The sequence below is a fragment of the Medicago sativa genome, chromosome 8 (assembly GCF_051527215.1).
Source record: "Medicago sativa cultivar Bolivia chromosome 8, Bolivia_mono, whole genome shotgun sequence".
NCBI lineage: Eukaryota > Viridiplantae > Streptophyta > Magnoliopsida > Fabales > Fabaceae > Medicago > Medicago sativa.
The window spans coordinates 33,341,012-33,463,891 of record NC_140756.1 but is presented as its reverse complement, the minus strand read 5'-3'; the positions used below and the strand labels follow the sequence as shown (position 1 = coordinate 33,463,891).

The following is a 122,880-nucleotide window of genomic DNA, read 5'->3' as shown; positions in this document are numbered from 1 at the left end:
AAAGAACCAATCATACCTCTATACAGCTTCTGATCTACTTTAGCTCCTTCATCTTCTTTGCTTAAGGTGCATGTAGGGTGCATTGGAGTGTTCATCACTTTACAATCTTCAAGTTTGAACTTCTTCAGAAGCTCCTTTGTGTACTTTGATTGATGAACATAGACTCCATCTTTGCATTGATTGATTTGAATGCCCAGGAAGAACTTCAGCTCTCCCATCATGCTCATTTCAAATTCATCCTGCATTAACTCAGAAAATTCCTTGCAAAGAGATGCATTAGTAGAACCAAATATTATATCATCAACATATATTTGCACAACAAGAATATCTTTCTCAAGGGTCCTTCTGAAGAGTGTAGTATCAACCTGTCCTCTTTTAAAATCATTTTTGATTAAGAAATTACTTAGTCTATCATACCAAGCTCTGGGAGCTTGTTTCAAGCCATATAGTGATTTCTTCAGTTTAAAAACATGGTCAGGATATTTAATATCCTCAAATCCAGGAGGTTGCTTGACATACACTTCTTCTTCTATGACACCATTTAGAAATGCACTCTTGACATCCATTTGATATAATATTATGCCATGATTAACTGCATAGGAAAGAAGTAACCTGATTGCTTCCAATCTTGCAACTGGAGCAAACGTTTCAGTGTAATCAATGCCTTCTTGTTGACTATACCCTTGTGCAACAAGTCTGGCTTTGTTTCTTGTTACTTCACCTTGCTCATTCAGCTTGTTTCTGAATACCCATTTTGTTCCAATAATGTTCTTGTGCTGAGGTTTGGGTACCAGATCCCACACATCATTTCTTTGAAATTGATTCAACTCTTCTTGCATAGCTAGGATCCATCCATCATCTGAAAGTGCTTCATCAACTGTTGTAGGTTCAATCATTGAGATTAGTCCAATCATTGACTCTTCTTGTCTGAAATGTGATCTTGTTCTTCTTGGACTATCTTTGTTTCCAATGATTAGCTCCTCAGGATGTGAAGACTTGTGTTTGAATGTGTTTCTGGGAGGATCTTCTTGATGTGAGCCATCTTGTGCTTCATCAGAAGCAGTTTCATCTTGCGCTTCTGATGTGGGTTCAGCTTCTGGACTATCTTCAGACTCAGCTATCTGATCAGGTTCTGGAGTAGCTTCAGGAACCTGTATCTCTGCAAAACTTTCACCCTGCTTTGAAGTTTTATCTTCAAGCTCCTTGTCATCAAATTTAACGTGCATAGATTCTTCAACACAGAGTGTTTCTGAATTATACACTCTGTATGCCTTTGACCTTTCAGAGTAACCTAAAAAGATTCCTCTTTGGGCCTTGGCATCAAATTTCTTTAGGTAGAGCTTGTTGTTCAGAATGTAACAAGTACATCCAAATTGATGAAAGTAAGAGATATTGGGTTTTCTTCCTTTAAAGAGTTCATATGCTGTTTTCTCCAAAATAGGTCTAATATAGATCCTGTTTTGAACATAGCATGCTGTATTCACTGCTTCTGCCCAAAAATGTTTTGGTAAATTGTTTTCATGAATCATGGTTCTGGCCATTTCTTGTAAAGTTCTATTCTTTCTCTCTACAACTCCATTTTGTTGTGGTGTTCTAGGAGAAGAGAATTCATGGAAAATTCCATGTTTTTCACAAAAAGCTTCAAATGGCTCATTTTCAAATTCTCCACCATGATCACTTCTGACTTTCAAAATTTTTGATTCTTTTTCAGATTGAATTTGAGTGCAGAAGCTACTGAATACATCACACGCAACATCTTTACTCTTTATGAATTTCACCCAAGTCCATCTGCTGTAATCATCAACAATGACTAATCCATATCTACTTCCATATAAGGATGCAGTACTTACTGGTCCAAATAAATCAATATGGAGTAATTCTAAAGGTCTTGAGGTTGAAACAAAATCTTTTGTTTTAAAAGATGATTTCACAATTTTCCCTCTCTGACATGCACCACAGAGTGCATCTGAATGATAGTCAATGTCTGGTAGCCCTTTCACCAGTTGTAACTTACTAAGCTTAGAGATTAACCTCCAGTTAGCATGTCCCAACCTTCTGTGCCACATCCATTTCTTATCATTCACTGATAGTAGGCAAATCACCTTCTGATCAGCCAGTTCAGAAAAATTGATTTTATAGACATTGTCAACTCTCTTTCCTTTGAACACAATGGATTTGTCTTCCTTGTTGATTACTGTACAGTTGGGTTTTTCAAAAAACACATCATAACCATTATCACAAAATTGACTAATGCTCAAAAGGTTACGTTCAAGACCATCTACCAACCATACATTATTAATCGAGGTAGAGGAGTTACCAATAGTTCCTGTACCTATGATCTTGCCTGACTGGTTGCCTCCAAATTTCACATTTCCTCCCTCTTTCATTGTTAGGCTGAGGAACATGGACTTGTCTCCTGTCATGTGTCTTGAGCAACCACTGTCTAGGTACCATGATCTTTGCTTTGGCACTGCTCTTAGACATACCTGCATCATTGACATTTTTAGATTTAGGTACCCATTGCTCTATGGGTCCTGGAAGGTTAGTACATAAGGCTTTACTCTTCACTTCTTGTACCTTGTGCTGTGAGTTGGATTGCTTCTGATTAACCATCACCTTAGGTTTTGGTACTTCAGAAGTAGTAACTGTCTTCTTCTGAAACTTAGACTTCAGAACCCCAGATTTTGGTTTCACCAGACTCTGAGGAATAGGTTCTGATCTTTTCAGGATCCTAACCTTTGAAGTTTTGGAATCAGATTTGATCATAGCCTTTGACTTAGAGTTCCTTGGCTTTGAAGTAATCTTAGCCTTAGAACTAGAAGCTTCAGGTTCTGATTGAACAACAGTTTCCAACTCAGCCCCTTCTGGTACAAAGAATGTTTTCAGACCTTCCTTGATGCATTCACAACAAGACTTTAGATTGGTTTTCTCCAGTTTCACTTCTGGAAAGCCAATTCCTCTGCCATTGTTCTTGTAAATGCTATAAATCATAGAAGCCACTCTGCTTCTGTCAATGCCAGATATAATAAAATCTTCAAGAGCAATTTCATGGTTACTTAAAGGTTTTTCATTACACTTTTCTTGTAGCTTCTGACATAAGAACCTGAGCTGATCTTCATATGTTTTACACATGAAGTCAAAGCCCCTAAGTCCTTGTTCAGAAGCTTTCAGATCCAATAAAGTTGATTTTTGCTGTTGTACCAAATCAGCATATTTTTCTTTTAAATCCTTCAACTCATTGGTTCTTACTTCAAAATGTGTAAGAAGTTCTTTAAGTGACTCAACAAGTTCATCTCTGGGAATTTTGGAATATACCTCGTTTTCATCTTCTGAGTCTGAATCTGACCCAGCTTCTGAAGTTGCTGTTGCTACCAACCCAACAGCTACCTTTGCATCTTCATCAGCTTCCTCTTTATCAGATCCAGATTCACTACCCAAATCATCCCAGGTTGCCATTAAACTCTGCTTAATCTGCTTCTTGAATTTGCTTGGTTTGAGTGTAGACCTCTTTGACTTGTCCTTTGACTTTTCTCTTTGAAGATCAGGGCATTCAGCAATGAAGTGACCTGGCTTCTTACAGTTGAAGCATCCCTTCTGATCTTCTTTCCTTGAGCTTCTGGAGTTACCCCTTCTGGAGAGAAACTTTCTGTTCTTCTTGGCCAGATATTGAAGTCTGTTTGAGAGCATGGCCATTTCTGCAGCATCTGGTTCAGAATCTGAACTTGACTGTTCTTCCTCTTCAGATTCAACCACTTTGAGAGCTTTTGATGACTTGCCTTTGGATGGAAGAGCTATTGATTTACTCTTCTTAGTAGACTCATGTTCATTAAGACTTAACTCATGAACTTTGAGAGAACTAACAAGATCTTCGACACTTAAAGTGTTTAAATCTTTAGCTTCCTCAATGGCAGTCACCTTCGGTCTCCATCTGGCAGGTAAGCTTCTGAGAATCTTGCTTACATGATCAGAAGCAACATAGCTCTTCTTTAGAATCTGTAGACCAGAAACTAAGGTTTGAAACCTTGAGTACATCTCCTCAATAGTTTCATCATCCTTCATTTTGAATAACTCATACTGATGTACAAGCAGGAGAGCCTTTGCTTCTTTGACCTTCTTGCTCCCTTCATAATTTGAACAGAGAGAAGCAAACATAGCTTTAGCAGTGGATTTGTCACTCATCTTCATGTATTCTGCTTTGGGTATGGCAGTGACAAGAGCTCCTCTGATAATATGATGCTTCTTGTAAAGTTTCCTCAGTTCTGGAGTATGTTTCTTTCTATCCACAGCAGCTCCTTCTTCATCAAGGACTAAATCACCAACGCCGTCTTCCAGAATATCCCACAATTCTTCATCTAGGCTCATGATGTAACTGTAAAAATTGGTCTTCCACCAAGAGAACTCTTCAGCATCTCCATTGAACTTTGGAACTTTTCCAACACTGGTTTTCTTACTATCGCTATAATCATGTGAGACATTTTTATAGCTAGTATCACCATCAGGAGGAGGAGTAGTCATGTTTTTCTCAGATCTTTGACTGTTGCACGGTTAAGTGATACACAACAGACCAAGGCTCTAGATACCAATTGAAGGTGAGAAAAAACACAAGAAGGGGGGTTGAATTGTGTTTTGAAAAATTCTTCGTTTCTCTAAACAACTGAATACACTGATCAGAAGCTAAGTGAGACAGCTTCTGAAGTGATGATCAGAATCTAAATGCAGCGGAATAAAACAGAGAGAGAGAGAAGAAGAACGACACAAAGCAATTATACTGGTTCCTTCCACAATCCGGAAGTAGTCCAGTCCCCCTTGCACTTCCAAGGAGATTTCACTATGAGTAATATCTGATTACAAATGCTCAAGCACACAAGCAAGAGACTTCCAATGCTCAAGCACACAAGCAAGAGACTTCCTTTGCTCAAGAACACAATCAAGAGACTTCCTGCTCAAGCACAACTGCAAGAGACTTCCTAACTAAACAAAATTACACAGAAAATTGTTTAAGGTTGAACACTTGATATACAATCAGAGGTGCTCGCAATACAAATCAGATACAGACTCAATGGACTTAAGAATTTCTAAGATATGACTTTGAGACACAGAAATTCTAAGTGAATGCAGAACAATTTCAGCAGAGGTTTGGTACTTGTGAAAATCTTGTGAGTCTTTCGTTCAGCGTTCTTGCATTACCAAATCTCTAGGTCTTCACTCCTTTATATAGAGGTGTGAAAGAGACGTTGTGAAATTGCCAGCACACCAAAGAGTCGTTGTTGAAGCTTGATCTTTCACCAATGATCTTTTGCCTGATTTGGTTGTTGTCCTATGAAGAACAAATTTGAAATCCATTCCTTATCCAAAGGAACATCTATGCAGGCGAGACCGTATTCTGGAGCTGTTTTCTTGTCTTGAAGTGCAGACACAAAACAGAGTAGTGGAGAACGTGGTTGTACAATTCGTACAAAGTACAATGTCAACGCTTTCGTCCAAATTGCAAACACACACCTTCAAACACCTTTGAAATGACCGTTGCAAGCTCCACTAATCCTTTGTTTGTGTTTTCGAATCCAATAGACAGCTTTTGCATTGATGATTCTTCAATTCTTGATTCTTTGCAAATCCAGTTGATATTCAGCTTCTGGTGAAATGACTTCTGATGAGGCAGCTTCTGATGATGCAGCTGCTGATGATGTGACTTCTGGACCTCTTGTCTTCAGGAGCACTATTCTTCAGGAGCAGCTTACTTCAGGAGCGCTTTTTCTTCAGGAGCAAGTTGCCTTCAGGAGCGTCCAAGCTTCAAATTTTTGTTGTTTCCATAGCTCTTTATTTGCTCATTCAGAACCAATGATGATGTAACTTTATACTTATGGTCCTGTACGCTTGAACAAATATTAGCTAATCCAATTTACAATTTTTAATACCTTGTTATCATCAAAACTCTTTAAGGTTTATTGTTAAACACATTTTGTTCCAACAGTGTCTAGTTTATCCTTGTTTATTAATTTTGTTGTGTCTGCAGCAACTTAACCTAATTTTTTCCTGCTCATTTGCTTTATTAAGTTTGCAATTATTTAACCTGACAAATTTCATCTAAAAAAATGCATTGCACACCAATTTCATTCCTATCATCTTGTTTTTTTTTTTGAAGAAAATATTTTCTGCCATATCAATGATCTTACGAGTTAAAGATTATTTATTGACCTCTATTATAGTCGAGAAAACCCGTGCGACGGTTCAAAAGTCTAGTTAACTTCAATTCTTAACAAATAATAATTGTGGAAATTTACGATCGAGAGCGTTTTTCCTATTCAATTGCAAATATGCAATGCCTCCAATATAATATCAATATTAAATTCCTTATTTCTTTTTTTTGAGAGGAATATTAAACTCCTTACTGTAGATATGTTAATTTTGAAGAATCATTTCCACTAACTGTAAATTCTTTTAGAATTTATTTGTTATCAAACAAAGCTTCAAGATTGATAATAGCAAGATATTTTTAGAGCCTTTCTTTTCTTTTCTTTTTTGAAGTAATTTTTAGAGCCTTTCTGAAGACTGATAATATGATCGAACAAATTAAACTCCCATCAAACTCTTAACGTGTTAAGAAGATATTTCATCCATATCTTTGGAAATAACATTCTTTGTGTAAGTATAACATTCCTTGTGACAGATGACACGTGTTGCGCAAAATTCTCTAAGTTTTACAAGCACTCAAATCAAGACCGACCTCAATAAGCCTGTCAAGAGCCCACAACCCAGCTCTATAATATCCTTTCGATTGAGTAATCATTATGTCTGAAATACACTCAACCAATCCCAAGCCTCCACCATTGAATTTTCAAGATGTGTATCATTTTGTTTTTTTTATTTTATATTTTATTTTTGTAATTCTATCTACCTACATATATGATTGCTCTCATTATATTGGGAGTTTTCAGTTACAGGTCATCCATTTGAATGATAGTTCAAAACTCAAGTGTTCCGCTATTAACTGTAGGATTAGTCGTATAACGGGTCTAAAAACCAGCGGCGGATCTTGAGTAAAATTTTTGGGGGTGCCAAACCACTATGAAATTTATATATTAAACTTTTCAGAAAGTACAAAAAATAATTACCTGGCCTAGTGGTTTAAATTGTTTGAAAGCAGCAAGGAGGTGTAGGTTTGAATCCCCACAAACTCACCCCCCTTGGGAGATTTTTTGACTACCTTTCCACCACGACAGCCGTAAACTAATACACATAATAACCCTAATATAGTATATATTGAAAACCTAGGGGATGTCATGGCTCCCATGAGTCTACGCTAAGATCCACCACGGCTAAAACCCATAGCTCATGTATATATCTTGAAGCAGCTATAGAGTCAAATAGCTTAGTTGCGGAAGGGTAGAAAAAAATTTATTCAAATATATTTTTATTTTATGATAATCAATCCGCCACGGCTAAAACCCATAGTTCATGTATATATCTTGAAGCAACTATAGAGTCAAATAGCTTAGTTGCGGAAGGGTAGAAAAAAAATTATTCAAATATATTTTTATTTTATGATAATCATAAAAATATATTTTTCAAAGATTAAAAAGTTGTATTGTATGTAACTAATACAAAAAAGACGATTAAATTTGTAGTGACTAGGAGTTACTGGTCCAAATCTTGTTAAGAACATTGTATGTGCAACAATAATATATTCAAGCATAAATATAAGAAGTAATAAATTGTTTCCGTGAATTGATATGGATATTGCATTATATATGCAGATGTTAGGATTCAAACTTCAAACACTTCACTTTAAATAAGTGAATTTCTAGCCAAGAAAAAAAAAAAAAAAAGGAAGTTTGTTTAGTTCACGTCAAAAAGAAGAACAAAAAAAAATGTTTGTTTATCCTAAAAAAGAATGTGATTGATTGACGTAAACACCATCTTCCCCCATTTTTCTCCATCTCAACTCCCTTTTCTTAGTAACCGCCAAAACTGACCCTTACTCATACATCATGCTCCATCTTTTTCTTTTCTTTATAATCATTTCCAAAGCACTCTTTTCTCTCATATTCATTACTCATTTCACTCTCTCATCAATCTTTCTCTCTTTCATTTCTTGATCATATTATGGCTACTTTCAACACAAGAAAGGGAGCAATTTTAAGTTCAAAAGGCATAGCTGAAGCAGCTTCATGGTATTGTGCTATTTTTCTTGTAGCCCTCATTCTTCTAAGCATATTTAGAGGGACTCCACTTGTGTAACATAGTGGATTTCTATGTTATATAACATTATCCAATCAGTGTGTGACACGTGGATTTTGTCCATATGACCTTTTAAATCGGTTATTTGGAAAAGCGATTTTAAAAAGCTTTTGTTTTAGGAAAAAAGATATTTTTATTTTCTTTTTTATTTTTGTTTTCACCATTTATCCCTTAAGATTGTATTACTGGCTCTGATACCAGGTTGGACGCAGAATCGCCAGCGGAATTTTCTCGAACTTGATTTAACATTTGTTCGATTTTAATTAAACCTTGAAATGGTTTTAAGAGTGTTTTAGCTCTTTCTTTTTGTGTGTTTGTAAGTTCTTCTAAATCTTCTACTTCTCTTAGAAAGTCTTCAATATATTCTATATGGTATTGTACGAATTCTTTGGAATGAAAAAGAATTTGTCTTAAAACAATTCTTCTATGATAAAATTCTATATCAGAGACTATGTTCTCTAATCTTTCTTTAAAGAGTTTTACTTCTGTTATAAGACCTAAACCAGGCATTATATAATTTTTTCTAAAGATTGTTCAAATTCAGTTAGTTTTTGAGATGGCCATAAAAGGGTTGTGGCTCTTTCTTTTTGTGTAACAGAAATATTTTCTGTTTCTTCTAATTCTTTTATCATTTCATCTATATATGAGATTTGTAAAATCATTAAATCATGGATTCCCCAAATTGCGTTCTTCATTTCTATTCTAAAGAAATTTTCTTCTATTTTGTTAATTAGGGCATCTAGTTTTTTTCTAAATAATTTTAGTTCATTTTTTATTGTTATTCCTGGCATTATAATTTTTTATTAATTTTTAAAAGTTCAGTTTTTATTTCTGATAAATTTTTATCAAACTTTATACTGTCTAATGAAGTTCTTGGTGGTAGGAACCTTGGTTCACTAGTATTTTCCTCTTGCTCTAAGAGAGGTGTTCTTTCTATTGTCATAATAGACTTTGATCTTTTTAGTGGTTTTAGAATTGGTGATTCTAGTTTTACTAATGGTGCAAATAGTTCATCTATTTGTATTTTTTCTCTTCCACTAAACTCTACACTATAATGAGAGTTACTTAGTGCATAATTCATCTTATAACTTATACTAAAAGGATGATTTCCTGGTCTCATAAGTTTTTGGTCTTTGAGTTTATAATGTATTACTAAAGATCTATTTAGATCTATATCATTTAGACTTAAGCCTATTTGTAAATTTATATCGAATTTTATTTTTCCACCTTTTAGATTTCCTTCACCTTTAGTTATTAGTGAATGTTTTTTGTTCAATCTAGCATCTTCTATAAGAAGTTCTAGTTCTGAATTTATTCCTTTCATAAAAGTACTTTTTATGATTATTTGGATAGTCGATATATGAATATATCCTATCTTCTGTCTTTTTTCTAACGATAAGTGTTTTAACCTTTCGTTTATTTGTTCTTTATCAATCATAGATATTACAACAGATCCATCTGTTGATTCCATTGGTATAGGAACTTCTCCTATCATCATTCCATATTTTAGAATATTTTCTCTAGATAGTTTTTCTTTTATTAAAGAAAAAATACTTTTTTGTTTGAAGTTTTCTTCTGGTTTTAATGTAAAATCTACCTTTTCTATATGATCTATCAATACATCTGCCATAAAACCAGATGAATTTTCTTTTATCATACTATATTCCATTATGAAATGTAAAAATTATAAAGCATTTAAAATATTTAAAATCATACCTGACTTTGTCTTGGATTTTTGATAATTCTGATTTTTTGATCCTTTGGATTTGAAATAATCTTTCGATTATTGATATTGAGAATTAAAATCTTTTGATTTGGTTATGACAATCTCAAATCCTGCGAAGCCCTTTCCCACAATGTTTCTCATAAACTAAGGTACTTACTTCATTGATTTAAGTTGTGTTTTACAAGTGAGCATCGAGGCTCTTATTTATAGGAGGATAGGACTTACAAGTAGTTCACATGTCCTTATCCATGACAGCAAAAAAGAAAGACAATTAAAACACGCAAAGAAAAAGAAAACGCATTATCACTTAAAGTGATAAGATTCTTATCTCTAAGTGGACCCCGTCTGACTCAGATGATAAGTTTTCACTATTACATCATGATATCTACATGACGCGTGTCTAGGCTTTTTCTTTTGCCTTATCTCCAATTGTTGGAATTGTCGGTATTTTGTTTTCTTCTGCCGACACTTTGTCTTTTGCACACCATTTACAGATATGCCCTTTATAGGTTGAGAAGTATTGGCAACACTCCTGTTGTACTTCATCTGGAATTCTATGGAGACCATTTTCGAATCCTGAGAATAATTCTTCGAATTGAAGTGTTTGTTTGAGGTGCTCTGTAGAGACCTTTTTCTTTGAATCACAGACCATGAAACAATAGTCTGAAACATATAAGACTTTATAATTGGTAATGGATGACCCATATTTGATTAAATAGTCATAAAAACGTTTCATTTGTTGAACAAATGAGATTAATGTCCATCCAACACTTGTTGCATTTGGTTCTAGATAGGTTTTGTTTGAGATACCTATCTTTATAGCTGTTCTTGGTCTTACAGCCATCTGATTATTTTCTTCTTCGAACCATGGATATGTTTGTTCGAATTGGAGAAATATTTCTCTTCCTTTGGCAAGGAAGTCATTAAATCTTTTTGCTGTATCACCGATTTCTTTTGGAAGATCAGCAAGTTCTTGAAATCTATAACCTTCTTTTTCCTCAAGATATACGGTCTTGAGCATTCCATAGTCATAGAATTCTTTAAGTAATTCCTTGGATATTCCTGGAACTGTATTAGCTTTTACCCCATGTTTGGTATTAACTGGATAAAAACATTCAATTGCTAGTTCTTCCTTGAAGTTGGCTAGCCATCTCCACTTTCCCATGAAATCATCAATGGTTTTTATCTTGTTTTTTTCTTTTTGGAGGTTTATAATTGATCCTACTGAAACCTTCTTTTTAGATTCCATTTTTGATGATTGGCCAATATCTTTTGCTATGGCCATTTCCTTGTAGGAGGCCTTGTAAGCTTCTTTTGCTTCTTCCATTGTTGGATAAGCTTTGTGTCTGACATTTTTGCCATTAATATGGAGACTTGCAATTGCCCAGTTGTTGTAGATGCCTTTCATTGGACCATCAAAGATGACATACACCTTCTTTGCTGGTTGTGGATCGACAACATCGCTTGGTTGGTCTGAACCATTTTTTGACTCTTCATCTTCTTGTTCGACTTTGTCAGCCCATGACTTTTTTGTATCTTCTTCTGGCATAGAGCCTGCTGAAGATGTTGATGAAAAACTTTGTTGTTCATTCAAAGTCTTTTTTGTTGGTTCTTCTGTTGTTGTTGAAGTTTCAACATTTATGATCTTGGTTAGGCTTTCGATCATTTTAATCATCTCCCCCCTCTCTGAAGAGAGTTGTTTTAGCTTTTGGCTATGAATTTCAATTTGTTCATCTTTTTGCTTCAAGCTATTGTAGAGAACTTTTAGAGCTTGCTCCATTCTCTTGTCAGAGTATCTGCAAAACAATTATTTTCTGATTTTATTAGTTGAATATAAGGATAGAATTGTTGGATGCGCATTTGCCATCTAACAAGTCTTCCTTGTTTATGATCAACTTTTAAATTGTAGCGCCAAAATCCGCTAGCATAAGTTGAATCAGTTCGTAATAAAAATCTTGATGGAATTAAATCCATTCTCCATTTTTCTAAAACATTTAAACAAGAAAGAGTTTCTTTCTCATTGATATGATATCTTGTTTCAGCATCTTTAAAAGAACCTGAAACATACTTGCATAAAACAAGATCTTTATCCTTAATTCGGATGTTATTACTTGAATAATCAATTTTTGAATCAGTTGAAACTGATGTTTTATCTGATCGCCCATTAGGGATATCTGATTTTAACTGTGGGGTTGCGCCCACAATGGTATAGGATTGTTGTGGGGTTTCATCCTCAACATATCCATTGAGATTTAATCCCAATTTTTGTTTACCATTAGGTAGAGCTCTCATAACTCCAGCCCATGTAAACTGATTTGCATCAACATTTACAACCAAAAAATCATTTTCTGTTGGGTTGTATAGTTGTGGTAAAACTTTTAATTTTTCTTTTAAAGATTTTACAGCCTCAGTATCTTTTTGTGTCCATGACCATGGCACTTTTTCAGATATCTTCTTCTGTAAAATTTTTCTATCATTTGCTAAATCCTGAAGGAATCCTTCATTAGCAATGTAGTTTAAGCATCCCAAAAATCTTTGGATTTGTTTTCTATCCGCTAATTGATCAGGAAAAAGTAAAATCTTTTCTTGAACATGCGGTGATAAATCGAGTTTTCCACCTTCTCTTATAATAAGACCAAGGAATTCGATTTCTTGTTTTAAAAGTATTGACTTTTTTCTAGATAGAACAATTCCTCTATCTTTTATTCTGTTTAAAACAGTCATAACATCTTTAACATGTTGTTCTTTACTTCCTTTAGTAAAAATTAATATGTCATCGATATATACAAAACAAATATGATCAAGACCTTTAAGAGTATTGTCCATAAATCTTTGATATATTGATGGTGCTTGTTTTAAACCAAATGGTAAAACATTCCATTCAAAATGTCCTTCTGGACAACTAAAAGCTGTTAAAGGTTTAGTTTCTTCTGACAACCTTAACTGCCAGTATCCAGATTTTGCATCTAAAGATGAAAACCAATTACATCCTCTTATTTTTTCAAAAACGTAATCTTTTCTTGGTAACTTATATGAGTCACTTATAGTTGCCTCATTAAGTTTTTTATAATTGATCACCATTCGAGCTTTTCCTCTTTTTATCTCATTATGTTTTCTGACATAAAAAGCTGGCGCTGAATGTGGACTAATAGAAGGACTTATTAATCCTTTCTCTAATAGTTCTGCTATTTCTTTTTTAAATTCTTCCTTATCTTCTCCTGAGTAAGGGATCTTGTATAAGGCTTTGACTTCCTTCTTAGGATCTTTAAGTTTTACAACAATTAAATCTTGTATTTTGTTTACTATAGTATCCAATGGATTTTCAGAACAAACTTGATCTAGACGATGTTCTAGATTTTGTTCAGTTATTAAGTAAAACTTTCTTTTATCCCACATACATCTAAGTATGTTAAGATTTTCTGAAATTGCCTTTAAAATTTCATTTTTTGTTATAATGTTTGTTGTAACAAATTCACTTTCTTTTGGATTATTGACATCAAACCATTTTAATGTTATAGTGTCAGTTTTTTGAATAAAAGGGTTATATAACTTTAAAAAGTTATTCCCTATTATCAAATCTATTCCAGAATCATGTTCATAGATTGATTTTACATAGAAGTATCTATGTTCAATTTTTATAAAAACATGTTTTAGAACAAACCATATTTGGTGTCTTTTCTTATCAGCAAAGATAATTTCTTTTGGTTTTTGTAGTCTAATCCAACCTTCTTTTATTATGGATCTCCTACCAAAACATAAAGTAGCACCAGTATCAATATAACCCATAATTTTCTTTTTATTCAATGTTATTTGAATAAATGTCGCATTAGGGTTTCCATTTTTTAAAATTTTTCTACTCATTCTTCAAATTCTTCTTCAGTAGTATATTCAAAAATACTACTTTCGTCAGAATCTATATCTGATTCTATTGGTTCGAAACCTACTTCCCAAATTAATTTCAAGGTTTCTTTTTTAGAATCTTTCTTTTTAGGACATTCATTTGCATAATGTCCTTCTTCATTACACAACCAACATGTGCATGTTTTCTTTCCTTTAGGACATGAATTCTTTTTAGGATATTTTTTATTTCTCCTAAAGTATTTTTGTTTATTAAATTTCTTAGGAAATTTTCTTTTCCTTTTATATTCAGAGCGGTCTATTTTCCTAAAAACTTTTTTCTTTTTCTTTCTTCTAGGTTTACTACAACCGTAGTTTCCTACTTTGTCTTGAATTCTATCACAGCAAACATTTATTTTTGCTTCTCTTTTAGCAGTTTTTTCCATGCATTTTTCGGATATCCACTTCCTCAATGCAGTTATCCTTGTTCCTAGAGTATCGTCTAATCCTACGATCACTTCTAGATGTTCTTGAATTATTTTTTCCATTATTGTTCCTATAGATGATGGAAGTTTATTGTAGAATAATCCTAAAAGATTATATTGTAATCTCTTTTGTGGAGATATTGCATAATAATATTTGCTAAACTCACATATAAATGGTTCAACATAACACATATCACAGATTCTTAGATTAAAGATTCTATGGATGTTTGTATTCATTAGGTCTGCTTCTGCTTCTGGCGCATCAAAACCTACGAATTCTTTTTTTAGAATTGAATAGACATGATTTATAACCTCTTCGGTTGTTGATGGAAGTTCTGAATCTGATTGTTCAGACATAAAACTCCAAGCATTTCCTATAGTTTTTGTTTTTAAGTAGTTAAAAATACTTTTTGGACTTAGTTTTCCTAATGTAGGATCTAATTGGATTGTTACCATGTGATCATGATACCAACTTCTTAGTTCCTTTTTAATATCTTCACTACAATCAATGTTTAAAACATTATCTTCTTTGTGACGATTTATTGTAGGTATATATTTAGGTGGTATTTGTTTAAATTTTCTTTCATCCATTTTATTTTGAATGATCTGTTGATCAATAAATTTTTCACTATCCTCTTGACGTCCTCTTTTACGTCCCATTTCTGATGATTCTGGTTGCTCATTGGTTTTTACAAGCCCTACTTGTGGTTCTTCTTCCATGCTAAAAGAACTCTCTGAACCAAAGTCGTAAACAAACTTGTTTTCGTCATCAGATTCTTCGGTTATTTGGTTTTTCCTATTAATGTCTAGGGAAGCCATTAATGTTTGTAATTCATTTAGCTGATTAGCTATTTCTTCTTCTGTTTCGTCCATTTTTAGGATAATGGCGCAAAGAAGTTAATTTCTTTTTCTGATTTTTCAATTTTTTCTGAAATTTCTACCATATCTCCCCCTTCTTTTTTGACAAAAGTTTGTAATTCTTCTAGGGTTAGACATTTATCTCTTATAGGTAAGAGTTTTAATAGATCGATCAAATCATCTATTTTAACACAAAGTTTCTCATCTAACAATTTTTGGTTTTCTTCTAAGTTAGATAATTTTTCATTGAGTTTTTCTTCAAACTCTTTTTCTAGTAGAACTTCTACTATTTTATCTAACTGTTTCTGAAGTACTGTTAGGTTTTCAAAAATATCTTGTATATTTTCACTTACACCTTTACTAGCCATGTATAAACTTTTGTATTTTAAGGCTTAAAAGATTTGCAAAGTTTTCATATTCCCAATATGTGGAATAATTATCTTCAAATATTAGAAACCAATATGCTGTTTCTCTTAGCCAATTAATTTGATTTCTCATTCTAATTATATTATTATAATTAGGCTCTAATATAAATGGTTGGGGTATTATTTTCCCAAATGGGTTTATAAGACCTTCCATAAAATATTTAATTTTAGATATTATCCAAATTATTTTATTTCGTTTTAGATTTTTAAAGCCGGTTTTTATAAGAACTGGTTTTAAAAGATTTCTGACATGTGTCAAAATTTGACTGGCCAATGGTACAATGGTACCCAACTACTATGGTACGCAAGTATTTTCCTATTTAGAGATAGCTCTTTGATTCCAAATAATAATGATCACAACATCATAGAGAACAATCATTTCTTGTCTTCCAAACCATGCGAGGAAATCTATGTAGTTGGTGAAGGTGAGACACTTAACACAATTAGTGATAAGTGTAATGACCCTTTCATTGTTGAGAATAATCCTCATATCCATGACCCTGATGATGTCTTCCCTGGCCTTGTCATCAAAATTACACCTTCATATCATCATACTTAAAATTGTTGTTCTTTGTTTTATGTAATTTATAGGAATTTGCTTCTTGTGTGTACCATACATATTGTTGTTAGAGTAGGAAGAATTAATCTTCAATTTCTAGTCATTGATCACGATTCACCACCCTTTTACTTTCTTCCTCTCTTGATTCTTGTAATAGCTAGAGAATTATGTAAATACATATGTGAGCCTTGGAACTATATGTTTTATATCAACACAATTGTTTTTCGTCTTTTGGTATAAATAATTTAGTTTGAAATTTGGTTTTTTTTCTTCATCTCAAGTTTTGGCTTAAAATGATATATAGCATGTAATTGACGATGGCATTAACCATAGTGAATAATGGATATGCGGTTGATGACACGATAAAACTTAAAAGAAAAAGCTTCCAAAGCTTTCATTGTCAAAGGACATTCTCATAGACTCATAGCTAACGTGCAAGTCTTGAATATGATCGTCAATACATATAAGCTTTTTCTTTTAATAGCTAAATGATTTTGTTTGTTATATATTTGGCTGAAGGGTGTGTAAATGGCGTACACTAATTAAGGCAAATCTTAGCCGTCAAGTCTATCTTTATTAAGCAAACAATAAATAAAGTAGAGCAAGTTTTATCAATGTTTTAAAAATCGGATCGGACCTTGAACCAGCAAGGTCACTGGTTCACTAAATCATTGGTCAAACTTCTGGATCATTAGCTGAATTGCATGATAAAACCGTATGACTTGATCATATAATAAATCAGATTTAACTAGATGATTTTGCCTCTAAAGAATGAAAAAAAAAACTCAAACACTTGCCAAATTTTAATAATCATCGGACAAATTAACATTTTTCACAAGTTCATTCTTAAAATTCATCGATCATAGACTATATCTGAAACAAATCTCATAAACTAGTTACAAATATTATAATGTCTATATAAAATTCATACATACTTAAGAATTTTTTATACTATAAATAATAGAATGAGGGGGCAGTTAAGTCCCTCATCGGTGGACCACCTTAAAAAGTAATTATGAACCATTAGATCAATCTATATCACACATTTTATTATAGACTGTATGCACCACGTCACAATTCTCTTCTTCCAACTCATCCTCTAACGCCATCCCTGCTCCCAAACCTTGTTTTGGTTGAGCCTTAAAAGCATCTTTCAATGATAATTTCAGAGTTCCAATGAAAACCAACTAAGTTATATTAATTTGATTTGATTCAAACCTCCTATTTTGATTTTTAACGAGTTGCCAATTACATGATATTTACTGTACAAATGTTAAATTGAAATCAATAGTTTGCTTTCCTAAAATCAAGCTTCTGAGACATAATTTCAACATTATTTTTCGAGAATTTCTACCATAAAATTAAAACTGATGCTCTAGTGCATGTTTTCACAAACCCAAATAGAAGAAATTGCAATCATTATTATTTTCCTTAATTATTAATACTTTTACCAAATTCATGACTCTCCCTACGGGTCAAAGACATCAGAGGGGATCAGATTTATTGGAAAAAAATGGAACAATTGGCTATCAGAAAATAATTATCCTTTTTAAAAATGAAGACCGATGAGTCTCTAAATCACACTATTGGAGTTTTGATTACACTATCTGTGTTTTATTATTTTGAAGTCTTACTTATGGTAATGGCTATGCTATGTTTGGGAGCATAGATGGGGAAAACGAAAGAGGAAAGATGGAAAATAAAAATAAAAAGGAATGTTGTGATGTGGTGCATGAAGTGTATGTATAGTAAAATGTGGTAGATAGATTGATCTATTGGCTGTTAATTACTCTTTAGAGTGGTCCATCAGTGAGGGATTTAATTGAACTCTTAACCTAGAATCCACCTATATTATACCTAGAGATTTTTTTGTTTTACTAAATAATAGATTTTTTGTTAGGTATCTCTCCATGCAAAGAGTTCAACACAACCCCAAGGTCATAAAGTCTTTTCTCATCATCCTCAATCACATGTCAACGTAAGATGCATGTATAAACATAGATTAAACCATGAGAATGCAGAAATAGAGTAGAGTAAACAAGACAATCCAGATCAGTAAATTATGGCAAGGTTTCGATTTTTTTGTCCAAAACAGCAAAGTTGTGTTCTTTCCATATAACTCAAACCGAAGATATCAAACAACATGAATGATATTCCTCAACCTTCTTGCAAAGTCACACAACAAACAAAGATGGAGAACAAAATCCGATAAGTGAAAGGGAATCACCATAGCAACGTCCATCCATTGCAAAACTAAAATCAAATGGTGGCAAAATAATTGCACTGCGAAAACAAATGATCAGCTTATTCTTGTTGGCCGCAACCAGCAATACTAATTAAATTATGTTGGAGGATTCCGCGCGTAACAAGATTATCCTTTGTAGCAATATGGTTCCTAAAATATCGCTACACAAAAATAAAAACATTTAACTGAACAATTTTATTCCAAATTATATCTTGAATGTCATCGCGATATTGAAGCTCGTTTATCATCTGGGTTTTTTAGCCCAACCTGGAAAAGCTTGAGCATGTTATAACTTGGCTTGATGCTGGTCCATAAACTCATTTTTATCAGCTCTATTCTTCATAATTTATGTCCAAAAAAAATCATTTTTTAAAAATATAGATGATGATTTTTGCAACACAAAATCTGAGTTGTGTCATTAACCATTTTTACTACTTCATAAACCACAAAAATATACGTTGTTAACCATTTTTTTAACTTAAATTTCATTAAACACAAAATAGCAAAACATTGACCACTTATTTTACATAAATATATGTATTTCGACCATATTTTTGAAACTACGTAAAATAATTGGTTAACAACTTGACATTTTTTTTTAACGAAGTACTCCCTCCGGTCCTATTTATAAGAGAAAGTTGAGTTAATAAAAGTTGGTGTATCTAGACTGAACTTTTAACCAGATACATCAAATTTTGTTGACCCAAGTTTCTCTTATAAATAGGACCGGAGGGAGTAGTAAAAATGGTTAGAAAAATTTAAGTTTTCAAAAGTGTTTAACATCATATATTTTTGTAATTAATTTAGCTTCGAATTCGATTAATAACACAACTCAGTTTATGTCTTACAAAAATTGTAAAATATAATTAAAAAAATGTGTAATGAAAGGCACTTTTCATTGTATTTTTTTTAGTGCTACAAACAATAAAATAAGTTTTGATTAGAATGAATGTTTAATAGAAGATATTTCTTTAGAAAATGGTTGTTCATAAATAATTATTGACCATGTTGATCATGATTTAGTGGAGAAGGACTTGTTAGAAGTTGATAAAATAGGAAGTTCCGAGAAAGAAAGCTCTCTATTTTAAGTCTGAATATTGTAACAATTGAAGAAGTTGATAAAGTTGGGTCTTGTAATGAGACAAATTGTGTTTCCTTTGTTGGTCAAATTTTTCTTAGCAAAGCAAAGAAGAAACATATGCCTTTTATAAGAGTTATGTTTATCTACAAGGGTTCTCAACTCTAAAGCACTGGTACTCTAAAATGCAAAGCACACCCATACTGGGTTCTTTGTGGGTACTGATGCACGTAGAGTACGCGTACAATATGCACCATATTTTTCTTAGGCTTAAGTGCAATTTTGCCCCCCCTATTTTGGCTGAATCGGAATTTTACCCCCCCCTATTTTAAAACTCGGAATTTCACCCTTTTCGGAATTTTACCACCCCTATTTTGAAACTCGGAATTTTACCCCCGCAATTTAATGTTTTTCGGAATTGCACCCCCCACCACATTTGATGTTATTATCCACCTAATTAATTAGTTAAATTAAATACTTTTTAATTACAAAAAATAAATAAATAACTTTTTAAAAAATAGAAAAAAACTTTAAAAAATACCTTAAAATGTAGAAAAATTCTAAAAAAAAATACTAGAAAATAAAGATAAAATGTAGGAATTATAATAAATAAATAATTTTTTTAAAAAATCGAAAAAACTTTAAAAAATACCTTAAAATGCAGAAAAATACTAGAAGATATAGATAAAATGTAGGAAATAAACCAGAATAAACGAAAAAAATTCCATTAAAAATACATGGAAAAAAAGTATAAACGGAAAACAAAAATACATGGAATTTTCCTACATTTTTTTTATAATTTTTTCTACATTTTTTTAATGGAATTTTCCATGTATTTTTTTTCCGTTTATACTGTTTTTCCATGTATTTTTAATGGAATTTTTTCGTCTATTATGGTTTATTTCCTACATTTTATCTTTATTTCTAGTATTTTTCTGCATTTTAAGGTATTTTTTGAAGTTTTTTTAATTTTTTTTAAAAAATTATTCATTTATTGTAATTGCTACATTTTATCTTTATTTTCTAGTATTTTTTTTAGAATTTTTCTGCATTTTAAGTTATTTTTTAAAGTTTTTTCTATTTTTTTAAAAAGTTATTTATTTTTTGTAACTAAAAATTATTTAATTTAAATAATTAATTAGGTGGATAATAACATCAAATGTGGTGGGGGGTAAAATTCCGAAAAACATTAAATTGGGGGGTTAAAATTCTGAGTTTCAAAATAGGGGGGGTAAAATTCCGAAAAAGATTAAATTGAGGGGGTAAAATTCCGAGTTTTAAAATTGGGGGGTAAAATTCCGATTCAGCCAAAATAAGGGGGGTAAAATTGCACTTAAGCCTTTTTCTTAAGGTTTGTACGGTTACAGTGCGGCTTTGGTACGTTAAGGTACACATGTCCATTTTTTGCGTGTAGAAAATGAGGCGGTTTTCATCAGAATTAATAAATTATACTCCCTCCGGTCTCAAATGTAAGAAACTTTTTACTTTTTAGATTCATTCAATAAATGATGTATTTGGTCTAGACCAAATACATCATTTATTGAATGAATCTAAAAAGTAAAAAGTTTCTTACATTTGAGACCGGAGGTAGTATTTTTTTTTCTTCTAAACCTCAAACGTTTCTAGAGTCATACAACAACCATTATATTACTGTTGGACTGCTGCTGCTACCTGCTCAGTGCTCACCTTTCCAAAGTTCTCGGTCTTGTCTGCCAAAAGTTGGAGGAAGTAGAAAAGTCAAGCTTTTATTCTACTGTGTAAGGTCTCTTCTTATCTTCTTACTTCTTACTCACTCCGGTCTCAAATGTAAGAAATTTTTTACTTTTTAGGTTCATTTAATAATTGATGTATGTGGTCTATAATATGGACCACATACATCAATTATTGAATGAACCTAAAAAGTAAAAAGTTTCTTACATTTGAGATGACTTGTTTGACAATGTACAATATTGATTTAACATACTTTGACTGTTTTTTCTCCTAGTATATAAAGATAAGCAATATCATGTAAGATGTTGGATTCGTCTCGATGAGTATTTTTAAAATATTAAATTTTCATAATTTTTTATAATAGAGAAATTAAGATATTATAAATAAAAAAATATACATTAATATGTGTGTCAGAGTCAACTGTATCAAGTAATATAGGACGGAGGGAGTAAAAAGTAAGCCTTGTCAAGATTTTTTTGTTTGACTCAATTATAATATAGTATATAATTTTCTATTATATTTTTTCAGATGTTTTCACAAAGTAATAATACTAGGGAGTAGGATGTAGCACACACAATAGTGCTACACCTTTAACCGATAAATATACAAGTGGAACTGGAAGTGCTGACAAAGATTTTCCTCTTAAGGCTTATGTGACAATTTTTCAAGAAAGGCATGAACGAAAAGGAAATAATGCAACTTAGAACTGCAACTATAGAAATAATCCCTCCGTCCTATATTACTTGACTTATTTAGAATATTTGCACTATTCATGTACCATGCTTTGACTCTATTTTTCTACTAATATATAAAAACAAAATATAGCATATAAGATGTTAGATTCGTCTCGATTAATATTTTCAAAATATCAAATTTTCGTAATTTTTCTACTAGATTATTAAAGAAATTTAAGTTTAAAATTGTGCATTGGCATACGTGACAGAGTCAACTAGGTCAAGTAATATGGGACGGAGGGAGTATAACATATAACGGTTCTTATTTTAGAATAAGATGTCATTTGCTGCGAGAAAAGAAAAATGGGATAGCTATTTGTCCAAAAGTGACAAATGAATATCTTGCTTAGATGAAATGAAATTCTAGTGTGCTTGTTTTAAGATGTTCTATGTGATGTTCCAACGTTATGCACACAGATAGATAATGTTTCGTTTAATGTTCCAACATCAACTAGTAAACAGAATAAATAACAAGAAAGTAAATGACAAGAAAGTAAATGGCACAGAAAGTTTGTTGACTCATTTCGCTGACAAACACACATACTATGTGGGCTACCAAGCTATGAAGGAAATCCACTAGTGTAATTCTAATGTTCTCAGCAAACACCTTGTTTACAACACAAACGGTATAAATAGGATTATGCACCTAATTGCTAGCATGTAACAACAACTTCTTAGAATTAAGATTAGGAAATGTTCAACAATAAGGACATTCAATCCACTTTCCAAATTTGAAAAGTAGTAGGGATTTTAGCCGTAAAAACATATGGAGGGAACACATGAAATCCAATTAATTAAGCATAGTTATATTTGAGAGTCCATTTGAATAACTAATATATGTGATTCAGGTGTTGAAAAGAAAGGTGCACACATAACATTTAATTTTCTTTTATTTTAAAGCATAAAGGATATTCAAATAGAAAAGCATTCTCTTATGAAATCAAGACCTTATCCAACAGCAAGGAAATATCAAATTTATTAGATTTCTTTCAATTAAAAGAATTCAACGAGGCCATCATAGATTTATACAAGTGTCATATAACAACGCCACCGCCGAAGCAGTAGAATCAACGGCAAAATATGTAAAGACTAATGGTGAATAATCTTTGAAATTTGGAAACAAGTTAAACCAATGAATCCCAAAGTGTTATTGTAACACCCATACTAGACGTATCTAGAATGTCTAGCATGTGTGTTAGTTTAGTACTGGATACATTAAAGAATTTACAACAATAAAACTTCGAATGAATATTTTATACAACAACATGCGTTCGTACAATAACAATACAACTCATCGTTTCAAAAGTATAACAAATACATCTTGAAATCCATAATATCCTGCTGCGGGTACGAACGATCACTTGTTGAAACATCCATTCGGCATCTAGCTTGCCATCCAACCTGTTTATCTGAAACAAATAAGAATTGGGATGAGACATAATGTCTCACTGAGTTCCCCTAAATCCTAGGCTATAGGTAACCTCAGGGGGAACCTACGGTCACCACGTGTCTACAATACAACCTGACGGTTGATTATACATGTGTGGTCATGTATTCCTAGACGGTAGTGCATACTAGACCCGTCATAGGTTCATCTTACTTGTTATAGGCTTCACTTCCTATACGTGTCATGGCGGTCAAGGGGAAAAATAAAACCGCATTGCCAAGAATACGCTCTATGCATCGAGGCCTAAACATAACATAATCATGACATGATTCTAAACCGGACGATTAGGGAAAACCTAAGATCGTCATCGGTATTACATTCTTTACTTGTTCTATACATATCTTGTACTTGTCTAATAGCTTCCCGTGCTCTTGCTCTTAACATAATCGTACATGGATTCATTCATGATCATAATCATAGTCGTGCGTGAAATCATAATCATAATATACATGGTCGTACATAAGTTCATTCATTATGTAGCGTTGAACAAATGATTATTATCTTGATTCATTTTACGGAGAGCCCCGGGTGGAGTAACCCCGAGAACAATCCCATACATGACCGATGAAACCTAGCAAGGGTACATCGGACTCCCTCGGTGTCGTGCGGGTCCCTTACGGCTTGAATCGTTGCCCTTGAGTCGAGAACCTCTCGTATCCCCCTGACATGGATAACAAGAGACATGAGCACCTACATCTTGATTACTCATTGACATGTGGGTCCCTTGCGGCTTGAACCATTCCCATCATGAGAACCCCTTGCATCCCCCTGGCGTGGATAGCAAGAGACATACCACCTACTTTACATTAGTCATGGTCTTGTAGTTCATGAATATTAAACCTAATCATGCTTGCTTGTTTACCTCGGAACCTTGATCGATCCGATTAACGGTAAACTCATACTTGTTCATGTACATTCTTAAACATGATGGAGAGATTAACTAATCAATCCGCGGATTAACGGTAAACTCATACTTGTTCATGTACATTCTTAAACATGATGGAGAGATTAACTAATCAATTCGCGGCTTAACATGCTTGCTATATCTTACTTGATCATATGCGAAGTGAATATACTTCGCGTCCTACTTACATATGCATTCACATTCCTACACTTGACATACTTAAGGATTCATGCTATCTTGCTAGTTCTCAACAACTATGTCGAGGCTCTACATTCATTCCCTTTCTTAATTCATAGCTACCCGAGTAAAATCGGCGTAAACTCTCTTGAATCACTCTTGCCATTCTTGTTAAGTTTGCCATGATTTTCATTTCAAGAATCGTTTGATGTTATGTGCATTGCCTAGATGTTGTTTTGGGGTTATAAAATTGTAAAACATTGAAAGAAAAGCTTCGGAATGCACCACCGACCCCACAATGAACCAACAAGCCAAAAACATGTTGACTGGCCCGAAAGCCCGAATAAAATGTAGGACCTGGGCCGAATAATTGCAGCCCGAATTTTTTCAGGGCTTTTTAGTCCGGCCCGATAAAGCCCGTAGCCCGTTCGGGCTCCGGGCGGCCCGCCAGCCCGCTAAAAAATACAAGTTTTTTTTGTCTTTGTATGGCGTGTAAATGGCGTGTGGACAGTCTTAAACAATTATTCTCAGTAAATTGGACTCAGCATATTCTTTTCACTATGTGTTGGACTTGGAAAGAAGCTAGCAAAATGCTATATATCAGTAAATACTACTACTTGAAATGAAGACCATTACATATGAAGCTGAATATGTATAAAAAAAAAATGACATAACGTACCTGCAGTTGCTGATTCATGTTAAGCACTGGAAATGACATTGTATTCTGTTATGATGAAATTCCATTTATTCTGAACTTCATTCTTAAGATTAAATAAATAAATATTTACTTATGCATATTGTTTATAAAAAAATAGTTACATACGATACATTAGTTACTTATGCATACTATTGGAATTCCTTTCTAAACTGCATTCTTTTTTTTTTTTTTTGAAGTTCAAGATTTTCATTCATTGAAAACAACAGAAGCATTACATGGGATGTCAACTCCATTCCTGGGAATAAGACCCATCCAAGATTTGGAGCCAACTAAGTTACCTAAACTGCATTCTTACTTATGCATACTATTTTGTTTATTGTTTCTTGCTTTGTGATGCTATTTATTTTAATAAAATTATTTTTTGATTTTTGAAAGGGAAAAAAAAAAAGATACGGGCCAGGGCCGGTCCGTTAGCTCGGGAGCCCGTGTAGGGCCAGGCTCGGGCCCCAATTTTCCAGCCCATATTCGAACCGGGCTTTTTAGCCCGGCCCTAAAAAGCCCATTGCCCCGGGCCGAAACGGGTCGGGCCGCCCGTTTTGACAGCTCTAGGTCCAGAGGAAGTCGCTATTAGCGACCCTTGAGCGTGTCCTGTTTGAAGAAATTCGCTAATAGCAAAAATATTTCGCTATTAGCGAGTTTCTTCGAGTCTGTGGTGCTGATTTTGCAATTTTGACCCAAAACTCGTCAAATTTGATCCTGCAATGCACCATAATCATCCAGCAACATATATATACATTTATAAACATATTTCATGGCAATTTAACATCAAATTAACAAGATTTGGCAAAAGAGACATTAGGGTTCTAAACCCTTCATAAACATAAATCCATACTTTTAACATGAAATTTACACAACCAAAGGGTGGTAAACTATCTATGGAACTCACCTAAAAATGTTTCTTGCAACTTCTCAAGCATCAAGCATCAAACCCTAGCTTCCTCTTCATTCTTGATCTTTAGCTCTTTCCACCAAACCATGCTTTAATCTCTTCCTCCACTTGTTTCTTGCTTGATAAGCTACCTAAATCCATGCTTGATCATGTTTTGGAGGAAGTTTGGATGCCTTTAAGGAGAGAGGGAGGGCGCAAGTCTAGAGAGAAGGGGGAGAGAAATATTTCCTCAAAACCTAGAGAGAGAAATGAAATGGGAAAAATGAGTATTTGGTGCCCAAACATACTTATATACTCCCTTGTGTGAAATTACTTAATTGTCCTTTGTCTCGGTCGCATTTAGCCTGACACTGATACATAAACCCTTGCTTGACTGATATTACATAATATTATCTTTCGTCGTACTTAACATTTTCATCATACTCGCTTTCCATGAACCTTAGTCCTCTGATACATATAACAGATAAAATTTCCATTAGCTGACGAGCGGGATATTACAGTTATGAATATACAAACCAAAGTTAAATAACTGTAATGAACATTGCAGCAACCAATTATGGAATGATTTTAATATGAAACGATTGTAATGGATTTTGTTGACACACACTGGCCGAATAATAGCAATGACTTTAATGACTTTAGTTAACAATTATGTAGGCTGGTATAATACTCAATTAAATTAGTGGTTCTATCTATTAATTAATTTCAAATTAGAGACGGTTCGACAAGAAAATTGAACAAAGAGTGAAAAAGCCGACAATTCAATTACTAACACAGTTGGTGCACAACTCACTAAATTTGTTTTATGCTTTGATTCTATTACATGGGAGAAATATATGCGTAATTAATTAATAAAGGAACGCGAAGTCTGATTGAAAAATTCATTCGGATGTGATGGGATTCATGACGCAGAGCGAGGAACTTCGGTGTTGGTGGTTTCGACGGAATCCTTCTCGCTGGATACAACATCAGATGCGTGGTTGAGAGATGAAACTTGAGGCTTGGGAATCGGTGGCGGATTTTGACTTATTTTGTTGGGGTGCCAAATATTCGTAGAATATATAGTTAAGTTGTTTCATTTTATTGACACATACTGTTATATGGTTTAGCAGTTTTATTGTGCTTGAGTGCTATCTGATGAGTTATGAGCATGAGTTCAAGTCGTAGGAAGACCCTTTTTGGGAATAAAACTAAAAATGCAGAAGAATGGGAATAAAACTAAAAATGCAGAAGAAAAATAAAATAATAGAAGAAAGAGCCGGTAGGATTAGAACTCGCGACCTCATGTTGCAAAACATATCTCTTTTCCACTGCAGCACAATCAAATATTTTAATTAATAAATTACACCTAATATAATATTTATAAAATATCTGGGGAGCCATGGCTACCATGGGCTCCCATGAAGATCCGGCACTGTTGGCAATCATTTTTTGAGGCCATTGTTTGGAGACAGCCAGAGAGGTTTTTGTTTGATGAGTACAACCTATGTTTGTTTTACTAAGGCCCCACGGTGGCACCAACTATATTGGCAGTGAGGAAGATATCCAAAACTAGGGTTTAGTATATGTTTAGGTCATGCCTTGAGAATGCTCTCAAGAGAGATATTTATAACCTCTTTGGGCTTATATTTTCATGTCTTGGGCCCTAAGTAACTTAGGCCCCAAGATAGCTGGCTAGCATTCTAGAAGTTTCTAGAAGCTGGGAAAGGTGGTTTACGCCTTCTAAGACCAAAGGCACTCCCCGAAAGGTTCAACAAGCCTTTATTTAGGGACGTCAAGCCCTTAATATAATATTGGCGGTCCATGCCTATAAAAGGGTTGATTGGGGTTGAATGAAAACTCACCCCAACTTTGTGAATGCATTGAAGTAGTACTTAACCCCAGGTACTATGTTCGATTCCCACGGGAGGCAAAAACACTACTATTTCAATGCATTACCTTCAGGTACATGTTCGATTCCCAGGGGGGTAGTGATTAAGCTTGTGAATAACAGTGTCGGGGGTACAGTGCCTAGCCGGGACCCACCTGGGTTGTTACACTTCTACTGCGCATTACCTTCAATAACCTAATAATGGTCTTTTTCTTGGTTATTTTTTGTCCTTTTGTCGATCGAATCTCATGCGATATCAATAATAATTTTTCCATTTTAAAAAATATAACAAAAATAATAATAATCACGATTCATATGTTACAGTTGGCCGATGATTTGATATTAAAAATTAAATGATTTGAATTCATTTTTTAGAAAATTCATAATAACTATATACTATTTTCCATCTCGCGAAACATTTTTATTTTATAAACTTAAATAATAATTTTAAATGTTTGATAATTCGTATTTATCGCATCACTTAGTATATTTCCTTTTTTTATTTTTACGTCAAGTAAAAAAAGACAGACTACAATGGATACTTCAACTTTGTAGAACATTACCATTCTTAACATTGTACTAGACTTTCTTTTTAATTTTAAAATATATAAAATAGTATGAACATAATTATTTCAGATTCTTGGAATTATCCAGGTACAATTTATCTAACAATTGCTAAATAAGAAAAAATATATATAACGGGAAAAAGAACAATTTTTTTTAACAATGAATTATCTTCCATATAAGCCTGTAAAAAGAGATATGATGATAATCTCTCAATCTAGTAAATATTTTATTGTAATGAAAAGTCACAACTTTCGAAAAAGAACCGCGTCTTGAAAATATATTCACAAAATTTGAGCGGAAATATACTCACAAAATTTATCTATAAAATAATTCCTTCACGTCCAATTCCAATGTACCATTTCTTAGTCTAAATTTACAAACACACTCACCCAGCCTTTTCTTTTCTCTCTTTTTGTGATTCAACCATGTCGAGTGGAAGGAAAAGCCGAGGTCGCCAAAAGATTGAGATGAAAAAAATGAGCAACGAGAGCAACTTGCAAGTGACTTTCTCGAAGCGCCGTAGTGGGCTCTTCAAGAAAGCCAGTGAGCTTTGCACTCTCAGTGGTGCAGATGTTGCTCTCATTGTTTTCTCACCTGGGGAGAAGGTATTTTCATTTGGCCAACCCAATGTTGATACAGTCATAGAGCGTTATCTCTCTCGAGTCCCATCCCAAAACAATGGTACCATGCAATTCATTGAGGCTCACCGTAGCGCCAACGTGCGCGAGCTCAATACTCAGCTGACTCAGATCAACCAGCTACTGGACATGGAGAAGAAACGTGCTGAAGAGCTGAACCACTTACGCAAGGCGACCGAGGCTCAATTTTGGTGGGTTGGTCCCGTTGATGGGATGAATAGGGCCCAACTTGAATTTTTCAAAAAGGCTTTGGAGGAGACTAAGAAACTGGTTGCACATCATGCTGATAGGCTTGTTATCCAGGGTGCTCCTACTCAAACCATTCCATTTTTTGTTGGAAATGGTTCATCCTCTAACATGCCTCTCCATCATCAACCAAATCCTCCGCAAACTCAAATGTTTCCAGCACAATTTTTTCAGAACCCTATGTTGCAATCTCATTTGTTTAGTTTCAACAATATGGGGGGAGGAGGTGGATATGGACCCTCCGGATTCTTTTGATCCGAGCCCTTAGATCCACCTTAAGATGTCCGTGTTAATTATGTTTGTGTTTTTATGTTTCATGTTGTTTTAAATTAATTTCAAGCACACATGCTTAACCTAGTTTCATGTATGTGACTTGGTTAGGACCAAGCCTTAGTGTTGTTGGGTCTTTCATTGTATTTGTTATCTAGTTGGAAGTTGAAATTGTACTTGTGTTGTATTCTTTATTATTTGAATAAAGGGCATCTTATTTATCTATATTTCCGTATTGCTTCAAAATTTTATTTAATGTTTTTAAGTCCAATATGAATTTGTTTCATTCCCTCGTCATTTTTTAATCATCAATTGGTAGTTTCAAAATCATGATCAAGTGTAAAAAAAGGTGGGTCAGAGGATAACAATTAGTATCTGTGCTAAAATCAATTAAAAGTTATGGGATAATTTACATATTTTTTGGTTTTTCACAATTTATTTCAATTGAAGATAATCCTATTCAAGGTTTGTTAGACACAAATGTGGATACATCTTTTTGCTGCCACGATGTGCTAATTTAATTTCTTCCATTAGACCAAACTTCTCGTTGGTAGTTTTAGCATTATGATGATGCATGTGATTAAAAAATATAAATCACTTTTAAAGGCTTCACTATATGCAAGCTTTATTGTAAATTCTCATTGAGGCTGGTGGTTATTTTTGTGATTTTCTATGAGGTGCGTCTCCGTTAATCTAGAAAAACTTTAACATACACATGTACCATTTAGTTAATTAGATTAAATGTTTGAGATTTATGCTTAAACTAGTCAAAATTTTATTAAATGATTTGCATTGAAGAGGATAATATCGTAATTTTAAATTTATTTTCTTTTCCATCCGATACGTCTCTTCAAAAGAACGACTAAAATTTGTCGAAAATGGTATGAATTTTTCGGTGTATGATTGAATGGACAAGAGTTGTGTGTGTATATATGTATTTAATTTTTTGTATAAAAAGAGTTGTGTTTATTGGAAGATGAATTACTCATAGAAGAGTTGTGTTTTTTATATATCAAATTTTTAAGTTTGATATATAATCTATGTTTTAGTCACTCCATTATTTTTCAGGTTTGAGTTCTAATAATTGTGTGAGTTTTTATGTTTTTTTTTTTTTTTTTAGTTTTGCATCTTTGTTTGTGTTCTATTGTTATCTTTAATTTGTTTCAAGTTTGTACTTTAAGTGTTTGATGGAATATTTGATAGTGACTCATTTTGTTGATACTTTAATTCGAGTAAGGAGTGTATTGTGGTTTTCACCAAATTCAATATTCTTTTGATCTTATTAAAGACTTATCAACATGTGGTTGAATTGGTCATTCAAAGACCAGGTATAATCGAAATGAGCGAACACCATCAACAATTTTTTTTTCTTCGAGGATTGATGCAATTAAATTTGTGGATCTTTCATTATTCTTTACCACTGGTCATATATGTGGAAGAATTTAGTTATGGATAGCAAACAATTCAACTACATGACAGGCATCATAAGTTCATCAACCCTTTTAAGAAGCTTGCTCTGAGAAAGTGACTTGTTTGTTGGATTCTTTGTCCTTATCTTCTCTGAGAAAGTGACTTGTTTGTTGGATTCTTTGTCAAGCTTCTTGATCTCAATCTTCTTCCCCTCTATGGTTTTCTTTATTGAGTTGTTTAATTTGAACATCCATATATGTGATAACTTTTGTGACAACCAAAATTTTATAAAGGAAATGAGATATTAACACGAAAACCAAAACAATAGAGAGAGAAAGTAAAAAGATAATGTGAATATGAGCAGCGGCGGAGGCTTATATGGGCTGAGGTGGGCCACGACCCACCCCCAAGAAAAAAACAAAAATTTTCCTATAGGGAAATTACAAAAATACCCTCAGATTATATTATTATTTCCAAGTGGCCCACCCAACATTCCCTGCCTTTTCCCCTTCCTCTGTTACGTTAGACACAACTTTTCCCTCTTTGAAAATGCGACCTAACTATACAAACCCATAACCTTCAACCCAAATCAAAGTGTCACCGTCGATTGTCGTCGATTTTCGACCGCGCGAGAGATCTTTTTCAGCAATGAAGATTATCAAGACTAGGTTGAGAAACAAGATGGGAAGTGGGTTTCTAAATGATAGCATGACAGTTTATATCGAAAGGGAAATTAGTGCAAGTATTAGCTCTGAGTTAATTATTGATGATTTCAAGTTAGTTGGATCGCATAACGACTTATTTTAATTTTCTAACGTATGTAGTTTACTTTTTTGATGAAACTTTGTGCATAGCGTTTATTGCAACCGAAAAATTTATGTTTATATATTATAGTATATTTTGTTGGCCCACCCTCGATATTTTTTCTAGCTCCGCCACTGAATATAAGAGAGAAAATTGTCACAGAATTGTCAAAAATGGTTGTTCAAATATCATTTCTCTTCTTTATTTGGTTATCCATATTCATGGTGAAATTGCACTCTAATTTTTTTAATAAGAAATAACTTGAAAAGAATTTATTTATAGGCGAAGGACCGTGTTGGTCTAATCGTACCATCAAATTAGATCCTATAATTTCTGCCTAATCTAAGTATTAAATCTTAAATATTGCCTGAATGTTTAGATTCCATTTTTATTAAAATAGTTTTTATTTTTAATGGGTCATGTTAACCAGTGCCTCCAGGGCACTGGTTAAGAAAGCCAAAAGAAGAAATTGCAAGTCAAAAAAGACACTTTTTAAATTTTTAATGCATTGATTACACAACTTTCAATACAAAAATTACTATATTTGTTCCCTTAACCAGTGTCCCGGAGGCATTGGTTAACATTTCCCATTTTTAATAAATCATGATTTCTAAGATCCTACAATTTCGCCTCGAAAAGAAAAAAAGATCATTATAACTTTTCACTATCAAGATTCTAAATCAAAATAGTATATCGAAGGAATATATATTTTATTGTGTTCTAAATATTTTTTTTTTGAGGGAATATTGTTTTTTATATATTCCATATAGCTCGAAATGCAAGAGGTAGATCAATAAAAAATTTATTTTTAGTTTTATCTTTTACTATTTCTCTCTAATTTTTACTATTTCTCTCTACTATTTCTCTCTACTTGAACCCTATTAAATTGAATCGAGTTGAGATTTCTAAAAAACAATTCAAATCATATTAAAATTTTATTTTTGAATATGATAATTTTTTCCCTCAAAACGGTTTCAAGCTACATTACGAACTACCCTACCTAAAACAATTTTACAAGCAATTTTGATAACCACCTTAATATTTGCATAAAAAATCGCTTTAGAATTAATTCATAGCCAGGAAAGCAACACATTTTTTGTATGTGAAAAACAATTTCCAAACCAGTCTTACTAAGATATTAAATTAAATATATAATAATATTAGAATATCCTCCACCCAATTCTAAATTTAAGAGACAATTGATTCATTAAGATTGATCTATTTGATCCAAATTTTGGACCAAATAAATCAATTTTTATTGATCTACCTCTTGCATTTCGAACTATATGGAATATATAAAAAACAATATTCCCTCAAAAAAAAAAATATAGAACACAATAAAATATATATTCCTTCGATATATATATATATATATATATATATATATATATATATATATATATATATATAATGGAAATTATTCAAAGAATAAATTATAATTTTTACAACACCAAAGTTAACTACATTTTTTAATCGGTACATGTTTCTTTTCTTAAAATGACTTTTTCTTTGTTGGTTGTCTTATAGTTTTTACACACCAAAGTTAACCACATTTTTTAATCGATATATGTTTCATTCTTAAAATGACTTTTTATTGGTTGGTTGACAATTTTTTTTTTGAAGGAGTTGGCAGAGACATTCTTAAAGGAATTTCGAGTAGAATATAAATTAGGTTCAATTACACATCCTTAATCCTCGGAGATAATTTATAAGAAAAAGATCACATTGACATGATTAAAAAAAGATTTACTACAAAAAATGATTAAAAAAAGATCCAAAAAACCATTAAACAAAATGTTGATTGCTGTATACAAAGTGCAGACTGAAAAAACACTGAAAAATAATAAACAAGAACCAACTAGGGTTGGATCTAATCTCGAAAACCATCTATAAACAAACAAAAAAAACTATTTAAAGAAAAATATAATTGATGAAAATTATCCTTCTCACTTTTCAAATTGCTCATGAACTTACCCTAACGAAAGTTAAGTGTGGTTTGACTCTTTTTCGAGTAATTCATATCACTTTTTAAATCAATTTATCCGATCTTAAAAATGTCCAATAACATCTAAACCTTATCATTTTATGGCTTTTATGAAAACGGTTACTACTGCTTCGTGCTTAGACCGTGTGTACGTGTACTTGAGAAAATGACGTGGTGTGGGAATAATAGTAATTGGTACTTATATTGAAAATTTTTTCTGTTTGCCTTACCGAACATTTAATTGGTACTTATAGATATCCATGATGCTGAGCTAATATAAAAAATAAGAGCAATGCTAAGCACAAACTCTCTGTCACACTCTTTTTGACACACTCTCAACTATTGGGCTACATCATGTAATTTTTTCTGCACATCACCTGTTTACCGGTTGTACTTGTACATGTTCACATCAATTTTTATTTTATTTATTTATTTTTACTTGTATGTTTCTAATCATCATCACTTCCATTACAGACTCTTTCAACAGCCCCTTTCCTTCGTCTCCATTCTAAAAAGCTCCTGCGCTGCAAATTTCATTTAATCATGATAACCCCAAATTTCCTTTCTCTTCAAAAATTAAACTTTTAAAGCAGTTGATTTCATTGACCTTAACTTGGTAGTGGTTTTGAATGCATACTGGGTTTATAAATTGAAATCCAGAATTGTTTTCAGTGGTAAATTATTGATAACAAATTTAATTTTTTTTACACTTTCTTAACCCATTTGATTTCGTCCCCACTTCCTCATGAGACGGTGCTAGTTTTAACAAACATTTTTTTTAAAGAAAGGGCAATTCCATTCTAAACTTTGGATTCACCAGGGGATGGGTGTGAACTGTGAGTAACTGTGAGTAAATTCATCTCTTCAAAAACAAACAGTAAATCCACTCCATGGAAGAAGAAGAAAAAAAATAAAAAAATTGTGTCTTTTTTCCATCTATTGCATAAACAGGTAGTAAGAATTGAAGAGAGAGAGAGAGGGGAATCCTTTTGGGCTTCTGCAGATCGTGCATTGTTATGATTTTGTGTAACCGGCAGAACCAGTAACAAGTAAATCATTTTAAAATATTAATGACGTGGACCAATGAGTGGGAGTGTGTCAAAAAGAGTGTGACAGAGAGTTTGTCCTTAGCATTGCTCTAAAAATAATACAGTTAAAACTCTATAAATTAATAATGTCATGATTGGAGAAATTTATTAATTTAGATAGTTATTAATTTATCGATAAATTAATAATTATTAATTTAAAGAGTTTTTAAGTAATTATACTCTACATACCAAACAAAAAGGCAAATTAGTCTATGCCTCTTAGAATTACGTTGCAGCGAACCTTGGGACTAAACGCAGATTAGTAACCATTGTGTTCATATGCATTGGAAATCAATAATGACTTTTAAAGTACAGTAAATGTAAACAAGAGGAACAAATGTGTTCAATGTATTCTTAATATATTTTTTTTTCCAGTTTCTATGAATTATTAATTTATGATTTTCTTGGGACCGAAAATTATAAAGGGATCTTCCGAAAAATTATTATCTTATTATTTTATTGAGTTTTTCAATTTTTTACATTGGCCCAAGTCGGGACCGGACAAATTTATTATTTTAAAGAGTTTATTAATTTACGGAGTATTAATTCAAAGAGTTTCTACTGTAGTTTTTAAGCGGAAATAATAGTTTTTTTTAACAAGAGCGGAAATAATAGTTAGTTAATAGATTAAATTTAATTTGTCATCGTGAGTTTAACTCAGTTGATTGGGACAATGCATAAAATATGCAACGTCTGAGGTTCAAACCCAGGCCACTACCAAAAAAAAAGATTAAATTTAATTTGTACAAAAAGCAAATTAATTAAGGGTTAAATGTGTTTTTGGTCTATAAAATTGGAAACTTTTAAGTTTAGTCCTTACTTAATTTTAATAGTTTTTTTAGTCCCTAAACAAAATACTTATAATTTTAGTCCTTGCTAAAACAAAGTTTATTTAATTATTCTTAAATTCTTGAATTTTAGAACGATTTTTTTTGAGACAAGTTTAGAACAATATGAAAGATTCATTTACTAAAATTTAGAATTTTTCTACGTGAAACAAATTTAATATGAATTTTTTTAAAACGACAAAAGTTAAAGATAAACGTAACAAAATCTGGATGTAGAAATTAAATTTTGCGATAATGTTTTACTGCGGAACTTTTAGTAACGTTCTTAGCACGTATGCAAAAAATTGTTCAAAACCTTAAGAGTTTAAGCATAAATTAAACAAATCGATCGAGTCATGAGGGTTCTAACCGGTTCAACTGCATAATCAATTCAATAAACAGACCAAATCGGTCATCCCACCGGTTCACAGTCTGATCAGTTCGACCAAGCAGTCCGGTCCAGTTATTAAAACACATGTTCATACAACATCCGTTACTTGAGAATGAGATATCAAACACCTCTCATCAAAACAGTGCACAAGCTAGAACAGTGTACACATCAACGGTTGGAAATAGATCCTTCAACTCATCAATGCAACCCCTTGTTCTTCGAGTTCCATGTTTTTCTTCTTGAAACCAATCTTCAATTCACACAAATTGTATCGAAAGTTTGTATCTTGATCAACTGGGTCACTTCCAATACCTTCAGATTTTGGGTCTATGGAGGCTTATAAAAGATGGGTCAGACAGAACAAAGACTATGTGCACTCCTTGGAGTCTTTGGCCAATGTAAGTTTATGTTTTCATTGATAATTTGATAATATTATTTTGTTTAATTCAATTTAATCATTTTGTTGTTTAAGATTTACAAAGTCATGCTTTTGTGTTACAATTGTATATAGAACACCGACACGGACACCAGACATGACCACTGACACTCAGACACAATCACTGATACCACTGATACGTAGACATTGATAATAATTAATAATTTAAGATAGCAGGAATGAATAAATGTATTTAATGTTTTGTTGGTGTACCTTAATCCTGAAGTGTTGATGCTACATAGGTAGTTATTACTTGTTGCAATATATCTATAACTGCGGAAGGGTAACACAAGAGTTTGAGGAAAATGTGATTCTGTTATGAATTTTGTTGTTTGATAGTTTGGCTATTGTTGCATTAAGTGCTATCTTATGGTGGTTTTTGTGTTGATAATCATGATTTCGTTATTTTTTTCATAAATCTAACAACTTGGCGCTTTTTGTAAATTGAATATCAACTGAAAATGGAATCTTAACAAATTTAATAACTACATTTCTGTGATTGTGATTGGGATTGCTTGTTTAAAAAGGTCTCTATGTATGGAGGACATTGTTGAAAGATTGTTGTATATGAGCATTTGTACACAACTTTTCGTTTTATATGGACACACGACTCTTGATACGACACTGACACTAGATACAAATTATAATTTTAAGAAATAGAAGTGACTTGAATTGAATATATAAGTTGGTGTAATATGCAACTTCAATATGAAGTATCGGTGCCTCGTAGCTAGTAATTGTTGCAATAATCAGAGGAAAGTGAGGATTCTGCTGTGAATTTTGTGGTTTGATAGTTTTTGATTATTGTTACATTAAGTGGTATCTTATTATGGTCTTTTGCTGATAACCACGATTCCGCCATTTCCTTCATGAAGTCTAACAATTTCGCTTTTTGTAATTTTAGTATCAACTGAAAATGGAAGCTTAAAACAAATAAACAACTAGTTTTCAGTAATTGTTATTGTTTGTTTAACAAGTCTGTGGTATGTCATGGAGGACATTGTTAAATAACTGTTGTATATGAGCATTTGTACACCACTTTTCATCTTATATAGACACACCACACCTGATACGGATACTGATTTTAAGAAAATAGAAGGAACTTGAATATATCATGTTGGTATCAGATGCAACTTCAATATGAAGTGTTGGTGCGTCATAGCTAGTCATTACTTGTTGCAATTTCAATAACTGCACAAGAGTAACCCAAAAATGAAAAATCAGAGGAAAATTGTGATTCTACATGAATTTTGTTGTTTGATAGTTGTAGCTATTGTTGCATTAAGTGCTATCTTATGCTGTACTTTTTTGTTGGTAATCAAGATTTCTCCATTTCCTTTATAGAGTCTAACAATTTGGCGTTTTGTAACTTGAATATCAACTGAAAATGGAATTTTAAAACAAATTAAACAACTAGTTTTCCGTGATTGTGATTGTGATTGACATTGTCTGTTTAAACAATCTATGAAGGACATTGTTGTATGTTAGCATTTGCAGACCACTTGTTATCTTATTTGTTGATTGAAAATGTGGACAGGGATTGACGTGGCTTCTTCCGGAACGGTTTTCTGAATCAGAGATTGGACCAGAAGCAGGTTTTGTGAATTTTTGGTAAATTTTGGCTACTTCTTTTGAGTTACAAAATTAGTGTAACTTATAAGACTCTATCTCACTTTAAGTAATTCAAGTGGCAAATGACTCAAGTTTTACAATTAGTTGTAATAGATATATTTCAGTTTCAGTTCGTCACAAAATGGGAAGAAAAATAATAGAAGACTGTGCTTTCGCAAAATAAAAGCTTCTATCAGCAATTATATGCTGATCATCAAAATGTTAATTAGGAAAAACAAAAGGTTTTACAATATCAGTACATAGAAATGAATCTCTAATTACAGTGCATGTGAAATTCCATTAATACTCGTTTTCCACTACGTTGTTACAGCTCCAAGGGCAGTGAAACCTACACTTTCCACCATATTGTCGAAAAAGGGTCTTCGTGGAGCTTTGTTTTTGGTTGGAGAAATTCTATTTATCACTAGACCACTTATTTATGTTTTATTTATTCGAAAATACGGTATTTGATCATGGACCCCTTGGTTCCTTTCACTGGCTATTGATAGTGTATCAAGTGGTATTCTCTCACTTGTTACAATGACAGTAGCGGGTGAAAATCAGAAAATGAAACATCTTTCTGCCCCAGAAAAGGATGAGGTTTGTGTTTCTTTAGGCTTAGAGCCATGCTACATACAATTCTCTCGTCTTAAAGAGCTAATGCTGAAATAGTTTTGCTTCAGGTAAAACTAAGGAAGCTGTTATTTGTACTTTACCTAATGAGAGATCCATTTTTCAGCAAATATACTAGGTACCAATTGTTTTATCTTGGTTTTCGGGGGTCAAACATTGATTAAGTTTGAACCTTTTAAACCGGTGATATCTTATTTTTTCTTGGGAAGGGAAAAAGTAAGCAAAACCCTTGAGAATCGAGGTCCGGGAGTTGTTTTCGCTACGGGAAGGTGTTAGGCACCCATAACGACTATAATATCCTATAGGAACCGTCTTTAATTTCTACGCGCGCGCTTTATTTTTAAATGCTATTTGAAAATATTATTTACACCTAAAAGTTACTAAATGAAGAATTGGAGGGAGAAGAATGTGTTTGAATTTTTATTTTAGTTGAATTGAAGGAATTTTGTTCCTTGCCTACGTACCCGTTTAAGGGATCAAATCCACCGTAGTTCTCTTCCAAAAATATGTTTGTTTTTGTTGGTTGATTTTAAGTTTGAAAATTGGAATTTGAAGAACAGGCCTCAAGGGCATGAGATTATGAAATTGTGAGGTTGAATTAGTAATTTGCAAAATATGGTCTAAGTATGATTATTTCCATTGAATTTTTGATTAAGAAAACAAAAGGGAAAATACAATGGGATTTTGATCCCAAGGTTTATTTTGAAAATGGTTTGGGTGATGTTATTCACATTTTTTTTGAAATTGATTTTTCTAAGTGTAAAGCCTAAACATACATCTAAACATACAATCCTAAACATACATCTAAACATGCATATTCTAACTATATAGTGATGTGTGTGCATGTGTCGGTGCTAGTGTCGGTGCACATCATTAGAGTCCATTGTCCTTTACATCATTGACCTAGCTACATTCTATGGCCTCTTTGCCAAGAAATTAAAATGACATGAAGTAAAATATTACAAAATTCCTAAGTATTACATTCTAATTTTTGCATGAACCTTAAAGTATAAGAAGTAAGATGAATATGGGATGAAGTAGGAATGCTTATGAGATATGTGAAACATGAAATGAAATGGTTAGTAACACACGGTGTAATATGGTGAAAAAATGTAAGCAAGTAAACATCACAAAAACTTCAAAATACATCAAAACAAAGGTAAAATATACCTAAAATTTGACCACAAAAGCAAAGCCAACACATAACTCCTAACCCTCATATTTCAATCAATTTTAGAGGTTCCATTTCAACTTTAACCATGAGGATTAGAGAGAAGCATTAAACTAAGCAATTATGAAGCATTTTTAGGCCTATTTTGCACTTTAATTCCACATAGAGTCATTTACATAACTTGTAACACAAGTAAGTCACAAATCAGCACATCCAACAGTAGAATAACCACAATTTCAAGAGTATATGTATCATGGAATCACACATCAAGTAGCATTATCATATGTCAAAGTATTGGAATCAAGAACATAGTAAAAACTCACAAAAAATCTAACCAAACAAGTGAAAATACTAATGAGAAACACCATATATATATTTAACAGCCTCTAACATGCAAAAATAACACAAGGAACAAGCCTCAAGCATCAACAACAATCACAAGAACTTTCACACCATTTTTGGAAGTTTTATCAAGATTTTAACAAAATTAAAAGTGTTAAACTAATCAAGAAATCAACATTTTCACCAATATTTTCCAGCCAATATTAACAGGTAAAAATCACCAAGAATCAATAAAAATATCAAGAGAAGCATCAAGAATTTTTGGGGAACTTTTTGAAGGTTTTTGGTAAAAAAACGTGGTGTAAACAGCACTGAGCAGTGTTAAAATAGCAAGAAAGTTACAAAACAATGACTCAAGCAGACAGATCAAACCCAGGCCCATATCCAGTTGAAATGCGGGTTAACAGGAGGCCTAGGGATCGTTGGATTGATCCGCCTGGATCAGATCCAAGATCCAAAGACCAAAACATGCGCAGGTACACCTTAAGAGGACGCACGCGCGCGCGTGGAAGCACAAGCATGATATATAACCAAAAACCTTTCACAAACCCTCATTCTTCTCTCCCCTTTCTCTCTCTAACATGTAAAGAAGAGAGAGAAGCTCTGCAAGAAGACCTTGTCTTCTCCGACGAGTTCAAGAACGCCGGCGTGGTGGCTGCCGGCCCAACAGGGCGGTGCCGCCGCGCCGGAACCCTTAAACTTCTCTTTTTTTAAAAAAATTTCACTGAGCTTCTCCTCTCTTCCTTCTCTACCCGAATTTAGGATCAATTTTCGCAAAAACGTTCGATATGATGCTAGATCTAGGAAAATAGGGTTCGAAAATTTTGAATCCAAAGACAAATTGAATAACAACAACAACGACAGAGGCAAGGACCTTACCTCTTCTCTGATTGTGATCCTGATTCGGTTCTGAACAATTTCAACTTCGATCTTTTCGTCCTCTTGCCGTTAATCCACGAACGGAGATGACGTTGAATCCTTTTGCTAGCTTGCTTCGTTATTCCTAGTTTCGCAACTGCTTCGATTTGATTTCCTTTGACCTCTTCCTCTTCTCTGATTGTGATTCTTATTCGGTGATGATTGAGACCGTTGTGGATTCTGATGTGAATTCAGGTCGAATTGGTTAACAACGATGATGATTATGTGTTGATGATTTTGGTGATGATGATTATGTGTTGATGATTTTGATTCTGGAAAAGTTTGTTAGGGTTTGTTCTTGGTGTTCTTGATGAACATTCATCAAGTTCATCAAGAATTTGGTACTTTGATCTGAAAATGTGGAGAGAGAGAGAGAGAAAGGAATCTGTTTGTGATGACTGTGCAGAAAGTGATTGGTGACCTTGACCTTTGACCATTGAGTCAGCTTTTATAGCTGATGACTGTAATGCCTGGACCAATGACAAACTGCCATGTGGCGTAACTAACTCTTGGACAAATAAAAACCTGACACGTGTACATGGACAAAGACTTGGACAAAAATGGACTAAAGTGCAAATTTTAGGAATTTAGGACTAAAAAAATAAAATAAAATGAATTAAAATTGGTAATTGGAAAACAACGTAAAGCGAAACGATTAAAAATGACAAAACGGACTAAAACGAACCAATGGCCTAAATGAGGTACTTTAAAGTAACCTCTCTCTGCCGAAATTTCGTGTGAAATGACCAAAATGCCCCTGGGGCTAAAATGACTAAAAAAGACTCAGATGCAATTTAAAAATGGATTTTTAACAGGGAATTGAAACAAAAGTTTATTTAAACCAACTTGAAGGATTCAGAGGCAATTTTTAAGATTTGAACAGAGCTTTGACAATTGAAAAGACTAAAATGCCCCTAGGGGCAAAACTGACTCAAAATGACTTCAAATGCAATTTTGAAATGGATTTTGACATAGAATGAAACAGAGACTTGTTCAAACTACTTGAAAGGACTCAAACAAAATTTTGAAAGACTGAGAGAAATTTGACATAGGAAATGACTAAAATACCCTTCCATGTGAATTTTGCAAATAAAATTGAAATGAAATGCAAAGAGAGATGCAATTGATCAGAGATATATCAAATGGCTTGAAATGCAAGAAACGAAGAGTTGAATAAGTATTTTTAGGTCCAAAATTAGGGTATAACACCAATGATCTCACATTCTGCTCTCACATCTTTTATACTTTCAGTTCTTTCAAATTATACATTTTGCAATGTGCCACTTATAATCTGGAAAATATATGATAGTAAAAATTCTAGGCTAAATTCAGAAGTGGACATATTTATATGAACTAAACATATTTGAATAAGGAAAAAAAAATTAAGCTTGTCATCCATTGCATCCTTGTGTGCAAAAATCCATGTTCAATGTGCTTCTTGCACCAAAAGAATGAATAAATAGTTATGTAAAGCCTAGTTGTGTCTTTATGTTTCAAGTGATGCTGCACATATTATTCATTTATGTCTATATCTGTGTACCAACATGTTCAATATCTTTATGTTTGTTCAATGGTCAATATCTGTGTCAATATCCATTGCAACCTTTTCTTTTTATAAAATGTTCACCATCTCTGCATATTAGAGTTGTCTGGTGAACAAACATTTTGACTCAGTTGGTAAGGAGCGGGCCACTTCCTTGCAGAAGGTTGTGTGTTCGACTCCCTCTGCCGATGTGAGGACAGTATTGGTGGGTGATCTGTAAGTACCTCTATAAGCGCTCTTTGTGAAGAAATTCCTCTGAGCCCTGAGGCCTGCCCTGACCCTGGTGGTTACCGGAGCCGAACCCACCTAAACTTTTTGTAACAAAAAAAAAAACAAACATTTTGACTTAGCCATTAATTAACGAATACTTCTTGGATGCTTCAAAAATGTCTATGTTTAGACCATAACATGAAATTATTCTTAAACATGTAGTTGTATCTCTTATCTCTGAGTATGTTTTATGAAATCATATAAAAATGTGAATCTCACATTATCCCCAGCTAAGAGATATGGTAACTTTTTGGCTATGCCTGAAAAAAAGAGTAGAAATGGAAATTTTTTGGAGGTTAATTTTATGCTTGTAAGACACATAAGTGTACTGGCGAACAACCATTTAAATGACTCATGGTTACAATTACGAAAATAATATCATTGTATTATTGTCTGCATGATATACTCAGAACCAAATAAAAGAGGGCAATGGTTTTACAGAAAGTTAATAGATGCAGCATGACATGACGTATAAAGAAGCAATAAATAATGAAGAAAGGAATATTGATGGTATGCTTCAGTTGCCACTTCAATGAATGTAATATCCCTCCATAAGATTTTTTTTAGCAAGGGGCAAAACTGTAATTTTACCAGTCAAGATTTTTTTTTTTAAGTGGAAAAAATCCACAATTTTCTACATTCTTCCATTCCATTTCTCCCACAAAAAACGTTTTCCCTTTTCTCTCCTCCCTCTTGCTTCGGCCTTTCCCCCTAACCCTTCAATCTTCATCAAATTTTAACTTCAACTAACATACAAATGCATAAAATGAACCCTTGATGTATTAATGAGCTTAAGCAAGTTTTGTTTTATCCATTCTTACTCTTGTCGACCGAGCCTTCCTCCATCCTGGGTCGCTGAAAGTTCTGCAAAATCAGACTTGAAATGGAACTTGCATGCTTGAATGGGATGATGATTATGCTTGGTTTGGTGATTAAAATCAAGTAGAAAAAGGGAAAAAAAAAATTCCAAAACAGAAGCTTGGGTGCTAGAGAATTGGTTGGGAGCTTGTGAAAGAATTCAAATTAATTAGCAAGGTGAGTTTCTTCCTTTAGGTTTGAAATTGATTGTACGGAGTTGAAATTGTTGATTAACGTGATTAATTTAGTGTTATGCTTTAAATGGGAATTGTTAACTATGAATTTGGGAAATTAGTGATCACTATGTTGAGGTGTTCATAATATTGTTGTTGTTGGGCTGAATTGGAAATCAAAGTTAATGGTAGTTGGATTATGTTAAAAATTGAGAAAAAAGGGAAATTTAACCATTTAATTTCGTATAGACCTGCTGTCAGAAAAATTGACGTAAATGCATGTACAAGCATTGTTTTTGAGTGGGAATAAAACCATTGGAAAATAGACACAATTTAATATGAAATAGGCTCTGGAAAAACATAATTTCGTTATGCTATGACTGAGAAAATTAAGGTAGAAGTCTGAGTTGCCGAAGTGAAAATCTGCACTGTTGTGTTGGAATGTTTCTGTCATATCTTTTTGTACACACATCATTCTGGATTGGGACTTGGACCATTTGAAAGTAGACAAAATTTAACATTAAGTAGAATTTGGAATGGTTTAATTAAGTTATGTTATGATGGAGAAACTGAATTACAAGTTTCAGTTGTTGAATCGAAAATCTGCACTAATGTGGATTGGAATGTTCATGTTACAATATTCGTTTCGCCGGCTAGAATGAAAGGATAAGGACTGAAGCGGAGGTTATAAACTAAGGTTTACGAGCAAGAGAAAAGGGTTGACGGGAAAGCAATGGTAGGAGCTTTGAATTTCGGCAAAAGTTATTGAGAGAATTCAGAATTTGTCATGGTGAGTTCCTTTAGTTAGTAAACCCACCTTTGGGTAGTAAATTATATCATTAGAATTGTTATTTGTGATTATAAATTATTAGAATAAGTTGACATAATTATAGCATGATTATTATGCCATATGAGTGGTACAATTGAAGTAGAATAAATATGAGTTAGTAGAATGACTATTCCGGAATTAGTTATCCTTATTAATGTATGTTTTAAATATCTTTGAAGTTAATAAGTATGTTGATGTTAGTATAAATGTTGGAGGAAAATTCTATTAAGACAAGTGATGTATAAAAATTATAGAAATGATTTGAAAGAAAATTTGAAATGCAATCTATGAGTAATATGTTCACATTGGATTATGGAAAGTCACAGAAAATGGAAATGATAAGAAAAATTGAAATGAGTAACATGCTCATAGAAAAAGAAAGAAAGAAAATATGAAAAATCCGTTTGCTACAACGAGAGATAATGTAGCCTATGACGTACGGGTCATAGTAATCCGTTTGCTACAACGAGAGATAATGTAGCCTATGACGTACGGGTCATAGTAATCCGTTTGCTACAACGAGAGATAATGTAGCCTATGACGTACGGGTCATAGTAATCCGTTTGCTACATCGAGAGATAATGTAGCCTATGACGTACGGGTCATAGTAATCCGTTTGCTACAACGAGAGATAATGTAGCCTATGACGTACGGGTCATAGTAACGAATGAAATATATAATCAATGATATGAAATTAAGTCAAGAATTATTCGAATAATATTTGAAAGAGAAGAGAAAATAAAATTTTCAATTATAGAACCAAGGAAAAATTCTAAGGACCCTCCAACATGAATACTAACATAGCATACACATGTTAACATGAAAGTTATGTTAGAATGATTAGAGAAATATTTCATAGACATTATACCAAAAGTTGGAGAAATTTTAGTTATGGAACTTCGACTTAGTTAGCCGAAACTAGTTGTTATCGGTAAAGGATCAGAGACATACTCAGATAAGTATGTCAAAGTATAAGTTATATCAGAATACGATATATTGGATATATGATTGTGTTTATTGATATGAATATGGTGACTATGTTTATGTTTAAAGTTACGAGTATGATTATGTTTATTATATAATCAAAGTAGTATTTTAGACGGCGATTCTAGTTATCCCCTAATCGCTAAGTTATGCTTAATGAAATCCTATAAACCCGAAATGGGTTAAGATTAGAAACAGATGGCGATCCTAGGTTCCCCGAGATTGCCTACAACCTAGGATAGGTGGAACTCACTGAGACATCTCGTCTCACCCCAATTCCTTTTTATTTATTTCAGATATACGAGTTATTATACGACATGATGGTTCTTGTTGAAGAAGTAGCTGGATAATATAAAGTATACGTCAGTGGTACCATTTCTGAGTTAACAAGTGATGAATTCTATGATTTGCTCAGAAATTTTTTATTTATTTATTGTAATTTTAATGTACCCGATACCAAGTATAACACTCATGCTAGATATCCTAGGTAATTTTCTAGTAGGGGTGTTTCAATTTGGTATCAGAGCAGGTCGATTCAGATCGTGCCTTGGGACATTAAAAATTCAATAAAAAAGGCAGTGGGACCATTGGGTTCCGGATGTTTATTCTAAATGTTATATCTACCTGACCTGATCAACTCAGACTAGTATATGACAGTTAGAACAAATGTCTGAGAGCTGAATAGGACCTGGGAGGAATGAAGTACGCGCAAAAGAAAAGTCAGGATGTCAAGTTTACAATGAATTTTGTTAAAGAAGTATTCAACACCACAAGGTGGTTGGTGAATTATCAAGATGGATATTTAATTCAGGAAGGGATAGAAATTGTAATGGGTAAGACGGAGTACTTTAATATTATTGAACGTTACTTCGTATGAGGATACTCGAATGAAATTTTAGTTGAAAAGATAGAGAAATTATTTGTGCTTATTAGCAAGTAAATCCCTAAAATTTCGAGGACGAAATTTTCTTAAGGGGGGTAGAATGTAATATCCCTCCATAAGATTTTTTTTAGCAAGGGGCAAAACTGTAATTTTACCAGTCAAGATTTTTTTTAAGTGGAAAAAATCCACAATTTTCTACATTCTTCCATTCCATTTCTCCCACAAAAACGTTTTCCCTTTTCTCTCCTCCCTCTTGCTTCGGCCTTTCCCCCTAACCCTTCAATCTTCATCAAATTTTAACTTCAACTAACATACAAATGCATAAAATGAACCCTTGATGTATTAATGAGCTTAAGCAAGTTTTGTTTTATCCATTCTTACTCTTGTTGACCGAGCCTTCCTCCATCCTGGGTCGCTGAAAGTTCTGCAAAATCAGACTTGAAATGGAACTTGCATGCTTGAATGGGATGATGATTATGCTTGGTTTGGTGATTAAAATCAAGTAGAAAAAGGGAAAAAAAAAATTCCAAAACAGAAGCTTGGGTGCTAGAGAATTGGTTGGGAGCTTGTGAAAGAATTCAAATTAATTAGCAAGGTGAGTTTCTTCCTTTAGGTTTGAAATTGATTGTACGGAGTTGAAATTGTTGATTAACGTGATTAATTTAGTGTTATGCTTTAAATGGGAATTGTTAACTATGAATTTGGGAAATTAGTGATCACTATGTTGAGGTGTTCATAATATTGTTGTTGTTGGGCTGAATTGGAAATCAAAGTTAATGGTAGTTGGATTATGTTAAAAATTGAGAAAAAAGGGAAATTTAACCATTTAATTTCGTATAGACCTGCTGTCAGAAAAATTGACGTAAATGCATGTACAAGCATTGTTTTTGAGTGGGAATAAAACCATTGGAAAATAGACACAATTTAATATGAAATAGGCTCTGGAAAAACATAATTTCGTTATGCTATGACTGAGAAAATTAAGGTAGAAGTCTGAGTTGCCGAAGTGAAAATCTGCACTGTTGTGTTGGAATGTTTCTGTCATATCTTTTTGTACACACATCATTCTGGATTGGGACTTGGACCATTTGAAAGTAGACAAAATTTAACATTAAGTAGAATTTGGAATGGTTTAATTAAGTTATGTTATGATGGAGAAACTGAATTACAAGTTTCAGTTGTTGAATCGAAAATCTGCACTAATGTGGATTGGAATGTTCATGTTACAATATTCGTTTCGCCGGCTAGAATGAAAGGATAAGGACTGAAGCGGAGGTTATAAACTAAGGTTTACGAGCAAGAGAAAAGGGTTGACGGGAAAGCAATGGTAGGAGCTTTGAATTTCGGCAAAAGTTATTGAGAGAATTCAGAATTTGTCATGGTGAGTTCCTTTAGTTAGTAAACCCACCTTTGGGTAGTAAATTATATCATTAGAATTGTTATTTGTGATTATAAATTATTAGAATAAGTTGACATAATTATAGCATGATTATTATGCCATATGAGTGGTACAATTGAAGTAGAATAAATATGAGTTAGTAGAATGACTATTCCGGAATTAGTTATCCTTATTAATGTATGTTTTAAATATCTTTGAAGTTAATAAGTATGTTGATGTTAGTATAAATGTTGGAGGAAAATTCTATTAAGACAAGTGATGTATAAAAATTATAGAAATGATTTGAAAGAAAATTTGAAATGCAATCTATGAGTAATATGTTCACATTGGATTATGGAAAGTCACAGAAAATGGAAATGATAAGAAAAATTGAAATGAGTAACATGCTCATAGAAAAAGAAAGAAAGAAAATATGAAAAATCCGTTTGCTACAACGAGAGATAATGTAGCCTATGACGTACGGGTCATAGTAATCCGTTTGCTACATCGAGAGATAATGTAGCCTATGACGTACGGGTCATAGTAATCCGTTTGCTACAACGAGAGATAATGTAGCCTATGACGTACGGGTCATAGTAACGAATGAAATATATAATCAATGATATGAAATTAAGTCAAGAATTATTCGAATAATATTTGAAAGAGAAGAGAAAATAAAATTTTCAATTATAGAACCAAGGAAAAATTCTAAGGACCCTCCAACATGAATACTAACATAGCATACACATGTTAACATGAAAGTTATGTTAGAATGATTAGAGAAATATTTCATAGACATTATACCAAAAGTTGGAGAAATTTTAGTTATGGAACTTCGACTTAGTTAGCCGAAACTAGTTGTTATCGGTAAAGGATCAGAGACATACTCAGATAAGTATGTCAAAGTATAAGTTATATCAGAATACGATATATTGGATATATGATTGTGTTTATTGATATGAATATGGTGACTATGTTTATGTTTAAAGTTACGAGTATGATTATGTTTATTATATAATCAAAGTAGTATTTTAGACAGCGATTCTAGTTATCCCCTAATCGCTGAGTTATGCTTAATGAAATCCTATAAACCCGAAATGGGTTAAGATTAGAAACAGATGGCGATCCTAGGTTCCCCGAGATTGCCTACAACCTAGGATAGGTGGAACTCACTGAGACATCTCGTCTCACCCCAATTCCTTTTTATTTATTTCAGATATACGAGTTATTATACGACATGATGGTTCTTGTTGAAGAAGTAGCTGGATAATATAAAGTATACGTCAGTGGTACCATTTCTGAGTTAACAGGTGATGAATTCTATGATTTGCTCAGAAATTTTTTATTTATTTATTGTAATTTTAATGTACCCGATACCAAGTATAACACTCATGCTAGATATCCTAGGTAATTTTCTAGTAGGGGTGTTTCAATTTGGTATCAGAGCAGGTCGATTCAGATCGTGCCTTGGGACATTAAAAATTCAATAAAAAAGGCAGTGGGACCATTGGGTTCCGGATGTTTATTCTAAATGTTATATCTACCTGACCTGATCAACTCAGACTAGTATATGACAGTTAGAACAAATGTCTGAGAGCTGAATAGGACCTGAGAGGAATGAAGTACGCGCAAAAGAAAAGTCAGGATGTCAAGTTTACAATGAATTTTGTTAAAGAAGTATTCAACACCACAAGGTGGTTGGTGAATTATCAAGATGGATATTTAATTCAGGAAGGGATAGAAATTGTAATGGGTAAGACGGAGTACTTTAATATTATTGAACGTTACTTCGTATGAGGATACTCGAATGAAATTTTAGTTGAAAAGATAGAGAAATTATTTGTGCTTATTAGCAAGTAAATCCCTAAAATTTCGAGGACGAAATTTTCTTAAGGGGGGTAGAATGTAATATCCCTCCATAAGATTTTTTTTAGCAAGGGGCAAAACTGTAATTTTACCAGTCAAGATTTTTTTTAAGTGGAAAAAATCCACAATTTTCTACATTCTTCCATTCCATTTCTCCCACAAAAAACGTTTTCCCTTTTCTCTCCTCCCTCTTGCTTCGGCCTTTCCCCCTAACCCTTCAATCTTCATCAAATTTTAACTTCAACTAACATACAAATGCATAAAATGAACCCTTGATGTATTAATGAGCTTAAGCAAGTTTTGTTTTATCCATTCTTACTCTTGTTGACCGAGCCTTCCTCCATCCTGGGTCGCTGAAAGTTCTGCAAAATCAGACTTGAAATGGAACTTGCATGCTTGAATGGGATGATGATTATGCTTGGTTTGGTGATTAAAATCAAGTAGAAAAAGGGAAAAAAAAAATTCCAAAACAGAAGCTTGGGTGCTAGAGAATTGGTTGGGAGCTTGTGAAAGAATTCAAATTAATTAGCAAGGTGAGTTTCTTCCTTTAGGTTTGAAATTGATTGTACGGAGTTGAAATTGTTGATTAACGTGATTAATTTAGTGTTATGCTTTAAATGGGAATTGTTAACTATGAATTTGGGAAATTAGTGATCACTATGTTGAGGTGTTCATAATATTGTTGTTGTTGGGCTGAATTGGAAATCAAAGTTAATGGTAGTTGGATTATGTTAAAAATTGAGAAAAAAGGGAAATTTAACCATTTAATTTCGTATAGACCTGCTGTCAGAAAAACTGACGTAAATGCATGTACAAGCATTGTTTTTGAGTGGGAATAAAACCATTGGAAAATAGACACAATTTAATATGAAATAGGCTCTGGAAAAACTTAATTTCGTTATGCTATGACTGAGAAAATTAAGGTAAAAGTCTGAGTTGCCGAAGTGAAAATCTGCACTGTTGTGTTGGAATGTTTCTGTCATATCTTTTTGTACACACATCATTCTGGATTGGGACTTGGACCATTTGAAAGTAGACAAAATTTAACATTAAGTAGAATTTGGAATGGTTTAATTAAGTTATGTTATGATGGAGAAAACTGAATTACAAGTTTCAGTTGTTGAATCGAAAATCTGCACTAATGTGGATTGGAATGTTCATGTTACAATATTCGTTTCGCCGGCTAGAATGAAAGGATAAGGACTGAAGTGGAGGTTATAAACTAAGGTTTACGAGCAAGAGAAAAGGGTTGACGGGAAAGCAATGGTAGGAGCTTCGAATTTCGGCAAAAGTTATTGAGAGAATTCAGAATTTGTCATGGTGAGTTCCTTTAGTTAGTAAACCCACCTTTGGGTAGTAAATTATATCATTAGAATTGTTAATGTGTGATTATAAATTATTAGAATAAGTTGACATAATTATAGCATGATTATTATGCCATATGAGTGGTACAATTGAAGTAGAATAAATATGAGTTAGTAGAATGACTATTCCGGAATTAGTTATCCTTATTAATGTATGTTTTAAATATCTTTGAAGTTAATAAGTATGTTGATGTTAGTATAAATGTTGGAGGAAAATTCTATTAAGACAAGTGATGTATAAAAATTATAGAAATGATTTGAAAGAAAATTTGAAATGCAATCTATGAGTAATATGTTCACATTGGATTATGGAAAGTCACAGAAAATGGAAATGATAAGAAAAATTGAAATGAGTAACATGCTCATAGAAAAAGAAAGAAAGAAAATATGAAAAATCCGTTTGCTACAACGAGAGATAATGTAGCCTATGACGTACGGGTCATAGTAATCCGTTTGCTACAACGAGAGATAATGTAGCCTATGACGTACGGGTCATAGTAATCCGTTTGCTACAACGAGAGATAATGTAGCCTATGACGTACGGGTCATAGTAATCCGTTTGCTACATCGAGAGATAATGTAGCCTATGACGTACGGGTCATAGTAATCCGTTTGCTACAACGAGAGATAATGTAGCCTATGACGTACGGGTCATAGTAACGAATGAAATATATAATCAATGATATGAAATTAAGTCAAGAATTATTCGAATAATATTTGAAAGAGAAGAGAAAATAAAATTTTCAATTATAGAACCAAGGAAAAATTCTAAGGACCCTCCAACATGAATACTAACATAGCATACACATGTTAACATGAAAGTTATGTTAGAATGATTAGAGAAATATTTCATAGACATTATACCAAAAGTTGGAGAAATTTTAGTTATGGAACTTCGACTTAGTTAGCCGAAACTAGTTGTTATCGGTAAAGGATCAGAGACATACTCAGATAAGTATGTCAAAGTATAAGTTATATCAGAATACGATATATTGGATATATGATTGTGTTTATTGATATGAATATGGTGACTATGTTTATGTTTAAAGTTACGAGTATGATTATGTTTATTATATAATCAAAGTAGTATTTTAGACGGCGATTCTAGTTATCCCCTAATCGCTAAGTTATGCTTAATGAAATCCTATAAACCCGAAATGGGTTAAGATTAGAAACAGATGGCGATCCTAGGTTCCCCGAGATTGCCTACAACCTAGGATAGGTGGAACTCACTGAGACATCTCGTCTCACCCCAATTCCTTTTTATTTATTTCAGATATACGAGTTATTATACGACATGATGGTTCTTGTTGAAGAAGTAGCTGGATAATATAAAGTATACGTCAGTGGTACCATTTCTGAGTTAACAAGTGATGAATTCTATGATTTGCTCAGAAATTTTTTATTTATTTATTGTAATTTTAATGTACCCGATACCAAGTATAACACTCATGCTAGATATCCTAGGTAATTTTCTAGTAGGGGTGTTTCAATTTGGTATCAGAGCAGGTCGATTCAGATCGTGCCTTGGGACATTAAAAATTCAATAAAAAAGGCAGTGGGACCATTGGGTTCCGGATGTTTATTCTAAATGTTATATCTACCTGACCTGATCAACTCAGACTAGTATATGACAGTTAGAACAAATGTCTGAGAGCTGAATAGGACCTGGGAGGAATGAAGTACGCGCAAAAGAAAAGTCAGGATGTCAAGTTTACAATGAATTTTGTTAAAGAAGTATTCAACACCACAAGGTGGTTGGTGAATTATCAAGATGGATATTTAATTCAGGAAGGGATAGAAATTGTAATGGGTAAGACGGAGTACTTTAATATTATTGAACGTTACTTCGTATGAGGATACTCGAATGAAATTTTAGTTGAAAAGATAGAGAAATTATTTGTGCTTATTAGCAAGTAAATCCCTAAAATTTCGAGGACGAAATTTTCTTAAGGGGGGTAGAATGTAATATCCCTCCATAAGATTTTTTTTAGCAAGGGGCAAAACTGTAATTTTACCAGTCAAGATTTTTTTTAAGTGGAAAAAATCCACAATTTTCTACATTCTTCCATTCCATTTCTCCCACAAAAACGTTTTCCCTTTTCTCTCCTCCCTCTTGCTTCGGCCTTTCCCCCTAACCCTTCAATCTTCATCAAATTTTAACTTCAACTAACATACAAATGCATAAAATGAACCCTTGATGTATTAATGAGCTTAAGCAAGTTTTGTTTTATCCATTCTTACTCTTGTTGACCGAGCCTTCCTCCATCCTGGGTCGCTGAAAGTTCTGCAAAATCAGACTTGAAATGGAACTTGCATGCTTGAATGGGATGATGATTATGCTTGGTTTGGTGATTAAAATCAAGTAGAAAAAGGGAAAAAAAAAATTCCAAAACAGAAGCTTGGGTGCTAGAGAATTGGTTGGGAGCTTGTGAAAGAATTCAAATTAATTAGCAAGGTGAGTTTCTTCCTTTAGGTTTGAAATTGATTGTACGGAGTTGAAATTGTTGATTAACGTGATTAATTTAGTGTTATGCTTTAAATGGGAATTGTTAACTATGAATTTGGGAAATTAGTGATCACTATGTTGAGGTGTTCATAATATTGTTGTTGTTGGGCTGAATTGGAAATCAAAGTTAATGGTAGTTGGATTATGTTAAAAATTGAGAAAAAAGGGAAATTTAACCATTTAATTTCGTATAGACCTGCTGTCAGAAAAATTGACGTAAATGCATGTACAAGCATTGTTTTTGAGTGGGAATAAAACCATTGGAAAATAGACACAATTTAATATGAAATAGGCTCTGGAAAAACATAATTTCGTTATGCTATGACTGAGAAAATTAAGGTAGAAGTCTGAGTTGCCGAAGTGAAAATCTGCACTGTTGTGTTGGAATGTTTCTGTCATATCTTTTTGTACACACATCATTCTGGATTGGGACTTGGACCATTTGAAAGTAGACAAAATTTAACATTAAGTAGAATTTGGAATGGTTTAATTAAGTTATGTTATGATGGAGAAACTGAATTACAAGTTTCAGTTGTTGAATCGAAAATCTGCACTAATGTGGATTGGAATGTTCATGTTACAATATTCGTTTCGCCGGCTAGAATGAAAGGATAAGGACTGAAGCGGAGGTTATAAACTAAGGTTTACGAGCAAGAGAAAAGGGTTGACGGGAAAGCAATGGTAGGAGCTTTGAATTTCGGCAAAAGTTATTGAGAGAATTCAGAATTTGTCATGGTGAGTTCCTTTAGTTAGTAAACCCACCTTTGGGTAGTAAATTATATCATTAGAATTGTTATTTGTGATTATAAATTATTAGAATAAGTTGACATAATTATAGCATGATTATTATGCCATATGAGTGGTACAATTGAAGTAGAATAAATATGAGTTAGTAGAATGACTATTCCGGAATTAGTTATCCTTATTAATGTATGTTTTAAATATCTTTGAAGTTAATAAGTATGTTGATGTTAGTATAAATGTTGGAGGAAAATTCTATTAAGACAAGTGATGTATAAAAATTATAGAAATGATTTGAAAGAAAATTTGAAATGCAATCTATGAGTAATATGTTCACATTGGATTATGGAAAGTCACAGAAAATGGAAATGATAAGAAAAATTGAAATGAGTAACATGCTCATAGAAAAAGAAAGAAAGAAAATATGAAAAATCCGTTTGCTACAACGAGAGATAATGTAGCCTATGACGTACGGGTCATAGTAATCCGTTTGCTACATCGAGAGATAATGTAGCCTATGACGTACGGGTCATAGTAATCCGTTTGCTACAACGAGAGATAATGTAGCCTATGACGTACGGGTCATAGTAACGAATGAAATATATAATCAATGATATGAAATTAAGTCAAGAATTATTCGAATAATATTTGAAAGAGAAGAGAAAATAAAATTTTCAATTATAGAACCAAGGAAAAATTCTAAGGACCCTCCAACATGAATACTAACATAGCATACACATGTTAACATGAAAGTTATGTTAGAATGATTAGAGAAATATTTCATAGACATTATACCAAAAGTTGGAGAAATTTTAGTTATGGAACTTCGACTTAGTTAGCCGAAACTAGTTGTTATCGGTAAAGGATCAGAGACATACTCAGATAAGTATGTCAAAGTATAAGTTATATCAGAATACGATATATTGGATATATGATTGTGTTTATTGATATGAATATGGTGACTATGTTTATGTTTAAAGTTACGAGTATGATTATGTTTATTATATAATCAAAGTAGTATTTTAGACAGCGATTCTAGTTATCCCCTAATCGCTGAGTTATGCTTAATGAAATCCTATAAACCCGAAATGGGTTAAGATTAGAAACAGATGGCGATCCTAGGTTCCCCGAGATTGCCTACAACCTAGGATAGGTGGAACTCACTGAGACATCTCGTCTCACCCCAATTCCTTTTTATTTATTTCAGATATACGAGTTATTATACGACATGATGGTTCTTGTTGAAGAAGTAGCTGGATAATATAAAGTATACGTCAGTGGTACCATTTCTGAGTTAACAGGTGATGAATTCTATGATTTGCTCAGAAATTTTTTATTTATTTATTGTAATTTTAATGTACCCGATACCAAGTATAACACTCATGCTAGATATCCTAGGTAATTTTCTAGTAGGGGTGTTTCAATTTGGTATCAGAGCAGGTCGATTCAGATCGTGCCTTGGGACATTAAAAATTCAATAAAAAAGGCAGTGGGACCATTGGGTTCCGGATGTTTATTCTAAATGTTATATCTACCTGACCTGATCAACTCAGACTAGTATATGACAGTTAGAACAAATGTCTGAGAGCTGAATAGGACCTGAGAGGAATGAAGTACGCGCAAAAGAAAAGTCAGGATGTCAAGTTTACAATGAATTTTGTTAAAGAAGTATTCAACACCACAAGGTGGTTGGTGAATTATCAAGATGGATATTTAATTCAGGAAGGGATAGAAATTGTAATGGGTAAGACGGAGTACTTTAATATTATTGAACGTTACTTCGTATGAGGATACTCGAATGAAATTTTAGTTGAAAAGATAGAGAAATTATTTGTGCTTATTAGCAAGTAAATCCCTAAAATTTCGAGGACGAAATTTTCTTAAGGGGGGTAGAATGTAATATCCCTCCATAAGATTTTTTTTAGCAAGGGGCAAAACTGTAATTTTACCAGTCAAGATTTTTTTTAAGTGGAAAAAATCCACAATTTTCTACATTCTTCCATTCCATTTCTCCCACAAAAAACGTTTTCCCTTTTCTCTCCTCCCTCTTGCTTCGGCCTTTCCCCCTAACCCTTCAATCTTCATCAAATTTTAACTTCAACTAACATACAAATGCATAAAATGAACCCTTGATGTATTAATGAGCTTAAGCAAGTTTTGTTTTATCCATTCTTACTCTTGTTGACCGAGCCTTCCTCCATCCTGGGTCGCTGAAAGTTCTGCAAAATCAGACTTGAAATGGAACTTGCATGCTTGAATGGGATGATGATTATGCTTGGTTTGGTGATTAAAATCAAGTAGAAAAAGGGAAAAAAAAAAAATTCCAAAACAGAAGCTTGGGTGCTAGAGAATTGGTTGGGAGCTTGTGAAAGAATTCAAATTAATTAGCAAGGTGAGTTTCTTCCTTTAGGTTTGAAATTGATTGTACGGAGTTGAAATTGTTGATTAACGTGATTAATTTAGTGTTATGCTTTAAATGGGAATTGTTAACTATGAATTTGGGAAATTAGTGATCACTATGTTGAGGTGTTCATAATATTGTTGTTGTTGGGCTGAATTGGAAATCAAAGTTAATGGTAGTTGGATTATGTTAAAAATTGAGAAAAAAGGGAAATTTAACCATTTAATTTCGTATAGACCTGCTGTCAGAAAAATTGACGTAAATGCATGTACAAGCATTGTTTTTGAGTGGGAATAAAACCATTGGAAAATAGACACAATTTAATATGAAATAGGCTCTGGAAAAACTTAATTTCGTTATGCTATGACTGAGAAAATTAAGGTAGAAGTCTGAGTTGCCGAAGTGAAAATCTGCACTGTTGTGTTGGAATGTTTCTGTCATATCTTTTTGTACACACATCATTCTGGATTGGGACTTGGACCATTTGAAAGTAGACAAAATTTAACATTAAGTAGAATTTGGAATGGTTTAATTAAGTTATGTTATGATGGAGAAAACTGAATTACAAGTTTCAGTAATCGAAAATCTGCACTAATGTGGATTGGAATGTTCATGTTACAATATTCGTTTCGCCGGCTAGAATGAAAGGATAAGGACTGAAGCGGAGGTTATAAACTAAGGTTTACGAGCAAGAGAAAAGGGTTGACGGGAAAGCAATGGTAGGAGCTTTGAATTTCGGCAAAAGTTATTGAGAGAATTCAGAATTTGTCATGGTGAGTTCCTTTAGTTAGTAAACCCACCTTTGGGCAGTAAATTATATCATTAGAATTGTTAATGTGTGATTATAAATTATTAGAATAAGTTGACATAATTATAGCATGATTATTATGCCATATGAGTGGTACAATTGAAGTAGAATAAATATGAGTTAGTAGAATGACTATTCCGGAATTAGTTATCCTTATTAATGTATGTTTTAAATATCTTTGAAGTTAATAAGTATGTTGATGTTAGTATAAATGTTGGAGGAAAATTCTATTAAGACAAGTGATGTATAAAAATTATAGAAATGATTTGAAAGAAAATTTGAAATGCAATCTATGAGTAATATGTTCACATTGGATTATGGAAAGTCACAGAAAATGGAAATGATAAGAAAAATTGAAATGAGTAACATGCTCATAGAAAAAGAAAGAAAGAAAATATGAAAAATCCGTTTGCTACAACGAGAGATAATGTAGCCTATGACGTACGGGTCATAGTAATCCGTTTGCTACAACGAGAGATAATGTAGCCTATGACGTACGGGTCATAGTAATCCGTTTGCTACAACTAGAGATAATGTAGCCTATGACGTACGGGTCATAGTAACGAATGAAATATATAATCAATGATATGAAATTAAGTCAAGAATTATTCGAATAATATTTGAAAGAGAAGAGAAAATAAAATTTTCAATTATAGAACCAAGGAAAAATTCTAAGGACCCTCCAACATGAATACTAACATAGCATACACATGTTAACATGAAAGTTATGTTAGAATGATTAGAGAAATATTTCATAGACATTATACCAAAAGTTGGAGAAATTTTAGTTATGGAACTTCGACTTAGTTAGCCGAAACTAGTTGTTATCGGTAAAGGATCAGAGACATACTCAGATAAGTATGTCAAAGTATAAGTTATATCAGAATACGATATATTGGATATATGATTGTGTTTATTGATATGAATATGGTGACTATGTTTATGTTTAAAGTTACGAGTATGATTATGTTTATTATATAATCAAAGTAGTATTTTAGACAGCGATTCTAGTTATCCCCTAATCGCTGAGTTATGCTTAATGAAATCCTATAAACCCGAAATGGGTTAAGATTAGAAACAGATGGCGATCCTAGGTTCCCCGAGATTGCCTACAACCTAGGATAGGTGGAACTCACTGAGACATCTCGTCTCACCCCAATTCCTTTTTATTTATTTCAGATATACGAGTTATTATACGACATGATGGTTCTTGTTGAAGAAGTAGCTGGATAATATAAAGTATACGTCAGTGGTACCATTTCTGAGTTAACAGGTGATGAATTCTATGATTTGCTCAGAAATTTTTTATTTATTTATTGTAATTTTAATGTACCCGATACCAAGTATAACACTCATGCTAGATATCCTAGGTAATTTTCTAGTAGGGGTGTTTCAATTTGGTATCAGAGCAGGTCGATTCAGATCGTGCCTTGGGACATTAAAAATTCAATAAAAAAGGCAGTGGGACCATTGGGTTCCGGATGTTTATTCTAAATGTTATATCTACCTGACCTGATCAACTCAGACTAGTATATGACAGTTAGAACAAATGTCTGAGAGCTGAATAGGACCTGGGAGGAATGAAGTACGCGCAAAAGAAAAGTCAGGATGTCAAGTTTACAATGAATTTTGTTAAAGAAGTATTCAACACCACAAGGTGGTTGGTGAATTATCAAGATGGATATTTAATTCAGGAAGGGATAGAAATTGTAATGGGTAAGACGGAGTACTTTAATATTATTGAACGTTACTTCGTATGAGGATACTCGAATGAAATTTTAGTTGAAAAGATAGAGAAATTATTTGTGCTTATTAGCAAGTAAATCCCTAAAATTTCGAGGACGAAATTTTCTTAAGGGGGGTAGAATGTAATATCCCTCCATAAGATTTTTTTTAGCAAGGGGCAAAACTGTAATTTTACCAGTCAAGATTTTTTTTAAGTGGAAAAAATCCACAATTTTCTACATTCTTCCATTCCATTTCTCCCACAAAAAACGTTTTCCCTTTTCTCTCCTCCCTCTTGCTTCGGCCTTTCCCCCTAACCCTTCAATCTTCATCAAATTTTAACTTCAACTAACATACAAATGCATAAAATGAACCCTTGATGTATTAATGAGCTTAAGCAAGTTTTGTTTTATCCATTCTTACTCTTGTCGACCGAGCCTTCCTCCATCCTGGGTCGCTGAAAGTTCTGCAAAATCAGACTTGAAATGGAACTTGCATGCTTGAATGGGATGATGATTATGCTTGGTTTGGTGATTAAAATCAAGTAGAAAAAGGGAAAAAAAAAATTCCAAAACAGAAGCTTGGGTGCTAGAGAATTGGTTGGGAGCTTGTGAAAGAATTCAAATTAATTAGCAAGGTGAGTTTCTTCCTTTAGGTTTGAAATTGATTGTACGGAGTTGAAATTGTTGATTAACGTGATTAATTTAGTGTTATGCTTTAAATGGGAATTGTTAACTATGAATTTGGGAAATTAGTGATCACTATGTTGAGGTGTTCATAATATTGTTGTTGTTGGGCTGAATTGGAAATCAAAGTTAATGGTAGTTGGATTATGTTAAAAATTGAGAAAAAAGGGAAATTTAACCATTTAATTTCGTATAGACCTGCTGTCAGAAAAATTGACGTAAATGCATGTACAAGCATTGTTTTTGAGTGGGAATAAAACCATTGGAAAATAGACACAATTTAATATGAAATAGGCTCTGGAAAAACTTAATTTCGTTATGCTATGACTGAGAAAATTAAGGTAGAAGTCTGAGTTGCCGAAGTGAAAATCTGCACTGTTGTGTTGGAATGTTTCTGTCATATCTTTTTGTACACACATCATTCTGGATTGGGACTTGGACCATTTGAAAGTAGACAAAATTTAACATTAAGTAGAATTTGGAATGGTTTAATTAAGTTATGTTATGATGGAGAAAACTGAATTACAAGTTTCAGTTGTTGAATCGAAAATCTGCACTAATGTGGATTGGAATGTTCATGTTACAATATTCGTTTCGCCGGCTAGAATGAAAGGATAAGGACTGAAGCGGAGGTTATAAACTAAGGTTTACGAGCAAGAGAAAAGGGTTGACGGGAAAGCAATGGTAGGAGCTTTGAATTTCGGCAAAAGTTATTGAGAGAATTCAGAATTTGTCATGGTGAGTTCCTTTAGTTAGTAAACCCACCTTTGGGTAGTAAATTATATCATTAGAATTGTTAATGTGTGATTATAAATTATTAGAATAAGTTGACATAATTATAGCATGATTATTATGCCATATGAGTGGTACAATTGAAGTAGAATAAATATGAGTTAGTAGAATGACTATTCCGGAATTAGTTATCCTTATTAATGTATGTTTTAAATATCTTTGAAGTTAATAAGTATGTTGATGTTAGTATAAATGTTGGAGGAAAATTCTATTAAGACAAGTGATGTATAAAAATTATAGAAATGATTTGAAAGAAAATTTGAAATGCAATCTATGAGTAATATGTTCACATTGGATTATGGAAAGTCACAGAAAATGGAAATGATAAGAAAAATTGAAATGAGTAACATGCTCATAGAAAAAGAAAGAAAGAAAATATGAAAAATCCGTTTGCTACAACGAGAGATAATGTAGCCTATGACGTACGGGTCATAGTAATCCGTTTGCTACCACGAGAGATAATGTAGCCTATGACGTACGGGTCATAGTAATCCGTTTGCTACAACGAGAGATAATGTAGCCTATGACGTACGGGTCATAGTAACGAATGAAATATATAATCAATGATATGAAATTAAGTCAAGAATTATTCGAATAATATTTGAAAGAGAAGAGAAAATAAAATTTTCAATTATAGAACCAAGGAAAAATTCTAAGGACCCTCCAACATGAATACTAACATAGCATACACATGTTAACATGAAAGTTATGTTAGAATGATTAGAGAAATATTTCATAGACATTATACCAAAAGTTGGAGAAATTTTAGTTATGGAACTTCGACTTAGTTAGCCGAAACTAGTTGTTATCGGTAAAGGATCAGAGACATACTCAGATAAGTATGTCAAAGTATAAGTTATATCAGAATACGATATATTGGATATATGATTGTGTTTATTGATATGAATATGGTGACTATGTTTATGTTTAAAGTTACGAGTATGATTATGTTTATTATATAATCAAAGTAGTATTTTAGACAGCGATTCTAGTTATCCCCTAATCGCTGAGTTATGCTTAATGAAATCCTATAAACCCGAAATGGGTTAAGATTAGAAACAGATGGCGATCCTAGGTTCCCCGAGATTGCCTACAACCTAGGATAGGTGGAACTCACTGAGACATCTCGTCTCACCCCAATTCCTTTTTATTTATTTCAGATATACGAGTTATTATACGACATGATGGTTCTTGTTGAAGAAGTAGCTGGATAATATAAAGTATACGTCAGTGGTACCATTTCTGAGTTAACAGGTGATGAATTCTATGATTTGCTCAGAAATTTTTTATTTATTTATTGTAATTTTAATGTACCCGATACCAAGTATAACACTCATGCTAGATATCCTAGGTAATTTTCTAGTAGGGGTGTTTCAATTTGGTATCAGAGCAGGTCGATTCAGATCGTGCCTTGGGACATTAAAAATTCAATAAAAAAGGCAGTGGGACCATTGGGTTCCGGATGTTTATTCTAAATGTTATATCTACCTGACCTGATCAACTCAGACTAGTATATGACAGTTAGAACAAATGTCTGAGAGCTGAATAGGACCTGGGAGGAATGAAGTACGCGCAAAAGAAAAGTCAGGATGTCAAGTTTACAATGAATTTTGTTAAAGAAGTATTCAACACCACAAGGTGGTTGGTGAATTATCAAGATGGATATTTAATTCAGGAAGGGATAGAAATTGTAATGGGTAAGACGGAGTACTTTAATATTATTGAACGTTACTTCGTATGAGGATACTCGAATGAAATTTTAGTTGAAAAGATAGAGAAATTATTTGTGCTTATTAGCAAGTAAATCCCTAAAATTTCGAGGACGAAATTTTCTTAAGGGGGGTAGAATGTAATATCCCTCCATAAGATTTTTTTTAGCAAGGGGCAAAACTGTAATTTTACCAGTCAAGATTTTTTTTAAGTGGAAAAAATCCACAATTTTCTACATTCTTCCATTCCATTTCTCCCACAAAAAACGTTTTCCCTTTTCTCTCCTCCCTCTTGCTTCGGCCTTTCCCCCTAACCCTTCAATCTTCATCAAATTTTAACTTCAACTAACATACAAATGCATAAAATGAACCCTTGATGTATTAATGAGCTTAAGCAAGTTTTGTTTTATCCATTCTTACTCTTGTCGACCGAGCCTTCCTCCATCCTGGGTCGCTGAAAGTTCTGCAAAATCAGACTTGAAATGGAACTTGCATGCTTGAATGGGATGATGATTATGCTTGGTTTGGTGATTAAAATCAAGTAGAAAAAGGGAAAAAAAAAATTCCAAAACAGAAGCTTGGGTGCTAGAGAATTGGTTGGGAGCTTGTGAAAGAATTCAAATTAATTAGCAAGGTGAGTTTCTTCCTTTAGGTTTGAAATTGATTGTACGGAGTTGAAATTGTTGATTAACGTGATTAATTTAGTGTTATGCTTTAAATGGGAATTGTTAACTATGAATTTGGGAAATTAGTGATCACTATGTTGAGGTGTTCATAATATTGTTGTTGTTGGGCTGAATTGGAAATCAAAGTTAATGGTAGTTGGATTATGTTAAAAATTGAGAAAAAAGGGAAATTTAACCATTTAATTTCGTATAGACCTGCTGTCAGAAAAATTGACGTAAATGCATGTACAAGCATCGTTTTTGAGTGGGAATAAAACCATTGGAAAATAGACACAATTTAATATGAAATAGGCTCTGGAAAAACTTAATTTCGTTATGCTATGACTGAGAAAATTAAGGTAGAAGTCTGAGTTGCCGAAGTGAAAATCTGCACTGTTGTGTTGGAATGTTTCTGTCATATCTTTTTGTACACACATCATTCTGGATTGGGACTTGGACCATTTGAAAGTAGACAAAATTTAACATTAAGTAGAATTTGGAATGGTTTAATTAAGTTATGTTATGATGGAGAAAACTGAATTACAAGTTTCAGTTGTTGAATCGAAAATCTGCACTAATGTGGATTGGAATGTTCATGTTACAATATTCGTTTCGCCGGCTAGAATGAAAGGATAAGGACTGAAGCGGAGGTTATAAACTAAGGTTTACGAGCAAGAGAAAAGGGTTGACGGGAAAGCAATGGTAGGAGCTTTGAATTTCGGCAAAAGTTATTGAGAGAATTCAGAATTTGTCATGGTGAGTTCCTTTAGTTAGTAAACCCACCTTTGGGTAGTAAATTATATCATTAGAATTGTTAATGTGTGATTATAAATTATTAGAATAAGTTGACATAATTATAGCATGATTATTATGCCATATGAGTGGTACAATTGAAGTAGAATAAATATGAGTTAGTAGAATGACTATTCCGGAATTAGTTATCCTTATTAATGTATGTTTTAAATATCTTTGAAGTTAATAAGTATGTTGATGTTAGTATAAATGTTGGAGGAAAATTCTATTAAGACAAGTGATGTATAAAAATTATAGAAATGATTTGAAAGAAAATTTGAAATGCAATCTATGAGTAATATGTTCACATTGGATTATGGAAAGTCACAGAAAATGGAAATGATAAGAAAAATTGAAATGAGTAACATGCTCATAGAAAAAGAAAGAAAGAAAATATGAAAAATCCGTTTGCTACAACGAGAGATAATGTAGCCTATGACGTACGGGTCATAGTAATCCGTTTGCTACCACGAGAGATAATGTAGCCTATGACGTACGGGTCATAGTAATCCGTTTGCTACAACGAGAGATAATGTAGCCTATGACGTACGGGTCATAGTAATCCGTTTGCTACAACGAGAGATAATGTAGCCTATGACGTACGGGTCATAGTAACGAATGAAATATATAATCAATGATATGAAATTAAGTCAAGAATTATTCGAATAATATTTGAAAGAGAAGAGAAAATAAAATTTTCAATTATAGAACCAAGGAAAAATTCTAAGGACCCTCCAACATGAATACTAACATAGCATACACATGTTAACATGAAAGTTATGTTAGAATGATTAGAGAAATATTTCATAGACATTATACCAAAAGTTGGAGAAATTTTAGTTATGGAACTTCGACTTAGTTAGCCGAAACTAGTTGTTATCGGTAAAGGATCAGAGACATACTCAGATAAGTATGTCAAAGTATAAGTTATATCAGAATACGATATATTGGATATATGATTGTGTTTATTGATATGAATATGGTGACTATGTTTATGTTTAAAGTTACGAGTATGATTATGTTTATTATATAATCAAAGTAGTATTTTAGACAGCGATTCTAGTTATCCCCTAATCGCTGAGTTATGCTTAATGAAATCCTATAAACCCGAAATGGGTTAAGATTAGAAACAGATGGCGATCCTAGGTTCCCCGAGATTGCCTACAACCTAGGATAGGTGGAACTCACTGAGACATCTCGTCTCACCCCAATTCCTTTTTATTTATTTCAGATATACGAGTTATTATACGACATGATGGTTCTTGTTGAAGAAGTAGCTGGATAATATAAAGTATACGTCAGTGGTACCATTTCTGAGTTAACAGGTGATGAATTCTATGATTTGCTCAGAAATTTTTTATTTATTTATTGTAATTTTAATGTACCCGATACCAAGTATAACACTCATGCTAGATATCCTAGGTAATTTTCTAGTAGGGGTGTTTCAATTTGGTATCAGAGCAGGTCGATTCAGATCGTGCCTTGGGACATTAAAAATTCAATAAAAAAGGCAGTGGGACCATTGGGTTCCGGATGTTTATTCTAAATGTTATATCTACCTGACCTGATCAACTCAGACTAGTATATGACAGTTAGAACAAATGTCTGAGAGCTGAATAGGACCTGGGAGGAATGAAGTACGCGCAAAAGAAAAGTCAGGATGTCAAGTTTACAATGAATTTTGTTAAAGAAGTATTCAACACCACAAGGTGGTTGGTGAATTATCAAGATGGATATTTAATTCAGGAAGGGATAGAAATTGTAATGGGTAAGACGGAGTACTTTAATATTATTGAACGTTACTTCGTATGAGGATACTCGAATGAAATTTTAGTTGAAAAGATAGAGAAATTATTTGTGCTTATTAGCAAGTAAATCCCTAAAATTTCGAGGACGAAATTTTCTTAAGGGGGGTAGAATGTAATATCCCTCCATAAGATTTTTTTTAGCAAGGGGCAAAACTGTAATTTTACCAGTCAAGATTTTTTTTAAGTGGAAAAAATCCACAATTTTCTACATTCTTCCATTCCATTTCTCCCACAAAAAACGTTTTCCCTTTTCTCTCCTCCCTCTTGCTTCGGCCTTTCCCCCTAACCCTTCAATCTTCATCAAATTTTAACTTCAACTAACATACAAATGCATAAAATGAACCCTTGATGTATTAATGAGCTTAAGCAAGTTTTGTTTTATCCATTCTTACTCTTGTCGACCGAGCCTTCCTCCATCCTGGGTCGCTGAAAGTTCTGCAAAATCAGACTTGAAATGGAACTTGCATGCTTGAATGGGATGATGATTATGCTTGGTTTGGTGATTAAAATCAAGTAGAAAAAGGGAAAAAAAAAATTCCAAAACAGAAGCTTGGGTGCTAGAGAATTGGTTGGGAGCTTGTGAAAGAATTCAAATTAATTAGCAAGGTGAGTTTCTTCCTTTAGGTTTGAAATTGATTGTACGGAGTTGAAATTGTTGATTAACGTGATTAATTTAGTGTTATGCTTTAAATGGGAATTGTTAACTATGAATTTGGGAAATTAGTGATCACTATGTTGAGGTGTTCATAATATTGTTGTTGTTGGGCTGAATTGGAAATCAAAGTTAATGGTAGTTGGATTATGTTAAAAATTGAGAAAAAAGGGAAATTTAACCATTTAATTTCGTATAGACCTGCTGTCAGAAAAATTGACGTAAATGCATGTACAAGCATCGTTTTTGAGTGGGAATAAAACCATTGGAAAATAGACACAATTTAATATGAAATAGGCTCTGGAAAAACTTAATTTCGTTATGCTATGACTGAGAAAATTAAGGTAGAAGTCTGAGTTGCCGAAGTGAAAATCTGCACTGTTGTGTTGGAATGTTTCTGTCATATCTTTTTGTACACACATCATTCTGGATTGGGACTTGGACCATTTGAAAGTAGACAAAATTTAACATTAAGTAGAATTTGGAATGGTTTAATTAAGTTATGTTATGATGGAGAAAACTGAATTACAAGTTTCAGTTGTTGAATCGAAAATCTGCACTAATGTGGATTGGAATGTTCATGTTACAATATTCGTTTCGCCGGCTAGAATGAAAGGATAAGGACTGAAGCGGAGGTTATAAACTAAGGTTTACGAGCAAGAGAAAAGGGTTGACGGGAAAGCAATGGTAGGAGCTTTGAATTTCGGCAAAAGTTATTGAGAGAATTCAGAATTTGTCATGGTGAGTTCCTTTAGTTAGTAAACCCACCTTTGGGTAGTAAATTATATCATTAGAATTGTTAATGTGTGATTATAAATTATTAGAATAAGTTGACATAATTATAGCATGATTATTATGCCATATGAGTGGTACAATTGAAGTAGAATAAATATGAGTTAGTAGAATGACTATTCCGGAATTAGTTATCCTTATTAATGTATGTTTTAAATATCTTTGAAGTTAATAAGTATGTTGATGTTAGTATAAATGTTGGAGGAAAATTCTATTAAGACAAGTGATGTATAAAAATTATAGAAATGATTTGAAAGAAAATTTGAAATGCAATCTATGAGTAATATGTTCACATTGGATTATGGAAAGTCACAGAAAATGGAAATGATAAGAAAAATTGAAATGAGTAACATGCTCATAGAAAAAGAAAGAAAGAAAATATGAAAAATCCGTTTGCTACAACGAGAGATAATGTAGCCTATGACGTACGGGTCATAGTAATCCGTTTGCTACCACGAGAGATAATGTAGCCTATGACGTACGGGTCATAGTATTCCGTTTGCTACAACGAGAGATAATGTAGCCTATGACGTACGGGTCATAGTAATCCGTTTGCTACAACGAGAGATAATGTAGCCTATGACGTACGGGTCATAGTAACGAATGAAATATATAATCAATGATATGAAATTAAGTCAAGAATTATTCGAATAATATTTGAAAGAGAAGAGAAAATAAAATTTTCAATTATAGAACCAAGGAAAAATTCTAAGGACCCTCCAACATGAATACTAACATAGCATACACATGTTAACATGAAAGTTATGTTAGAATGATTAGAGAAATATTTCATAGACATTATACCAAAAGTTGGAGAAATTTTAGTTATGGAACTTCGACTTAGTTAGCCGAAACTAGTTGTTATCGGTAAAGGATCAGAGACATACTCAGATAAGTATGTCAAAGTATAAGTTATATCAGAATACGATATATTGGATATATGATTGTGTTTATTGATATGAATATGGTGACTATGTTTATGTTTAAAGTTACGAGTATGATTATGTTTATTATATAATCAAAGTAGTATTTTAGACAGCGATTCTAGTTATCCCCTAATCGCTGAGTTATGCTTAATGAAATCCTATAAACCCGAAATGGGTTAAGATTAGAAACAGATGGCGATCCTAGGTTCCCCGAGATTGCCTACAACCTAGGATAGGTGGAACTCACTGAGACATCTCGTCTCACCCCAATTCCTTTTTATTTATTTCAGATATACGAGTTATTATACGACATGATGGTTCTTGTTGAAGAAGTAGCTGGATAATATAAAGTATACGTCAGTGGTACCATTTCTGAGTTAACAGGTGATGAATTCTATGATTTGCTCAGAAATTTTTTATTTATTTATTGTAATTTTAATGTACCCGATACCAAGTATAACACTCATGCTAGATATCCTAGGTAATTTTCTAGTAGGGGTGTTTCAATTTGGTATCAGAGCAGGTCGATTCAGATCGTGCCTTGGGACATTAAAAATTCAATAAAAAAGGCAGTGGGACCATTGGGTTCCGGATGTTTATTCTAAATGTTATATCTACCTGACCTGATCAACTCAGACTAGTATATGACAGTTAGAACAAATGTCTGAGAGCTGAATAGGACCTGGGAGGAATGAAGTACGCGCAAAAGAAAAGTCAGGATGTCAAGTTTACAATGAATTTTGTTAAAGAAGTATTCAACACCACAAGGTGGTTGGTGAATTATCAAGATGGATATTTAATTCAGGAAGGGATAGAAATTGTAATGGGTAAGACGGAGTACTTTAATATTATTGAACGTTACTTCGTATGAGGATACTCGAATGAAATTTTAGTTGAAAAGATAGAGAAATTATTTGTGCTTATTAGCAAGTAAATCCCTAAAATTTCGAGGACGAAATTTTCTTAAGGGGGGTAGAATGTAATATCCCTCCATAAGATTTTTTTTAGCAAGGGGCAAAACTGTAATTTTACCAGTCAAGATTTTTTTTAAGTGGAAAAAATCCACAATTTTCTACATTCTTCCATTCCATTTCTCCCACAAAAAACGTTTTCCCTTTTCTCTCCTCCCTCTTGCTTCGGCCTTTCCCCCTAACCCTTCAATCTTCATCAAATTTTAACTTCAACTAACATACAAATGCATAAAATGAACCCTTGATGTATTAATGAGCTTAAGCAAGTTTTGTTTTATCCATTCTTACTCTTGTCGACCGAGCCTTCCTCCATCCTGGGTCGCTGAAAGTTCTGCAAAATCAGACTTGAAATGGAACTTGCATGCTTGAATGGGATGATGATTATGCTTGGTTTGGTGATTAAAATCAAGTAGAAAAAGGGAAAAAAAAAATTCCAAAACAGAAGCTTGGGTGCTAGAGAATTGGTTGGGAGCTTGTGAAAGAATTCAAATTAATTAGCAAGGTGAGTTTCTTCCTTTAGGTTTGAAATTGATTGTACGGAGTTGAAATTGTTGATTAACGTGATTAATTTAGTGTTATGCTTTAAATGGGAATTGTTAACTATGAATTTGGGAAATTAGTGATCACTATGTTGAGGTGTTCATAATATTGTTGTTGTTGGGCTGAATTGGAAATCAAAGTTAATGGTAGTTGGATTATGTTAAAAATTGAGAAAAAAGGGAAATTTAACCATTTAATTTCGTATAGACCTGCTGTCAGAAAAATTGACGTAAATGCATGTACAAGCATCGTTTTTGAGTGGGAATAAAACCATTGGAAAATAGACACAATTTAATATGAAATAGGCTCTGGAAAAACTTAATTTCGTTATGCTATGACTGAGAAAATTAAGGTAGAAGTCTGAGTTGCCGAAGTGAAAATCTGCACTGTTGTGTTGGAATGTTTCTGTCATATCTTTTTGTACACACATCATTCTGGATTGGGACTTGGACCATTTGAAAGTAGACAAAATTTAACATTAAGTAGAATTTGGAATGGTTTAATTAAGTTATGTTATGATGGAGAAAACTGAATTACAAGTTTCAGTTGTTGAATCGAAAATCTGCACTAATGTGGATTGGAATGTTCATGTTACAATATTCGTTTCGCCGGCTAGAATGAAAGGATAAGGACTGAAGCGGAGGTTATAAACTAAGGTTTACGAGCAAGAGAAAAGGGTTGACGGGAAAGCAATGGTAGGAGCTTTGAATTTCGGCAAAAGTTATTGAGAGAATTCAGAATTTGTCATGGTGAGTTCCTTTAGTTAGTAAACCCACCTTTGGGTAGTAAATTATATCATTAGAATTGTTAATGTGTGATTATAAATTATTAGAATAAGTTGACATAATTATAGCATGATTATTATGCCATATGAGTGGTACAATTGAAGTAGAATAAATATGAGTTAGTAGAATGACTATTCCGGAATTAGTTATCCTTATTAATGTATGTTTTAAATATCTTTGAAGTTAATAAGTATGTTGATGTTAGTATAAATGTTGGAGGAAAATTCTATTAAGACAAGTGATGTATAAAAATTATAGAAATGATTTGAAAGAAAATTTGAAATGCAATCTATGAGTAATATGTTCACATTGGATTATGGAAAGTCACAGAAAATGGAAATGATAAGAAAAATTGAAATGAGTAACATGCTCATAGAAAAAGAAAGAAAGAAAATATGAAAAATCCGTTTGCTACAACGAGAGATAATGTAGCCTATGACGTACGGGTCATAGTAATCCGTTTGCTACCACGAGAGATAATGTAGCCTATGACGTACGGGTCATAGTAATCCGTTTGCTACAACGAGAGATAATGTAGCCTATGACGTACGGGTCATAGTAATCCGTTTGCTACAACGAGAGATAATGTAGCCTATGACGTACGGGTCATAGTAACGAATGAAATATATAATCAATGATATGAAATTAAGTCAAGAATTATTCGAATAATATTTGAAAGAGAAGAGAAAATAAAATTTTCAATTATAGAACCAAGGAAAAATTCTAAGGACCCTCCAACATGAATACTAACATAGCATACACATGTTAACATGAAAGTTATGTTAGAATGATTAGAGAAATATTTCATAGACATTATACCAAAAGTTGGAGAAATTTTAGTTATGGAACTTCGACTTAGTTAGCCGAAACTAGTTGTTATCGGTAAAGGATCAGAGACATACTCAGATAAGTATGTCAAAGTATAAGTTATATCAGAATACGATATATTGGATATATGATTGTGTTTATTGATATGAATATGGTGACTATGTTTATGTTTAAAGTTACGAGTATGATTATGTTTATTATATAATCAAAGTAGTATTTTAGACAGCGATTCTAGTTATCCCCTAATCGCTGAGTTATGCTTAATGAAATCCTATAAACCCGAAATGGGTTAAGATTAGAAACAGATGGCGATCCTAGGTTCCCCGAGATTGCCTACAACCTAGGATAGGTGGAACTCACTGAGACATCTCGTCTCACCCCAATTCCTTTTTATTTATTTCAGATATACGAGTTATTATACGACATGATGGTTCTTGTTGAAGAAGTAGCTGGATAATATAAAGTATACGTCAGTGGTACCATTTCTGAGTTAACAGGTGATGAATTCTATGATTTGCTCAGAAATTTTTTATTTATTTATTGTAATTTTAATGTACCCGATACCAAGTATAACACTCATGCTAGATATCCTAGGTAATTTTCTAGTAGGGGTGTTTCAATGAATATATGAAATTTAAAAGTGAGAGCAGGGGCGGATCTAGACATTTGATACATGTGGGGCTAAAATAGTCCCTCAATGTATCAAAATTTTAAATTGTATCTGATTGTACGCATACTTACTTATTGTCACTTGAGGGACTATCATGACTATTTATTACACATTCAATGACCAAAATAGCTATGACCCTTTTTTATAATATATATATATATATATATATATATATATATATATATATATATAAACAGGGAAGTGGCATGTGGGGCTTTAGCCCCACATAGCCTATAGATCCGCCCCTGAGTAAGAGTCAGAGGAAGGTCAAGGAAAGATGAATACAATGAACTTTTTCCAATGATCATTCTTCATAGAATCTAACAACTTTGGCTCAACCTTTGGTGGGAGAGAGCTTGATAGGATCACTACCAATAATTCTACAAGGATTTGTTAAAGATTGGACTTTAAATCCTCTAAAAAAAGATTTGAACACAAAATATTTTAGAAAAAGATTTGTTAGCAGTATATTAAATATTAATAAGTAGGGTTCTCACTGTTCATAGTTCGTTCCTGCATTGTTTAGTTTTTCTCAACCTCTCTCAGCCCTCTGCATCAGACTTTAGAATTAACCTGTAATTTTTTTTTGAAGGCTGTAATTTTTTTTCTTTTTCTTTCATGTTACAACTAATTAAAGTCGATTAATTTTATGGATTTTATTTGACTTTGCTGGTTTATAAGTGATTATAATTCAAAAATAATTATGTTATATGCATTGACGATATTTTGTTTATAAATCAATATATCAATAATTTCCATTAATATTTAAAAATTTAAAATTTTTAATCAAAATTATACAAACAAACATAATAAAATAATCACATGCGTTGGCGCAGTAGAAAGAGCGGACATACGAGCACGATAGTGCCTGTCTTTCCGCTAGTATGGTATAGATATATTTATATATAGTATCAATACCAATTATATTCTTAAATAACTTTTTTCTATAATAAAGATCGTTGTTGGTGTCATTAAAAAAATAAGATTACTCCTTCAAAAAAAAATTAGATTATATTATTTTGTTATATTGTTTTTTTTTAGGGAATTATTTTGTTATATTGTTGGCGTCATTGAAATAAATAATAATGATTAGTTTGGTATGTTATAACTTGAAAGCAACAAACATTTATATTTTTAGTTTTAATCCAAATCAAAATTTCATAAAAAAAAACACCGCTAATCAGTTTCAAACGTCAGCGCAATAAAAAGAGTGGAAAGACAAAAACATGAGTGTTTGTCTTTTTGCTAGTTAAAAATAACAAAAATGGGGACCGTTGTAGTGTTAATGTCTAGTGTTTCTTTGTTTGGTGCATATTTGACTCATATAGACCAACAAATATGGATGCATTTGTTTGTTTATCATAAGAAAATAAGTTTTTAAAAAATAATCTAGTTTGTTTAATAAAACTATATATTATAAAAATTTTGTTACAAAATAACTTCAATATTTTTTGTTACCAAAGACTAAAAAATTTAAAAAATATGTAGCGATGTCAAATGATTAGGATAAAACAAAATTCTATTTTTTTTTGCCACTAACTTTCATAAATAAAGAATAAATAAAAGATATGATTAGAATATTTTAAAATATTTGTTGAGATATTTGTGCTACATAAATATTAAAAAAAAAAACTCCCACTAACTTTCATAAATGAAGAATAAATAAAAGATATGATTAGAATATTTTAAAATATTTGTTGAGATATTTGTGCTACATAAATATTAAAAAAAAAACTCCAATTAAATATCGATTTGATAAAATCAAAATAATATATTTTTCCAAAAAAAAAAATCAAAATTATCTCCCACGTGCTTTGCTGCTAACTTGCTCTCAAAACCCTCGTCAAAATTATCGCTTTCGTCAGTCTCACTCCCTATCGCAACCCGAACGCCTCTCACTTCTTGCTATTTGAGGAAAATTACCCTGTCTCAGTTTTTCTCCCAATTCTCGTGTTGCTAACTTGCTTGAAAGAGAGGAGCCTCGTGTTGCATTTCGAAATTCTCAGGTATTTCTTCTTCTTTGCTAGGTTTAGGGTTTAATGACTTTTATTTTCATATGAGATTTGCTAAGTTTAGGTTTAGGGTTTATATTAAAACTTAGTGCATCACATTAAAATTTATGTCTCTCATATTGACATTGAACTTGTGATAGAACACAATAATACCCCAAGTTTTAAAATCTGAAGAAAACAATGTGGATTTGTGCATGTGTTTACGTTCAAAGCTTAAAGAGAAAAAAAAAACCATAATATCATTTCTATAAGCATTGTGTTCTTAGAGGTGAATTACTTGAGAGGCTGACCTTCTTAACAATAGTTGGTGGAAAGGGTGAGGTGGTCGGAAGATGGTAGAGATTTTACGGTGAAATCAACCCATATTTTGTTAGAGGGGTTGATGGTGTTGGAAGAGAGTTTGGATGTATTGGCGGAGCTAGTGTTTAGTTTCTTGGGGAGGAGTTCAGCTCCGTGCAAAGTGATTGCTTTCTCTTGGAAACTCCTACTTGATCAAATTCCAACTTGGAGAAATTTAGCACGGGGAAAGGTTATATCTCCAGAAAGTTCTAAAGATTGTGTCCTTCGTGAAGGTAGGGAGGAAACTTCATATCACCTTTCCTTCCATTATGAAGTGACTTCTACAGTTTGTTAAAGTGTGTTTCGATAGCTTGGGATCAATTTAGTGAATCCGCCGAACTTTTATATTCATTTGTTGTGCTTATATGGGGAAGCGAGAAGCAAGAATATTCGAAAGGGCTATTTACTAATTTGTCATGCGACTATTTGGATGCTTTGGATGATGAGAAAATGTGAGAATTTTAAAAAACCGGGTTGTGAGTACGGAAGAGATCTCAGAGGAGATTAAGGCTGTGTCGTGGAGGTGGAGCCTAAGTAGATTGATGTCATCCACTTGCTTATTTTAGGAATGGTATTGGGATCGGGGTGATTGTTTCAATTGGTAGCTTTTGGGATGCGGTTATTTCGGCGGTGTGGTTTCTTCGGGTGCAGTAGGGTGGCTGGTGGTGTTGGGAGGTCGTACTGTTGTGTTATTGTGGGGTTTTGTTTTGCTGCTGTTTTGTGTCTAGGTGTTTTTACGTCACCCAGCTGCTATTTCTGTTGTTGACCCTGTAGCTTCTGGACAATGTTTAGTTCATAGGGGTTTTAGAGTTGGTGTTCTTTTAATTTATTTGGATGTAAAGATCGGTTTTTTAGACTTTAGCTATAACTAAAGTGCTGTGTCTTGAGTGTTTTTTGGGGTTTATTATTTCTGTCCCAGTTTCTGCATATACAAAGCTTTTGTTTGCGCTCTTTAGCAGTCCTGTTCGTCTTGTACGGGATTTTGCTTGTTAAAAAATGTATAAGCTTGAAGTTTTTCGAATCTTACATGGTCACAAATATTTGGGCACATCATTTGGGGGCGTGCATACACACACAAAAATACATACCATCTAATTATTTTAAAATGTGTGTTCCACAAATGAGCGCCCAAATATTTGTGAGCAACCAAGTATTTTCCATATTTCATATTTCCTTAAAGTGTGCATACTAATTTGCTTGTGTGAAAAATGGCTGCAGGTATGTTGTCTTACACGATTGATCAACTGATCAAGAAGCTAGAGTCCATGGATGTTGAAGCCTATATAAGAGGAGATGGTGTTAAAAATTTGGTGCAAAGCATGCATTCTATCCGTACTTTGGCGTTATATGCAGAGACGCAACATAAGCAGCTGGGTACCAACGGCTTTGAAGTTAAAATCTGGCTGAAGAAACTCAAAGATGCTCTTGATGATATTATGCACTTGCTTAATGACTTTTCTACACAAGACTTGAGGCACCAAAACAAGAAGGATAAAAAGGTTAAGATCTTCTCATCTTTAAATCAGCTTGCCTTTTCTTTCAAGATGACAAACAAAATTAAGGCCCTTACCAAGAGAATTAAGGGCCTTCGGAAATTTTCAAACTTTGATTGTCACCCTTGTGAGCAACTGGATCCTGAACGAGGAGAAACCCATTCCTTCATTCATGAGGAAAATTTTATTGGAAGAGAGGAGGAGAAGAAAGATTTAATGAAGCTATTGTTGAACACCAACAACATCATTAATGAAGAAAACATTTCATTGATTTTCATCAATGGAGATGAAGGAATTGGGAAGACTGCACTTGCTCAACTCGTATACAATGATAAGGAAGTCCAGCGGCATTTTGAGCTGAAAAATTGGGTGTGGGTTTCAAAACTCTTCAATATTAATGGTATTTGTGCAAAAAATTTAGAAGATATGGATACTAATATTGTGTTGGAACATGAGTCAAAAGGAAATAATATTAGGCTGGAAGACGTATCCTCAAAACTCAGTGAAAACATTGATGGAAAGAGATATTTACTTGTGTTGGATGATGTGTCGAATGAGAGTTATTTATCTTGGTCTAATTTGATGAAACGTTTGAAGGGTGCGGCAAAAGGAAGTAAAATCATAATAACAACAAGAAGCAAGAAAGTGGCAAAGATATCGAAAAACCGGTCTCAGCTCATAACTTTGGAGAAACTAAATGAAGAACATTCCTGGAGAATGTTTTGTTTATTTGCTTTTAATGATGAAACAGAACTCGAGAATCAAAACTTGGTGTCCATCGGCAAGGAGATCGTGCAAAAATGTAACGGGATTCCCCTCTCCATTTACCGTATTGGTCGCTTGATGTATACTAAGAAGACGGAGAAGGATTGGTTAAAGTTAAAGGATCAAGATCTTGTAAACATCGATGAACTGGGTCTACTTGCACTCTATGAAGAAGATTTGTTCTGAGCCAACAAGAAAGTTAACAGTTTAAGAAGATATGTAGTAAACCAGTACATGTATGCAGAGCTTGCTCTTAGAGCTGTTAGAAATATATATAAGCTATAAACTATCATGTGATAAAAATGTAAATTGTCCATTCATCTTAATTACTCTCTTAAATTACTTGCTAGCTTATTATTTTTTTGACTAGACTTTCTAGCTTCTTATTCTTTCTTAGAAGTACTGGGTGTTTAATGTGCTATAGATTTTTAATTAGTTGTTGATTTATTTTAAAGTTATGCTTTTTTATAATTGCACCAATACCGAAAGCCATTTGGTTTACAAACTTATGTTTTCATCCCCCAATTCGACTCTTCATCCCTCTCTCTCTCTCTCACACAAACATCCATTAGGTGACCAAACTTGATTGAAGATAAAAAAAATTGAAGTACAAAATCTACCATTAATATTTGATTTCATATATAAGTGAACTTTTGAGCGATTTTGTGTTTTCATTTTTTTCTTACTCTACAATTACAAACCAGAAATCATGTGCATTCGGCTTACACAGGTATACGCAAACAAAATTCACATAGACTATTCTCTCTGCTATTTTTGCTTTATTTGGTTTGTGCATCTCTTCTGATCTGTATCTTATAAACATCATATTTATAATTATAATTGGTGAACTATTTGATTGAGGAAATTTCTGTATACTGATGTAAATTGCTTAGTTGTTTGAAATAGATAATTTCATTCAAATGATATTTAGTTCAATACAATATCAGGGCAATGCACATCTTTTGAGTAAATAGATAGAATTTCATTGTGCAGCTTCAGTTGTAAACAGAAAATGGCCATTTGATGAAGCGTTACAATGAGATATGTCCTCAAATGCTTAAATTGACCAACAGAGCGTCGGAATCTCATAAAACTTACACATATTTGTCCAAAGTTTATGAAGAGTCTAGCAAAATAGTTGATGATATGTTAACCAAAAAATACGTGGATGGAGAATCTAGTGGAATGGTTCACGAAATTGAGAACCACGTAGACACTGCTCGCGTGGCAAAAGGCATAAGAAGCGAGATTGTTCATGAAAGACTTAAAAACGGGATAAATCTTGGGTTGAAAAATTAGCTAGAAAGACAAAGGTACTCACAAAAAAATATAAAATCTTAAGAAGATTTAGTACAATCGTTACATGTAAGTTTGTTTTTATCAATGTGTTAGATTTTGTTTAACCGTATCATTTATTTAACTTTTCTTGTATTATGCAGCAATCAAGCGACACAATCCAAGCGACATAGTCAACCCAAGTAAGCAATGGAACTCAACGTCAAGCTACTATCCAAGCAACACAATCAAGCCAAGTTAACTCATTGTAATTTCACAGCTTTGATGTGTTTGTTAGGAGAATTGTAATGTATTCGTATTTTGATGTATAATATCACAACTTTACTGGTTTTATGGATTATGACAGTGAGATACTCAATTCAACTTTATCTCGTATGCATCCTGTTTGTTGCGCAAATTTGAGAAGTGGACACTGGTGACATGACTGTGATCCAATTCTTTGCTTGAGAGAATGGTTACTGTGATAACCAAATGTACAAATGGCTGTGATCCACTTCCTTATGGCTCTCGTATACGGCCAACCCTGTGAAACGAGCATCTCTGCTACACCACGCTTCAACTTAAAGATGCAAAGAGACATATTCTGCATTTTATCTTAACAAAAGAGAAGAATTGAAAAAGCTGAAATTCATCTTCTCTTGTCATTCATCATTTCTGGTCATGAATAAATTGGCAAGGGTAAATGTCGATAAAAATGAATCGACGAGTGTGGAAGAGAAACAGTATTATCAGAGTAATGGTACTTCATATAATTTTTCATATTAATATATTTGGTTTGTCAATAGATAGATATTGCAACAGTTTATTTACATAGCATTAATCAAATCGATACTGTTAGCAAACTAGCACAACAAACATGTTGTGCTTGGCTGTAGAGGACATTAAAGGTCTTGCCACTGAGAACATAGTAGATCGAAAATTTAAGTATATCAAGAAGGGATTTCAAGAGGGATATAAGTTATCAAACTGTGAAACCAGATTACACATGCATTCCCTTTATTCAGCACACACTGCTATAAAAGTTCCAACCTGTTGAATTACAGAACAAACAAGGGTCGGGCCTTCATTCTTGCAAACAGTATCTCAAACTTCACAAATACTACAAAGGGAAAGTTAAATTATAGCTTACATATTGCTAAGAGTGTTAAGAGCTTGCTCTGCTTACAAGTTTCTTATTGTTGGCATAAATAAAAATAGCAAGGACTGGAACAAAATCCTAAACTTTCTTACTTGTCACCTCAGCAGTCATGTTGATAAATGGTAAGTACACCTTGCTCATCAATTTCTACAAGATTTTTGTTCTTGAAATACGACCATTTCTCCTTCTTTTGAAAAAGCATTAATAATCCAATACTATAAATGGCTTGGGGAATCCCGAAACATTTTTGGACAATTTCCTTGCCAATGGACACTAAGTATTGATCCTCTGGTTCTTTTTTATCTTCGAAAGCAAAAAAACAAAACATTCTCCAAGAATTCTGTTCATCTAATTTGTCCAAAGTGATGGACAAAGAGGGGTTTGTTGTCTTGAATATCATTGCCACCTTCTTGATTCTTGTTGTTATGATGATTTTACTTCCTTGTGCTGCACCCTCCAAAAAACTCATCAAGGCAAGCCAAATGTGAGAATGCTCAATGAAAATGTCATCTAATACAAGCAGATATCTTTTTCCTTGAACTTTATTGAGAATTTTCTTGCGCACGCTTTCGAGGGTAGTATTACTAGTACAGGAACCAGCAATACTTTTGCCAATACGTTTAATATCAAACATGTTATACATGCTTAACCATTCTATCAAGTCAAAATATTGTTGGACTTCCTTGTCATTGAATGCAATTTGAGCAAGTGCACTCTTACCGATTCCTTCTTCTCCTATGATGAAAATAACTGAAACATTGTCTTTCGCATTGTCGTTGGTGTTGAACAGAAAATCCATCAAGTCCTTCTTCTCCTTCTCTCTTGCGAAAAATTGTGGCGGAGGATTGGTGAAAAAGAATCTAGTTTTCACAATCGTTGAATGCGGAGTTTGCACACAAGGGTGAGGATAACTTTCGCAAAATATCTTAAGGCTTGCAGTTCTCTTGGCAAGGTCTTTAATTTTGGTAGACATGTTGAAAGAAAAGACAAGGTGATTTGAAGATGAGAAGAAGATCTGAAGATTTCTACTGTTCTTCTTCTTCAAGTCTTGAGTGGAAAATTGATCAAGCAAGTGAACAACATCATCAAGAGCATCTTTGAGTTTCTTCAGCCAAACTTGAACTGCATAGGTATAGATACCATGCTTCCTTTCGAACTTCTCTGCACATAAAACCACACGCTTGATAACATAGAGGTTTTCCCCCAAGTTTTGAAAATGATCTCCTCTAATGTTCCATGATTTAACATCGATGGAACCCATTTTGTCGATCAGTTGCTGAATCTTGTTAGACAACTTGCAAGAGTAAGTAAAGCGTTGCTGTTGTTCATCATCATCATCATGAAATTTATTGCAAATTTTCTTACTGCCCTCTATCAAACTGTTATCCATTACTGCTTTGCTGAAAATATTATTGGGAGAAAACAGTGAAAATCTATGTTGATAAATACTATACTAACAATAAGAAACTAAGTAGAAATCGTTCATTAAGCAAGGTAGGTAACTGATCTCACATCCTATTTAGTTATTATATCATGTATGCAGTATAGTATAACCTTTGCAAGTACCAAAACGCTAGCTGTATATATCAAGTTAATTATGTGGACATATAGTAACCTAACTAAATGCGGTTTTAGTCTATCATAGTGATAATTTCGTCAACTACTTCAATTCAAGAGGAAAAATAAAATAAAATACATGATTAACGATTATAACAGTTACATATATTGGGGAGGGAATCCTAAAAGCATAATTATATAATCGCCTCAATACTAATATAATCAAACTAAACGCAAAGACCGATTAACAGAAATACTAAGGTTTTAAACTGAAAAGCAAGCACCAAAACGACAAGAATAATTAGTTGAGTTAATAATCAAGAAAGGATACTCACCTTCTAACTAAATAGAGGAGATGGAGGATGAAATAAAAAGAGAAGGTCCACCAAGAGTTGTTGCGTGGTCTTTATCGATTGAGCAGTTTTCTAAAAATTGCAATGCTAGGGTTAGGCACAAAATCAATCAATAGTATATATATAAACTAGAAAGTAAGGGTTTTTTATGTCATTTGTCACTTTCACGTTTATTCTCAATATTTTTATTATACATTCTATTTTTTTAAACAAATATTTTATTTGACATAAATATCTCAACACACTTTTGATCATATTCATTAAATATTTTATTTAATTTTTTTTTTTTTGAATTCATAATATTTTATGTAGTAAAAATATCTCAACAAACTACATATAACACTTTCAATACTATTAATTAAATTTTCACTTCTTTTTTTAGGAAAAAAAAAAGCTTCAATTATTTACTATCTAATCTTTTAGCACTGTATTACTCAATTAGATTTTCATTGCGGAAAAAAGGATTAGGTTAGGTTTTTTTTTTTTTTATATTATCTTTTAGCAACATATTTTTTTTTTTTGAAGAAAGCAACATATTCTAATGCACATGTTAACTATAAATAAAGGAGATTTTGTTAATCACATAAACATACTTTAAGTACAAACCGAAACTCAAACCTTCTTTTGATCTAAGCTTTTTCTTTCTTCAGGTTTGACAAACACCTATTCTATTATTTCTTTTGCTTATACTTTGATTTTTATGTAATAAGAGGGAATAGAAAAGAGACAAATTTGCCAAAAACTAACACCTACAAGCAGCTACGACTACGATTTTTCGCAGAGGAGTTGAATATTGTTTTTTTCGACTCTACAGGAAAAAAGTAGCGCTCTTCTCTCCATTTTTTTATATATAATTGAGTTTGTGAAATCCATTCCTATTTTGTTTTATATTTACTACTATTATTATTTCACCAGTTCAGTAGATTAGCAATGAGTACTTATTTATGTTGATCTTTTCTATTGTTTTGTTTTATTTGTTTATTTATTTATGTCACTAATATATTGACCGATAGGTTTTGTATACATTTCGTTGGGATTTGTGAATTCATTCGTAGTTGATGTTGGTGCGTGCCATTATAGGGGACACCGTGAACCCAGTAGTCTATAGGAGCACACACCTTTTCTATATAACCAACCAAACAAGGTCATTTGTATTTCTAAATACCTTTATTCAATTTTGATTCATAACTAACCAAATTATAAATTTCATCATTTTTTTTTTGGCCTTCCAGAAATTTATGCCTACAAAATCTGACCTCATTGGTAACATACCCATCAATAATAAATACAAAGCATGGAGATTCAAGATTATGATCATTAAAATGTGGAGAATACCTAACTTCAAAAATTGAGACCAGATTGATTTAATCGATATGATTTTCATGGATGAAAGAGTATGCATCAGTTCTTTATCTTTATTAACCTTTACAAACTAACATGATTTTACATTATTTAAAATTATTTTATTTTATATGATAATTAATTTTTACAATTTTTATTTTTCGTGTTTTATTATTGTTTTTAGAATTTGTATGTATACTTATTCACAATTTTTGTCGACCTTTATTCTTTCTAGACTCAGGGATCAAAATTCAATGTTTTGTGGAGTGAAGTTGCAAAATATCAATCTATGTTGGTTGAGGGAATGTGTTGCAAGATAACAAATATCTCGCTTTCTAAAAACAACTATAAATTAAAAGCAGCTTGTTTCTAAAAACAACTATAAATTAAAAGCAGCTTGCCATGGCTATAGATTATATTTTAAGTATAATTTCACCGTGAAGCCGGTTGGTGATTCAATTGTTCCTTTTTATGCATTCAAATTCACATCTTAGTATGAATTTTTTAAAGCTGTGAATGAAGATTCATACCTAATTGATATTTATTTAAGTAGTTTTTTTTTTTTTGAAAGGGGTATTTATTTAAGGAGTTGATTTATATATCTATTGCCTATTTATTTTTTATAGTTTTTCTAATATTTTTTTTAAGATATTATTGAAGTATTAGCTGCAAAGGGAGAACTCATATATTACAAAAGCTGCGTCCAATCAACCAATTATATGTCTATGGAGTTGGAGGATCTTGAGTAAATATTTTTTAATGTTTTTGTTTCTCATTGATAAACTTATGTGATTTATAAATTAATTTATTCAAAGAGGTGGGGAGAAACTCAGGTGCACACTGTGGGGAGAATATACAAACCAACTAATTGGCTTTGTGTCTGAAAATCCAGATGTACCAATTAGTATTTATCTTAACGTTGATATTCCTGAACTTCAACAAGGTATTCTTAATATAAATAAATCATATTCTATTCAAGCTTTTAAGATAAAAACTAATTTAAGTTTGTATTTTGATATTAGGTATAAAGAACTCAGTTCAAAATCAAGTTCTCAATCATCGGCCAAGTTAATTGTAGAAACAAGATACTCATTAGTAGACGACTTCTTGAAAATGTCTACTTACAAAACAATCGTAGAGTTAAACAGTTGCCAAGAGGTTTGTTGTTATGTACATTACCCAAGGGAATAATTTTTAAAAAATGATTAAAAAAAATATGAAATATAAAAGAGTATTTTCAGGATGGTTCCTTTGTCACATATGGTATTGTGAAAGGCATATACTCTGAATCACAATGGTCCTATCATGGATGTCCATCAAAGAATTGTTTCGCTAGGGTTATATAGAAAGATGATTGATATCACTATTAGAGATGTTAGGATGACTATGCGTCATTTGTCTTCAGGTACTTAAGACTTTCTTTTTCTTTTCTCTGGAAAATCAACTTCTTTCATTTTATTAAAATTTTAATCATAGAGTTACGAAGGCTTACACTCATGTTCATGTGGTGTGATTTAAATAGGTATAACCTTCAAATTAAGGTGGTTAATCACACTGATTCACCTATTTTTTTTTATATTTGACGGTGAAAGTGAATCATTCAAACAATAACAACTTAGGGCTCACAACCAAATGTTTTGGAATTTTTCAAGCATGAAACATTCAAACAATAACAACTTTCTTTGAGCAAATTAAAGAGTTTCTCTACTTCTCTACCTTTCCTTCCAAAGCCAACGATAGAGAAAGAGAAACATAGTTCCTTGTCAAACAAGATGGCTAACATGCGTTTTTCTGATTCCAATTTTTTTTGGGTATAACATGGTGCCTTTGGTTGTTCAAGAGGTCTCAATCTCTGATCAACAATAGCTTTTGATCTTTTAAACACCTTAATATCTTGAAATGAAACTCTTCCTCAGCTATGACATGTTTTGTCTTACTCAAAGGTTTCAATATTCAAAATCACCCTCTCTCGGAGCTACAAATATCAAAGGTTTCTTGGATTTTTCAGAGACAGTTATGCCATTTTCCTTGGTTGCTTTATTGCAAAAATTGGTTTATTTGACACTCATTGCTACTTCATCATTTTATATTTATATTCTAAAAGTATTTATATATGTATTTCACCTATATTTATTTGATAAGTAAAAAAATATTTAAACCACATTGAGTAAGATAAATTAGAACTAATCCTATAAATCAGTTTTTATGCATAAAGTTATTTAGATTCGATTTATTCATATTTATCTTGCCTTTTTTAATTCCTTCTTTATACTATTTGTTGATATGGGCCTAGAGGAAGATGTAAACTCTCTTCAAAAATAAATTCCAACTAAAATATATTTTTAACTTCTATAAAATACTTAAGTGTTCTACAATGATGCCATTGCGACTGACAATTGTTTAATTTCTACAAGAAAGTTATATCAAAGTGACAGATACGTTCTTAGAAATAAACTTTCTACAATGATGTCATATTTTATGCAAGTATAAATCTAATATAATATATTAATTCAAATCCTAACAAGTACCAAAAGGGAGCGTAAGCATTACAAAGAAGCAAGAAACAACCAGAGGGCAAAAAAAACTAATGGCAGAAATAAAATAAAATAAAATCCCCTAAAAACAATAAAACACCAAAAGCAACATATTATTCTACGTGATTTCCAGATCATAGACACAAGATTGTTGCAGATGTTTCATGTGCCAACCGGTGGTGTTTTGTGGTTACAATGATTTTACTTCCTTGTTTTCCCTCAATCAAAAGTCGAGTCAAATCATCCCAAAACCCACCAATTTCATGAGATCTCTCAATCCATACATCATCCAACACAATCAAATATCTCTTGTTACGAACTTGTTTTCTGAGTTTATCGCCTACGACTGCCATCCTCAATTTACTAATATCCCCTAGAATTTGTTCTTTGCCATCATCTTCGTTTTGTATAATTTTTTTGCCATCCTTCTCAGCTTGTAGAATTTGTTTGGAAATATCATTAATAACACGAATTTCAGAAACCTCCACCCATTTTCTCAACTCAAAATATTGTTGAACTTCGGTATCTTTGTATACAAGATTAGCAAGTGCAGTCCTTTCAGCTCTTTCATCTCCAATTATGAAAATAACTTCAATATTGTCGCTCACATAGACGCTGTTGTTTTTGGTGTTGGCATCAAACAACATATCCTTCAAAGCCTTCTTCTTTTCCTCAACGGAGCACTCAGTTTCTGTTTGTTTCTCACAAGAGCAACGATACTCTGGCCAATAGTCTTCGGAAACTTTCTCCATGCTCTCGTCCTTCTCGTTCTTGTTCACTTGTTTCATCTCTTTAGAGGAACCGCACCCCATTCTTCTCACAACAAAAAAAAGGTTACGAACAACTTTTTAGAAATTGAGGATTTGACTATTCTCGTCTTGTATTTAACATGGTAGATTTGGGCCCAAAATTTAATTAGGATTATTTTATTTAGGATTTAGTTGTTTAGATTTTGCTTGTTTTTAGTTAGTTTTGTTTTATTTTCTTATCTTAATTCAATAACAAACAAAAGATTTAGTTGTCGATTTAGTTTTAGTAACATCTTTTCTTTTATTTAATTTGTTTCTCGTTTACTATTATTTATTTATTTTTATTATTATTTTAGTTGTTAGATTTGTTTTGTTTTTATCTTTTAAGTTAGATTTTATTTTATTTTCAAAAACTTACAAATATAAATATTGAACAAATGATCATTTTAGTCCCCGACTCTTCACCTCGATGTCACAAAGGTTCATGACTCAAGATTAAATATAAAAAATTCTCTGACTCTGCACTTCCGTTATCACTTTAGTCTTTGGCACTAAATAATTCCGTTAAGTGATGATATGCCACAGGTTATACGATGACATGAGATGTGATGTGTTAGAGACTTAAGTGAAAGAAACCAAATAATCACTTTATTTAAATTTGCTTTTAGGACCAAGTGTAATAATACTATTTAGTTTTTTTAGACTAAATAAGTGAAAGAACCATGGTTTTTTTAATTATTAAATAAATCATTATTTGGTTTAATAAATGCAATATAGCTTCAACAACTTATGTAACGTCGGTGATGACGTTGAAAACTCTATTACTCGACTCCTTTATGCTTTCTATGTGATCTTTGTTTCCCCACTCAAGAGGAGGATAATTGACCATGGCTGAAAACTCTATCACTAAACTTCTATTTTCCCGTCAATTATACATAGCTTTATCAAGAAGAGTTTCTCAAAATGCAAAAAAAGTTCTCATTAAAGAAGGGAAAATAGAAGGAGAAGATGGAGACTTTACGAAAAATGTAGTTTTTAAAGATATTCTTTTATCACAATCATAACAATGTTTCTTTTATATAACATGTCACTTATACATTTATGTTATGATGTTACTAATTACTATTAGAATAAACAATAAAAGATCATTATTTTATCTTTATTTTATATGCAGGTAAACTAAAATACGTTAAGTTCATAAATAATTTTGTTATATGCCTTGACAATATTTTGTTTATAAATCAATATATCAATAATTTCCATTAATATTTTAAAATTTTAATCAAAACTATACAAACAAACATAATAAAATAATCACATGCGATAGCGCAGTAGAAAGAGCGGACAGACGGGTACGAAAGTGCCCATCTTTCCGCTAGTAATTAATAATGAAAGAGATTTTTCGTTTTTTGTTTTAAAGGGGTAATAATGGAAGATTTAGTAAAAGTATCATGCATATATTTAATTTTTTTTCTTTAACAAAAGAAGCATGAAATTTTAATATTTTATATCAATGTATGACTGTGATATTTGTCCAAATAGCGACATCCATCATTGCTCCATTTAGGTGTGCTCTATTTATCCAATTTCAAGCCATAGATGTGTGACATGTTGCCAAAACAAATTTAAGTGTTAAGATTAAATAGAAAGTGGCAGCTAATGTAAATGTGGGATTGTTCCGGGGCTATGCTACAACAGCAGTAGCAGTGAGGGAAGACCATCTAAAAATATTGGAGGTCCTTATCAATGGTGGGGCGTTGATAGACTTTTAGCAAGTGTACTAAAACTATCAAAGTAATAAAATTTATAAGTTCGTATCCACAGGGACTCTGTTAATCTCAATTTAGCAATAAGGTTAATATCTAGGATGTGTAAATTATTTTAGTGCCTGAGGCAGTAGTTTTGATTGCATAAAATTAGATAAACAGAAAATAAAGATAGTTTTGGAAAAGATAAAGAGAGAGAGAGATGAGATCAGGTCTTTCGAATCATCTATGTTCCCCTAATTGGTATACTACACCTATTCTTATGAATGATTCTCTAATTCCACGATAGTTAACAAAATAGTCCTAATCAATCCCTTGAATTAGGACCCTCTTCTCAAACTAAAGCCTCTAATTCCTTAGGTGGTCTAATAATCTTTGAAGGTTTTTAAGTACGTTAACCTAATATCACTAATAAACGATTATCCATTCCTAGACTAACCGTGTTTATTAGAACAATTCAATTAGGTCTAAGTCGAAAGCTATGGTCAGTAGTCATTCATTGTAATATCCCGCCAGTCAGTATCGGAATATTACCAGTCGATCGTGTCGGAGGATTTGAATTTAAGGAAAGTGAGTATGGAGAATATTTATTACGTAATGTCAGATATTACAGATTAAGTATCAGTGTCAGATTTAACACGCTTAAGGCAAGGGCATTTTGGTAATTGCACGATTAAGAGATATTTATTTGGATTTGGCCCAAAATATCTCACTTTCTCTTTTGTTTTCTCTCTCTAGGTTTTGGCAAGAGCTTTCGCCTCCTTCTCTCTACTTCCATCGATCTCTCTCTTCTCTCCTCACCTCATCAATTCATCAAATCTTCTTCCTCAAAGATTCAAGATCAAGTTTTGGTCTCTCTATCATCCCACAAGAGATTGGTAACTTGGTTTGAGCTTGTTTCCAATTCTTCTCCTCTTTAGAAGAGATTCAAGGCTAGGGTTTGTTATTTGGTTAAGTGGGAGTTAGAGCTTGAATATGTCATGGTTTCACCTTGATCAAGAACTGGTATGAAGCTTGGAATGATATCACTATTCTTCCTCAATTAGGGATTCTCTTGAGATTAGGGGTTTGGTGAAAAAGCTTGAGATGGAGTATTAACTTAAAGATTGATGATCAACAAGGGATCATGGTGCCTTAGATTGCAAGGAAAACATCAAGATTGTATGCTATGAGCAAAGGAAGTAAGTTGACCAAAAGTTAGGGTTTGGACTTGTTTGAGCCAGGAGCTTGGAGCTGTCACAAGAATATTGTTTAGGTGAGTTCCTTAGATAGTTTTCTCACCCTTTGGGCTTATGTGATTAACTTTGTAAGAATAACATGAAAACTTAGGGTTTTTATATATAAGTTAGTTGCCCCTTTAATGCCATGCTTACAAACCTTGTAAATACTTGCCATACAAATGTTTTACATGTTTTCTATGACCCCTAGAGTCATAATATGCATAGAGACACTTGGTTTTGAGGTTTTTGGGTCAAAAATACCATTTTTACAAGTGCTGGACTGTCATAACTCGCCACAGCGAGCAAGTAGCTCGCTAGCCGAGCTAGACCACCAGAACTGGGGGTTTACTCGCCTCCAACTCGCCACAACGAGTAAGGTTACTCGCCTCGCGAGCAAAGTTACTCGCCTCGCGAGTAGACAGTGTGGCAGCACACTGGTTGCTCGCTTCAGGCAGCTTTGGCATCTTTTCGAACGGTTTTCTTTGTGCAATCTTTTTATAGAAGTAAACCCCTCAAACCAAGGTCCTATTTGATAAATCTTGAGCAAGGTTTTCTTGAGAAAAGCAAGTATTTGACAATGTTAACATAGCATGGCAAATGAGAGAATATTATAGCAAGAATCGGGTAGCAAGTTAATCATTCAGGAAGGGAATGAAAAGTAGAGCCTTGACATAGCTTGTCAAGAACTATAACAGTTAGTAAAGAAATAGAATGCTATGCATTAGTGATATGCTTGTTAAGACGCGAAGTGATATAGAGTATTATCTTCGCATAAGAGCTAAGTGCCATACGAGTATGGCAAGACGTGAATCGATTAGATATCTATTGACAAAGTAAGTTAAGCAGGCATATAAGTTTACCTCTAGTGGGATCGTTTAAGGATCTGAGGTAAAAGAGATAGTATGAATAGGTTTAACCTTCATCCATGCATAAGACCAAGATTTTAATAAGAGTGTCATGTCTCTTGTAATCCTTCCAAGGTTGGATTCAAGGGGTTCCCCAAGGGGAATGGTTAAGCCGTAAGGGAGCCGCATGTCACTAAGTTAAGGTGCCGTGTCTTTTGTATTCCTTCCAAGGTTGGATATAAAAGGTTCTCCAAGGGGAACGGGGTAAGCCGTAAGGGACCCACACGTCACTAAGGGAGTTCGGTGCGCCCTAGCTAGGCATTTCACCGGTAGTAGGGATTAACTTCTGGGGTTACTTCACCCGGGACTAATCCGTAAAATTGAATTCAGATAATGTTTGTTTGTTCAACGCTAACATAATCAATGAATCTGACTATGCATATTGATCATACATTTATATGTTATGTCATAGAGCCTTGACGTAGATCGTCAAGAACTGGAAAGATAGCAAGAATCACTATATGTGATAACATATGATATGTTGTTAGATACAACATATTCAAGCGAGTAGAAACAAGTAAAGAAAGATATGCCGGTGACAATTTTAGAGAGGGTAGAAATCCCTCACTAAACTACCAGAATTCCCTCACAAACTAATTTAGTGACGGATTTAGTGACGACCGGTAATCCCTTAAGAATATTGGCCTTGCTAAATATTAGTGAGGGATTTTGGTTTCCGTCCCTAATTGATACGGATACAATCCCTCACTAATTATATAAATCCGTCACTAAATATGAACCAGAAATGAGCTAAGATTTGGACAAATCCGTCAGTAATTAGTGAGGGATTCTTGTTCCCTCTCTAATAGTGAGGGACTATTCCATCATTTTTTAGCATTATTTCCGTCACTAATTAATGACGGATTGGTTTTCCCTCTCAAATTGTGAAGGCATATTTCATCACTAATTGTGATGAAACTGAATTCCCTCACTAATTGAAACAGAAATTTATGTTCAATTGCCTACCAGATTTCATTAATTAATTATATTAATATTTTAACTTCATTTACTATATTAAACCATATAGAACATGTTGGAAATTATAAATATGCAATAAAAAACACTTGATAAATTGTCTTCATACCCATCACAGACATTCATCACCATAAAAGTCACAAGGAAAATGTCAATAAGTTTACAACCATTGTTCAACTCTCAAAATACATAAAGAGTCATAAGGAAACTCTCAAAATAAGTTTCATAATAAATGCTTAGAACATTTTTAATGGTACTAGAAGTAGCACATTAGCTAAGTTTGCAACCAAGCTATCAAAATAACCATATATTATACATATTATATATCTATATATCAAGTAGATGGAGGTGGAGGTGGATGTAGATGACCTTGAGAAACCATTTCCATCAATTTAGTCATTTGATCCCTAAGAAAACGTGAATCTTCCTGCGATGCACGAATCAACTCCTCATGAGCCTTCAATTTCTCTTTAAGTGATGCGTTTTCAGCCCTCATTTGTTCAAATTCAGATTGTAAGATGCCGTCAGATCTGGAAGATCTAGACGGCTTATATTTCCCTGCTATCGGGCCCAAACCATATATACGACCCTTCTTATTTACTCCTCCAACAACATCTAAGAAGATAATGTTGTCACTTTCAGGTCTAGAAACATCATCCCCTAGCGCCTCCTCATGTGAATCCCTCTCAATAATCCTTTTTTCAAACTCATCCTGCAAATTAATAATATTTTACTAACAAGTAATAATTTCATACTTCATTCAGTCAACATAAACAACTTTTTAAAAAAAAAAAATATTGAATACATGAATAATTCCAAGTAAGTATATGAAATATTTTGATAACTATTCTCCCCTGGTCTTAAACAGAGTACTTTGTCAACTTTGTCACCTGATAACTATATGAAATGTTGGCCTAAAACCTTATCTTTTTTTGAAATGGCAAATATTATTCTCGACAAGTCCGTGCAAGAAGCACTAAAAGACTCGCGGTAAAAGAGAAAAATACAATAAGATGCCGCGATTAAACGGGACATCAAAACAAAGAATAAAACCCCAAGAAAAACCACAGAAACATGTCGTGAGGCCGACGTATACAAGCCATAAACTGCCAGCATACTCCTGCCTCACACCCGAACCGGTCACCAAGAACCACACCAGCTAACCAACAAAGTGCTGTAACAACAGAAGCTGCCAGTTCAGCACAGAAACTAGCTCAGCAAAAACTCCCTAAGAGGCAGAACCGAAGACAGCAGGGAAAAAAGGGGAGGGACTCAGCTGAAGGCCTCACAAATAGCCAGCACAGACCGCTATACCAGCAAGAAAACAGCAGCTAACAGCGGCCCAGACTACTGATTTTTACCCGGTATGCTATCCTAAAAACTTATACTGTGTTCACTGCTTGCCTATATCAGTTTCACAGAAGCATCAAACAAACTAACATTATGATATGTCTTTTTGTCAAGACAATTAATTATTTTTCTCAATCTGCTTCTAAAACATACACTTACAGACTGCTACATATGTGCTTAACAATTAGCATCAGTGCAGAACCTCTATAAAAATAGCATCAGTGTATAACTAGTTCCCAACAACTAGCATCAGTGAACAATTATTTCAGCAATATCCCAACAAAATAGACTAAATATTCATCAAGTTCAATAAGGTCATGAAGTAATAACTTACAGCAATATCCTTTGATTTTGAGGAAACCCACTTGCTTGGATGACCTTTCAATTTGTGTGTGTATTCAAATATTTCCCAAGATGTTGGAGTCACTTCTGGAGATGTTTTCTAAAAACAAAACGGATCAATCAATTTTAATTGAAATTAAAATGCTTAACCTAACAAATACAATTAAACTCAAATTCAATTACTTACTATTCTCTTACAAATCTCAAATGTTGGAATCGACCCTCCAGTGTGGAGTGGAGCATCAGAAGATTTTCTGTTTTTGCTGTTAGTTTGTGCCTTGCTTTTCCATTCATCCTCACTCCATTTTTCATCCAATTTCTTACGCATTTCAACTGGAATCCAATCACCATCATCTTCCCCTGTTCTGACCCTATACATTGCACTTGAGTATAACTGAGAGGCTTTATGGTCAAATGACTTCTTAATCTCTCCATTAAGTTCAGGTAGCCACTTAAACTTCCTCTACAATATAAAAAATATAGGTTAATAATATAATAAAGCAATATATTGAGAATAATCTACATGAAAAAAAATAAATATAATTAGTAAGATACGTAAATATTCATGAATACTTTCATACATTAAACTCTCTAAACCACATTGCAATCACACTATGTTTCCCGTTTTTTTTTCTTCAGCCTTTAGTTCTCCATACGTTGCCCGACATCCATCAAACTTTTGCTTCATAATTTTTGTTATCGCACGTGTAGGCGCAATAGGAGGGTCAAACCTATTAAAACAATATTGAAGAAATTGTAAGATACGAGTATGATATATTTAAAGTTAAAGGACAAAAAGTAATAAAAACATACGTGCTCTCTGGTCCTGGACGAATCCAAATACGATCATCAAGAGGGTCCTCACTCCCACTGTTTGGAGATGAATCCACATCATTTGATGATACATGTGGATCAGCAGCAGATGCATTAGATGATGGGATTTGTGGCAAGCTTGTTGGTTGAGAAATGGGAGGGCTAGGAGTAGAGTGGGGAACTTGTGTATTTGTTGTTGTATGAGATGTGGAAGGATTTGTTGCTTGCCCAACAATAGAGTGTGATGGAGTAGTGGCAGCCATACCTCTCCCAGATGAAAGTGTGGTACCCCTAACTCCCCTACCTCTACTGATACCTCTACCAGTACCTCTTCCTCCACCCGCCAGAGTATCATTTCCTGCCATCTATATATACATATAAAAAAACATATTTGATTAACACATAAAAATCTGGACACATCTAAAAAACATATAACGCAGATGTCAGATCAAAATAATAGACGCACAAATCAACATTTACCGGCATAAAATTAAATAAACGCACAAATAATAATATTTTCATTGAATATGGATAAGAATAACACATCAAAATCAAAATAATACAAAAAAAAAAAAACATGTGTGCCACTTTCAACTTAATTTAGCTCAATGACTTAGTTTGAATCTATATCTTCATAAATATCTTCATCTTCATCTTCCTCCCTTTCATCTTCCCCCCCCCCCCCCCCCCCCCCCCCTCATATTCATCTTCCTCCTCCACCCCTTCATATTCATCTTCCTCCTCATCCTCAACAATGGGTTTGGCACTTCTCCTCAACAAAGAGTCTGGCACTTCTTCAGCTACACCATTAATGTCAACAAGACATTGCTGAAAATCATCATTTGAAACAACTATAGGTAGTGTATTAACATCATCATCTTGATATGCATCTGTTGTTTGCTGTTTTTTTTCCACAGTTTGAATGTTACTGCTTGGTTTTTATGACACCTAGCCAACCTTGTTGCCCTTCAGGAAAGGATGTAAAGTAAACTTGATCCGCCTGTTGGGCTAATATAAAAGGATCATAATTTTGATATTTTCTAGATTTTTTTATTTCAACATTGCCATAGTTATCCGTCTTGGTCCCTTGAGAGCTCGGATCAAACCAATCACATTGAAATAAAACTACCTTCTTTGTAGGATGACCGGTGTACTCTAATTCGACAATGTCAGTCAAAACACCATAGTAATCATTTTCTAATGAATCTAATTGCCCTCCCCGAACACATACATTGCAATTGGATTATGATAATGAGATACTCAATTCAATTTTATCTCGTATTATGCATCCCGTTTGCTGCACAAATTTGAGAATTGGACATTGATGACAAAATTGTGATCCAATTATTTGCTTGAGTGAATGGTTACTGTGATAACCAAATGTACACATGGCTGTGATCCACTTCCTTATGGCTCTCATATACGGCCAACCCTGTGAAATGAGCATCTCTGCTACACCATGCTTCAACTTGAAGATGCAAAGAGCCATATTCCGCGTTTTATCTTAACAAAAGAAAAGAAACATAGAACAATTGTTTCAAGAGCTAAAATTTATCATGATCATTTCAAAACATGGAACAACTTGTCAAGTTCATCATTCCTACTAAGGTGTAGGAAAAGAATAAATCGAAAAAGCTGAAATTCACCATCTCTTGTCATTCATCATCTCTGGTTATGAATAAATTACCAAGGGTACGAGAGAGGAAGACATGAAGGGAACATATTATGACTTTTAATTGTTTTTAATCAACAAATGCATGTTTTATTTATTTTTAAATCTCAACCCTTGGATCTTTTTTTCGCGACATATCTTTCATCCATAATCCTAAATGGACTAAATGAAGCATACCTAAACTCGTGAAAATGGGAGTCATTATTTATTCGATTCTTAGCTTGAGGGAAAACTGTTGAGTCTAGAGCTGCAATCCACCCCTCTTTCTGCTGGTAAATTATACATGAAACAATATACTCAATTCTAGCAATTTAAGAAACAATCTGCTCCTAACTTTGGACGATGGTAGGAACTTAAGTGGCTTCTCATTCTGAAATCTTAGTATGAACAAATCAATAGCTATAATTCCTAAACATTGAATCTACTCCCTGTACTGTCTGAGCTGCTGGCTAGAGTAAAAAAAAATGTCACTGCCTACAAACATTTATCAAAATATATCTTGCTTTTACCCAAAAAATATTATCTTTTGTGACTACAATATTATAGAACTAGTCACCTCAGTACTGAAATCAAAATAGAACTGATTTTGATCCTGCCTTAAAGAAATCAAACCAAAGTCTAAGTTGCACCTAAGTATTATAGACCATCCTTTTCTATATTTCATTTCCTTATGTAAGGAACTAGTCTCCAATTCCATTACTAATTCAACAGTATTATCAGGGTAACGGTCCTTCATATATTCTTCTTATTGATATATTCGGTTGCTCAATAGATAGATATTGCTTGCAACATGTTATTTACATAGAATTAGTCGAATCGATACTTTAGCAAACTAGCACAACAAACATGTCATGCTTAGCATAAAAAATATCCAATACTTATAGGTGTATTTGTGTGTTGGATTTTGAAGGGCTGAGTCTATATTCTAAAATATCAAAATATAGATTTAACCCTCTAAACCCACCCCCCCCCCCCCCCCCCCCCCCCCCCCCCTCAAAAACCAACTCGCAAAAACACTATTAAGAAATTATAATAAGTGTTAGAAAGTACTTTAATATTGGAAATGATCTGAATGAACAATTTACTAATACAAAGGGAGAGTTAAATTATAGCTTACATATATTGCTAAAAGCGTTAAAAGCTAGCTCTGCTTACATGTTTCTTATTGTTTGCATAAGCAAAAATAGTAAGGACTGGAACAAAATCCTAAACTTTCTTACTTGTCACCTCAGCACTCATGTTGATAAATGGTAAGTACACCTTGTTCATCAATTTCTACAAGCTTTTTGTTCTTGAAATATGACCAGTTCTTATGCTTTTCGAAAAGCATTAATAATCCAATACTGTAAATGGCTTGGGGAATCCCGAAACATTTTTGGACAATTTCCTTGCCAATGGACACTAAGTATTGATCCTGTGGTTCTTTTTTATCCTCGAAAGCAAAAAAACAAAACATTCTCCAAGAATTCTGTTCATCTAGTTTGTCCAAAGTGATGGACGAAGAGGGGTTTGTTGTCTTGAATATCATTGCCACCTTCTTGATTCTTGTTGTTATGATGATTTTACTTCCTTTTGCTGCACCCTCCAAAAAACTCATCAAGGCAAGCCAAATGTGAGAATGCTCAATGAAAATGTCATCTAATACAAGCAGATATCTTTTTCCTTGAACTTTATTTCGGATTTTCTTGCGCACGCTTTCGAGGCGAGTATTATTAGTACAGGAACCAGCAATACTTTTGCCAATACATTTAATATCAAACATGTTATACATGGACAACCATTCTATCAAGTCAAAATATTGTTGGACTTCCTTGTCATTGAATGCAATTTGAGCAAGTGCACTCTTACCGATTCCTTCTTCTCCTATGATGAAAATAACTGAAACATTGTCTTTCGCATTGTCGTTGGTGTTGAACAGAAAATCCATCAAGTCCTTCTTCTCCTTCTCTCTTGCGAAAAATTGTGGCGGAGGATTGGTGAAAAAGAATCTAGTTTTCACAATCGTTGAATGCGGAGTTTGCACACAAGGGTGAGGATAACTTTCGCAAAATATCTTAAGGCTTGCAGTTCTCTTGGCAAGGTCTTTAATTTTGGTAGACATGTTGAAAGAAAAGACAAGGTGATTTGAAGATGAGAAGAAGATCTGAAGATTTCTACTGTTCTTCTTCTTCAAGTCTTGAGTGGAAAATTGATCAAGCAAGTGAACAACATCATCAAGAGCATCTTTGAGTTTCTTCAGCCAAACTTGAACTGCATAGGTATAGATACCATGCTTCCTTTCGAACTTCTCTGCACATAAAACCACACGCTTGATAACATAGAGGTTTTCCCCCAAGTTTTGAAAATGATCTCCTCTAATGTTCCATGATTTAACATCGATGGAACCCATTTTGTCGATCAGTTGCTGAATCTTGTTAGACAACTTGCAAGAGTAAGTAAAGCGTTGCTGTTGTTCATCATCATCATCATGAAATTTATTGCAAATTTTCTTACTGCCCTCTATCAAACTGTTATCCATTACTGCTTTGCTGAAAATATTATTGGGAGAAAACAGTGAAAATCTATGTTGATAAATACTATACTAACAATAAGAAACTAAGTAGAAATCGTTCATTAAGCAAGGTAGGTAACTGATCTCACATCCTATTTAGTTATTATATCATGTATGCAGTATAGTATAACCTTTGCAAGTACCAAAACGCTAGCTGTATATATCAAGTTAATTATGTGGACATATAGTAACCTAACTAAATGCGGTTTTAGTCTATCATAGTGATAATTTCGTCAACTACTTCAATTCAAGAGGAAAAATAAAATAAAATACATGATTAACGATTATAACAGTTACATATATTGGGGAGGGAATCCTAAAAGCATAATTATATAATCGCCTCAATACTAATATAATCAAACTAAACGCAAAGACCGATTAACAGAAATACCTAAGGTTTTAAACTGAAAAGCAAGCACCAAAACGACAAGAATAATTAGTTGAGTTAATAATCAAGAAAGGATACTCACCTTCTAACTAAATAGAGGAGATGGAGGAATGAAATAAAAAGAGAAGGTCCACGAAGAGTTGTTGCGTGGTCTTTATCGATTGAGCAGTTTTCTAAAAATTGCAATGCTAGGGTTAGGCACAAAATCAATCAATAGTATATATATAAACTAAAAAGTAAGGGTTTTTTATGTCATTTGTCACTTTCACGTTTATTCTCAATATTTTTATTATCCATTCTATTTTTTTAAACAAATATTTTATTTGACATAAATATCTCGACACACTTTTGATCATATTCATTAAATATTTTATTTAATTTTTTTTTTTGAATTCATAATATTTTATGTAGTAGAAATATCTCAACAAACTACATATAACACTTTCAATACTATCAATTAAATTTTCACTTCTTTTTTTAGGAAAAAAAAAAGCTTCAATTATTTACTATCTAATCTTTTAGCACTGTATTACTCAATTAGATTTTCATTGCGGAAAAAAGGATTAGGTTAGGTTTTTTTTTTTTTATATTATCTTTTAGCAACATATTTTTTTTTTTTGAAGAAAGCAACATATTCTAATGCACATGTTAACTATAAATAAAGGAGATTTTGTTAATCACATAAACATACTTTGAGTACAAACCGAAACTCAAACCTTCTTTTGATCTAAGCTTTTTCTTTCTTCAGGTTTGACAAACACCTATTCTATTATTTCTTTTGCTTATACTTTGATTTTTATGTAATAAGAGGGAATAGAAAAGAGACAAATTTGCCAAAAACTAACACCTACAAGCAGCTACGACTACGATTTTTCGCAGAGGAGTTGCATATTGTTTTTTTCGACTCTACAGGAAAAAAGTAGCGCTCTTCTCTCCATTTTTTATATATAATTGAGTTTGTGAAATCCATTCCTATTTTGTTTTATATTTACTACTATTATTATTTCACCAGTTCAGTAGATTAGCAATGAGTACTTATTTATGTTGATCTTTTCTATTGTTTTGTTTTATTTTATTTGTTTATTTATTTATGTCACTAATACATTGTGAAGGTGAGAAAAAACACAAGAAGGGGGGTTGAATTGTGTTTTGAAAAATTCTTCGTTTCTCTAAACAACTGAATACACTGATCAGAAGCTAAGTGAGACAGCTTCTGAAGTGATGATCAGAATCTAAATGCAGCGGAATAAAACAGAGAGAGAGAAGAAGAACGACACAAAGCAATTATACTGGTTCCTTCCACAATCCGGAAGTAGTCCAGTCCCCCTTGCACTTCCAAGGAGATTTCACTATGAGTAATATCTGATTACAAATGCTCAAGCACACAAGCAAGAGACTTCCAATGCTCAAGCACACAAGCAAGAGACTTCCAATGCTCAAGCACACAAGCAAGAGACTTCCTTTGCTCAAGAACACAATCAAGAGACTTCCTGCTCAAGCACAACTGCAAGAGACTTCCTAACTAAACAAAATTACACAGAAAATTGTTTAAGGTTGAACACTTGATATACAATCAGAGGTGCTCGCAATACAAATCAGATACAGACTCAATGGACTTAAGAATTTCTAAGATATGACTTTGAGACACAGAAATTCTAAGTGAATGCAGAACAATTTCAGCAGAGGTTTGGTACTTGTGAAAATCTTGTGAGTCTTTCGTTCAGCGTTCTTGCATTACCAAATCTCTAGGTCTTCACTCCTTTATATAGAGGTGTGAAAGAGACGTTGTGAAATTGCCAGCACACCAAAGAGTCGTTGTTGAAGCTTGATCTTTCACCAATGATCTTTTGCCTGATTTGGTTGTTGTCCTATGAAGAACAAATTTGAAATCCATTCCTTATCCAAAGGAACATCTATGCAGGCGAGACCGTATTCTGGAGCTGTTTTCTTGTCTTGAAGTGCAGACACAAAACAGAGTAGTGGAGAACGTGGTTGTACAATTCGTACAAAGTACAATGTCAACGCTTTCGTCCAAATTGCAAACACATACCTTCAAACACCTTTGAAATGACCGTTGCAAGCTCCACTAATCCTTTGTTTGTGTTTTCGAATCCAATAGACAGCTTTTGCATTGATGATTCTTCAATTCTTGATTCTTTGCAAATCCAGTTGATATTCAGCTTCTGGTGAAATGACTTCTGATGAGGCAGCTTCTGATGATGCAGCTTCTGATGATGCAGCTTCTGATGAGATGACTTCTGCAGCTTCTGATGATGCAGCTTCTGATGATGTGACTTCTGGACCTCTTGTCTTCAGGAGCACTATTCTTCAGGAGCAGCTTACTTCAGGAGCGCTATTTCTTCAGGAGCAGCTTGACTTCAGGAGCGCTTTTTCTTCAGGAGCAACTTGACTTCAGGAGCGCTTTTTCTTCAGGAGCAAGTTGCCTTCAGGAGCGTCCAAGCTTCAAATTTTTTGTTGTTTCCATAGCTCTTTATTTGCTCATTCAGAACCAATGATGATGTAACTTTATACTTATGGTCCTGTACACTTGAACAAATATTAGCTAATCCAATTTACAATTTTTAATACCTTGTTATCATCAAAACTCTTTAAGGTTTATTGTTAAACACATTTTGTTCCAACAATCTCCCCCTTTTTGATGATGACAAACAAAAGTATTTAAAATTGATCAATTGTTGTTAATCTAATTAACAAGTTGACTTTGGGGTTCTGAGGTTTGTAAGCTCAACTCCCCCTGAGTCTGATAGTCTTTAAGGTGAGGTTTGTAAGCTCCCCCTAAGTTCTATCCAGGTTAATTAAATTCATTTTGCGTAATAATTATTATCAGAGCTTAAAAGCAAAATTGAATCATTGAAAGAATTTACTTATAGATAAGAAGAATGGTTCAATTAACTTTACTTGAATTTTGATACTCCTTCGTTCATTCATAGCTTATACCAATAAGGTAAAAAGATAGAAGTTTTTCAAAAATTTCAAATGCCATTAATGGGGCTCAGAGCCTTTAAATACTTGTCACATATACTCCCCCTTTTGTCATTATCAAAAAAAAATTAGAATAAATTTAAGCATAAAAGACAAAAAGATATGAGAAAAAAAAAACTCAAACAGGAGAGAGTATAAAAGAAAATGAACTAAATAAGTCAGAGCAAAAATCATGTATATTCAATTGTCAGAAGCAGCTAAACAGTCAGAATCAGTAAGCATTCAGAAGCAAAAGAAATAAGACAAGATGATTTCAGAAGCAAGGACTAAGAAAATAAAACAAACAACAAACAAAGAAAAAACACAAGGGTGTGCAACTAAGGGTTGGTTTGTTGTTGTTTCTTCATCTCTTCCATTTCTTCAATCTTCTTCTTCAACAATTCTTCAAGTTGTTGTTGCCTCTGAAGAAGAGCTTGTTCCCTTTCTCTAGCTTCTTGCTGCTGCTGTGCCATCTGTTTCTTCAGAAGCTTACACAGCCTTGCTTCTCTGGTCAAGTAATCCGTTTCAAAGAAGAAAGGCTGGTTTGCCAAGAGCAGTGTAGAACTTCTTACTCTAAGACTCTGATTCAGGTTTTCCATTAGCCTTCTGACTGAAGCTTGCTTGACTCTGATGCATTTAGCCTTGATTTCTTCAATAACCTCAGCTGCCCGGTTCTGAAGAGATACCCAGGAGTCTTCATATGCACCTGTGAGATCAATCGTCCTTCTTTGATCCACCAGATTGTGCATCTGACTCAAGATTGTCAGAAGCTCAGAATTGATATATCCAGATTCCAGGATGTTTGTGGGTGGATGTTCAAGGATTTCAAGATCAGAATCACTGATTTCTAAGTCTTGAATAGGGTTAGGAACTGGAATGGTAAGGTGTGTTTGTGTGTTAGAAGATGAGGGCTGGTCAGAATCAATGTGTGTGGTGGAGGTTGAGGCTTGAACATTGACTAGAGAGATGTCAACATCCATGGGAGTTGGTTCAGGAGAGTGTTCAGGTAAAGGTTGAAATTCAGTTTCGGATGGTGGTTGTTGTGGTGAAGTTGTTGTTTGAGTGTTGAGTTGGGGGTCAGTGATGGCTATTGGTGATTGTGGGGGTGTTGTGGGTTTTTGTGGTTCAGGTGTTTGTTGATGAGGGTTTTCTGAAACAACTTTTTCAGAAGCAGCTGCTTCTGGAGTTGTTTCAGAGGCTTTTTCTGAGGTTTTGTCTATGGGTAACTCACCTGAGTAGTGGAGAGCAAGATTGTCTAAGACAGAAGTGTCTTCTATTGGTTCAGGTGCTGATGGTGAAGAGGGTGAAGTGGGGATAGAGGTGACTGGAATCTGGATTACCTGATCTGCAGGGCCAGCTTCAGAAGTGATAGTACTAGGTGCTTTCAGAACCGCTTCTGAAGCTTTAACAGCCACTTCCTTGACTTCTTCAGACTTCTTCTTGAAAAATTCATCACAATTCTCCAGACCTGAAGCCTTGAGCCTTTGATCCCTCTCCAAATTGTATTGAGCTTCTTTCCTTTTTAATTCAGCTAGCATCTGAACAGCTTGCCCATCAGCTTCTTTCTCCATATCAGAAGTTACTTCAACCATTGGAGTGAAGATTAGTTCAGATGCCTTCTTCTTGTGCTCATTTGCCTTTATCCCATCAAGAGCTTTATTCAGATGCTCTTCTGTGATGACTGACTCTGATCTGTCCTTGCTTCTTTTTATGGGAATAGAAGCAGCCCTAATTTTCTTCTTCTCCATTCTATCTGCTAACTTATCAGCAGCGTATTCCTTAGCCATCCTTTCCATGACTGGAGTTACTTCAAACATAGAGTTTTTCAACTCAAGAGGAGCTTTCTTCTTCTTCAACTTGGGATCAGCTTCTTCTTTCTCTAACTCGTCCAGAGCTTCATCCAACTTCTCTTTATGGTAGACAGTTTCAGTCTTTCCTCTCTTTCTCTTAACAACTTTCAGTTGCTTGACCTTATCAGCAGCAGCTCCAGGAGCATTTTTAACTTTCTTCACTTTAACAGGAGCAGCTTCATCCTGAGTGCTTGCATCTTCCTCCAAGATGTACTCAGCTACTAAATTGGCTAAGATTTCAGGGTTGCTTTCTTTAAAGATGGGAGGAAAGTCCCTGATTATCTCAGTCTCAGCAGTTGTCATCTCTAACCACTTCTCATCTTTAGGGGCTTCTTTGAAGAACTTCATAGAGTGTAAGCTCCTGCTACTGATAGTCCTTTCAGCAGTAGAGACTTTGAAACATTTATCAGAAGCACTCCTTGTCCTTTTTAAGAACTCCAGCACCCTTCCTTGATGAAAGATTTCAGACAGCAATCTTCCATAGGGTACTTGTTTTCTTTCTCTTGTAATGCTTTCGTTTATGGCCCAGCAGAGATGATCCATTACATATCTTGGGAAGTTTATCTTTTCCAAAATAGCCATGAAGTAGATTGCTAGCTTCTGTTGATTGTTGGGTTGGTCAGATCCTCCTGCTCTTTGAAAGAAGCAATCATTACTGAACTTCACCAACATCCTGTTGTGAATCTCCATTTCAGAAGGCTTTGCATCCTTCTTCCCACCCAAAAGAGTGTTGTAGTAACCTTGTAGCAGGACATCTTCCTTCCTGACTATTTCTTGGAATCTTCCCTCTGCATGCCTTCTACAAGCTTTAGCTATAACTTCCTCAGTGATGGTTATAGGAATGCCCATCACTTCAGACCTTATTTCTAAGCTGTCAAATGATGTAGGATTCATATCCATGACCATTTTCCCTTTCTTTGACCCAGCTTGTTTGCTTACAACTTTTGCAGGCTTTTCATTGTACACTTCAGCTTTTAACCAAAAGTCCTTGACCAAATTCACATATGTTGGCCCATTTAGCATTCTGAAATACTCAGACAGCTCCTGTGTTTCTATTAAACCTTCCATGTTTACTTCGTACTTCTTGAGTGAAGTAAAATCCACTGGTGACTCTATTTGGACTATCAAGGATTCCCATGGAATATCCATAGTCTTTTCTTTGTAGATGGACCCAGATTCTGATACGCTTTGCTTGTTTGATGTAGATTCTGAAACTTTTGAGCTTGATGATGCCATTTGATGATTGACGAAGATTTGAAGAAGATGAAGATTTTTAGGGTTCTAAGGTTGAGAGAATGCGCTTACTTCGCAAGAGATTTGAGAGCAAATGTGTTTGTTGTGAGTGAGTAGTGTGTGAATTGACAAAGTGTTAAAAGTAAAACGATTGCAATTCAAAAGAGACAAACAAACATAACATTAATGACAAAATTGGGGGCGCGTGAAAAGTACTTTCAAAGCTTTTTAAATCATCATTGCCCTTTTAGTTATACACCAACACATACAGGCCACGTAAGAAGTTCACAGAGTAACTACCAAGTTAGTGGGCCAGAAGTTATTTTTTTTTTTTTTTTTTTTTAAAAGGTAACTTCCAACGTTTCCACTAATTCAACTATTCAGAAGCAATAAATCCAGCTTCTGGACTTCAGATGCTGACGTCATCATCAGAAGCGAGTTTTCTTCAGAACCTCAATAAAGAGCTTCTGATGGACTACTGCTTCTGAACTAACTTCAGAACCTAAAATCCTATTCAGGAGCAAGCAAGCATTTAATCAGATACAAAGTGCATGTTCAAATTTTTCTTTATAAAATCAAATCTTTCAACAGTTAAAGGCTTAGTAAATATATCAGCCCATTGATTTTCAGTATCAATGAATTGTATATCTAAAATTCCTTTTTGAACATAATCTCTGATAAAATGGTGTTTGATTTCAATGTGCTTCGCTCTTGAATACAAAATTGGATTTTTAGACAAACAAATAGCAGCAGTATTATCACAATAAATGGGAATACTGTTAGCAGTTATCTGATAATCTTCCAACTGATGTTTCATCCAAAGTAGTTGTGTACAACAACTTGCAGCTGAAATGTATTCTGCTTCTGCTGTAGACATAGCAATAGTTGTTTGTCTTTTGCTAGCCCAGGATATAAGATTATCGCCCAGAAATTGACAATTGCCACTGGTTGACTTTCTTTCAATCCTATCACCAGCATAATCAGCATCACAGAATCCAATTAGCTTATAATCTAAGGATTTCCTATAAAGGAGTCCAAGATTGGTTGTTCCTTTCAAATACCTGAAGATTCTCTTGACAGCAGTCATATGAGATTCTCTAGGATCTGATTGGAATCTTGCACACAAGCATACACTGAATAAAATATCTGGCCTAGATGCAGTGAGGTATAACAAAGAACCAATCATACCTCTATACAGCTTCTGATCTACTTTAGTTCCTTCATCTTCTTTGCTCAGGTTGCACGTAGGATGCATTGGAGTGTTCATCACTTTACAATCTTCAAGTTTGAACTTCTTCAGAAGCTCCTTTGTGTACTTTGATTGATGAACATAGACTCCATCTTTGCATTGATTGATTTGAATGCCAAGGAAGAACTTCAGCTCTCCCATCATGCTCATTTCAAATTCATCCTGCATTAACTCAGAAAATTCCTTGCAAAGAGATGCATTAGTAGAACCAAATATTATATCATCAACATATATTTGCACAACAAGAATATCTTTCCCAAGGGTCCTTCTGAAGAGTGTAGTGTCAACCTGTCCTCTCTTAAAATCATTTTTGATTAAGAAATTACTTAGTCTATCATACCAAGCTCTGGGAGCTTGTTTCAAGCCATATAGTGATTTCTTCAATTTAAAAACATGGTCAGGATATTTAATATCCTCAAATCCAGGAGGTTGCTTAACATACACTTCTTCTTCTATGACACCATTGAGAAATGCACTCTTGACATCCATCTGAAATAATATTATGCCATGATTAACTGCATAGGAAAGAAGTAACCTGATTGCTTCCAATCTTGCAACTGGAGCAAACGTTTCAGTGTAATCAATGCCTTCTTGTTGACTATACCCTTGTGCAACAAGTCTGGCTTTGTTTCTTGTTACTTCACCTTGCTCATTCAGCTTGTTTCTGAATACCCATTTTGTTCCAATAATGTTCTTGTGCTGAGGTTTGGGTACCAGATCCCACACATCATTTCTTTGAAATTGATTCAACTCTTCTTGCATAGCTAGGATCCATCCATCATCTGAAAGTGCTTCATCAACTGTTGTAGGTTCAATCATTGAGATTAGTCCAATCATTGACTCTTCTTGTCTGAAATGTGATCTTGTTCTTCTTGGACTATCTTTGTTTCCAATGATTAGCTCCTCAGGATGTGAAGACTTGTGTTTGAATGTGTTTCTGGGAGGATCTTCTTGATGTGAGCCATCTTGTGCTTCATCAGAAGCAGTTTCATCTTGCGCTTCTGATGTGGGTTCAGCTTCTGGACTATCTTCAGACTCAGCTATCTGATCAGGTTCTGGAGTAGCTTCAGGAACCTGTATCTCTGCAAAACTTTCACCCTGCTTTGAAGTTTTATCTTCAAGCTCCTTGTCATCAAATTTAACGTGCATAGATTCTTCAACACAGAGTGTTTCTGAATTATACACTCTGTATGCCTTTGACCTTTCAGAGTAACCTAAAAAGATTCCTCTTTGGGCCTTGGCATCAAATTTCTTTAGGTAGAGCTTGTTGTTCAGAATGTAACAAGTACATCCAAATTGATGAAAGTAAGAGATATTGGGTTTTCTTCCTTTAAAGAGTTCATATGCTGTTTTCTCCAAAATAGGTCTAATATAGATCCTGTTTTGAACATAGCATGCTGTATTCACTGCTTCTGCCCAAAAATGTTTTGGTAAATTGTTTTCATGAATCATGGTTCTGGCCATTTCTTGTAAAGTTCTATTCTTTCTCTCTACAACTCCATTTTGTTGTGGTGTTCTAGGAGAAGAGAATTCATGGAAAATTCCATGTTTTTCACAAAAAGCTTCAAATGGCTCATTTTCAAATTCTCCACCATGATCACTTCTGACTTTCAAAATTTTTGATTCTTTTTCAGATTGAATTTGAGTGCAGAAGCTACTGAATACATCACACGCAACATCTTTACTCTTTATGAATTTCACCCAAGTCCATCTGCTGTAATCATCAACAATGACTAATCCATATCTACTTCCATATAAGGATGCAGTACTTACTGGTCCAAATAAATCAATATGGAGTAATTCTAAAGGTCTTGAGGTTGAAACAATATCTTTTGTTTTAAAAGATGATTTCACAATTTTCCCTCTCTGACATGCACCACAGAGTGCATCTGAATGATAGTCAATGTCTGGTAGCCCTTTCACCAGTTGTAACTTACTAAGCTTAGAGATTAACCTCCAGTTAGCATGTCCCAACCTTCTGTGCCACATCCATTTCTTATCATTCACTGATAGTAGGCAAATCACCTTCTGATCAGCCAGTTCAGAAAAATTGATTTTATAGACATTGTCAACTCTCTTTCCTTTGAACACAATGGATTTGTCTTCCTTGTTGATTACTGTACAGTTGGGTTTTTCAAAAAACACATCATAACCATTATCACAAAATTGACTAATGCTCAAAAGGTTATGTTCAAGACCATCTACCAACCATACATTATTAATCGAGGTAGAGGAGTTACCAATAGTTCCTGTACCTATGATCTTGCCTGACTGGTTGCCTCCAAATTTCACATTTCCTCCCTCTTTCATTGTTAGGCTGAGGAACATGGACTTGTCTCCTGTCATGTGTCTTGAGCAACCACTGTCTAGGTACCATGATCTTTGCTTTGGCACTGCTCTTAGACATACCTGCATCATTGACATTTTTAGATTTAGGTACCCATTGCTCTATGGGTCCTGGAAGGTTAGTACATAAGGCTTTACTCTTCACTTCTTGTACCTTGTGCTGTGAGTTGGATTGCTTCTGATTAACCATCACCTTAGGTTTTGGTACTTCAGAAGTAGTAACTGTCTTCTTCTGAAACTTAGACTTCAGAACCCCAGATTTTGGTTTCACCAGACTCTGAGGAATAGGTTCTGATCTTTTCAGGATCCTAACCTTTGAAGTTTTGGAATCAGATTTGATCATAGCCTTTGACTTAGAGTTCTTTGGCTTTGAAGTAATCTTAGCCTTAGAACTAGAAGCTTCAGGTTCTGATTGAACAACAGTTTCCAACTCAGCCCCTTCTGGTACAAAGAATGTTTTCAGACCTTCCTTGATGCATTCACAACAAGACTTTAGATTGGTTTTCTCCAGTTTCACTTCTGGAAAGCCAATTCCTCTGCCATTGTTCTTGTAAATGCTATAAATCATAGAAGCCACTCTGCTTCTGTCAATGCCAGATATAATAAAATCTTCAAGAGCAATTTCATGGTTACTTAAAGGTTTTTCATTACACTTTTCTTGTAGCTTCTGACATAAGAACCTGAGCTGATCTTCATATGTTTTACACATGAAGTCAAAGCCCCTAAGTCCTTGTTCAGAAGCTTTCAGATCCAATAAAGTTGATTTTTGCTGTTGTACCAAATCAGCATATTTTTCTTTTAAATCCTTCAACTCATTGGTTCTTACTTCAAAATGTGTAAGAAGTTCTTTAAGTGACTCAACAAGTTCATCTCTGGGAATTTTGGAATATACCTCATTTTCATCTTCTGAGTCTGAATTTGACCCAGCTTCTGAAGTTGCTGTTGCTACCAACCCAACAGCTACCTTTGCATCTTCATCAGCTTCCTCTTTATCAGATCCAGATTCACTACCCAAATCATCCCAGGTTGCCATTAAACTCTGCTTAATCTGCTTCTTGAATTTGCTTGGTTTGAATGTAGACCTCTTTGACTTGTCCTTTGACTTTTCTCTTTGAAGATCAGGGCATTCAGCAATGAAGTGACCTGGCTTCTTACAGTTGAAGCATCCCTTCTGATCTTCTTTCCTTGAGCTTCTGGAGTTACCCCTTCTGGAGAGAAACTTTCTGTTCTTCTTGGCCAGATATTGAAGTCTGTTTGAGAGCATGGCCATTTCTGCAGCATCTGGTTCAGAATCTGAACTTGACTGTTCTTCCTCTTCAGATTCAACCACTTTGAGAGCTTTTGATGACTTGCCTTTGGATGGAAGAGCTATTGATTTACTCTTCTTAGTAGACTCATGTTCATTAAGACTTAACTCATGAACTTTGAGAGAACTAACAAGATCTTCGACACTTAAAGTGTTTAAATCTTTAGCTTCCTCAATGGCAGTCACCTTCGGTCTCCATCTGGCAGGTAAGCTTCTGAGAATCTTGCTTACATGATCAGAAGCAACATAGCTCTTCTTTAGAATCTGTAGACCAGAAACTAAGGTTTGAAACCTTGAGTACATCTCCTCAATAGTTTCATCATCCTTCATTTTGAATAACTCATACTGATGTACAAGCAGGAGAGCCTTTGCTTCTTTGACCTTCTTGCTCCCTTCATAATTTGAACAGAGAGAAGCAAACATAGCTTTAGCAGTGGATTTGTCACTCATCTTCATGTATTCTGCTTTGGGTATGGCAGTGACAAGAGCTCCTCTGATAATATGATGCTTCTTGTAAAGTTTCCTCAGTTCTGGAGTATGTTTCTTTCTATCCACAGCAGCTCCTTCTTCATCAAGGACTAAACCACCAACGCCGTCTTCCAGAATATCCCACAATTCTTCATCTAGGCTCATGATGTAACTGTAAAAATTGGTCTTCCACCAAGAGAACTCTTCAGCATCTCCATTGAACTTTGGAACTTTTCCAACACTGGTTTTCTTACTATCACTATAATCATGTGAGACATTTTTATAGCTAGTATCACCATCAGGAGGAGGAGTAGTCATGTTTTTCTCAGATCTTTGACTGTTGCACGGTTAAGTGATACACAACAGACCAAGACTCTAGATACCAATTGAAGGTGAGAAAAAACACAAGAAGGGGGGTTGAATTGTGTTTTGAAAAATTCTTCGTTTCTCTAAACAACTGAATACACTGATCAGAAGCTAAGTGAGACAGCTTCTGAAGTGATGATCAGAATCTAAATGCAGCGGAATAAAACAGAGAGAGAGAAGAAGAACGACACAAAGCAATTATACTGGTTCCTTCCACAATCCGGAAGTAGTCCAGTCCCCCTTGCACTTCCAAGGAGATTTCACTATGAGTAATATCTGATTACAAATGCTCAAGCACACAAGCAAGAGACTTCCAATGCTCAAGCACACAAGCAAGAGACTTCCAATGCTCAAGCACACAAGCAAGAGACTTCCTTTGCTCAAGAACACAATCAAGAGACTTCCTGCTCAAGCACAACTGCAAGAGACTTCCTAACTAAACAAAATTACACAGAAAATTGTTTAAGGTTGAACACTTGATATACAATCAGAGGTGCTCGCAATACAAATCAGATACAGACTCAATGGACTTAAGAATTTCTAAGATATGACTTTGAGACACAGAAATTCTAAGTGAATGCAGAACAATTTCAGCAGAGGTTTGGTACTTGTGAAAATCTTGTGAGTCTTTCGTTCAGCGTTCTTGCATTACCAAATCTCTAGGTCTTCACTCCTTTATATAGAGGTGTGAAAGAGACGTTGTGAAATTGCCAGCACACCAAAGAGTCGTTGTTGAAGCTTGATCTTTCACCAATGATCTTTTGCCTGATTTGGTTGTTGTCCTATGAAGAACAAATTTGAAATCCATTCCTTATCCAAAGGAACATCTATGCAGGCGAGACCGTATTCTGGAGCTGTTTTCTTGTCTTGAAGTGCAGACACAAAACAGAGTAGTGGAGAACGTGGTTGTACAATTCGTACAAAGTACAATGTCAACGCTTTCGTCCAAATTGCAAACACATACCTTCAAACACCTTTGAAATGACCGTTGCAAGCTCCACTAATCCTTTGTTTGTGTTTTCGAATCCAATAGACAGCTTTTGCATTGATGATTCTTCAATTCTTGATTCTTTGCAAATCCAGTTGATATTCAGCTTCTGGTGAAATGACTTCTGATGAGGCAGCTTCTGATGATGCAGCTTCTGATGATGCAGCTTCTGATGAGATGACTTCTGCAGCTTCTGATGATGCAGCTTCTGATGATGTGACTTCTGGACCTCTTGTCTTCAGGAGCACTATTCTTCAGGAGCAGCTTACTTCAGGAGCGCTATTTCTTCAGGAGCAGCTTGACTTCAGGAGCGCTTTTTCTTCAGGAGCAACTTGACTTCAGGAGCGCTTTTTCTTCAGGAGCAAGTTGCCTTCAGGAGCGTCCAAGCTTCAAATTTTTTGTTGTTTCCATAGCTCTTTATTTGCTCATTCAGAACCAATGATGATGTAACTTTATACTTATGGTCCTGTACACTTGAACAAATATTAGCTAATCCAATTTACAATTTTTAATACCTTGTTATCATCAAAACTCTTTAAGGTTTATTGTTAAACACATTTTGTTCCAACACATTGACCGATAGGTTTTGTATACATTTCGTTGGGATTTGTGAATTCATTCGTAGTTGATGTTGGTGCGTGCCATTATAGGGGACACCGTGAACCCAGTAGTCTATAGGAGCACACACCTTTTCTATATAACCAACCAAACAAGGTCATTTGTATTTCTAAATACCTTTATTCAATTTTGATTCATAACTAACCAAATTATAAATTTCATCATTTTTTTTTTGGCCTTCCAGAAATTTATGCCTACAAAATCTGACCTCATTGGTAACATACCCATCAATAATAAATACAAAGCATGGAGATTCAAGATTATGATCATTAAAATGTGGAGAATACCTAACTTCAAAAATTGAGACCAGATTGATTTAATCGATATGATTTTCATGGATGAAAGAGTATGCATCAGTTCTTTATCTTTATTAACCTTTACAAACTAACATGATTTTACATTATTTAAAATTATTTTATTTTATATGATAATTAATTTTTACAATTTTTATTTTTCGTGTTTTATTATTGTTTTTAGAATTTGTATGTATACTTATTCACAATTTTTGTCGACCTTTGTTCTTTCTAGACTCAGGGATCAAAATTCAATGTTTTGTGGAGTGAAGTTGCAAAATATCAATCTATGTTGGTTGAGGGAATGTGTTGCAAGATAACAAATAGGCTTAAATGCACTTTTGGCCCCCTATGTTTCAAATAGTTGCGATTTTGGCCCCCTAAGAAAAAAAATGGATATTTTGGCCCCCTATGTTTTGTTTCTCTTTTGGTTTGCTGAAAAGTCAATAAAAAAATCGAAAAAAATCAATTTTTAAATAAAATAAATGAAAAAAAATATTTAAACCACATTGAGTAAGATAAATTAGAACTAATCCTATAAATCAGTTTTTATGCATAAAGTTATTTAGATTCGATTTATTCATATTTATCTTGCCTTTTTTAATTCCTTCTTTATACTATTTGTTGATATGGGCCTAGAGGAAGATGTAAACTCTCTTCAAAAATAAATTCCAACTAAAATATATTTTTAACTTCTATAAAATACTTAAAGTGTTCTACAATGATGCCATTGCGACTGACAATTGTTTAATTTCTACAAGAAAGTTATATCAAAGTGACAGATACGTTCTTAGAAATAAACTTTCTACAATGATGTCATATTTTATGCAAGTATAAATCTAATATAATATATTAATTCAAATCCTAACAAGTACCAAAAGGGAGCGTAAGCATTACAAAGAAGCAAGAAACAACCAGAGGGAAAAAAAACTAATGGCAGAAATAAAAAATAAAAAAAACCCCTAAAAACAATAAAACACCAAAAGCAACATATTATTCTACGTGATTTCCAGATCATAGACACAAGATTGTTGCAGATGTTTCATGTGCCAACCGGTGGTGTTTTGTGGTTACAATGATTTTACTTCCTTGTTTTCCCTCAATCAAAAGTCCAGTCAAATCATCCCAAAACCCACCAATTTCATGAGATCTCTCAATCCATACATCATCCAACACAATCAAATATCTCTTGTTACGAACTTGTTTTCTGAGTTTATCGCCTACGACTGCCATCCTCAATTTACTAATATCCCCTAGAATTTGTTCTTTGCCATCATCTTCATTTTGTATAATTTTTTTGCCATCCTTCTCAGCTTGTAGAATTTGTTTGGAAATATCATTAATAACACGAATTTCAGAAACCTCCACCCATTTTCTCAACTCAAAATATTGTTGAACTTCGGTATCGTTGTATACAAGATTAGCAAGTGCAGTCCTTTCAGCTGTTTCATCTCCAATTATGAAAATAGCTTCAATATTGTCGCTCACATAGACGCTGTTGTTCTTGGTGTTGGCATCAAACAACATATCCTTCAAAGCCTTCTTCTTTTCCTCAATGGAGCACTCAGTTTCTGTTTGTTTCTCACAAGAGCAACGATACTCTGGCCAATAGTCTTCGGAAACTTTCTCCATGCTCTCGTCCTTCTCGTTCTTGTTCACTTGTTTCATCTCTTTAGAGGAACCGCACCCCATTCTTCTCACAACAAAAAAAAGGTTACGAACAACTTTTTAGAAATTGAGGATTTGAGTATTCTCGTCTTGTATTTAACATGGTAGATTTGGGCCCAAAATTTAATTAGGATTATTTTATTTAGGATTTAGTTGTTTAGATTTTGCTTGTTTTTAGTTAGTTTTGTTTTATTTTCTTATCTTAATTCAATAACAAACAAAAGATTTAGTTGTCGATTTAGTTTTAGTAACATCTTTTCTTTTATTTAATTTGTTTCTCGTTTACTATTATTTATTTATTTTTATTATTATTTTAGTTGTTAGATTTGTTTTGTTTTTATCTTTTAAGTTAGATTTTATTTTATTTTCAAAAACTTACAAATAAAAATATTGAACAAATGATCACTTTAGTCCCCGACTCTTCACCTCGATGTCACAAAGGTTCATGACTCAAGATTAAATATAAAAAATTCTCTGACTCTGCACTTCCGTTATCACTTTAGTCTTTGGCACTAAATAATTCCGTTAAGTGATGATATGCCACAGGTTATACGATGACATAAGATGTGATGTGTTAGAGACTTAAGTGAAAGAAACCAAATAATCACTTTATTTAAATTTGTTTTTAGGACCAAGTGTAATAATACTATTTAGTTTTTTTAGACTAAATAAGTGAAAGAACCATGGTTTTTTTAATTATTAAATAAATCATTATTTGGTTTAATAAATGCAATATAGCTTCAACAACGTATGTAACGTCGGTGTCGATGATGACGTTGAAAACTCTATTACTCGACTCCTTTATGCTTTCTATGTGATCTTTGTTTCCCCACTCAAGAGGAGGATAATTGACCATGGCTGAAAACTCTATCACTAAACTTCTATTTTCCCGTCAATTATACATAGCTTTATCAAGAAGAGTTTCTCAAAATTCAAAAAAAGTTCTCATTAAAGAAGGGAAAATAGAAGGAGAAGATGGAGACTTTACGAAAAATGTAGTTTTTAAAGATATTCTTTTATCACAATCATAACAATGTTTCTTTTATATAACATGTCACTTATACATTTATGTTATGATGTTACTAATTACTATTAGAATAAACAATAAAAGATCATTATTTTATCTTTATTTTATATGCAGGCAAACTAAAATACGTTAAGTTCATAAATAATTTTGTTATATGCCTTGACAATATTTTGTTTATAAATCAATATATCAATAATTTCCATTAATATTTTAAAATTTTAATCAAAACTATACAAACAAACATAATAAAATAATCACATGCGATAGCGCAGTAGAAAGAGCGGACAGACGGGTAGAAAAGTGCCCATCTTTCCGCTAGTAATTAATAATGAAAGAGATTTTTCTTTTTTTGTTTTAAAGGGGTAATAATGGAAGATTTAGTAAAAGTACCATGCATATATTTAATTTTTTTTCTTTAACAAAAGAAGCATGAATTTTTAATATTTTATATCAATGTATGACTGTGATATTTGTCCAAATAGCGACATCCATCATTGCTCCATTTAGGTGTGCTCTATTTATCCAATTTCAAGCCATAGATGTGTGACATGTTGCCAAAACAAATTTAAGTGTTAAGATTAAATAGAAAGTGGCAGCTAATGTAAATGTGGGATTGTTCCGGGGCTATGCTACAACAGCAGCAGCAGTGAGGGAAGACCATCTAAAAATATTGGAGGTCCTTATCAATGGTGGGGCGTTGATAGACTTTTAGCAAGTGTACTAAAACTATCAAAGTAATAAAATTTATAAGTTCGTATCCACAGAGACTCTGTTAATCTCAATTTAGCAATAAGGTTAATATCTAGGATGTGTAAATTATTTTAGTGCCTGAGGCAGTAGTTTTGATAGCATAAAATTAGATAAACAGAAAATAAAGATAGTTTTGGAAAAGATAAAGAGAGAGACCTGAGATCAGGTCTTTCGAATCATCTATGTTCCCCTAATTGGTATACTACACCTATTTTTATGAATGATTCTCTAGTTCCACGATAGTTAACAAAATAGTCCTAATCAATCCCTTGAATTAGGACTCTCTTCTCAAACTAAAGCCCCTAATTCCTTAGGTGGTCTAATAATCTTTGAAGGTTTTTAAGTACGTTAACCTAATATCACTAATAAACGATTATCCATTCCTAGACTAACCATGTTTATTAGAACAATTCAATTAGGTCTAAGTCGAAAGCTATGGTCAGTAGTCATTCATTGTAATATCCCGCCAGTCAGTATCGGAATATTACCAGTCGATCGTGTCGGAGGATTTGAATTTAAGGAAAGTGAGTATGGAGAATATTTATTACGTAATGTCAGATATTACAGATTAAGTATCAGTGTCAGATTTAACACGCTTAAGGCAAGGGCATTTTGGTAATTGCACGATTAAGAAATATTTATTTGGATTTGGCCCAAAATATCTCACTTTTTCTTTTGTTTTCTCTCTCTAGGTTTTGGCAAGAGCTTTCTCCTCCTTCTCTCTACTTCCATCGATCTCTCTCTTCTCTCCTCACCTCATCAATTCATCAAATCTTCTTCCTCAAAGATTCAAGATCAAGTTTTGGTCTCTCTATCATCCCACAAGAGATTGGTAACTTGGTTTGAGCTTGTTTCCAATTCTTCTCCTCTTTAGAAGAGATTCAAGGCTAGGGTTTGTTATTTGGTTAAGTGGGAGTTAGAGCTTGAATAGGTCATGGTTTCACCTTGATCAAGAACTAGTATGAAGCTTGGAATGATATCACTATTCTTCCTCACTTAGGGATTCTCTTGAGATTAGGGGTTTGGTGAAAAAGCTTGAGATGGAGTATTAACTTAAAGATTGATGATCAACAAGGGATCATGGTGCCTTAGATTGCAAGGAAAACATCAAGATTGTATGCTATGAGCAAAGGAAGTAAGTTGACCAAAAGCTAGGGTTTGGACTTGTTTGAGCCTGGAGCTTGGAGCTGTCACAAGATAGGGAGAAGTCGGCATATGTTGACGGAATTAGTAGGCTCTCAAAAATAGCGTTATGTGATTGAAGTTATGGACTTGTATGTTCAGAGTGGACAAGGTTCTACTGTTCGGGAAGTTGCGTTACGCGGTATCGTAATGAGGTAAGCTACTCGTAATGGAAGAAGTTAAGGATTTAAGTGAAAGTTTTATGTTATCAGGATTAAAGCATTAATTTCCGACGTACCGAGAATTGTATCGAATTAAGTTGATGTTTGCCATGTATATATTATAGAATATTTTATGATGTTAGGAATGAATGATATGCATTGGATTACTTAAGGAATAAGAATGTTTTTAGGAAAATTGAGCCAAAGAAACTCGCCAATAGCGAACCTGGGGCGAAATTCTTTGTTTTGCCGAAAACTGTCAGTTCGTCTCTAGGGTCTGCAGTAACTATTGGGGAATCGTTTTCACAATCTTTTAAGTGATGAAAACCTTTATAACATCAAGTAACGAATGCATATCACATCCTAAGGTTTCCAAAGGAAAGGGCATGGACAACTATCAACGAAAATCGATTCGGTTTAAGGTGACTTTGGGAGTTAATGTGTCAAGAGTCAAGATGAGCTTAGACCAAGAGTTTAGAGGATTCCGGTATTTAGAATGGACATCATGGACGCGAAGGCATGAAGAAAGGAATTAGAGTTATGTGAAATCACAAGGTTCATGGATTTTGCGGAGTTATGAGTACCCCTCGAATCTATGTTTTGCTTGATTGACTTGCTAAGGCTCGTTATAGTGTTGAATCATAAAGTTTACATGATTTTAGAAAGATTGAAGTTGACATTTTGAAATTTAAGATGAAAGTTTTGTAGGTACCGGTCTGTTACGACTCGCGTAGAGTGGGTTAAACTCACTAGAACCAAGACTTGATGGCACGTATGTGTTATCAACTCGTTCTGTGATTTTAGAGTAACGACTGGGGCCTAAATCCAGTATATTTTTATAAATATATATATATTGGAAAATCATCAACGTCAATAACCCGTGTGCTAATTTACGAAATTTTCTTTAAAAGAAAAACTAACGAGCAAGCATAGAAATGATTAAGCAAAACCTAGTATGCGAGAAATGCGAAGATGCAATGTTAGATGTTCAAAGAAGGTATGCCCGAGTACAAGATGAGTTATCATGGGAAGTTGTAAGAACGATTCATGGAATAGTATATATGTAGTAACAAAGATGTGCCCTATGAATCAAGATTGCTTCAGAACAAGTGTAGTTATGGCATTGATATGTCAAGAGGTAAGTTTACCTTAAGATTTAACCTTACAAGCAAAGGGTAGCGCAAGGTTGCAGAGTAGGTTGCAACATAGAAGATCTTGAGAATAGTTCAAGAAGATAGTAATCAAGAGATGAACGGAAGTGTCAAGTTTCACTCGTCTCAACGGATCAGAGTATTGGGTTAAGCCAACCGGTGGGAATCAAAGTAGCGCAACAGAAGTTAATCAGTAAAGTGGTTGACAGTAACCATGGAACATGGAATCTGGTAGTAAGAATCTTCGTGAAGGATGTTCAGGATAGTAATGCAGTTTAGTGAGAAGTATTATGAGACAAGCAAGGAGTTCTCGATATGATAAGTAAGTAATGATACTCCCACTGTCAGTGATGATTAATGTAAAAGTATAAAGGATGTATCTTCACTTAAGTAAGACAAGGAAGACTAGAGTTATCTCAATGAATTAATCGGGTTGCATAATTGTAATGTCGAATGTGTAGAAGAGCTATTCGTTAGTCAGAAGAGTATGTGCTATGTTAAGGAAATCCGGTTTATGAGATATGCACGATGAAGTACATACCCTCTTTTACCATACTTGTTAAGTGATAACGATACTTGCTAGAATAGTGTTAAGCCATGATTTATAACTTTTAAAGTTAAGATTGGTAATAAGGAACTTGGGAACGATGTTGTTTTAAAAACATGAAATTTTATATTGTTGAAACTAGTGAGGCGTGTCGTAAGCGAGCAAGCTCACTTAAGACGTACAGGCTGCAGGGCCAACTTGTTTTAGACAAGTTTGGGGCGAGTTGTGAAACCTTTTTCAAAATATAGAGACTCGTCCTGTGGTTCTGCAGTATTATTACAGACTCAGTTTTAAAATGATATTTTTAAGTCAATTATCTAATCGTTCCAAGAACCTATGTACCAAAGTTTAGAAATTTTTAGAAGCAAAATGCTAGAATGAGTATCGTTATTGACTAACGAGAAGTGGTACTAGAAAGTATGCGAATACTATGGAAGATAAGGTATTAAGAGGAAACGGCAATGTCCGTGTGATATCAATATCATACTGGATGCACGGATTTGTGCTAAGAGTGTTAAATGCAAGTGCAAGTGGACTTAGTAGAAAGTTTTAAGAGTATGTGATCCACAAGACTGGTTAATAAATTGTCAGACGAAACGGTATAATTGATTTCGCTTCTTTATGCCAAGTTAGACGAGTTACCCATGGATACAGGTGCAAAGAGATAGAAAGGTTTCTTAAGACTATGATAAAAGATAAGAGGTTTGTAGAATCATCAAGATAAGTAATATAAGTAACGAGCACAAGTTGCAAGGTGCGGTAAGAAAGATTGTGTATGCATGAGAATGTATGCATGATAAGATGTTTTAGATGCAAGTAAGCACTGTAGGGCAAACCTGGATTCCGGTAGGACCCCAGTTTAAAGGCAAATCCTGAGTGTTTTAGTTATGGAAGGTTACTCAGATGTGTTATACCCTAATTTTGGACCTAAAAATACTTGTTCAAACTTTCTTTCATCCTTGATATATGTCTATCATCCTTGAACATTTGTCAATCTGCTATTGTTTACACTAACATTTCACTCTGCTTTATCTCTCAATTTAGTTTTACATATCTTTTCAACTGTGTGTTTGTCCATGTTTTCTTGCATTTCAAGTCATCCAAAAACATCTTTCCTGCATTTTAAGTCATTTGATATGTCTCTGATCAATTGCATCTTTCTCTGCATCTTATTTCAATATTATTTGCAAAATTCATGAAAAAGGGTATTTTAGTCATTTCCTGCATTCCACTCATTTTAGTCCCTTAAAAATTGTTTGAGCCTTTTCAATTGGTTTGAATAAGTCTTTATTTCAATTCTATGTCAAAATCCATTTCAAAAATTGCATTTGAAGTCACTTTGAGTCAGTTTAGCCCCTAGGGGCATTTTAGTCTTTTCATGTGTTAAAACTCTGTTTAAATTCTAAAAATTGTCTCTGAGTCTTTTCAATTGGTTTGAATAAACTCTTGCTTCAATTCCCTGTTAAAAATCCATTTTAAAATTGCATCTGAGTCATTTTGAGTCGTTTTAGTCCCCAGGGGCATTTTGGTCATTTCACACGAAATTTCGACAGAGAGAGGTTACTTTAAAGTACCTCATTTAAGTAGTTGGTTCATTTTAGTCCGTTTTGTCATTTTTAATCGTCTCATTTTACGTTATTTTCAATTTACGTTTTTTAAACCAATTTTAGTTTTTTTTATTATTAAGTCCTCAAAGTCTTCAAATTTACATTTTAAGGTATTTTTTTTACAGTTTTTTCTATTTTTTTAAAAAGTTATTTATTTTTTGTAACTAAAAATTATTTAATTTAAATAATTAATTAGGTGGATAATAACATCAAATGTGGTGGGGGGTAAAATTCCGAAAAACATTAAATTGGGGGGTTAAAATTCTGAGTTTCAAAATAGGGGGGGGGGGGGGGGGGGGGGGGGGGTAAAATTCCGAAAAACATTAAATTGAGGGGGTAAAATTCCGAGTTTTAAAATAGGGGGGGGGGGGGGGTAAAATTCCGATTCATCCAAAATAGGGGGCAAAATTGCACTTAAGCCTTTTTCTTAAGGTTTGTACGGTTACAGTGTGGCTTTGGTACGTTAAGGGTACACATGTCCATTTTTTGCGTGTAGAAAATGAGGCGGTTTTCATCAGAATTAATAAATTATACTCCCTCCGGTCTCAAATGTAAGAAACTTTTCACTTTTTAGATTCATTCAATAAATGATGTATTTGGTCTTTATTATAGACCACATACATCATTTATTGAATGAACAAAAAAAGTGAAAAGTTTCTTACATTTGAGACCGGAGGTAATAGTTTTTTTTTCTTCTAAAACTCAAACGTTTCTAGAGTCATACAACAACCATTATATTACTGTGGGACTGCTGCTGCTACCTGCTCAGTGCTCACCTTTCCAAAGTTCTCGGTCTTGTCTGCCAAAAGTTGGAGGAAGTAGAAAAGTCAAGCTTTTATTTTACTGTGTAAGGTCTCTTCTTATCTTCTTACTTCTTACTCACTCCAGTCTCAAATGTAAGAAATTTTTCACTTTTTAGGTTCATTCAATAATTGATGTATGTTGTCTATAATATGGACCACATACATCAATTATTGAATGAACCTAAAAAGTGGAAAGTTTCTTACATTTGAGACCGGAGGGAGTAGTGTATACTCCCTCTGTCTCATAATAGATGGCCTGTTTGACAATGTACAATATTGATTTTGAAGTAGATAATATAGTCACAAGGAAGGGGGGGTTTGAATTGTGACCCTTTTAAAATTAAACCTGTCACTTAAAATTTTATTCTCAAGTTGAAAACTTGGAATGGTTAAGTTGACTGACAGACTTCAGAACGTTCTGAAGTGTTAGTCTGAAAAACAGTTTAAACAGTTAAGTTAATTAAACGTGTTTGTGTGTGTGTTGTGTTTACTGAAATTAAAGAGTAAAGAGAAGAGAAGAAGGACACACAGAAATTTATAGTAGTTCACCCAATGTGGGCTAGTCTACTCCTCACAGTTTTGTGAGATTTTCCACTATGATGCTTGAGATAACTTCTCAAATCCTGCACCGTACAACTCTGTTCACCTGAACAATTACACAACCTGTATTCTCTAAGCCTCAGCAGGCTTGCACCTTTCTTGCTAAGTTACCTACTTAGACTTTACACCTTCCTACTCAACCTAATACTTTAGTACCCCTAAAGCTAGATGAGACTTTGTTTACAATTTGTATGGAGTTTGTATGGAGTTTGAATGATATAGATCAGACAAAGGAGAAATGGAGGAAGAGATTTATCTTTAAAAAGATAAGAGAAATATTGATGTACACTTTGAAGACTTCTTGGAATCTTTGTGATGATCAATATTTTTGCTAAAGCTTCAAACACTCTTATGTTGTTTTCTTGTATGCTTTGCAAAGGTGTGTGTTATGCTGAGGTCTTGATCTCTATTTATAGAGTTTCTTGAACCTTTGTAGCCGTTGGAGAGTGTCCACTGGTCTTGTGCCACGTGTCCTGGGACCCACCAACTTATACTTGAATTCTGGGCAAAACTGATGTACTTCAGAATGTTGCTGTGTTCTTGAGAATACTTCAGAATGTTGTTGTGTTCTTGAGAATACTTCAGAATGTTGTTGTGTTCATCATGATCTTCATCTGGGTTCATGTGGATGAACGGTCAGATATGCATCTGGGCTTTTTGCAGATGAATGTCACATGAATTTCTGAGTTGTACTTGAAGATTTGCTTTGTACGACTTTAGAATGTTCCTGGGTCAGATTTTCTTTGCAATCTGTCTTGGAACAAGTGCAGGATCTCATAAAGTGGAGCTGTCACTTTCATTCCATGCTTTAGGGGATTTGGTTTGCTTTGTACAGTACCAACTTCCTTATGTGTCGAAATCTTGTTGAATAAGATTTGATCTTGCTTTTGTCTTTACCTTTTTCTTTCCAACAACTGTACTGTTCATGTCAGAAAAAAGCATGGAGCATGATCGAACTTTCTGAACTCAGGGGACTTCAGAATGTTTCTTTTTGTTTCACTTAGGATGATTTGTAAGACTCTTATTTGATGTAATCAAATCCTAATAGTGAAACATTTATGAAGTGCAGCTTGAAAACATCTAGGATAATATTCTTGACGGAATATTCCTAATGTTTTGTACTTCAAATGTTCATAGTCTTGAATGAACATTGAAGATGCCCTTTTTGACTTTAATCAATTAAATGCCTTTATTCCTTGATTGATTTTAGTCATTGTACTTTACTGGGCTTTTATTTAAGTCACGTAGACCTTGCATGTTCTTTATTTGGATCATGAAAATCTGGGCTTGGTTCTTGATGTTCATCATGAACAACCTTCTGAACTCTGTCCAACCTTCTGAACTCTTTTTAACTTTCTGAACTCTGACTGAGTTCTTAAGTCTTTATGTCCTTTGATTCTTTGTTTCTTGGTATGAATTGAAACTTGTTCCTGTCTTAATTAACCACTCAAGAGCACAAGTTAAATACCAACAAATTAATCAAAGTCCATTAATTCCTTAATCATCAAGGTTTGTTATCTTTAAAATTAATTAGGGATTTTGCCTCAACAATCTCCCCCTTTTTGATGATGACAAACCTTTGATTTAGGATAATGGATTTTGATTATATATATATGAGGAGTTTCAGAGCTAAAAATATATTTTTATGCTCCCCCTCATTTTTATAATACATGCAGTGAGTTTTTAAAAGCTTTATAAAGCTCCCCCTCACTTTTATAATTTATGGCATAAATAAAACATGTATTTTTTGAACCAAATTCATTTTTCATTCATTAATGTTTAAACATTCAGTACAAGTTCATGACTTATATGGTTCAAAAAGAAAAAAGAAATTATAAAAGCATATGTGATCAAGCAAAAAAAAGGAATGAAGTTTTAAGAACTTCTCCAACAAGATTTGATCACTGACCTACTTAGGGCCTAAGCCTAGAAACTTAAAGAC

The 122,880-nt window shown here is 33.6% G+C and overlaps 4 protein-coding genes, 5 long non-coding RNA genes and 1 pseudogene across 14 annotated transcripts; 7 read left to right on the top strand and 3 right to left on the bottom strand.

Moving 5' to 3' along the window:
- Positions 1–28,892: 28,892 nt before the first annotated feature.
- LOC146898603 (agamous-like MADS-box protein AGL62 pseudogene) lies at positions 28,893–29,826 on the top strand (annotated as a pseudogene).
- A 6,493-nt stretch (positions 29,827–36,319) lies between these two features.
- Positions 36,320–77,162, top strand: LOC146898597 (disease resistance protein RGA2-like). Of its 4 annotated transcripts, none has more exons than XR_015021143.1 (5): positions 36,320–36,523; positions 38,099–38,156; positions 38,504–38,772; positions 38,856–38,923; positions 75,754–77,162. XR_015021143.1 is itself a non-coding variant. In XM_085731565.1 (5 exons), the coding sequence occupies exon 5, from the start codon at positions 75,756–75,758 to the stop codon at positions 76,977–76,979; it is 1,224 nt and encodes a 407-aa protein (XP_085587691.1). In that variant the 5' UTR covers positions 36,353–36,523; positions 38,099–38,172; positions 38,504–38,772; positions 38,856–38,923; positions 75,754–75,755; the 3' UTR covers positions 76,980–77,162. The 4 variants fall into 4 exon arrangements, 2 of the variants coding, with proteins under 2 accessions (XP_085587691.1, XP_085587692.1); XM_085731565.1 differs by having other exon boundaries at positions 36,353–36,523; positions 38,099–38,172; XM_085731566.1 differs by having other exon boundaries at positions 36,380–36,523.
- On the top strand, positions 46,287–49,506 carry LOC146898602 (uncharacterized). Of its 2 annotated transcripts, none has more exons than XR_015021148.1 (3): positions 46,287–47,371; positions 47,955–48,157; positions 49,371–49,506. It is a non-coding gene; the product is annotated as an uncharacterized LOC146898602 (long non-coding RNA). The 2 variants fall into 2 exon arrangements; XR_015021149.1 differs by having other exon boundaries at positions 47,236–47,371; positions 48,025–48,157.
- LOC146898601 (uncharacterized) lies at positions 52,758–55,977 on the top strand. 2 transcript variants are annotated; one of them, XR_015021150.1, is made up of 3 exons: positions 52,758–53,842; positions 54,426–54,628; positions 55,842–55,977. It is a non-coding gene; the product is annotated as an uncharacterized LOC146898601 (long non-coding RNA). The 2 variants fall into 2 exon arrangements; XR_015021151.1 differs by having other exon boundaries at positions 53,707–53,842; positions 54,496–54,628.
- LOC146898600 (uncharacterized) lies at positions 56,320–59,158 on the top strand. Its single transcript, XR_015021147.1, has 3 exons — positions 56,320–57,026; positions 57,676–57,808; positions 59,023–59,158. It is a non-coding gene; the product is annotated as an uncharacterized LOC146898600 (long non-coding RNA).
- On the top strand, positions 59,266–65,931 carry LOC146898599 (uncharacterized). Its single transcript, XR_015021145.1, has 7 exons — positions 59,266–60,205; positions 60,860–60,992; positions 62,207–62,300; positions 62,568–63,389; positions 64,044–64,176; positions 65,444–65,537; positions 65,805–65,931. It is a non-coding gene; the product is annotated as an uncharacterized LOC146898599 (long non-coding RNA).
- Positions 67,273–72,053, top strand: LOC146898598 (uncharacterized). Its single transcript, XR_015021146.1, has 5 exons — positions 67,273–67,413; positions 68,681–68,774; positions 69,042–69,863; positions 70,518–70,650; positions 71,918–72,053. It is a non-coding gene; the product is annotated as an uncharacterized LOC146898598 (long non-coding RNA).
- A 1,834-nt stretch (positions 77,163–78,996) lies between the features above and the next one.
- Positions 78,997–81,255, bottom strand: LOC146898596 (putative disease resistance protein RGA4). The gene is made up of 2 exons (XM_085737523.1): positions 81,120–81,255; positions 78,997–80,627 (listed from the first exon to the last, which is right to left on the bottom strand). The coding sequence occupies exon 2, from the start codon at positions 80,615–80,617 to the stop codon at positions 79,328–79,330; it is 1,290 nt and encodes a 429-aa protein (XP_085593649.1). The 5' UTR covers positions 80,618–80,627; positions 81,120–81,255; the 3' UTR covers positions 78,997–79,327.
- A 9,706-nt stretch (positions 81,256–90,961) lies between these two features.
- On the bottom strand, positions 90,962–92,921 carry LOC146898595 (uncharacterized). The gene is made up of 4 exons (XM_085736585.1): positions 92,901–92,921; positions 92,507–92,782; positions 92,312–92,419; positions 90,962–91,339 (listed from the first exon to the last, which is right to left on the bottom strand). Exons 1-4 carry the CDS (start codon positions 92,919–92,921, stop codon positions 90,962–90,964), a joined length of 783 nt encoding a protein of 260 aa, XP_085592711.1.
- LOC146898594 (uncharacterized) lies at positions 92,507–93,517 on the bottom strand. Its single transcript, XM_085737633.1, has 3 exons — positions 93,133–93,517; positions 92,901–93,050; positions 92,507–92,782 (listed from the first exon to the last, which is right to left on the bottom strand). The coding sequence occupies exons 1-2, from the start codon at positions 93,495–93,497 to the stop codon at positions 92,927–92,929; spliced, it is 489 nt and encodes a 162-aa protein (XP_085593759.1). The 5' UTR covers positions 93,498–93,517; the 3' UTR covers positions 92,507–92,782; positions 92,901–92,926.
- Between the last annotated feature and the right edge of the window lie 29,363 nt (positions 93,518–122,880).

Bases quoted from the DNA above. Each gene is read 5' to 3' on its own strand.
- LOC146898597 (XM_085731565.1), top strand. From the start codon at position 75,756: ATGTTGTCTTACACGATTGATCAACTGATCAAGAAGCTAGAGTCCATG.
- LOC146898596 (XM_085737523.1), bottom strand. From the start codon at position 80,617: ATGGATAACAGTTTGATAGAGGGCAGTAAGAAAATTTGCAATAAATTT.
- LOC146898595 (XM_085736585.1), bottom strand. From the start codon at position 92,921: ATGTGGTTTAGAGAGTTTAAT. The intron at 92,783-92,900 runs GTATGAAAGTAT...TTTATATTGTAG, and splicing joins TGTGGTTTAGAGAGTTTAAT to AGGAAGTTTAAGTGGCTACC. The intron at 91,340-92,311 runs GTAAGTTATTAC...ATTAATTTGCAG, and splicing joins CAAAATCAAAGGATATTGCT to GATGAGTTTGAAAAAAGGAT.
- LOC146898594 (XM_085737633.1), bottom strand. From the start codon at position 93,497: ATGGCAGGAAATGATACTCTGGCGGGTGGAGGAAGAGGTACTGGTAGA. The intron at 93,051-93,132 runs GTATGTTTTTAT...TTGTTTTAATAG, and splicing joins CGTCCAGGACCAGAGAGCAC to GTTTGACCCTCCTATTGCGC.